This window comes from Conger conger, chromosome 11, assembly GCF_963514075.1.
Source record: "Conger conger chromosome 11, fConCon1.1, whole genome shotgun sequence".
NCBI classification, from domain to species: domain Eukaryota; kingdom Metazoa; phylum Chordata; class Actinopteri; order Anguilliformes; family Congridae; genus Conger; species Conger conger.
In genome coordinates, this window is record NC_083770.1 from 9265519 (window position 1) to 9396409 (window position 130891).

General features: G+C 39.6%; 2 protein-coding genes across 9 annotated transcripts; both read left to right on the plus strand.

Moving 5' to 3' along the window:
* The first annotated feature begins 382 nt into the window (after positions 1-382).
* On the plus strand, positions 383-25201 carry lrrc2 (leucine rich repeat containing 2). 8 transcript variants are annotated; one of them, XM_061261683.1, is made up of 12 exons: positions 434-470; positions 885-961; positions 3265-3412; positions 10423-10580; positions 11760-11827; positions 12152-12308; positions 12861-12997; positions 13749-13894; positions 15147-15218; positions 16022-16174; positions 22318-22457; positions 22848-25201. In XM_061261683.1, the coding sequence occupies exons 3-12, from the start codon at positions 3273-3275 to the stop codon at positions 22895-22897; spliced, it is 1221 nt and encodes a 406-aa protein (XP_061117667.1). In that variant the 5' UTR covers positions 434-470; positions 885-961; positions 3265-3272; the 3' UTR covers positions 22898-25201. The 8 variants fall into 8 exon arrangements, with proteins under 8 accessions (XP_061117666.1, XP_061117670.1, XP_061117672.1 ...); XM_061261682.1 differs by lacking the exon at positions 885-961 and having other exon boundaries at positions 383-470; XM_061261686.1 differs by lacking the exons at positions 885-961; positions 22318-22457; positions 22848-25201 and adding exons at positions 17451-17497; positions 17625-18650 and having other exon boundaries at positions 383-470.
* Positions 25202-31958: 6757 nt separating this feature from the next.
* On the plus strand, positions 31959-113035 carry LOC133140164 (contactin-associated protein-like 5). Its single transcript, XM_061259786.1, has 24 exons — positions 31959-32077; positions 52587-52697; positions 63242-63435; positions 67911-68058; positions 69150-69347; positions 72111-72286; positions 73221-73361; positions 79236-79497; positions 80237-80377; positions 81810-81981; positions 82918-83024; positions 83769-83888; positions 85160-85357; positions 86464-86620; positions 86966-87093; positions 87199-87369; positions 95097-95315; positions 97940-98179; positions 98639-98845; positions 100101-100234; positions 102152-102239; positions 103111-103320; positions 106292-106363; positions 110273-113035. Exons 1-24 carry the CDS (start codon positions 31993-31995, stop codon positions 110467-110469), a joined length of 3876 nt encoding a protein of 1291 aa, XP_061115770.1. The 5' UTR covers positions 31959-31992; the 3' UTR covers positions 110470-113035.
* The last annotated feature ends 17856 nt before the right edge of the window (positions 113036-130891 follow it).

The window sequence follows — 130891 nt, forward strand, 5'->3', positions numbered from 1 at the left end:
CTTTTCTGAATTATTGTGTTCATTGTAACAACGAAGTAAAAGATGCTGTAGTACAGCCCTTAAAATCAGCCCAGGAATATAAATTCTGTCATTGCAGAAGACAAATAAAATGCTTTTTTAAGAATGTGCTCACCAGCTGCTCAGGACAGTAATTGATGTCATTTGGCGAAAATGGTTTTTAGGAATGTGGACAAACACCATCTCCCCCGGAGAATAATTGATGTCATTGGGTGAAAACATTGTTCATCATTCACCGAAAGGGACAGCTTTGGTGGGTGGCATTCATCAAGTTCCTCACATATGATATGGGTGAGCGTCACACCGGGAATACTAGCTCAGGGGTTAAAAATAGCGCCCCGGTCACACAGTGTGGCTAAATACAGCTGAGTCACAGGCATAGGGGCTGTTTTCCTTCCCTGTAAACAAGGTAGTGAAGATATACTGAACAAAGAATCACCCCTTCAAATTTGGTAAGCAATGCTCTCATTGTTTCTGTTTAATTCGCAATTCAGCACTGCAAACCGTACTTCAAAAGCATACTTTGGCCTTTTGAATTTGCTAAAATTGCTTGTCTTTTTTGGTTGGGTGCTTTGCAACAAGGTGACAGCTTTTAATGTGTTTGCAAACTACAGAACTATTAGAGAAAAATACTGTAAAATGGTTGAGAAATAAGTCAAATTTCAATAGCTGAATGAATATTACATATGCATGGGAAAAAAAAAATCAATCTCGGAATGCTATGCTTTTAATGCCCATAAGGTCATTTAAAAACAGGACGCACTTTATTCATGTTGTAATGCTTAGCAGAAGGGCTTAATAGCAGCATATACCTGGTACACTGACCGAGTGGCGTGGGATTGAGGATTCTGGTTTAAATTCCGTAGGTGTACCTGACCTCTGGTGCAGCGTTGGGGTAGTCCCCCCCCTCACTCCCCTGCGCTACACGCCGGCTCTTGAGATAGTGAGCACTGCTCCTCCATTCGGCTTTCCTGCCGTTCATCAACTTCACGTTATTGATTAACTCCTTATCTTCGGGGTAAGCGTCGGGCCAGTCATTTAGGAGGCCGGGGTTGCCCTTTCAGTTAATCCTCGCTTCGCTAAGGTGGCACGCGAGGTTTCGACAACAGCAACAGAAAAGAAATGCTACTGTCAGTCTGCGAGCCTTCACCTCTCCCCCCGCTTCTCCTCCACCATTTCCTCTGACAGACCAATTTCCTTCCTGTAATCCAGTGCCCATCACCGCGGTTATGCCTGCGGCGTCATTCCACACTGACACACCCGGGCCTGAAAACACTGAGGATCTTTACAGACGTTTGTTTAGAAAGGTGTCCGGATCGCGGGGCAGTTCCCTGAATTTATGCTCCGACGAAGAGCTTCTGTATAACGGGAGCAACAACTTGGCCCCTGTTCATTTTACACTTGTATCTTTCATTAGCCTGCCGTACTGCAAATGTACACGGACTCTCTCGTTTCATTTATTCTATGATCAAGTTATTGTGAATAAATGACAGTTCCTTGTGGTCGTATGCTTCAGGTTTGTGTTAATGGTTATTTATTTATTATCTTTCCGTCCTTCCCCTCTTTCTGTCTGTCCGTCCTCCTGCCCGTCTATGCGCTAACCTGACAGCGGCGTGACGTCATCTGCATAAATATATCCCCGGGGTAATACGGAAGGTGTCTGTTATGTTGTTGTTGTTGCGTGTAACCTTGCTTTGAATGCCGGCGCGTTTGAGATTTGTGACTTACACCATCTTTTGAATTCCCTTTGATTGCGGTGGTTTATTACATATTTCTTCCAGCAGTCTCTAAAGAAATAGCAAATAAAGTACAGCTTTGTTTGAGCCACCTCCCGAAGAACACCTTTGTTTTATCCTCCTCCTCTGCAGGTGCAATTGTATTGAAATGGATTTTTGAATAGTTTACGGTGCTTGTGGAACGCTTTATCTTCCGTTTCTATAGACTTCAGAGCGTTCCATCTTGTTTCGCTCTTGTGAGGTTTTCCTCATTGTTCCCTGATATCTGTGGAATTCAGTGCCACAGCAAGCGTCACTTCTGGACATATCTTTCCCTTAAAAACAGCCTCCCCCCCCACCCCCCATTCTGAGAGTTTGCAAGAAGCTGATCTATCTATCTTTCATATCTGGCCTCTTTAAGATGCTGCGTAGGAGTCACTTCCATCTGTCTCACTTCTTCTGGGTAGACGAGGATGCCATAATCGCGGTCTAACATGTCATAGTCTCTCTTTATCTGCTTAGGTGATGCTATATAAATCCTTTGTGCACTTTTGCTTGGTTTGGGACTTGGTCACCAGTCATGCCATGAGGCATTGCGTATTTATCCAGGATAAAATGGACTGATACGAATACATACAGAGCCATTTAAATCCTCCTCCTTTCCCTTCTTCTCCTTCTTCTTTCATTATGTTCTGCAGTTCTGGTGCAGTGTAGTCGAGTCAGTGTAAGTCTAGTAACATTAATATGCAATAGCCACCATTCTCAGTCTTCTTCATCTGTCTGTCTGTACGTCTATCTGTCTGTGTGCCAATATGCCAAATTACAAACTGTAGAGTAAAATATGCAATATTTTATGTTATGGAGGATAGGAAGCGCAGTATTTTCGTCCAGTTTCAAGCAGTGTTTTTCTCTGGAACTTCAGGCGCCTCACATAAATTATGAAATATTTTGTTTTCTGTCACATTTTCAGTTCATGTTGCATGCACCGTAGTGGACCCAGACTGCTGAATTTTAAATAGAAAAGACAGACACACTGACATCCCAATGCTGCTTACATTGGGAGTAGCACACCACATGTTTAGCAAGTTCAGCAGTGACTGATTTATGAAGATGTCTATTTCTGAATTTATATGCTCATAAAGCTAAGGTGGGCTATTTTAGATAAGCGCGCGCACACACACACACACACACGCACACACACGTATGATTTGCTGAAACGTGCCTGAATATGTTTCTATTATAAACATGCGCAAAATATTGTCCATTTGTATACTTTTGACTTATTGATTGTCAGAGGTGGCAAGTCCAGGGTTCAGAAAGTAGAAGTCCTTCCACATGTTTCCACCCATGAACTGTAAAGTACTACTGTGAAGGATTATCTTAACCCAGATGTGCAACCTTTGTTGATTGTACGAAATACATCTTAATGCTAATTATTGTTGGAAACAATTCTCGTGTTGCGTCCGTGGCTCACTAGGACATAACCAACTAACTCTTTGTTTTCTTTCTCTTTCTGTATTTTGTTCCGCAGAGGGAGTCATGATGAGGGTGTCCAAAGGCCTTGACATACCCGTGTATGACCTCTCCTTTATAAGGGGTCTATGGGAGGGCAGGGTTAAGAAATACAGGCAACGACAGAAGAAAGAACAGGAGCGCCAGGAGAAAAGTGCTCTCGTAAAGTAAGAGTGCGTAGACCCATTTCTCTGTGCTGGAACGTCATTCATTTTTCTATCTATGTTTTATTCAGGAGAAATATAGTTGTTTTTAATGGTGAAAGAATACCGTCTGCATTGGGCCCAACTCAGCATAACTGATTTGCTACGGGTGCTGGTCTTGCAGAATGAGCGGAGGAGGCAGAGAGGGACGGAGCAGAGAAAGGAATAGGGGTGAATAGATAGTGGAAAGATGTAGACATTTGCAGTTGAATTAATGTTAAAAGATGGCTGCATGCGTGGTTGGGTAAAAGATGGCTGTTTGAACATTAGCGTGTATTTGAATGAGGTAATACTGTAAGGCCTTTCCCCTAAAGGCTATCTGACCTGTGAATGAATGGAATAAACTACTGAGTGACACTAAACGTCACTCAGGCTATATAATTGCTTTCTGTGTTCTCACTGGAGCTCTGAAACGTGACGGCAAAGAGATAGCTGTATTGTTGCTTGGAGGAAGAAAACAGGCTCCATCACCGTCATATACTGTATCTGCTCTCTCTTCTCATGAACCTGCTGCAACCTTTGTCCTATTGTGCTTGTTATCATTGCCGGCTATTACACTGTTGTCTGCATTCACACAGAAGCAATTATTTTGCACTTTGCATTCTTCAAGAAGATATATCTATGTATGTATGTAAACAGTATCCAGAGCTGTGAAAAAGTGTTTGCCCCGTCATGATTTCCTCTATTATAGCATCATCCATCCATCCATTATCTTAACCCACTTATCCTGAACAGGGTCGCAGGGGGGCTGGAGCCTATCCCAGCATACAGGAATACACCCTGGACAGGTCGCCAGTCCATCACAGGGCACACACACCATTCACTCACTCACACACTCATACCTATGGGCAATTTAGACTCTCCAATCAGCTTAACCTGCATGTCTTTGGACTGTGGGAGGAAACCGGAGTACCCGGAGGAAACCCATGCAAACACGGGGAGAACATGCAAACTCTGCACAGAGAGGTCCCGGCCGACGGGGATTCAAACCCAGGACCCCCTTGCTGTGAGGCGGCAGTGCTACCCACTGCACCATCCGTGCTGCCTATTATAGCATCATTTCACACTTAATGGTTTCAGATCTTTAGACAAAATGTAATATTAGACAAAGGGAACCTGAGTAAACAGAAAATACACGTTTTAAATGACTACTTAATTAATTTAATGAACAAAGATTTCAAGCACCAATATCACCCCTGTGCAAAAGTTAATTCCCCCCTTAATCTCAAGAATCTTAAGAATAACATCCAAAGACCTGCTGGCCTCTCAAGGCTCAGCTAATGTCAGTGTTCATGACTCTGCAATAAGAAGGAGCAAGTAGAAACCTCTGCTAACCAAGAGAAACCAAGGGAAACATCAATGCTTGTCTCACAATTGCAAAAAAAGCACCAGGATAATCCACAGGCCATTGGGGATAATGTTCTATGGACAGATGTGTCAAAAGTGGAACTTTTTTTGATGATATGGGTCCTTGGAAGGAACCATGAATTCCACTCAGAAATCTCTGAAGGAGAATGACCGATCATCTGTCCTTGAAGAGCTGGAGGGTAATTGGATTATGTAACAAGGCAATGGGCCAAACAAATTTGTTCTTCAATCTTTGAAGTGATTTAGGAGCACTTGGCCATTCAAAATTTTTCTTAGGTAGGAACAAAAGTTATGAGTGGTCCCGACCTGTCGTATGAATCATATAAACAACGCATTCCATCCATTTTCTATGGAGAGGCTTTGCAGAGCATGATGGGTGCAGTCCAGGGAGTGCTGTGGTCTGTTCGGCGCGTCTGTATTTGCATATGCAAATTAAATGCTTACCGCCGCTTGCCTGGCTCACAAAACTCGGATCAAAACTATATATGAAGCAATATTCAGCAATTGCTTTGCTTATTTCTCTCCTGAAATGTTTTCAGAAATGTATTTTAGCGGATTGCTTAGTCAATTATGCTAATTTACCATTCTGAAGCACACTCATTTAAGAACAGGTGGGTATGTGTTGTGTTTATGTAGTCATTTAGGACAGTTTTCTGAAGTTAGGAGTGTTTGTTAAATCTAAAGTGGCACACTACAAAAAAAGTAAGATAAATGTATATTATGAATAAGAAAATGTTCTTGCATATGGCCCAATGATCCAAAACACAAAAGCAAGTCCACATCCGATTTACTAAAAAGAATACAATTTTTGGGGTGGGGTAAACAGCACTGTATATACTACAGTATAAACAATATATTTACTAGAGCAGGATGCACAAGTATTGTGCTTTGCGTTTTCATCAAACAAGAAGGTTTTTCTTTGTCTCTGCAAAAGACTTGAGGCCATACCCAGCTAGAATCCCCATCAAATAGATACATTTGATGAAAAATAAATATGCATAGAAAGAGATAACACAAACTGTGTGATGATAGGAATTCAATCTGGACCTTGCTGTGTTTCTTTCATAATGCAAAGTCGTGCTCCCATGTGGTTCGGCCTGTAAATACAGACTGAGTCAAATAGATTTGAGTCAGTGATAGAACTCTCTTCCTTCTTCTTCTTCTTCTTCTTCTTCTTCTTCTTCTTCTTCTTTTCTTCTTCTTCATTTCCTTCTGCTTCTTCTTTTCTTCTTCTTCATTTCCTTCTGCTTCTTCCTCTCGTCCTTCTTCCGGCTTCAGCTGCAGTGCTATTTGTGCAGGTGCAGGTGTTTTCAGGCACAGGGGATGATAGTTAAAGTGATGAATCTACATGGCCATAAAAGGGGGAAATTACAAAGGCAACAAATGAGTGAATGTTACTTTACAGTCATTTATCAGAAACCGACACAGAGCAATTTACAGAATGAAGCATGCTACTGCTCTCATACACAAAAGGTTAAGTGAAGTTGTGTAACAAATGAAATACAATAATGTCTTGCTTTGTTGACGTTAGTTCCCGATGTGTAGTACTAGATAACTCATTCCCTTGCCACCCTGTGTCCTGAAGTTGCAGTGAACTTAATATTCTCCCGCACATTGTAGTGTTATATAAGGCGAAACACACAAATCAAGTGGGATTAATATAGAACACTACAAGCCTCATTAAGCTGTGCATCGGATAGTCCCAAGGCTTTGATTCCTGGGAGTGTCTGTTCTCAAATCTACTGTAATGCAGAGATGTAGCCAGTGGGCTTGAACCCCCCATGAGGCAAAACATATGCAGAAGGTGATCCTTAAGTACTGAAATCCTGGCACCCTCGCCCTGACAATCTATCTCCTCTACACACCCCCTGCCTGCTCCCACCCCCTGCCTGCTCCCACCCCCTGCCTGCTCCCACCCCCTGTCTGCTCCCACCCCCTGCCTGACCCCCCCGCCACTCGGTTTCAAGTTTCATTCCTTCTGAAGTTCATCGGTTTGAGTCACCCCCAAAACGAATTCCTGGCTATGCCACTGATCACCGATCTCATGTACGCACCTCCTGAAGTGTGCAGGGTTCCAGGCTAAAATGTTAGATCACTGAATTTCAGTGAAATTCTCTTTCATTTCATCGACAATGTTCCACTTCCTGAAATGCCAAGGGAAGGTTTAAAGCCCCGTCATCATTAGAATTTTATAACTGTATTCATCATTTTTAAAGCTACATCAGACAACTGTAGTTCACACTTCGAGGATGTTTGATAACGAATAACTGTTCTGTGCCCAGAGGTCATCTCACACTTTTATAATGTGATTTTATGTTCCGGGATTCTTCACCAAGTTTGAGCTACCTCAAAGGACTAGAAGGAACAGACAGTATCCTCAAGTTTCAGCTCAACCAGGAATAGTTCTGGTGCACAGCAGAAGCCCCTGTCTAGATCCATAAAATCACTCGTAGTCATCACACACTGGTTTCCCCGTGGATGTGACTTCCTGAGGTAGAGACTTGCTTATGACAGGTCAGATTATCATCAAGTGTAGGCACTGGTCCAGTGTGTTCTGCCTTCTGCTGTTCTACAGGCCCACCCACTATTTCAAAGTACAGCAGAGTAATCTTTCAGAATTTCAAAATAGTGGATACTCTTTGCGTTATACTGTGCTTCACAAGTTCCCAGCTACTGTAGCGTAGTGGTTAAGGTAAATGACTGGGACACACAAGGTCGGTGGTTCTAATCCCGGTGTAGCCACAATACGATCTGCCACAGCCGTTGGGCCCTTGAGCAAGGCCCTTAACCCTGCATTGCTCCAAGGGAGGATTGTCTCCTGCTTAGTGTAATCAACTGTACGTCGCTCTGGATAAGAGCGTCTGCCAAATGCCATTAATGTAATGTAATGTACTATCAGTGAGATTCCAGTGCTGTGAGTTTGCCATAAGAATTGTCCTTAGGTTGATGCAGTAGGTCCCATTCTACTAGTCTTATTGTTACTGAAGGATAAGCCAAATATTGTAATTTACTGTTTAAATGCAAGTTACACCAGCTCAATAACTCATCTACATGGCAGTTGATTGTACTTTTTTGTAGATTTCACATAATTACTGCTTTCTCTTTTACATAGTTTGTGAAATGAATTTACAGCATGACATTGAATCCCAGATCATTCCCTTTTGCTTACAACCACAAATGTAGGTGAAGGAATTTTGGGTGAACGCTGGTTTGTTGGTCATCTTATGAGACGTCTCAATACCTGTTTAGCAGGAAAATCAAAGAAAATATTTTGTTTCTCTCTGTTGCCCTTGGAGGAGTCATCTAATGGACACTTTAGGGAAGATTAAGTTGAATGAGACCGCTTTTTAAAACAAACAGGTTTTTATTGGATATAATGTTCAGTAATGGCATGTTAACAACTATATAGCATAGCATCTATATCAAAATATGTGAAGCAGCTCTGGTAAGGGGCTATGTCCTTCAGGGAAAAGCACACCTTTCATTTTGTTTCCATATCTCTGTAATTGCATTTAATAATTTAGTCGCTGATGGGATTTATAGGTGCACTTATCACGTCCGTTTTAGTGCAGTTTATTCTCAGTGACAATCTCATGCTGAGTGTTTTGCAGACTTTTCATTAAAACATTACACACTGCATTATCATTACAACGTAGTGCAGACAGTGAACTGCACTCCATCTGGACAGGTCCAACATGACAAGTACAAAAATGTTGTCTACATTCTGAACCAAAGACAAGGGAGTGGCGCGCAGTACTGTTGCAAAGTGGGAGCATGAGGACCGGGCGGATTTGTGGAAATGTCAGCCTGCCGAGAAACACCGGGCCTTGGGTTTCCCCTGTACCGCTGCAGGTCTTCTGATAGTTAGCGGTGACACTACAGTACGTTCCCGAACTGATGCTGTCAGCGTTAGCGAAGATGAGCGGCAGCGGATAGAGTGAGCGTGGGAAAGACGTCATGACAGCGATGTGTCACCATTTGGTATGCGGTCTTGATCACTGCTGTCTAGACGTGAGCGGGGAGAAGTTCCAACAGCCGTGCGCTGTACAGCTCAGAGCTCTCTGCATGTCACTGGAGAGGGAGGGGGGGGTCAAGGTGGATATTTCTGTGAAAAAATAGAGTTTGGTCCCATTATTTGCTTACATTTTTGAGGTTTCTTTTACCCGCACCTTTTCTGTCGACCCATGAACTTATTTACTTGGCTCTGCTCAGTATCTCAGCTACTGTATGTCTGTGGCTGCAAATTCAACTGATTTACTTCATCCTTTATTCACTGTTGGCGGGACTGCAAATACTAAGGCATTTGTGAGTTATATAATGTTGGAATAACACCTGCCTTTTTTTGACAACGTGCATGTCAAGTAATATACACTCAGTGAGCACTTTATTAGGAATTTATTATTCTATTTTTTATTATTATTATTCTGCTGCTGTAGCCTATCCACTTAAGAGGTTTGATGCATTTTGTGTGTTCAGAGATTCTGTTCTGCATACCACTGCCGTAATGCGTGGTTGTTTTCTGGCAGGGTTATTCACCTTTCTGGCAGCTTTGACCAGTCTGGCCATTCTCCTCTGACGCCTCTTATTAACAGTGTGTTTTTGCCCGCAGAACTGCTACTCACTGGATGTTTTTTGTTTTTCGCACCATTCTCTGCAAAACTAGAGACTATTACGCGTGTGTGAAAATCCCAGGAGATCAGCAGTTTCTCAAACCACCCTGTCTGGCACCAACAATCATTCCACGGTCAAAGTCAGTTAGATCACATTTCTTCCTCATTCTGACAATGATGACATTGGCTCAGGAAGTAAGAGCCTGACAGGTGGAGGGTTGCCGGTTTGATCCCGTCCTGGGTGTGTCAATGTGTCCCTGAGCACGACACCTAACCTCTATTTACTCCTGACTGAGCTGGTTGGTGCCTTGTGTGGCAGTCAATTGCTGTTGGTGTGTGTGTGTGTGTGTGAATGGGTGAATGAGAAGCATTAATTGTACAGTGCTTTGGATAAAGGCGCTATATAAATGCATACCATGTGTGGCTGTGTGTAGGCTACTCCTGTTGGCTGTGTACAGGGCAGGGATATCAGCGGTTATCTTTTTAGCTGCCATCCTGCAGAGTCCTTTGCACTGATGTGTGGCAGTGTGTAGGCTACTCCTATAGGCTGTGTTTTGGCCACACACGGTCACTGCAGCAACACTATGAAACACTGCACTCATCCCCCGAGCATCCAACCTGAACAAGCCCTCGAGCTGCTACGCTCTTGCTTCGAGCAGTGTGTGCTTCTGACCTAGCGAAAGTTCACCCGAATCTCGAAAGAATCGCCTGCTGTATCTGCCCAGGCGGGAAGAGACCTACTTGAAAGCATGCTATACCCACAAAGGGCTATACACTGGGTCCGAGGGTCCTCTGGGTTGAATATATTATGCAACCTGTTAGAGGAATGGCTTCGCTTCTTGCATAGTTAGAGCATACATTCTGTTTTTGAGTGACCTCTGTTCAATATGCAGAAGTATCGTCCAGGGGTGTCTCTGAGACGTCAGTTGCGTTGCGCCGGTGTACTTTGCGGGTTTTTCCTCAACATTGAAGATGACCTATTCCCTTTTCTCCTAGGCTCAATCAGCAGTGGCACTATCGCCTTGAGTGCAGGACGATGAAAGTCACGGAGATCACCGAGCTCCAACAGTACTTGGAGAGAAAGACCTTATCTGATACGAGAAACTACGATGGGATTTCAACCCTTCAGCCCTGCCAGAAATCCTGTGAAGCAGGCAAGTCATGCAGAACCTTTATCCACTGTTTAGAAAAGGCATTTTTCACTGGAAATGGAACCTTTAGAATCTAATCAGACTCAAACCCAAGAGGACAGCTCAGCACCTAATGGCAATTGATCTCAATTCAATGTTCAAAGTCCAAGTTTCCTAAACCACACAAATATAAAGCCCTGGATTGAATCAATTTTTGTCCCTAACTTTGATTTACAAATAAATGCTAGGGCTGCAAGTGTTTTGGGCAATTGCTGAGCTTGGCAAACTATGTTTGTGAAGAAAAGACTAACACATGCATTTATTTCTCCTGGAAGTCTCAGTTAAGTACGAATGTTAACTGAACCAATGCTGAAATGTCTCGCTTGGCAGAACATAATTGGTTCAGCTTAGACAACATGGCCCTTGGTCAGTGAATAGCGGCTCTTATAGAATAGAATCTTTGTTTGAGAAGGGTAAGGCTCCACAAACACTTATATTTATTTGTTTGTTGGTCCATTGCATATGACAACATTCATTATTACACACAATACTGCATTACCTGGAGTTAATAGTTATCACAAATGTATTGGTTTTTGGGTTCTGCCAGCATCACAGTTCTTTTACACTGAGAGAGAGAGAAACAGGCTCGTTCTTATTGGCTGTGGCTCTTCACATACCTAAAGAAACAGTGCAATATGCACATCACTGTGCAACTCAATTTCACCTTGTGGAAGCTTCACCAGTCTTTCATAAAACCATGGAAGTAGTCTCCATAAAGCCTGCATAATTCATATGGCTATACAGTATGAACAATACCTTTTTGATTGATCAGGTGAATCAGAAAAATGGGGCTCTGTTGAATCAATTGAATCAGTTGTGCCCAGTTTGATAGCCCCACGAAAGAGCACCACCACCAAAGAGCATCAGCGAGTCCTTAGATTTAAAACTCCATAATAAGGAAACACTCAGGCCATAGGAGAGTTATATTTTATATGTTCCCTGTTATATTTCAGTCATATCAAGGCAAAGTTCCCCTATCAGAGCAATGGCTTCTCCCAGCAGGACAGAACATTTTATTCCGGAGAAAATACAGCCAAATGACCCATTGAGTATGCAATTGGCATCCAGAAAACCTCTTAACTCTCACTGAGTTTCAGTCTGCAAGGGGGCATTTCCTCTGACTCGCACATCTCTCCTTTTCAGATTCGGCCCAGAAAGTTCAAATCGAAGAACAGAGATTTATTTTTGAGCTGGATGATGAAACGAGAACGGTATTGACCTTTTCTACATGAGTTCAGATTTCAGCAGTGATGCACAAAAACTATACTTCATTTCTATATATTTCTCGCTGAATTATTGGTTGTTTTGCTAACTACAAACAACATAACTCTGGAATGACCATTGTGTGAACTGTTACTGTACAAAAGAGTAATATGGTATAAAAGAATAATGTTGGGTAATCTATTGTCTTGCTTATCAGTAATGCTTAATTTTCTAAAACTTATAATACATTTCCCATGAAAGCGTGAGTGTGAGTATCAATGGCATTTGACAAAGTGATATTAAAATGTAAAGTTTATTATTTTCTATTTCAGGAACTCCCTGATTACATTCAAGATATGACACACCTTAGACAGTGGCACATACGAGGGACTAGAATTCAGAAGATACCAAAATACATAGAGAGATTTCAAGAGCTCCAGGTGCTGGATGTACCCAAAAATGGCCTTGAGGAGTTACCAGAGGAAATAGGTGATTACATGTCTGTATAGGCCGATCTGTATGGGACACTAAGTATGGTGAAGGTACTGCCCATAGTTCACAGAGCTTCATATTGTGATGTTCAAAACACAATGTCTCATCTAATGAGTTTGCTTATAGTTCCGTTTACAAATAAGTGCTTTGCTATACAGTTTATGTGGTGTATATCGCCATGTCCTATAGAGAATGAGGTTGAAGTCCCATGTTAAAATCAACATATCTGTTTAGGACTTAACCACTTTCAATGTTCTCTAAACCATGAATACCCTCATAATGATTCTAATGGCTAAAGATTCAAGAGATTTCTTCCAGTAATTCCAGTAACTTGAAAGACATGCGCACACACATTTTTGGAATTAATATCCAATCACCTGCTGCTGACACAGGGAAAATGTGACACTGAATAAAAACAGCATTGCTTCAGTGATGCACTTGAAAAAAATTAGCAAACAGAAGAGACTGATGGGGAAAAAGTGAGAGACATTCCTGATAATGATATTCACTCTGAAAAACCTTTCTGATCTCCTTGTGTCTTTTTAATAGGCAAACTAGTTAGCCTGAAGGAGCTGAATGTAAGTTATAATAAGCTGTCAAATATTCCTCCGGAACTTGGAGAATGTGAGAAACTGGAGAGACTGGAAGTAATTGCAAATCTTGATATCAAGGAACTGCCGTTTGAGGTAAGATTCTTTTATTTATGCTTTCAATGTAGCAGTGACGTCCAATAGATGTTTTGCAAGTACCCTGGAGATCCATTAATGTTCATTCCCTTAAGATTACCTGACAAGTCACCTTTTATACTTACTAAATAAGCTAATTGCAGATAAAAGTCTCATTTCCAAGCTGTCAGCTCTTGTAAAACGGCTGATTAATGTACAATTTAAACCACAGGAATATTTTTACTTTAAATTTAAATAAGGTCAATTTGGGTTTCTGGAAAAGTCAAGGCACCACTGCAGCAGTGAAATTCATCATTGATATTGTGTGCTATACAATAGATGCCGTTACTTTTTCCGAAGTGTCAAGGAATTCTTTGGAGTTTGCAGCCTTGATGTTATACATAGCCTGTTTCTTTATCATGAGTATATAAAATGTTATGGTATTCTGAAGGAAGCTTCAATTGGTGCGAGAATGTCAAAATTTTACGCGCTGACAATAAATCCCTTCTCATATGTTCAATAAAACGTATGGTTGAAAAATGGCTTATAAAGAGGAAAAGGAATTTTCTTCCTGGTCAACCCTTTAATGTTCTGCTCGACTGTTTGCCAGTGCGCATCATCATTTTCCCATTGCTTTTTTCTTGGTGAGGAGATTAAAGGGTTAATTACAATCCCCATGGTGACTCAGGCCTATAATGTAAGTTACGTAAACAACATGCTCAAGCTGCAAATCGGTCATAATGCCAAATATTTATCTGTGTTAAAATTTCAGCTCAGTAATCTGAAGAAGCTCACCTATTTGGATTTATCGGCAAATAAACTCTCCTGCATACCTGTCTGTGTCCTTCGTATGTCAAGCCTACAGTGGCTGGATATCAGTAACAACCTGCTGACAGATTTGCCTCAGGACATTGACAGGTACGTGAAACCCCAATGACACAAGCCCCACTTACTTTCACTGTCAGCCTGTTTCTCTGTCCTGCTGAAGAGATTAATACCACCAGTCAAATGAAATGGGCCAAGGTGCGGAACCAACCAGAAGGAACGGAAGCCCTTCTGAAACCATGTATCCGTGCAGCGTAATATATTAGATTCACTACTTTGTATCTGTGCTGATCTTTATTATTATTATTATTATTATTATTATTATTATTATTATGATGATGATGACGTAGCCATACTTAAATAAAATAATTTGTTTAGGGTTGCCACTGACCATGGTCTGGATACATTCAGCATTCCCACATAACTCTGGCTACATGCAAGTATTAGTGTGGTGAAGGTTAAATAGAATTATTATTTTTCTTGAGCCAAAACAATTGAATTCTGTCGTTGACACACAAAGACAAAAATATACTCAACACTTCATGTAAAATCCAGGTGCGGCCATCTTGAAATTACCAGCCACCAGCTGTTTCAAAACTTAGCTTGAGCTGGTCAAACCATGTTGACTGTGGAGCTAGTCTGAACAGGTCAACCAGGTCTGAACTGGTCAACCAGCTACCAGCTGTTTCAAAACCTAGCTTGAGCAGTTTTTTTTCATCAGAGAAGCTTCTGTGTTCTTAATATATTGTGTATGCATGTCTTTGGGTGGCATGCAGCATAATGATAAGGGTAATGATAGAGGCTTGTAAGTCCAGAGTTGCTGAGTTTATATCCAAGTGGGCCATTTAGCCCTTGGGACAGGTATTTAACCTGGCCTGTGTAAATATTCAGCTGTATAAAGGAATGCTAGTTAACATTGCAGGTCAATCTAGGTCAGAGTGGCCCTTAAATGCCTTAATGTAAATGTCTTTCTGAAGAGCAACATGCACTTATCTTGAGGAAGGTCAGGTCACTCAGTCTTAAGATGAGAAACAGAGATACAGTACTGCATATATATAGGGCCTGATTTCTCAAGACCTTCAGCATGCGCAAAACTTTTTAACGCACACAAAACTAATAACACAACCAGTGATTGATGCAAAAGTTGGTCATGTTGGTGTTTTTGCTGAAATTTTTTGTTGTTTGTTTCTAAAGGTCCCATAGCTGTGATTTAAAAAAAGGGAACCACTATAAAATCCATAGTGTGTTCTCATTTTGTGGAATTTTATGTACACATTTGTCTTTAAAATCAACCTATTGGCACTGAAGTACACCTGTACCTCTTTTCTGAAAATTTTGCACACAGCTCAATACCTAACCCCAGATTGGATTTGGACATCCTGGATGGTTTAACTGTTAAAACATCTTCATTGTTCAAGTAATGCTGTTAGCCACAGTCCTCAAAAAGCACAAGTCTCATGTGAGACTGGTCAATTCTTACAAGGAAAAATTCCAAAAGTGGAAAACCCTACGTGACCTGGGGGACCTATTTGGAGTGATGTGGCTACTGGATATGTCACCGTCTCCTGCAAGAATTCACATTACCGTGCCTGGCTAGGACCTGGGAGAAAATGAGAAATACAGGACAGTTGTGTCAGGAGATTGTTTTGGGCAAGAATTGGAGCAACAGCCCAGCCCAGACTCTAGTTTGACGTTATAGATACTGTGCTTTTAGAGGTCGAAAACCTGTGCAAGAGATATCACACCATTATACTCATGGTCATTAAAGCCTCCAAAGAAACATTAGAAAGCAGTCAAGATTATAATTTGAAAAATGCCATCACCATAATCAGGCTATTTCAGTCTGTTCTGACTTGAATTCCTCCAAGTTGGAATTCAAGAGGTCACTGACACTCTTTCTCTCCTTTATATTTCTCAAGGTTTGCATGAATATAAAGTTTTACACATGTTATTATTTCACATAATATTGTTATTACAATAGACTGTTTTGATTTTGTAGGTCATGGAACTGAAACTCAGATCAATCACAGGTCATGCCATATGAAATGGATTAACTGTGGTCTTTGGTGAATTACAAACATGAAATGACAAAAATGTAACTGTACAAAATTATGTTTTAAATAATTTAAATACATTGCCTTATCAGAACAATAACAATATACAAGAAATTGAAGGCAATAGGTTACCAGTTCTCAAGTTGTTTACTTGTTCTTTTTTTAGGCTAGAAGAATTAACAACACTGTTTCTTCATAAGAATAAGCTGACATACCTGCCCATGGAACTGACAAATATATCTACCCTAAAGATGATTATTGTCAGTGGTGACCTATTAGTCTGTCTTCCATCAAAGCTCTGCGATGATCCAGCTATAAAGTAAGTACAGTACCTTACCTGATGTCTAACACTCCATAGAGACACTAATCAACTGTGTGAAGGTTTTGAACCTAATTAAAAGTAACAAGTATAAAAAAAGACCCATGGCAGATTGATTCAGATTTGCCTAGCCCTGTTCATAGCTTGCCTGTTGCACGGCAACACTTTTAGCAATGGCAAGTGTGGTGTGAAGCCTACAGGGATGGGATGGGATGCTTATAAGCTTTGTGCTGCAGAACTGAAAGTCATCAAGAGTATGTACAGTGAGCTCCATGCTTGGGACACATTTTTTCCTGGATTTAGCTTTGTACTCCACAAATTTAGATTGTGCAGAATCTCAGCTTTTCACTAAAGGGTATATCAATTTTGGTTTCACTATGTATAAATTACAGAACTTTGAAAGATGCTAATGTTCATTAAAACCAAGGATGCTGTACGAAACTTTCTCGAGTGTGCAGCAGTAAAACTACATACAGTGCTGCTTGAAAGTTTGTGAACCATCCAGACATGATCATTGTTTTGTGAAAACCCCAAGTTGTAAAGTAGATATATTTTCATTCAAAAGTGGTTTATCTCACAAAAACTGAAAATTTGAGATGTGCAAAAGTATGTGAACCCTTTTAGTTAGTAGCTGGTGGCCCCTCCTTTTGCAGCCATTACTTCAACCAGATGTCTTCTGTAACCACTCACCAGTCTCTAGCATCTGCCTTTGGGGATTTTTGCCCACTCCTCCTCGCAGAACTCAGCCAGCTTAGAGAGGTTGAGATCTGGCATGTACCACCCGCTTGAGGTCTAGCCACAAAATTTCTATTGGATTGAGGTCTGGACTTTGACTAGGCCAATCCAGAGTATGAATCCTCTTTCTTTTAAGCCATTCCTTGGTAGTTTTGCTGGAATTACTTTGGTCGTTGTCTTGTTGCATAACCCATTTTCGGCCCAGCTTCAACTCCCTGGCTGATGGCAGGAGATTCTGATCAAGAATTTGTTGATAGGCCTGAGAATTCATGTTTCCCTGGATAATATGTCATCCAGGTCCGCAGGCAGAGAAGCAGCCCCCGACCTTCACTTTTCCACCACCGCGCTTCACTGTTGGGAGGAGGTTCTTTTCTTGGTGTGCTGTGTTGGTTTTTCTCTAAACATGGCTTCCAGAAGGCCTCTGGTTTGTCCAAGTGCTCTCTGGCAAATGGGCAGCTTTGTTCTTTTTTGAGAGCAGAGGCTTCCTTCTAGCAACTCTCCTATGAATGTCATGTCTATTCAATTTTTCGTCTGATTGTAGACGCATGTACATTTACCCCAGATGCTGCCAGAGAGGTCTCTCTAGAGGTAATGTATGGGTTGGCCTTTACCTGATTTTTTGGTGCTTCTTGATGATAGTTTTGATGGGCGTCCACTTCTAGACAGAGTTGTGGTATATTGAATGCCCTCCATTTGTAAATGATTTGTCTTACAGTGGATGGATGGAGCTGAAATCTTTTGGAGATGGTCTTATAGCTTTCCCCAGGCTGATGGGCTGTGACTACCTTCTTCCTGATGTCCTCGGATATCTCCTTTCCTCTTGGCATTGTTGACCACTGTGGGTACACGTTGGCACTACAGTGGTTTGGTTGGTTTCCTCTCTCTTTTAATCAGTGTTGCCCAACTCCTAAGGATGTCTCATTTGATTGGTCTGCTTAATTTATTAATTAAGCACACAATTGTGTTTCACCTGAATATGTTACATACTTGACTTTACCAATGCAGCTGGGGGTCACTTACACATGCAATTGATAAACATAAACCACTTCATATATAAAAAACTGGTGATGATAAAATAAGAAAATTAGGGTAAAACAACAGAAAACTCTAAAGGGTACACATACTTTCAAGCAGCACTGTATATTTAGAAATATATGTAAATCTTCCAATTTCATTGCAACTGACACCTGACCAATGTTGTAAAGATTCAGCAGTACAGTGCAGCTCATATCGTGCTTATGAAGACAGATTCAAAATACTGAGGGTGTCTACATGCCTATTTAGCAAATACAACTTCAGAAATAGCCTTCAGAATCAAAACAAAAATAAGGATGTTCATGTCTGAACATGAACACGATAAGAAGAATTAGAATTTGTGTGTCGCTGCTGGCTATGCGGTGACGATATACTGTAGACCTGCCAGATAGCCTGCTCCCATGCACCTCTCTGATTTTTAACTTCAGGCTGTTTCTATCGATCACAGGAGTTTACAGTGCTATACTACTGTATTGTATTTGGTCATGGCCCTTCACAAATTTTCAGGAGATCATCAAATTTGGATGTTTTGACATCAACAGTAGGGAGAGAAAACTTTCATTTCTGGGAATATAGAGCTGAGTAACTGGTAAGTCTGTATAGTCTGTTAACAGTCCATGGTCTATCCAAAGAATAATCAACTGAAATAATGATTCTTGATTTGTTGAACCTGGCAATGCTCAATTAAAAAATTCTTTCCACATCATGCCTGTAGTCTGTTATACCATCTCCACTCACAGCGTTTGATTTGTCTCAGCAAATTAATCATAATTTATTTTGCCAACAACGGTATGCACAAAGAATATTAATTATACTCAGATTTGCCTCCAGGTTCAGATGTCTAAACTTAAAAAAACTCAGCATAAAGGCCACAATTTGCATTTAAAATGAAGTTTTGCTAATTAGTATACGTTGCACACATTAAAGTCATCATCCCAATCAAACAAATGAATGTTTATTGCAACACCACCAGAAAATGTGGCTGTGTGCATTTCTATGACTTATGGTACAAAAACTCATACATAAAAAGGAGTATATTTAAGAAATACTCCACATATAAAGCTTTTGAATGCTATGCACCAATGGCTCCAATGTACAGTATAGTATGTTTGACCAATATAGTCACTATTTTATATTGTATAATGTTAATGAATTAGTTCTGTCTTGTTTTAGACATATACTAGCCTTTTCTTTTGGGGAATTGCATTGCAGATCAATAGCCAAACATATTTATAGGATGTTGAATTGCAGTATGGACAATAGTAAGAAATATTAATATTTACTGTAAGTCTGCGCATCCACACATGAATATAGGGAATCAACAATTGTGCACAGCACGCAAGGAGTCTAACACTACAGGCTTAGTGATGCGTGGAGATTTTGAAAAATAATTGCATTTGTAACAACTCTCCCAAGAGAAATCAAATCTCTAATGGACATAAAAAATGACTGGATTCATATAAGTACACCTTTGAGCAAATGCTACAGTTTCTCTATTCAGATATTTTTAGATAATCTCCAGAATCAATGAAACAACATCTTTATGCAAATGTGATCAACTATATGCAGCTTAGAGTTAATAATTGTAACTGCTGGATGTAGTGTTAATTGGTCCCTTCTCACCTGCGAATGTGTGCCAGCTGGGGTAATTTAATTTATGCTCATTTTTGGAGTTGTCAAGGGCATATGGTTCTAATGAGTATGCATTGAAAAAATCATGAACTCAATTGCAAAAAGTCTAGGGCGCCATTTTTTTTTGCAGCTTCAACCGTTCTAGCAAACCACTGAATCCAAGTACTCCTTGATAATTTATCTTTACGTGGTCTATGCATATCATAATAAATAATTCCATGTTATTATTTTTTAAATATCAATCGAAGGATAGGCAACGCAAAATAATAAACGAGGGTGCCACTACAGTCATCTTCCACTTAACTCCGGTGTTGTTTTGGTAGCGTGGCTGGATTATACCACGGAGCCGTTAGGAAGATGAACGGCTTTCAGGGTTTAGCTTGAGAATTTCCAAGGTCCCTCTGCATTGTAAGAAATGTAAAAAAAACTGGGTTATTAAAGTGCAGGCAGCCGAAGTCTTCTGCGTGAATTATGAAGTAGGCCTACAGTGTGTGCTTTTGTTCCCTTATACTGAGTAAACTGCAGGACCCGTTTGCGGTTCTTGGTAGCGTACTCTTCACAGTACTAAATTCCGAGGTCACACGATTAGATGTTATTAGACCACACGAGAAGACGGGTAAAGAGAGCAGAACGGACATCACTGTGCGACGATGTCATTCTTTTTTTAGGATCTAATAAATCGAACTCTATCATTGCAGCTCAGCTGCTGCTGTCAGTCCCGAGCATTAGCCTGTGGTTTTAGGTGTGCTGTACTTTAATGCGCCTCTCTTCCAGGAGGGTAGGGCTTTATATTAATAGTTCTCAATCTGCTGGTCAGGAACCACAGTGAACCCTGCAAGGGTTTGAGGTGGGTCAAGAGAGAAAAAAACGTTTACGTACATAAAACTGCGCATTATAGACATTCACACCAGGAAAATTAACAGTGCACGAGTACAATTTAGTATACGTTACCTATTTTTAATTGAAAAAAGTTTCGATGTCAATTAAAAGCATTTTAATCCTAGGCTACATTTTTAGAAGGGGCGGGTCTCGGAAAATGTTCTCAGTTGTCGTGGTGTCAGAGAGTTTGGAAGTGTGTTAGTTTGCCGAGTTTTTATCGGTGTAAATGGTGTAAGCCTGGATTTTATTTCTGTAAAACTTAGTGCTCCTTGAATTTGACTTTGCAGCGCTGCTGTCCTTCATTTTCAGGCTCGGAGGACAAAGGGTCAGCGAGCCAATAATAGAGCGTGTTATGCTACTGTTTAAACCCCTGCTAACAAAGGGAATTAGAGAAGGATCCATTTTGGTACTCTGCGATGTCTTCTGTCTGTTAATACTGCGTGTAAGTGACTGCAGTACAAATGTACGAACACGATTCTGACTCCTTGTGATGATTTTGAAATCTAATTAAATCAATTAAACCAATTACCGAAATAATTTTATTGAGCCGTAAAACCTGAAATCAAAACGGAAAATATGAGCTGTTAAAAGACTGGGCCCATAATGTTGTCACCTTCATCCAGAGAGATACAACAGAACATCTTTAAACGTTTCCGTCATCTATTGCATATTCTGTCTGCTCAAGCTGAATGTCGTTTGTATCCCCTCCAATTTGTTGCTCGTTGGAAAACTTTGCTCGTTGCAAGAATTTGCTCCGCGGAAGCAAATACAGATTTGAGCCGGAGGCAATTTAGTTTCTCAGACAAGGGAAAAACGACACAGAAGCATGGATACAGAGTGCAAGGCATTTTGATTTACCGACAGAAATATCTCATAAACATAAACCTTTAAATGTGAGATTTTAACAAGATAGAAGAAAACGGCAGTTTCTCAGAATGGAATTTATCTTTTTGGTAACCATTATCTCATTGATGGCACAACCGGTGGCGTTGCACGATGTGCTCTTTAGCTGACGGCTCATCAGACAGTTTTGCTCTGGGGAGTAGGGGAAACGTCCCGAAAGGCAAGTGCTATGTCAAAACGGTTCACCGCGTGCTCTCAATTATTGTGAAAAGACACACATGATGGGCTGTCATTTATTAAACCTGGCTTACCCTTTATAAAATGATGAAATGCTGACCAGTGATTTCTCAGGCAGAAAGGTCGTTGGTTCTCAGGCGTCGTCGTAGGAGCTGATATCAGTGGGGAAAAAGGTCAGGAAGTAGATTCTGTGTATGGAAGCCAATACCTGGCCCTACTGGGACCGAAAGTAAGATTTGAGGAGCGCCATACTGTGGTTCACTATGCTGCAGCTATCAAACGACCAGCCACTAGTTATTACTGTGTGTAAGGTGACTCACTAAAAGCATTGTAACCAGAGGTGAATGCTCAAACCCTTTTACATTGCTTTCATTTTTAATTTAATTTAGAAAATACTAATGTCCGTTAAAACGAAGGGTGCTATGAATGTACTAAAGTAAAAATACATATATATTTTTTAGAAATTTCTTTGCTTCAATTTCCATTGTAACTGACTACTTGCTGATGTTGTAATGAAGTATCACCTGTTATGAAGTGGTCATACTTAAAAAACGATTCTAATATGTTTCTTTGAATATGTTAATTGGATATTTGAACATCCAATTAATGATAGGCTCCATTTGTAGAAGGTAAGGATACTGTGTCATGAATAGCCGTAACAACTGAATACACATGTATTCAGTTGTTACGGCTATTCATGACACAGTATGACACAGTATACTTACTGTAATGTGTACTCAGGGATTTCAGTCATATTCTTGATGCAGAGAGACTTGTTTCAGATTCATTACCCTGTATGACAATCCGATTGATGCTGAAGAGCAAACGGTGCAAGATGATGAAATGGAAACTAATGAAAAAAGGCGGAATCTCGAGGATAAGGAGTTTATTGACACTTACATTGAAACCCTTAAGGATAGAGGTAAGTTAGTTTACCGTAACATCATGTGCTCATAGTTGAACTGTCTTATCACTGTTGGGTGTCTTGATTTTTTACCCTTGTGGAAATGCACAATATTGCAAATATATTGTAAAATATATTCATAAAATATATTATCAAGATAAAATATAATGGTCAAGTGTATTGTCAAGACTAGAACACTTGTACTATATGCTAATATACTAATGATGACAACAGGTATTGCAATGTATTTAAAAATACTTTGTTGTGAAATATATTTCTATTTATGAATATATTTTCCAGAAAGTGCATGCATTCCCAGTATATAGCTGTATGTTCCATTACCATATAAGTGGAGGCACCCTTTTCCTTTCAGAAAGCAGTATTCATACATGTCCCACTGTGTTACAGAAACTGCTCCATCATACACCACTAAAGTCACTTTTAGTTGCCTCCTATAACGACATCACGTTCTGAGGAGAAGACTGATGGGAGGATTTTCTGAAGAGCACACGTGATGAAATTTGACATTCAATCATTGATGTTTACCACCTTGTTCAAGAAATGGAGATTACTTTATTAAATTTTATCCATGATGTTGTTGTATATGCACAGTGGTTTGGCTTAAATATTATGAGGACACATACAGTATGAGATGATTAGGTTTAGTAATCAAAAGTCTCCTGAATTCCTGAAAGTCTCCTCAACATTTTCTGGAAATATATAAGCCATTAAATAACAAGTTTCATAAGTAGGCTATTGGAACAACCAAATTTAAATTGCTGCAGCACAAGGATCATTCATTGCTAACTCCAATTACAGTCAAGCCATTAGCCACTATTGGCATTATCTTACTCACTATTGTGCCCCAGCTTTCAGGCAATATCTGTCTCTAAATTTGACTCACAATTAAATTAGACAAGTGGAGATCTTTTTTTGTTTCAGTGATTTTTTTCAGAGAAGAAGCTATTAGCAAAGTCACCACGCATTTGATTGTCATGTTTTGAAGAAGGCTAATTGAGCTGAAATTCCTAAGCATGACCCTATAGCTAGTTTGAAATATTTTGCGATACCAAAGACAGTAAAAGCAGTTGCTATCCATTTGAGGGAGTGAAACTTAACTTTAATTTCTCTTGGAGCTTAGAAGTCCAATTCATTATTTTTGTGAAGTGCACAAGATGTACCATGAATTTGACAGAGGTGTAGAAGTGTTGAAGAATACAGGGGTTAGTATTGTACTTTAAGAAGAACAAATTATCAAAGTTGGGCTGCCTGCTGGCGAACTATGTAATTTACTCTAGTTATGCAAATATGGTAAATGGTTGGCATTTATATAGCGCCTTTATCCAAAGCGTTGTACAAGTAATACTTCTCATTTGCCCATTCATACACACACACACACACACACACACACACTCACACTCACACACACCAACGGCAATTGGCTGCCATGCAAGGCACCAACCAGCTCATCAGGAGCATTTAGGGGTTAGGCGTCTTGCTCATGGACATTTCAACACACCCAGGGCAGGATCGAACCGGCAACCTTCCGACTGCCAGACAACTGCTGTTACTGCTTGAGCCAATGTCACCCCTCTACATATATTTAACTATATCCAGTGAAGAACCCATATAATATTCATTGTAAATACCAGTTTTGATGAAATGTTTTTTTGTAAATGTACTCCTTGCAAAATTATCTCTGTTGTCTGATTATCACAAACTTCACCTAAATCTCTAATGCTGTTTATATGTACATATGTACTGCACCTGTAAGAGTTTTAACAAGAAAAAATTAATTGCTTAACCTATTATCTTTGCTTTAACTGTATGTGATGGGAGCAGTGTCTTGTTAAAGGACTGTATGTGCATAATGAGATCATTGCAATATAATGTTTATGCTCTGTTTCCAGACACTGGAAAGGGCTGTTCAATGTTTAGCGTCACTATGTGTATGCGAATTAAAGTCATGTATTGTTAAACACCAGTGTGAAAGGCCAATTCACCAAATTCTTTTTTCATCAGTGATTATTTCATGTGTGCCAGTATGAGACCCAGAAAATATTACATTCTGGGGTTTTTAAAAAAATGAGGTTCTACTATGTGTTGTTATAATGTAACATTTGTCTTCACTGTTTGCCACTATTAGTGAAAATAGAATAACACTTGCATTTATTTGTTCATTTTGATTGAGGCCTGTGTGTTCACAAAGTTCAGTAAGCACTTGTAGCCTCTTAAGTACAGCTTAACACTGGCGATTTCCAGCTTTCAGAATTTACATTTTGTAGTGTTTAAAAAATTCACATGTGCCTATATACAGAAGTTTAAATGCAAAGATCCTGCTAAGAGTTCATTTTAAGATAAAAGAACGTGATCAAAAAAGTTGGAATGCAGCATGACTTGTTTCACTCTTTTGCTTTGGTTATTCAAGGTTATTATGTTAACTGGTGAACACCTCAAAAGTGTTCTCACCATCAAAAATGAAACTTTACAGGATTTTTCAATGATTATGGCAGTAGGGAATTGTGCAACACACTAGAAACCGCTGTTTTGATGTGACCAAACACTTGTTGCGTGTGCAATAGTGAGATGCTTGAACTTTGGTTGGCGTATTATTATTATTTTTATAAAAATGTAATCTGGATGGTAGTCAGTGTGTTTACAGATTGAATGCATTTCTACATCATAACATTGTAAGTGAAGTTAATAATGGCATCAGAAATGTTGTATAATTTCATTCTGAGAATAAACATTGTTCAGAAACATTGTGCTTCACTTTGTCCTATTGAACTACTAGCGATCTGGTGTTTGGTGATCCACTACTTTGCCTGCATATCTCATTCTTGGCTTCATGTCCTGTGTACGCATCATTAGTCGTCTCATACTGAAGATGCGGATTGGCAGAGCCCCAAGTCATTGGAAACAAATGAACTGTACTGTAAGTTGGAGGTAACATGAGAGCCACAGTGCTGATAATGTGATTTTTCATAAGAAATCAGGAAAAATGACCCGTTATGATAAAGAAAGGACTTACTGATTGCTCTGATAGAAGTAATGACGTGAAGTGTGGTGTGACTTTTGACATTGGCCTATTTTGTCAATGAGACTGTTTGTGCCCAGCACTGAAAATGCAAACAGTTTTCTTTCAAGAACTGAACAATTTCCACATGTAATGTGTCGACCTCCGTTTCATTTTCTACAGAGGATTCTGAGCCAGAAGGCTGTGATGTGCACTTTACCATGGTGAAATGAAATGGCTAGCCTTCTGCCTTCAGTGGACTCTATGAAGTCTCATCCAGACCCCCAGCGCTTTTCCAAGGAAGCAGCACCTCCTCAAACTTTTAATTAAAATACATCTCAAATATTTGTTGTAAGAATACATAACTGGCACATAGCCGTGGTCGCACAAAACTTGTTCGTGAGCATCGGAGAGTAACCATGAGCTCGTAGATGCAGGAAGTGGATTAGATCACCAGAGGCCAAACATGTTGAAAAATGTAGGCTAGCTATTTTAACATCTTGTAAGACATAATCACTGACTGATAATTAGAGTACTCAGTAAGTACCATGTCCTGCTTCTCACTTCCTGCGAGAGCTGTACAGGGAATGCTGGGTAGCTAGGTTCTCACTAAAGACAAATATACATAGCTGTTGGCAAATCAGTTTGATTTAGCAATTATGGCCCATGGTTTGAAATTTGCGTCCTGAAATTGCTGCACCAACAGGCCAGAACATCAATTGCTTGGCAACCTCTCTTGTATTATAAATCATTGAAGGTCAAGTGAAGCATTTAAATGCCAAAGGAGTATTGACCGCATACTTCTGTTGGAAGATATTGATGAGGAAATTGCAGAAGAAAAAATCAGAGATGGGCAATAGAGTGAAGTGTTGTCACAGTGTTTGAGAAGAATGATGGAATTGAAGGTCCACACAGTGGGCTAACCTGTAACCTTCACTTCACTGTAACCTCCTGATTTTATAACAAATGCAATCAAACTGAAATATATTCAAATATAATCTAAAAAAATATAACCCAAGTCACATTTAATTAACATTCAAGCTATTGTACATTCTGTGAGGTTATTTGCATAAGATGACGTTGGGTAGAATTAAATGATTTAATTCTTCTTGTTATAAAGTAAGTCTTTATTCCTGCAACATATTATTAGTGCAGGGCCACCCTCCAACTGATTCAAATTCTTAACAACTAAGTTCTTACAGATGTAAGAATCTACCACCCCCAATTGTGATTTGTTTTTTGAATCATGCTTCCAATGCCAATCATTGCTCTTCTCTGATCTTGCCCCCTAGTGGTGGAAGGAGAGATGTGCAGAAGTCCAAACATCGCAGTCACAAGCCATATTTTGACAGACTGAAAACTCACCTCTTCAAATGGCATCTTAATTTCCATGGACCCATTGGCTCCCAGCACATTTAAGATTTACTTATCACAATGCACCTACTGCACAACCTGTGTTCATTGCAATCATCGTTTTGCCATTAACTTGTGTTGATAGTATTAACTGGAATTGATATACACCCTTCAGGATGAGGTACATTACAGCATTGTCTCATAAAATGATGCTGTATATAGACTGTGAATGTCTGCTTACTGGAAAGATATATTGTGAATAGGAGAGATATATTATTTGTGTTTTTAATAATCTGTAATTACATTCTTAAACTCAATAGATTAGACTTGCTGGCAAGCTGGTTTGCTGATCATATGACTACTGAGTACATAAGGGTAAGTGCTAAATCAATATGATCTGACTGCTGCTCTCAAAAATAGTTCTGTCTGATTGAATTAGTCTGATTAAATGTGAAATGCTGTGACGCACAGCTGCAAGTGAATGAGGTTTGACATCTGACTTTGCATTTTGTGGCTGGGAAGTAAGCTGATGATCAGTGAAGCTTTTCAAGAACAACACTTTCAGGTCTATGATTTGTCCTCCGGGCATGATGTTCATTTTGTTAATCTCATGAATTTGAAAATGACAGTGTTTAATTGCACAAGGAGACAGGTGATACAGACCATCTGTGTGACAGGACTACTGTCAAGATTTCTGGAGCAAAGAAAATATAATAATAAAAGAATACTGGCACAAATTAGTAAAGTAGTTCTTAAAGTGCAGTCTTTATGTCTATAACGTCACTGCATCCAACTTTTGTTGCAAACATTCTTGCAAAGTTGGAAGCCATCACACAAGCAATTGTTTTGCTATAGAAACTCACTGAGCACTGTATTAGGAACACCTATACACCTACTTATTCATGCAATTTTCTAATCAGCCAATCGCGTGGCAGCAGTGCAATGCAAAAAATAATCCAGATACGGGTCAGGAGCTTCAGTTAATCTTCACATCAGCCATCAGGAATTGGGAAAAAATGTGATCTCAGTGATTTTGACTGCATGGTTGTTGGTGTCAGGCGGGATGGTTTGAGTATCTCAGAAACTGCTGATTTCCTGGGATTTTTATGCACAACTGCACAATCAGAATGGTGCGAAAAACAAAAAACATCCAGTGAGCAGCAGTTCTGTGGACGGAACTGCCTTGTTAATGAGAGAGATCAACGGCAAATGGCCAGACTAGTTTGAGCTGACAGAAAGGCTACGGTAACTCAGTTACTACTCCGTACAATTGTGGTGAGCAGAAAAGCATCTCAGAATTACATCGAACCTTGAGGTGGATGGGCTACAACCACAGAAGACCACGTCAGGTTCCATTTCTGTCAGCCAAGAACAGAAAGCTGACACTGCAGTGGGCACAGGCTCACCAAACCTGACAGTTGAAGACTGGGAAAATGTAGCCTGGTTTGATAAATCTTGATTTCTGCAGGAGCATACAAATTGTAGGCTCAGAATTGGGTGCCAACAGCATGAAACCATGGACCCAAGCTGCCTTGTGTCAGCAATCCGGGCTGGTGGCTGTGGTGTAATGGCGTGGGGAAGTTTTCTTGGCACAATTTGGGCCTGTTAATACCAATCAATCATCACTTGAATGCCACAGCCTATTTGTGTATTGTTGCTGACCATGTGCATCCCTTCATGGCCACAATGTGCCCATCTTCTAATGGCTACTTCCAGCATGATAATGCACCATGTCACACACGTTGTCTCAAACTGGTTTCATGAACATGACAATGAGTTCAATGTTCTTAAGTGGCCTTCCCAGTCACCAGACCTGAATCCAGTGGAACACCTTAGGGATGTGGTAGAATCGCAGCATGAATGTGCTGCTGACAAATCTGCAGAAACTGCCTGATGCAATCATGTCAACATGGTAAAGAATCTCAAAGGAATGTTTTCATCCATGCCACAAAGAATTGAGACTATTTTGAGAGCAAAGGGAGGCCCTACCCAGTATTAGTACAGTGTTCCTAATAAAGTGACCAGTGAGTGTATTTTCTGTACCTAGCAGTGACTGTCTGGTATAATCTGCAGGAGATCATCAGTAGTAAAGTAGCAACATCACTTGCCATCAATATTTCATTATTGTGTTAGAAATGTAATCAACTTGTTTTCAGTGTTTCAAATTGTTTCCAGTCGTGAGTGGGTGAAACAGCCAGACAGAGGGTGAGTTGGTCTGCATGCAATCCAGATTTATCCTTAACTTACTTACATACTAGACTTACTAATTAATGTGAACTTTGCTCTTTTTCTTCACTTGTCAACTGAGACATTGAGTCTCACATTATGGGGAAATGACAGTGTTTAACATTAATACATTCTGTGGATTCAGAACTTGTCACTGAGCTGTGTTTGTGTTGCATTTAATTGAAAGCCAATACTTATTGAACTCGGGCCATTGAAAGACTATTTGAACGGGGCCGAGGTTGTTGCTGTGATGTTGCAGGCCATTAGAAACACACAGAACCGGAGAGAGCCGGCTCCACAACTCGGGGCTATGCCAACCCAATTTCTTACAAAGCCATTGCAGAGGCTTTCTCTGTATGGCTGCTAAATGGGTTTCCCCCCATTTCCTCTCCAGCGCTTCATGCCTGCCTGGAAACGGCTCTGTTTGCTGCTGCATGAGCAGTCAGAATTCTGAATATGCTGCAGTTTGATTGGTTTGAAGCTGCCATTATTTCCCAGGGCAGGAGCCCATGGTAACCTGATTAACTGTCAGATTGTTTTACTCACCTGTAAATGAGACAAATGCCCACCTCTGTCCATGTCCTGCCTGTCAGAATAGCAATATGTTGCGACACATTCTAATACCTTTGAATTAATGTTACAAATGTACATTAGATGTAGTCATATTGCCTTGTCCATGCATGGTAAAGATGTAGGATACTACATATACAGTGGCTTCAGAAAGTATTCAGATCCCTTTACTTTTTGCACACTTTATTGTGTTGTAGAGTTAAATTTAAATGAATATAACTGCCACTCAAACTACACTCAATAACCCATAATGACAAAGTGAAAACATTTGCAAATTCATTAAAAATCTAAAACTGAAATCTCTCATTTACATAAGTATTCAGACCCTTAATTCAGTACTTTGTAGAAGCCCCTTTGGTGGCAATTACAGCTTTGAGTCTTCTTGGGTAAGTCTTCAAAAGCTTTGCACACCTAGATTTGGGCAGTCCCATTCTTGCTGGCAGATCCTCCCAGGCTCCGTCTGATTGGATGGGAAGCCTCTTTGAACTCCCATCTTCAGGTCTCTCCACAGATGTTCTATGGGGTTTAAGCCTAGGCTTTAGCTGGGCAACTCAAGGACAGTCTGAGGTCTTGTGCACTCTGGAGCAGGTTTACTTCAAGGACCTCTCTGTATTTGCCTGCATTCGTCCTTCCCTGAATCCTGACCAGCAAAAACTATAGGTACTGGTCTACAGCAATGTGGAAAAAGTGGTATGGTTAAATTCTGGACAAGTGTGCAAGTGCATGTGTGACGTACTCCAAGAGAAGGGTACATTCCTGGATGCTTGACCCCTACAGTGAGGAGGTCCAGTGGCTCTGTTATGCTGTGGGGGGAATTTTCCTGGCAGGGTTTGGATCCACTCGAGGAAAGGGACACTGCAAATCAGTACAAAGATATTGTGTGATCACCTTCATACTATGATGAAACATTTCTATCCGGATGGGATGTGGTCTCTTCCACTGAATGGTGTGATGAGTATGAAAATTATGTGAATAATATGCTATGGCCTTTGCAGTCACCAGATCTCAACCCAGTTGAGATTTTGGACTGATGTGTTAGACAGTGCTCTCCACCACCATCATCAAAATACCAAATGAACAAATATCTTTTTGAAGAATGGTGCTTTCAGTTCCTCCACTTGACTTACAGAGACTTGTGGGATCTATGCAACACCTTACTAAGACACTTTAGGTTATTTTTCCTTCAATTTGTCATCCGTCTATATGTATAAAGTATATAAACACTTAAATGTATAAAAGAATGAATGAATGAATGAATAAATGGCCAATGTGTGTTTAGGATAATAAAATTCCCTCTTTGATTGTTGTTTTTAAAATGGCCTCAATGTAATTTGCTGGAATTCACAGATCTACAAAAACTGAAGGTGTCATTATGCCATTTGAACTCATTAAACTCATTCCTCACCCCCGTGCAACATTACAACGTTATTTTTTGGGAGTAATAAACTCTAATGTCCAGCCTTACATTTGTGAGGCCAGCGTGGGGTGAATTAAAGGGTACATTTTTAATGAAGACTATTAAATCCTCATTCTGTTTCGACCCTGACACATTGGCCGTATTTCTCTAACCTGTGGGGCCATTTTTCACAAAATAGTCATAAAATCTCTTGAAATGGAAGTTTGGATAGATACTGCTACCCAAGGCATTGACAGCAAACATCACTGCCACAAGTGACCCACACTCCGAAGAGCTTATTGCACTCACTTGTTTCGACTGCTCTATCTTTGTCAGTCGATTATCTTTGGCCCCATCCACTTTCCAGATGAATCTGGACTTGGAAACTGTCTACCAACGTGTTCAATTAAGTGACTGCCTCAAGCCCTTCTCCATTTCGCTCTCCTGTCAGTAATTTCTGAGACTTTACCTGTCACAGTTACTGGCAAAGCCAGGCAAGTTCCTTAAAATGGGCGAATTGAAAAAATGATATACTGTAGTAGACGTTTCACCAACTGTGTCACCTGTACCGTCAAATAATCCCGCTGATTGGAGGGTGTCGCGAAAACACCTTGCTGTAGTCCACTGTTAGTGGTAAGTGGTTTAGAAGAAATACGCTTCCTTATTTCATCAATAAGACTGGCACATAATCCAATTCAAGCCTCTGACGGTTCTGTCTGACATAATAAAACACAGCCGGGCAATGTATCATGAAATTATGCACTAAAACAGCTCAGTTCTCAATGCAGTTTCAGAAAACGGAGTACTTCTGTCTGGGTCGTTTCAGCGGAGGCAGGACTGTAGGTGTGTCTGAGAGGAACATGCAGAGTATATTAAAATGCATTCAGCAGCAGGATGGCGTGAGAGAGCCGTGCTGGGGGAAGGCAGTAGAGCAGTACGCGTAGAAGCGTGAGAGAAGGGAAGCGACTCCTCTCGTCACATTTTTATTGGAAATGGGGTTTGCTCACAAAAAACATACCGGAATGTTTGCACTTTTGTCCTGTATTACTTACTGCCTGAGTGGAGCATATGGAAACGGTGAGTATCAGCGCTATTCTAAAATTATTGATTCACTGCGGTTCATTCAGTGCACTGAACCATAATCGAAAAAGCTTGGAAAGTATTTCAGTATCAGGGAAATAAGTTCGCCCTTCATCAACTTCATTTTTATGTCAATTACTTATGGCATCACTTTGCGTAGCTGTATTTTATATACATTTGTGTACATCGTGGATACTTTAAATGAGAGATACGCGCTTACTAATAATATGAATATGTTGCCGGCGAGCCACTATTGAGTTTGAACTCATGCTTTTCCGCGTAGATTCAAAATGTAGCCGGTTTATGTGCGAACGCAGAATATTGGGCAATCAGGACAGAAGTTGTTCAAATGGTGAATGATGTTATGGACGTAATCAGAATGTTCCCAGATGTTGACCAAAAGTACATGTTCTTTAGTCCCACCCCATAGTCTCTTGGACATGGATTTGCATATGCAGGATCGCTGTATGTGCCAGAATGGCTATGCTACTTACGTTGACGTTCCTGGCTAATAATAATAATAATAATAATAATAATAATAATAATAATAATAATAATAATAAGACAACAAAACGCTGCATTGAAATAACATTAGCAAAACACAGAATAACTATTACAGAAATCAGTGAATTGTTTAGTACAGACTACATACCGCAGGACAAATATTTCCCTTCGGCGGATGATAGGTGTGGATATCATTTGACGTGCTCCAAGCGGAACAATTTTATTGATATAAACTTGCTTTTAGTAGGCAGTTGTGACAGTAATTGTTTTTGCCGCCAGAGTACAGTTAAATAATTGATTGTCGCATTATTGAGCAAAAGGTGGTATTCTTATGTTCACCAGACTCCAGAATGATCTACAGTACCATCCTTCCAGGATAACTCACGGGAAATGTTACAATAACACTGATATAATAAAATTTCAATATCATGGTATAGGTCGCTGAATATTTTTTTGTGGTTCTATGCTTGGTTTTGACGGTATACAAACCCCATAAAGTCACAAAATATTCATATTTCGACATTTTAGGATCGATTCGTGATGTTTCATCAATCAATAACTGGGTGCATCGAGCAGAGACTGATGTTGTTCCTGAAGGAAATGACAAATAGTTTTTTATATGAAAGAAGTGCAAACAGAAAGAAACCTGTGGTATAATTACCTGTAATGTGTTGAAAGTAAATATTAAATAGTTCAGGCATAAAATCTATTGTCTGCTCAGCAGTTCAAAATGGTAGATACTGATAAATGGTAAATGCTGGCATTTATATAGCGCCTTTATCCAAAGCACTGTACAATTGATGCTTCTCATTCACTCATTCACCCATTCACACACACACACACACACACACACGCACACACACACACACACTCTCACCGCCATGCAAGGCACTAACCAGCTCATCAGGAGCAATTGGGGTTAAGTGTCTTGCTCAGGGACACTTCAACACACCCAGGGTGGAATTGAACTGGCAACCCTCCGACTGCCAGAAAACTGCTCTTACCATCTGAGCCAGATACAATGAATGAATGTCAGTAGGAAAGAGTTGTGATATTATCATAGAAATAACAAAATCCACTGCCTATTTTACTGAGACCATGAATGATTGAAGATTTTATGGTCAAAAATTTACATTTGTTTCAAGAGGCAAATAAAATGTGACGCTATATTAACTGAGATTATAGATTGTATTACCATATGATCACTCTCACAGAGTAACACCATGCACTGAACACTGCACTGTACTGAACCATCACTGAACACTGTACCATCACTGAACACATTACTGAACACTGCACTGTACCATCACTGAACCGTCACTGAACTAGCACTAAACCATGACCAATATTACCAACCACAGTCTGGAAAGGAGGGCGTTCACTCACATGGCACACACATGCAGACGGGTACAGAACAATGCAAATATGCCTGTTAACCCAGAACCGACCCTGGACTTCGGGATGAAATTGGAGCCCCACACAAGAAAACTCGATAGAAAACCCGCAATGTTCAATGCGCACATAGTCAACACCGTCAGGAAATCGGACCCCACATCCAGCACCCCGTCACTGTCCAGGGATCGTGCAACCCACTGAGCCTCCAGTCACCCACCGCCAGTGATGCAATGCAAACAAAACGCCATGCTAAGCCATGTGACTCATGGAAGAACTCACTCAGTGCTGACACTTTTAGCAGATTGCGCAGTGTTAATCAGCTTCTCACAGGTCAACATTAGCACCCGACACTGGCTGTAATTGCGTATTGTCAATGGGTTTTGACTGAAACGTTGCCATCAGCTGGTATCGATGTGTTGTACCAACAATAATAAATGCAGCTACTGGAAAAAAAAAAAGCATACATTAGCAGATTCAAATAAATTTGTTTTATTAGTTCCATTTGTTTTGGAATTTCTGTAAAAGCTTTGCTGCTGTGAAAACCTGCTTCATTTCACAATATAAACTGTGATATTGATCCTCCCTGGCACCGGTGCCCACACACTAGGATTGCAGTAATATATAAAATAAGCATTTTGTCAAATTTCTGGCTATACAGTACTCTCAAAGCATTGTTCTGGTTTGATGATTGTGATTTATACAGAACCAGTTGTTTAGCTGCAGTAGGCATCTAGTTAGATTGTGCATGCATTGCAATGTGCAAAAGACAATAATATTCCTTTATAGAATTGTGAACATGAAACAAATTTAACAGAAATGTGCTGCCACCAAGTGTTTCATCCTCATAACTTCTGAACACCGGGCCTCCTTAAATTATTCACGACTTATTAAATCTGGACAGCGCTCCTGTGGCCATTTTAAGAACACATTATTATATTGCTAATCTAGATGATTTCTGAGAAAAGTAAACACAGTGAAACTATGAACGTGCTATTCTCTGATCAATTCAGGTAGCTGCCCTTTGTCTGCATAACACATTTTTTCCCCAAACAAAAATGTGCTAATGTTAACACACTTTCTTCTGCAGCTCACTTAGTCTGAAGAAGGCAGTGGGTGGGTCTGAGACAAGTGAACATACTCTGCATGTTCTAGGGAAGTTTCTTGTGGAGGATAAGGGGAGAGTATTTGGATGATATACTGAAAATCAGCAAAACAGCACTGCAAATGTCACTGGCATCATTAAGATTCAGTTATAAATATCTGCTATGCCATAAAAGGTTTATGTCCGAACTACTGGGAAGCAAAGAAAGAGAGTTATTAAAGAACTGGGAAACTATCTGACTATCTGTAGTGTAGTTTCTGATTTCACTGTCACAGTGGCATGCACTAGGCTGAATGTTCTACTAAATGTGCTTTGAGCTGGTTGGAAGCATCACTTTTCTTCTCTTTAAAGCTCTTTGGTCTGCTACTGAGTTTTCTGTTCTGCTTTTTAAGTGTTGACAGATTAAGGTTTTTGGAATGTTATTGTTAAGTGTGACCCTGCCGTTTTAATAGACATTCTGTGATCAGCAGATCATTTAGCATCTTACAGTTTGGTATGTATAGTTTCCAATTGAGCCTTTGACATTTATGTTGAAATGCATGAATCTCATTCAAGTTTCTCATGAATTGACCTGAATTTTGCTACAAACGAAATACTTTTGCAGTTATTTCTTCAGAGACCGGTTTGGATTAAGTTGCACTGACTTCATCACATACATGATATAAATGCAGAAATTGATTCACTGAGAATCAATTTGAAAGGTAGGCCAATTAGGATTCAGCATTACCTGAAAATCTGTATTTTCTGATCCCTACATTCCACAGACACACCAGTTTTTGCAGTCATGGCATTGGTACCCAAATTGATTTCATAAGTTGGTGCTATTTATCCCATTATGGACTATTTATCCCATTAAGGCACCATATAGAAAACCCATAGAAAGGCCTAGGAATCACAACACATTTCAAAGGTCATGTGTCTAAAAAAAACAGTCATATGATCAAATACAACACTGGCGTCACATCTGTCTGTTAAGGGAGATGTAACATGCAGGTGACATCTGTCTGTTAAGGGAGATGTAACACGCAGGTCACATCCATCTGTTAAGGGAGATGTAATGTGCATTTTGCATCCGTCTGTTAAGGGAGATGTAACGTGTAGGTCACATCCGTCTGTTAAGGGAGATGTAACGCTGGCTTCACATCCGTCTTTTAAGGGAGATGTAACACAGGTCACATCTGTCTGTTAAGGGAAATGTAACGCGCCGGTCACATCCATCTGTTAAGGGAGAGGTAACCTGCGAGTCACATCCGTCTGTTAAGGGAGATGTAACGTGCAGGTCACAGCCGTCTGTTAAGGGAGATGTAACGTGCAGGTCACATCCGTCTGTTAAGGGAGATGTAACGTGCAGGTCACATCCGTCTGTTAAGGGAGATATAACGTGCAGGTCACATCCGTCTGTTAAGGGAGATGTAACGCTGGCTTCACATCCGTCTTTTAAGGGAGATGTAACACAGGTCACATCTGTCTGTTAAGGGAGATGTAACGCGCCGGTCACATCCATCTGTTAAGGGAGAGGTAACGTGCGAGTCACATCTGTCTGTTAAGGGAGATGTAACATGCAGGTCACATCCGCCTGTTAAGGGAGATGTAACGTGCAGGTCACATCCATCTGTTAAGGGAGATGTAACGTGCAGGTCACATCCATCCATAAGGGGTTAAATAATATTTCTTAAATTCCAGTAAGGGACAACAAGTACATAATAAGGCATGATAAATGTGTGATATTGTATCAGGAATATACGATCTTTGGAACTTTGGAAGCATCTGAGACATATTGCAAGCATTTTCAATAAATCCTTTTAAGAATTGCTTTGAAATGGGCAGAGGTACCACCACAATTTATCTGACAAGTGCCTTATCGATGGTGATTTGCTATTGGAAGAGAACACTGTCACCCCCCAAACTGTGAGTTATTCTAGACTGGACGTTATTGTCATTCTTTGATGAATATTTGTGGATTCTGTACATATTACACTCTCGCTCAGTCACCATGCATTATGATTTGGTGATTACCCTGGAAGTGTTATTTAGCTCTGTAATGGATTTTTGTGATATCCTGATTTTCCATTTAATTTTTTGATTTACCATGGTTTTGCTGGAGCAGTGTAGGAGTTATTATATTCCTGCAGAATTCTACTGCCTCAGCAAAAACTAAAGTGCGTGATGAATGAATATAAAGTGCAGAATGATATTGTCATATAAATATGACATTATTTATATGGCATCATTAAATACCATATAGTAAATAACCATAAAGGGATGTATCCACTATACAGCACCAAATATCCCTTTAAAGCACAGGTGTCAAACTCCAGTCCTGGAGGGCTGCAGTGTCTGCTGGTTTTTGGGTTGTTCTCAGTACCTGTGGTTCATTTAAGTCTTTTATTGGCTAAAGAATCCACACACCTTGATCTCAAGGCCTTAATTGACAGCTGATTGAAAGGCAACCACAAAAACCTGCAGACACTGTGGCCCCCTGGGAATTTAGTTTGACACCCCTGCTTTAAAGTAATGTAAATGACTATAATAACAGACAGTTTAAGTCAGACATGAATTCTGTATTGAAAACAATGTCAGGGTGTGGTCTGGACCTCCTCACCACCTCACCCCCCTCCTCAACTCCTCCCGAAATGTACCACCCACAAGTACATTGTGTTGGAGAAGGAATGAGACTGAGAGAGGGATTAAGAGCTGATAAATAGCAAAATTCTAACTCCACACAGAAAGGTTTGTTCTGGATTCAAACCCAGGACATTTCCTAGGGTTATCCACAGCACGATCATGCCACCCATAGCTCAGGGATGGGCAAGGCGGGCTGTGTCTGTTTCTGGATTTCAGACCAACTTCTGCTCTTAATTATTTAATTAGCCCAATTCTGTACATGATCTGGGCAGCACGGATGGTGCAGTTGGTAGCACTGCTGCCTCACAGCAAGGAGGTCCTGGGTTTGAATCCCCGTCGGCCGGGGCCTCTCTGTGTGGAGTTTGCATGTTCTCCCCGTTTCTGCGTGGGTTTCCTCCAGGTACTCCGGTTTCCTCCCACAGTTCAAAGACATGCAGGTTGGGCTGATTGGAGAGTCTAAATTGCCCATAGGTATGTGTGTGTGAGTGAATGGTGTGTGTGCCCTGCGATGGACTGGCGACCTGTCCAGGGTGTATTCCTGCCTTTCGCCCAATGTATGCTGGGATAGGCTCAAGCCCCCCTGCGACCCTGTTCAGGATAAGCGGGTTAGGATAATGAATGAATGAATGTACATGATGCCCCATTCCGTGATAAATGTTCGTGTCTTGTAGCATTTTATTGTAGTCTAATTTGCGAGTGAATTGGACATGGTACATATGGTTAACTAGCTGACTGAACCTGGGTAACTGGTGGCAGCAAAATCCTGCACACACACCAACCCTCCAAGACTGGAGTTAATCCTGCATACACACAACCCTCCAGGACTGGAGTTAATCCTGCATACACACCAACCCTCCAGGACTGGAGTTAATCCTGCATACACACCAACCCTGCAGGACTGGAGTTAATCCTGCATACACACCAACCCTCCAGGACCAGAGTTAATCCTGCATACACACCAACCCTCCAGGACTGAAGTTGCCCATCCCTGCCATAGCCCGTGCAACAAATCTCTCTGTAAAAAATCTATATATACAAATCACATGAAACTATGTCAGGAGATATGCAATGAGACTAAAACATTTATTGGCCATTAGGTCAGGTCCCTCTTGATGTCATAAATGATCTGGACCCAATAGCTCTGGCAATACATTTGACTCCACCCATGTAATCCCCACATAGGAATAGATGTGAATGTTTACACTGATATAACACTTATTGGAATGCATTTGATTTCTCAAATTTTGCCATTGCTTAATACATAGCACCCCATACAATAATAACCCCATACAATTTAATTTGAATCCATTCACAGATTTACCGTCAGTCACTTTAAGGAAATATTTGGTAGTAGGCATTATTGAGAACTGAGGTACACCCTCTGCACTTGCTGTGCGAGCACGATGGCAGTTATTCATTACTGGTTCCGGAAAGCCACAGGGTCTGCTGGTTTTTGTTGTTTCTCAGCACTTAATTGATCAATTAAGGCAATAGATTACACACTTACCTCACCTCACCTGCTTTCTTGGGTCTGAATTGGTTGCTGATATTAAGGCAAAAAAAAAACCCCCGCAGACCCTGCGGCTCTCCAGGACCAGCAATGAACTGCTCTATAGAGTAATAGTAACTAGGCAAAGGCATATTTACTATGATTGTGACATCTTTAAAACCGGGTGAATATAAGTAACATAAGAAATCTAATTTTGCCTAGCAACCAATACTCTATTGCTCATGCAGGCAGAGTAGGGATTTTGGTTTACAGCAATCTGCACTGCCTAATAATTCATTAAGTGTATTATGTTATGATTTCTGTTCATAATAACTATGGGATCTGCAAGACTTTTGTAGAATAAAAAAAATAGGAAACGCGATACATTCTCTGTACAGTAATTTGCTTCACTCTACAATGCTAGAGCTACTGTATTTACTTGAAAGCTGTGTTAAAGAAACAGGTCTTTATTTGTCCTTCCATCCATTATTTAAGCTGCTTATTCCTGGTCAGGGTTGCAGGGGCTGCTGGAGCCTATCCCAGCATGCACTTGGTGAGAGACAGGAATACACCGTGGACAGGGTGCCAATTCATCATAGGGCACACACACCGACCGTTCACTCACACGCTCACACCTAGGGGTCTTTGGATCGTGGGAGGAAACTGGAGTACCCAGAGGAAACCCATGTGGACCCATTCATTTCACTTATTCTGTGGCAAATCCAACACTGATGACATTCTTACACAAATCAAATTGCACTGTGTTTAGAATCTAAGCATTTGCAAGATATAAACTGTCACCACAGCTAAGATCCATATTGCTCATTCATTTTTCAATCTTCAATTCAACTGTTAAACTTCCCAGTTCCCAAGCAGCGATATGGATTTATAGAATCTGGTAATTTCTACCCTTGCTTGACAAATACAATGCTAGTACCTTGATCAGTGTAATCAGTTACATGCTCACAAATGTGATGAATTCTCATCTTGTCACATTTATGAATTGAATAATGCTACATAGACTGCCATCAGCTTGCAAACTTTTCAAGTATTCAGGGTTTAATATTTCATAGAAAAATCTATTATTTAAATACTGCAGTATTGACTCTGTTATTAGAAACCATTGACTGCCTCAGAAAAAGTGTTTTTATGAAAGTATATTGAATACATTATGTTTATGCATCGGTCTCAGGTCTTAAATTCCACCCTAACCATTTTAAATAAAAAAAGATTAAACAAAACATAACTTTTCATATCCAAAAGATATGAACGTGGAACGTACAAAACCACTGTATTCCTCTGCTTTGTTTGGGATACAGAGGCGTTCTTAAAACACTTTTCTATCCCTTTCCTGTGAAAAAGTAAATAGCAATCCAGATCTTTTTACAGTCTAGCCAAAAGCTGTTATTTGGTTTTGTCGTGAACATAGCAATAATGCTACCTAGTTACAGTGTTCACCTTGATCTAACAACATTTAAATGATGTTTTGGATGGCTGAGTGGCAGCTGAGAAGATGGTGAGAAATGAATGCATTTTTCAGTTGAGGAAGAACCAGCAGGACTGTTTCCCAAATGCCCCAAGTACGTTTTGGGAGGAGTAATGTCACCTCATTAGATGGGGACACTGTAGACTCATGCATAAATGAAAAATGAATGCTTTGGGTGATGAATTGAGCAGGTCTGTTGGGCCAGGTGATGATTGAACCCACAGAAAGACTACATTGACCATTTGGTGGTTCCATTAACAATTTATGGATGATCTCACAATATCAACCAATAGGACAAACATAAGCATACACTTGGTTTCCATATACATATGTACAATTTCTGATTAGAAATATTCAAAATACTATGGTGGTGACCATATTGAAGCTGCAGCATCTCCATGCGAACCTCTCCCTTTGCAAAAAAAGAGGGCTGAAAAAAACTATAAACAACTAGCAACAAGTCAGGTAGTCAACCCTTGCTGTCCATGTTCCTGAGTGCCTCCTAGGCTCTGGGAAACATCTGGAAGCTTTTCCAGTGAATCAGCCTCTAAGCCCCAAATGATCCTCCTGCTCCCTTCCTGGGATCACAGTCAGTCTCAGAGATCTCAAGTTGGAGATTAGTTCCACGTTGAGATAAAGATTCCACCTGGATATGACATTTTTGTGTGAGACACAAGCGGCGTGAGGCTAAACAAATTAGGAAAACTTCCGGAGGTAAAGTACCTTAAATGTTCCGTCAAGGTCGTGGGATCTCTCCTCCAGAAAAAAATGAACTGGCGTTGGAAAGAGGCCAGGCAACTTTTGAGACGCTCGCTTTAAAATCGAAAGTGACACACATAAATACAGCCCCAGCTGTGGTGTTTACCGTTAATCAAGACCATGCAACAAACAAGTCCCACACATCATGGTATGTGTGGGACTATACATTGGTGAGAAAGAGAGTTTAATATTGTTACTGATTGACATTGATATCAATTATTTCCACCACAAAGGGACATTTGCTCTTAAAGAAAAGACATTCTGAAGAATAGTGGGCTATTTTAATATGTCGCACCTTTATTGTGATGGAGCAACCTCATTAGTGCATAAAAACAAAGGAAAGCAATGCTTGAATGTGAAGGATCCTGTTTGTGCATGTGCAATATTTCATTGCATTGTTAAGTGTCAAGTCCAGGCAGGAAAAATAACTGTCAGGACCTCAAGGCTGCATTTATGACTATTGTTAGAATAGTCACTTGCACGAGAAGTAAATCAGCTGTCACACAGCCTTTTGTGGTGTCATGAAAATGAAGCGCTCCAGACTCTTGTGTGGCGTTCGGTAGCGCGTGTCTTTCATGTGGAGGGGTCTAAAGAGTGCTTTCTTGAAGCTGAAGACAAAATCGAAGAGAACCCCGCAAAATCCCATTTAATCAGTTTGAGTCGCTGATCTACATTTAAGATATGTTGTGCTTTTTATGACGTGACAAATCACTGGCTCTGGGGGTCTGGCAGGAACATTCTACAGTGCTAGGAGACCATTATTTAGCTTGCCAAACCGCTTTATCGAATCAGCATGCCTGAAAAATTTGACCTTTCTCCGTTTCCCTTGCTGTCGAAGCTGTCAGAGGGCAGGAATGCTTAAGCTTTCTGTCTGGTATTTGTGAGTCAGAGGAATGCTTTCACAAAGGTGCTCAAATTCCAGCTTCCCTAAGTTGACAGCTTCTCGGCGACTGAATGTATTTTTTCTGTAAAAATAAATACAGGACTTAATACCTTAATGGTGAATGTGCACCCCCACATTTGCATACGTAAGGTATTACGATCAAAAGCTGTTTTTGGCTTCCAATCACCAACTTATGGCTCAGAAACTGTTACCTGCCACCAACTGCATAATTTCAGAACGTGTATCATTAAAAAAAAGATGATTTGGTTGTCATATGCATCAGTCCGTGACAGTCATCAACTCACATGTGGGATGTCTACAAACCTTAGGCTTTTGCTCTGTATAAAATTACTATTGATCAAAATGCTTAATATTGTCAAATAAAGATTGTGGACTAGCTGCCATTACACCAACTTCTATGGGAATGATTATTATTAATTAGTGTAATGTTTAATGGCGTGATAATATTGCTGTCGTTGGATGAAATACATGCTCTATGTGGTGTGAAAAACAGAGTCTAGCTGAAACTGGTTGGGGACCACTTAATTTGGGAGTACTAAAGGAATTTTCCTAATCAATGGGAATTTAATCAAATCTGTGTTAAATGGATGCAATCAATAAAAAGACAGTGTTATTTCAGATTGAAATAAAACTAAAATCCATAACAAATAAAAAATTGTTAATTGAAGCCACAAATAACTTGAACTGTGGGACATACTGTGCTTTAACACAGGTGATTTGCCTCTGTAATAAAATGCAGCTACAGAAATGCAGTCTTTTGTGGCTTGCTAAACTGCTCATATTCTATGTTTTGATGTTGAATATAGCATGCAGGTTTGCCCGAGAGGACAATTTCCACCAATTTTGTACTAGTTCTATAAAAGTGTCAATATCTCAAAAACTATTTGCTGCACACACATGGTTGAAGACTTAAATTTAAGACGGAACAGAGTATGCACATACAATATACACAAAAGATACACTAAAATAAATTTTAAAAAGTACAAAATGATTTTTATAGTTTAGCACTAAATATCTAAATTATAGTCAAGGACCAACCCAGGACTACTTTATATGTCAACTTGATATTAACTTGTGTACAAAATATTGACAGAGTATTCCACATGAGATTTCCCAATACTGTGCCCAGATGTCCTCAAATGTCCCCAAATCTCTCCAAATATGAAATATCTGTATATCTTATTGTCCAGACACATGAAGGATCAGAAAAACATATATTTCTTTTAAAACAGATTTTTTGATACAAAATGTAATGAAAATGAACCGTAATTATAATTTGAGATGTTGACGACTCAACCGCAAGGGGGAAAGTTGATAGAGTAAACCCCAAGTGTAACCCCAGGCATCGAACTGTATCTGATACCAAGCGATTTCACAGTTACTGCATCCAATACTTATGAAAACAGTATGTGCTTATTTGTCTTGAGTTTAACTCTATAAACATGCTTAAAAATTCATGTTTTGGATCCCAGGGGAGATAAACATTTCAGCTGCATCTGGCTCAATCAGCTATAACTTTCATTCCATGCCTAACATGTGATAACTAAATTTGTTTTCTGTATTAATTTTATTTCAAATGTTGTAATGTTTCAATTCAATTTTATTTAATGTATCCTTGATTACGATTTTTTGTAGGTTATGCCTTACCAGCTATGAATTAATTCACTCAGTTGATAGATGAGTCCTGTGGCTCACATTCGTTTGCAGTTAAGACTTAAGTTTGCGCTTGAATTCAATATATTTTGACTCGTAATTAGATGTAAGTGCCTACTTTTCTTCATAACATGGTGAGGCATGGTGATAAACAGAAATGTGTTTGCTCTAAGGAAAATGTTATTGTGTTTATCTGGCTATTAAATGTTAAGACAAATGCTAATTGAATCCAAGCATGTTCTGCATTGCAGAATTATAAATAGTCTGCATTTATATAGCGCCTTTATCCAAAGCGCTGTACGTGCTTCATGTTCACCCATTCACACACACTCTCCCACACCAACAGCGGTTGGCTGGCACCAACCTGCTCCTCAGGAGCATTTGGGGGTTAGGTGTATTGCTCAGGGACACTTAGACACACCCAGGCCAGGATCGAAACGGCAACCCTCCGACTGCCAGACGACTGCTCTTACCTCAATGTCGCCCCACAATAACTGTAAAGTGTAATGTATAAACAAAGGAGAAAACGGTGACCATTTCTACCTGCTCTTTGTGGCTTTGGAATTGCACTCATCTTATCTTTGAAATTACATATATAAAAAAAACAGTTTGGCCTTTATTTTCATTCATAGCTTTCTCCTCTGTGGCTAGGGAAATCTAGCCAGCAGAACCAATGGTCTAAACTACACTACATCTAAATTAAGTTGAGAAAATTAAGAGTAGGATTTGAGATGAGATTATTTTAATTCAGCTCTGCTGCTGCAAATTTGTCATCTACTGCTCCTGAAATGCTGTTCTTCTGTCTGTAGGATTTTATTAACTTTTTTTCCAGCCATGCACAGATAACCACCTGATTCAATTTGTCTTCATTTTGTTTGTGCCAAATTTGTATCCCTCTCCAGTTCTGAGCCGAGCGCTGGTTCAGCAGAAGCTGCTGGATTATACTGCAGTCCTCCCGGACGGGCCTTAACAAGCTTTAATCAGAAGCCCACTTAATTTTTTATTACTTCAATAACAACATGATCTCTTATGAAATGTAAAATGTAAAATCATTCTGACAGCAAACATACTATATTTATGTGCTGATGAGCAGCCTAGCTCAGTGCTGCCCAACCCTGTTCCTGGAGATGTGCCGCCCTGTGGGTTTCCTCTCCAATCCTTACAAAGCCCACTTCATTCAACAGCATGAGATCCCACTGAGAAGCTACAGTAATTAGTAGAATGAGGTGAGCCAAATTAGGGTTGAAATGAAAACCTACAGAACAGTACATGAACATGCCTGCCTTGCTAAAAATAAAATAGCCAACCTCAGACCAGCTCCCAGCTTGATGTGGTTTAACCTCCTCAAGCTATGTTTTTGGTTGACCAGCTACCAGCTCAGACATGCTACCAGCACTAGCTGGTTGACCTGCTCATAGATTTGCTTCATGACCAGCTTAGCCATGCTGGTTGACCAGTTCATACCCAGCTAGACCAGCTTCATGACCAGCTTAACAAGCACAATTTTCAAGGTGGCATAGCTGGATTTTACAGCCGGTTGTCCTCTCTGCTAGTTTATTGCTGCATTTAAGAGGAGCATCTCCTGTTGGAGACCAAGTTTTCAGGCTCACCAGATCCCTGCAATAAGCAAAACAAAACTTTTGTTTAGCTTATTTTTAATATTTATACAGTAACACTATAAGCTGCTTGGCATAGTTACAATGAAGAATATGGGAAAATTATTCAATCAAAATGAGTCATTGGGGGGTTGAAAGGGTTAGGGTAGGGGGGTGGCCATTCATAATTTCTCTGTTTCCTATTTTTGTTTGTAATTTCTGTGGTTAATTTCATGTAACTATTAGATGTTGCTAGTCAAAAACAAACATAAATATGGATAGTTTTGGAGGACTTGACCAATCGTATTATATTTACGCCCTGACAGGAGATCAGGCAGTCAGTACATAGCTGCTTGATCCCTCTGCTCTGCCTTTTCTGCCCTCTCTGTCTAATCTGTGGAAGCTGTTCCTCTGTGGATAGAAATTTCAATGAAGATATGTTAACCCCTGTAGCGCGCTGCCCTCTTCTAAATGTGCAGGCTTTCTATGGTTGAGACATTAGCCTGTTAGCTCACTATGACTGGGCACGCTCTGTAGAGTGATACGGCTGGCCATATCCCACCTGGGTTTCAGCAGTTCCGCCGCTTTCCCCTGCGTTCATAGCCTCCATGTCCCGGGGGAAGCGCCAGACACCTAAAGGCCATCAGTTGTCATCTGGAAGATGAATGCCTGTCTTCAAGTTTAGATTAGCTCTCTTCTCAAGTGGCACGTGGCCTGCTGTGTAAAATAGTCTGTGGTATTCAGGCAGGTGCATCCGAGGATGGCTGAGAGGCTGCAGCAGTGTCGGATAAGATAAGATAAGATAAGATAAGATAAGATAAGATGAGATAAGATGAGATGAGATGAGATGAGATGAGATGAGATGAGATAAGATATACATTATTGTGTCATTTCAGCGGGTACTACAGTTGATTTCAAATTAGGATAGAAAATAAGTATTAATTTTCAATTATATTTAGAAATGAGCCTTACCTTATCAGATAAATGATGCTTGCAAATTTATTGTAAATGGTTGGAAATTATGTAGGGCCCTTATCCAAAGCGCTGTACAATTGATGCTTCTCATTCACCCATTCCTACACACTCGCACCAACAGCGAGTGGCTCCCATGCAAGGCACCGACCAGCACGTCAGGAGCAATTGGGGGTTAGGTGTCTCAGGGACACTTCGACACACCCAGTGCGGGATCAAACCAGCAACGACTGCTCTTACCACCTGGAGCCCTTAGTGTACACTTAGTGTACAGTACACTAAGTTAACTGCCAATAAAGTAAGATCATTTATATGGAGGCTGCAGTTTCACTACTCTTGATTTTGATTGCTCTAATCATAATGGACAAAAGTAATCACTTTGTGGGTATTGCTCGGGTGAATGTAAATAGGAATTAGAATGTCTTGGGTCAACCTGTGTGGTTTTGTTACGGTTTATTGCTACAGTCCCATTGAGCATTATGTTGCAGGATGCAGTCACCAAGTGTGTGCATTAGTGTGTGTTGGATACTTCCTGTAAACCAGTAATGTGAGCCTTATACTGCAGAAGGGCTGATTGATTGTTTGTGCACCCCACATATGTTTGGATCTTAACCTACAATTTGTCCAATTGATGTTCTTTAAGTGAATAAAAGCATGTTTGTTATCCAAGAGAAATATTCTGGGAAAACATGCTGACATCTACCAGAAATCAAACTTTTGCCACAGGAAAATTGCTCTGGGAATGCTAACTTGGCATATTGGTTCACACTTTTTCAATACACAGCACAAAAGTGATTTTTATGTCAGTGCAAGTTCATTGCTTTGCTATTATGTTAGAAAAGCAGCAATTGTTAATGACTTGTTAATTTGATTTTAATTTCAACACAATGTGTGAATAGCTGATATATCAGAATAGCCTGTCATGTGGCAAAGACGAATGCTTAATTTACACTCAATTATGTGTTTTGTTGACACCGATGATTTATATTTGTTTTGAATTAACACATTAAAACATTTTGGAATTATATTATGAGGCTGTCAGATTTATTTACTACGGTTGGATAAAGAACCTATGCACTGGAGGTAGGAGGTTTGTTTGTCATGTACATTAGCATGTAACAATATCGACTGTTTAAACTGAGCACAAAGCTTTTAGGTCTAGTTGCACAACACAACACACATTCCTTTTTTTTGCATCTTGTAGTTAATTCCTGGCATGCAGTTGTCATTCCTTTATATATCTGTTGGCCTATAGGCGTTTCCCCTGGCAAGCTATTCTAAGATCAGGATAATGGCGTCTGAGATGATTTTCTAGTGGATATTGTTTTCTTCAGCCATTTTAGATTAGATTAGGGCTTTATTTGTCCTCCAGGGGATGGCAAATAAAGCCATAATCTAATCTAAAGGTCATCTTCTTTACAGTCCATCAGAAACACAGGTAGAAATACTGGTAGTGTACATCTGTAGAGCACATAACACATTGACATAACAATTCATCATTAACAGACATAAAGCAGACTTGTATAGTTATGAACCGTTGATGCCATTGAGGACAGTGATGGGCATGTTTACAAACCAGTGCATAGTATCTACAATATTGCATTACATTACATGTTATTTAGCTCACACTTTTATCCGAAGCGACTTACAGTTGAGTGGCTGAGCAGGAGACGATCCCCCTGGAGCAATGTGAGGTTAAGGGCCTTGCTCAAGGGGACAACAGCTGTGTGGATCTGCTCATGGCTATACCATGAACCACTACACTACAGAGTTCAAATGAGTCAAAGAGGGTGTAGGGCAGACCAGAGGTGATACTGGTAGCTTTCCATTTAACTGCTGCTTTATGGAAGCATGTATGTTTGTGGTGGTCCATAGAGCAAAACAGGCTAAATTATGTTCTGGTATAGTAAGAGTATTAGATGGGGTTGGACATTGAGCAAGCACAATTTGCTGATGAGAACTCTTTGTTGGCAGAGTTCTTGTGTATCAGTGTTGTACTGGTTGAAAGTGAGTTTGTTGACCAGTGTACCTATTGTAGGCACAGACCGACCTCTCACTGTCCCTGGAATTAAACTGCCATGGAGTAATGTTGCTAGTGTACCTTCAGTGATCACTTTATTAAGTAGACCTGTACAACACCTGTGATTGCATATATTTAATCAGCCAATCATGTGCATAAAAATGCATAAAAGCATACAGATGTGGTCAAGAGGTTTAGCTGTTTTTCAGACCAAATGTCAGAATGGGGAAGAAATGTGATCTAAGTGACTTTGACCGTGGAATGATTGTTGGTGCCAGACAGGGTGGTTTGAGTGTCTCAGAAACATCTGATATCCTGGGACTTTCACGTACAGCAGTCTCTAGAGTTTGCAGAGAAAGGTGCGAAAAACAAAAAACATCCAGTGAGCAGCAGTTCTGCAGGCACAAGAGTGTTGTTAATGAGAGTGGTCAGAGGAGAAGCCAGGAAGGTGACAGTAACCCAAATAACCACACGGTGGTATGCAGCAGAGCATCTCTGAACACAGAACGCTGGATAAGCTTCAGCAGCAGAAGTCTGTCTTCATTTTTAGACTTGGATTTTAAAAGAATCGATGAATATGAGGTTAAAGTGCAGACTTCCTTTAATTTGAGGATATTTACATCCGTATTGGGTGATCATTGTAGGAATGAAATACGTTTTCATACATAGTCCCCCCATTTTAGGGGACCGAAAGTAATCGGACAGTTGGGTTCTCAGCTGTTTCTGATTAGTCAGGGGTAAAAAACATTTATTTTTGCGAGTGATGCGATTGACTTGTGGGATAGCACCTCGGTGGGGACTTTTGTGCCATGGTATTAGAATGGTGGCACTGAACTTGGTGTTTCCTTTCAGGAAGCAGTTCTGCTACTTGAATTAAGTGGAACTAAGTGCCAGGTTTTTAATAGGCCTATTTGCTAATAAATTATATTCTCAATTAGTTGAGCATTTTCACACCAGTTTTTTTGACTCGGTGTGGATCACAGCCAACGTAACAGCTGCCTGAGAGAGAGAGTTTTCACTGGAAATTGTATCACGACTTTATTCATATTCCTGAAGGATGGATAGACGCATCAAAGGAAATTATAGTTACTCTTACTGCTGGATATGAGTAACTATAATTTCTTTTAAAATTATATTCCAGCATATGAGTAAAGTAATATATCCTAAGTGTCTGCAGAGAGACTGAGAAACACGCCATGTGATTGGTTCATGCTTTTTCTTCCTTTATGGCAATCAAAAACTCACTTGAAATTGAATATATAAGAGGTGGAGTTGATGAAAATGTAGAAGAGCAATTATATTTATTATATTTTCTTTGTTTGAAAGTGAAGTTGTTTTGGCAAGAGAAGCATATTTGCAATAATCAGAGGGAAAGAGAGAAATTTTGCAGAGTGTTTTGAAGCCAGAGCAGAAGATGAGGATTGCATATTTCAGAAATAATTTTGAAATGCAAATTCTTTAACTTTTCTTCACAGAGAATGTGTTGCTTAATGTGGGGGCGATTTAAAGCAAATGAGCGTGAATGCTGCATTGAATTGGTCACATAATGATGGATGTTCTTGTTCACAGCAAGCCTGTGAGAATTACCCAGTGGCTATTATCTCTCTTGATGCTCCTGGCGAAGTTTGATCATGGACTATGGGCTGTGGCTAAGGCCTGTAGCGCAGTGGTTAAGGTGCATGACTGGGGCCCACAAGGTTGGTGGTTCCATCTTCGGCGTATTGAGCCAGGCCCTTAACCCTTCATTGCTCCTGACGCTTTGGTTAAAAGTGTCAGCTAAATAACATGTAATGATGTTTGATGTAATGTCTATGGTCTGCTAATAGTTTTGATTATTATAGTTGTTACAATAATTATCAACATGTTACTGGCCCAATGATATTTCTGGTTGGTTTCATTGGCTATGAAGCTACTTGGCTTATAGGTATTTGCATATTTTTGTCTTGAATATAAGCCTGTGTGATGCATGCAGGAGGGTTGGTTGAGTTCTTACACCATTATTGCGCAGTTAGACCCATAACAATACCAATGGATATGATACGTTTAAAATACTACCCTCACATACACACACACACACACACACACACACACACACAGACACACACACACACACACACACACACACACACACACACACAGACACACTTTCAGCACATACACATTAACAGCCAAAAGAGCTCAGAGGCTGATAAAATACAATACTTACATAAAAGCCTCTCAATGAGCCAAATGGTTTCATACTTTTCTATCCCATGGACAGCAGACATCTGAGCCAATTGAACAGCAATTCCAACCAAAACAAAACAAACGAACCCCAAGATAATTAGTTTGAGTGAAAAAAGATCCATAATATTCCATGCTTCCCTTCCAACATTGACACTACTTAAAATACTGGCAAGGGGCACATGAAAGCTTTTCCTGCATAGTTACTGAAATATACATTTTGACCTTTATTCAGCCCAAAAGCAATGTACTCAATCCTTAAACTTTTTTCAAGAAACTTAAAAAGTGCTGCTTTTTCAATCCCACACACAATATCGGTTGTTTACCTCAGTGGAAAAGTAATACTTATAAAATAAACAATATCAAAAAATATTCTTGTTTTTCCAGCGATTATTGAAGGGAATATTATACTTTATAATGGAAGAAAAATGTATTAATTTACATTGCATTACATTTTAGGCATTGAGGAGACGCTCTAGTCCAGAACGATTTACACAGCTTAAATTCTTTTTTTTTTTAACATATAATCCATTTATACAGCTAGATATTTTACTGAAGCAATTCAGATTCAGAGCCGTCCCCAAGGGTACACTGGCAATTTGATCATAGGAAGTCCACGGTGAATTTGAATGCAATGTCAGGAATTGCATTTGATTTAAATTCAATAAGATATTCAGTGCCTGGTGGGTTATGCAGTAACTCTTAGGCACAAACTTCCTCATGTGTTTAGATATCTTTATTGTTGAGAGAAGTAGCCAAAACGGCGTGTAATGACTACAGGGACAACCAGAAAACAGAATGGCTGTATCATTGTAATTTCCATGGATTAACAGTATTTATAAAAATATCAGTAATAGCAACAGCTCTAATTCCATTTCCCCAAAATCTACCCCTAGTAACAGACTGGGTAAAACGTTTGCTTTTGGATCAAATTCTGGACAATTAAATGGTAACTTTGGACCCTTTCACCCTTTGGGTTGAAATAGCACCGTCATACATATGACATAGCAGCTAATATATAATGTCGGTTAACTGTTATACTTTTATCGGTAAATGTCATGGCAGTTGTTACTGTCATGACATTGACCAATATAAATCATGATAGATTTTTGTCATTAGACATTAACTGACATAATCTATTATGGCATCTTGTGACAGCTGTTATGGCATGTGTATGAACGTTTTATGGCAACTTTATGCTAAAGGTTTCAAGTAAAGTGCTACCAATGAATTCATAAACATGCACATAAAAGAATACAATGTTATTCTACATCTTTATTAATGTCTTTTAGGGGTCAAAACTGTATAAAACGCACATTTTGACACCGTTTTGTACAGCGCTTATTACTCTGAGGGAAACTCTTTGAATTTCTACGAGCACAATCCATTTGACAAGCAAGGTCGGGCTCTGGAATGATAAGAAGTGCTTCAGAATACTCCATCGCACACTTCATGAATATCATAAAACATTCATATTTTGAGTGGTTCCAGACTTTCCCAATGTATCTCTCACCCAGAACTGCCAAATGCACTGGGCTTTCTGACACTACACAATATGGGACATCGTCTAATAGTCCAGGCTAAAACTAGCCATATCTAAGACACAGGCTGCACTTGTGTTGAGGGCTTTTACTGGCTGAAACAAAATAGAACAGAAAAAAAAATGCAGTTTTGACATAAATTCATTGACGACATTGTGATTTTACCATTGTAATTTCCCTTGTTAGTGTAAACAATGCAGGTCTGTTATTGAATCCCTCCTTGCATCTCTCTGAACAGATAACTGTGATGGCCATCTTGTCTCGGGTCTGCCTCAGGCTTCATTCAACAGCTCATCACAGTTGTCCAGCATACATGGGCCTGGATTCGCCAAGCTTAACAGAAGAGACGGTGAGTATAATTAAAGGCTGTTATATAACGAGACCACTGCTCGCAATGAAATTTGTCAAGTAAATTGTGCTTACATTTTTCATATTCGGTACAGCTGGCTGAAGACACCAGTGTCAGAATGTTTTTGTTTTTTTTAATTGCTGGCTACAAGCTATGCACAGAGCCACATGACATTTTAGGAACACTTTAAGGAACAGAGTTATGACTTTATCTCAAGTGAAATTATTTGTAAAAGATGACTGAGGGCTCTATTTTCCAGAATGAATGTCACGGGGCACATGGGAGCAGAAAGTGGCGATGTGTGTGGGTGCCAGTTAACCCAGTTAACCCAGTTAACCCAGTTAAGATTACTATATTATCAGAGGGTGTAGTGTAGCTCGTTCATAGGCAATCAAATGAACTCTTCTCATTCCGGTGAGCAAGATTTGTGCCCATTGTGTAAGGCATATTGCCAATTTCTTGTCTATGGCTGAAATGGTAGATGGGAATGTAACAGGTATTTCTCCCTAGAGGTGCAGTTGATGAACAATGCAAAGTATACATTTATAGTCAAATTGGACCGCATATGATTTAAAAAAAACTTGATTCATTTTTGAATAGGTATCACAAGGGAAACCCCCAAAATTAGTCTTAGGATGACGGTAGATGTGGCCAGAGCAGGCGGGTGATGAAATGTGCAATGGGAGACTAGTCTGACCGTAAAAATTGCAAAAAACTGCTCCAAAATGGCAACGCACTGCTCCATCTTGACGGACACACACCCTGCAGTGGTTCCCACCGAAGTCAGGTGTGACAAAACCTGTGACAAAAATACCACTCCGCCTGTGCATTAGCTCCCATCGCACCTGGCGTGAGCCAGAAAACGGAGCCCTGAACGCTACACAATTCAAAGCTTTCCAAATTATTTTTGTATCATTAAATCCAAACAAATCAACATTTATTTGCGCAACACATTTCACAAACAATTCTCACAACACGCTTCACAGAACACTCTGACTGACACCCCCACAAGAGAACAGCGAGGAACAACTCCCTGATGAGAGATAGGCAGAAACCTTGGGAGGTACTAGACTCAACAAGGGAGCCAATGCTGGGTATGGGCTTTAATGACCGGCACACGCTAATTACATTAGCGGCAGATAAGTCCTGAGCTGGCGTCTCGGATGGTTGGTGGGGGCGGGTGGCGATGTTGGGGAGCAACAGGTGGGGAGGGAAGAGAGGAGCAGGGGCAGGCGGTGAAGAACGGGAGGTCGGACCGCACCAGAGTCCAGGAAAGAGCCTGTACGGCAGGGGTGTACAACAAGGGCCGATCCATTTAATCATTTTGTGCCGACGTCAGCTCTTAAAGGTACAATTGGTAATTCCGGACTTCTAACGGTCAAGAGAGGAATAGCAGCAACAAACACCTTCAAACCACAAAACTGTTTATCCCTTATATCCCTTCTCTGTAAACGCGCTGACGTTGAAACGTCATTGGCTGTGGCAATTAGAACCAATTTTCAACCAATGAGCTTGAATTATTGTACAGTTCTACAATGTTTTGGTACCGTGTCGGGCCATCAACTGTATATTTTGAAACCCAAATTTAAGGACTATAAACACAGGCAGATGGTGAGTCAACATGTCAGTGAGCCTTTTTCAATGACAGGAAGGGATTTACAATGGTCTTGTAACAATGTTTTAACACAAAGAACTTATCTATTGTACCTTTAATTATTAAATTACTTCAATCATATCTTGAAATGAAATTTGTACTGTATAAGCAACAGTTACAGCCACAGACTGCAAGTGTATCCTAAAGATTTTACGGTCCTAAAGTACATGAGTGAACAAGCCATCAGAAAACTAAAACTAAGGTAATTGGTTCTATTAACAAAAACCAGCACACAGACCGGCCCTCCGGGACCGGAGTTGTGCACCCCTGCTTCATGAGATTCACGGCAAGAGCCCCGACTGCAGTCGGGAGAGGGAAAATTGAGAAGGCGAAAGAGTAACAGGGAAGGCAATAGAGTAACAGAGACGCGATTGGCGATTACAAAAAGGGCCCACCAGGAGTCATCTATGGCTCCATACGGTTGCTAATTGGACAGTGATTGAGAATGCAGTCCTGAGCAGGTAACAACAGTGCCCACGCATCAAGAGCTAGCCCAGGTAAAGTGGGGTCACAGCTGATTGACGGGTGACAGTACTGGTCCTAGGACTTCTCCCACGCTGTCTCCAGATTATATCCGATTATAAGCCTACTATGAACTAAAAAGGTGTGTTTGTAATTTAGATTTAAACATCGAGACTGCCTGACTACTGTGGTGTTCCACAGTAATGTAGGAGAAAGCTCTACCTCCAGTCAGGTTTTTAGATATTCTTGCGACTAGCAAGTAGCCTGCATCTTGAAAATGGAGTGACCTTGTGGGCTTATGGGGTAAAAGCAGGTTAGCTATGTACACTGCTGCCTGGCCATGAAGAGCTTCAAAAGTCAAGAGCTAAATCTGAAAATCTGTCCTGCACTTAAATCAGGAGCCAGTGAAGTGAAGGGAGCAGGGGAGTAATATTCTCAGACTTCTTGGTTCTAGTCAGCACAAGCTGGAGATTCTTTAGCCAGGTATTAGGGCGGATAGCAGGGCATAGCCTAGATATTACAAAAGCATGGATCCATTTCTCTGCATCACCATACTCATAGGAAGTGCATCATTTTAGCTATGTTCCATAACTGGAAGAAAGGCACTCTGGGTATTTTTTTGTGTGCATGTCAAAGATTAGATCTGGGTCAACAATAACACCAATCTCTTTCACAGCCATATTTGGTACAACCAAACAACCATCAGAACTTAGAGTAAGAGTCACCTATACATTTTCTCCCCAAGTTTCTGGGACCTAAAACAAAACATTTCAGTCTTATCTGAAGTTCAAGAGCAGAAAATGAGAAAACATCTAAACCGTGATATCAACAATACAAGCTTCTGACCGAGAAAGTGATAGTGCTTTGCCAGGTTTCACTGAAATATACACTCAGTGAGCACTTTGTTGGTTATTTATTAGGGTTATTTTTAATACTTATTATAAATACTTCTGCTGCTGTAGCCTATCCACTTGTGTGTTCTGAGATGCTCTTCTGCATACCACTGTTGTAATGAGTGGTTATTTGCGTTACTGTCACCTTCCTGTCAGTTTTGACCAGTCTGGCCCTTCTCCTCTGATGTCTCTCATTAACAACACCTTTCGCACCATTCTCTGCAAACTATAGAGACTGTTGTGAGATACTCAAACCATCCTGTCTAGCACCAACAATCACTTAGATCACATTTCTTCCCCATTTAAAAATTTTAAATTTTCTGGACCACTTGACCACATCTGCATGCTTTTATGCATTTAGTCGCAGCCACATGATTGGATGGTTCAATATTTGCATGAAGAAGCTGGTGTATAGGTTTACCTAAGAAAGTGATCACTGTGTGTATATAATGAGAAAAGTACTGGTCCTAGCACTGATCCATGTGGCATAGCATATTTCATCACTGATTATCTAGACTCTTTGTTTTTAATTAATTAAATAATTGTGCCTGTCCTTGAAGTCCGACACAGCCCTGGAGTCTGTTCAGTAGAACCTCATGATCTATTTGGGCTGCCCTCTGGTCCCAAAGTACAAGAACAGACACAGAGTTACAGTTGGCTGACTAGAGTAGATCATTACGGGCCTATGTGGTTTTTGTGCTGTGGCAGGGTTTAAATACTGATTTCATGGATATAAAGTATGTACTGAGTTACTTTGCACAAGAGTTTTCCCAATAATTTCAATAGAAATGTAAGATTGGGGATCAGTCTATAGTTAGTCAGAATCGAGATTTGGTTTCTTCAGTTATGGCTTAGTAACCTCCACTTTCAGTGACTCTGGACATACAAGGGAAGTATGAATGATTTTTAGCAAGTGCAAGTACAGGAAAATGTTCTTTGACTGTTTTTTAAGGAAACATTCCTCAGACAGTCGGTTCTGAGGACTGTCACATGCCGGGACACACCCCTAGGCAGACAGAAAAGACAGACACAGGGAGGCAGAGCGAGTGTCGGTTTACACCTGCGTTTTATTAGGTACACTTTGCTGGGGAAGTGAGTGAGAGAGAGAGAGAGAGAGAGAAAGAGAGAGAGAGAGAGAGAGCATACTCTTAAACAACAAAAAGTCTTCTTCCATCACCCTCACGGAAGTGGGGTCAAAATGACAAACCAAAATACGAAACATAAAGAAAACCTACTCAGCTCTCTCTGGCACCTCTTACTGCGGGAGAGAGCACACATGTAACAGCCTGGACTAATTCCTCATGTTGCCCAGGTGTGTTTCTACTTAACCACTGGTCCTTGGATCGCCCTGTCTCCCTCCCGGAAACCGAGCCCCATCTGTCACAAGGACACGGCTAGTTTAGATAGCTCATCCATGTTAATGGGCATAAAACAGTTTTGTCTGATAAAAACATTGTTTTTTAGTGAATTTGTCAAGTAGTGCCAAACAGAAATTCTAGAGTATTTACATTTACTTTTAGCCAGCACACTTAAATTAGGCTCAACATCGGCAACTGTGCACTATAGCCACTGGTGCCTCTAATCTCATGTTTTTCTGAGTGCTATGCCCTATGATCAGGGCTCCTTCAGTAGGTATGTTAGTTAGCAGGTTTGAAATGCGAATTGGGTGCTGCAACGCAGCCCAAGGCATATGAATACATTATGTATGCTTTATGCTAAGTGCAATGGGCAACACCTTCATAAGTGTTACCCTTTACACTTGACATATATTAACATATTTATGAAGGTCAATGTAGCTCTTATGAAGGTGCAAATGTATGAACTGCCTATGAAGGAGTTATATAACTTCTACCAAGGGCCATTCGTAGAAAGTTTTACTGTGTAATTAAGGCAGTTGGAATTCCCCAATTCAAACTGCCAAAACTTGAAGGTACAATAGGTAAGATTTTTGTGTTAAAACATTGTCCATTGTCCATTGTCCAAGACCATTCTAAATCCCTTCCTATCATTGAAAAAGGCTCACTGACATGTTGACTCACCCTCTGCCTGTGTTTATAGTCTTTACATTTGGGTTTCAAAATATACAGTGGACCGCCCGACACTCTGTACCAAAACATTGTATAATTGTACGATAATTCAAGCTCATTTGTTGAAAATTGGTTCTACTTACCACAGCCAATGGCATTTCAACGTCAGCATGTTTACAGAGAAGGGGGAGGGATAAACAGTGTTGTGGTTTGAAGGTACCTATTGTACCTTTAAGTTTGCTGTTAGCAACCCATCTGTTTGGTTTTATCGATTTGCTAAAGACTTTGTTTAACAGGCAAATGCATTTGATTGAGCCATAACACCCTCTCATGTTCTCCTACCTGATGACCAAAGCTGCTGTAAGTGGGGAAGGGTTTAGTTAGCTCTTGGATGGGTTGCAATAGAGGGGTCTTTTCTATGGACACAATAGAAAAACATTACTCCAGTAAAGTGATTGGAAACGTGCTGTGATGTGCTGTAGGGGAACGTTGACTTTCAGTTGCAAAGTTAAACTGAGGCCCTGAATTACCGTGGCAACTATCCCATTCCCATAACACTAATTACAAAGGGCAAAGAGGTCCCCTCTGTCTCGGCCAACTCCAGCTTTATTAGTCTTGGTATTGATGTAATAATTTCCCTGTTTCTTTGATTTAACAACTCCTTCCTCGGATATGTGGTGAGTTTTCTGGCATAAAGAATGACCCCCACACACACACACGCACACACACTACCGCCTCCTTTATTTTAAACTGCTTAACGATCCTGAGACAAGATGAAAGACACTTTATTAATGTATTCTATTATAATACAATTCTATAATGATACTCTTGACCTCAGTTTAAGACGATGGTCTTCTGTGCAGTGACCTGTTGGGTTGCAGAACCAAGTGCATTTATTTTGTGAAATGCGTCTCACAAATGGAATGTATTGCAAATCAAATTATACCAGCGTGAAAGATAGGCACTTCAGTGTTCAGGACATTATTTATATTGCTGCCATGAGTGAATGCTTGATTTAAAATGCCTTTTGAACTCCTGTTGTGAACTTACAAATTATGTCACATCATTTAATGAATGGCATGTCAGGAGCTCCCTACAAATGAACCAATGAAACTAAATGGTTAAACAGACCTTTTGTTTCATAAGTTAATGGTTTTTACATCCATTTGCATTCTATCAGGTAAGATTTATTGCTTCATTTTTTATTCATTTTGGACACCATTCAGTTTTGTGAATTAATTCTAAACTTGCAGTTTTATTACACTGAATAATGTGGACTGTCATGTAAATGTCACAAATACTTCAAAATAAACATTTATCGTAGCGCCATGACAATATTAAATACATGTGCACAAACATTTGCAGATGAAGCTGAATTTTCAATACAACCAGTTTCTTCTTTGTTTCAAATGTGTCCTCAGTACAGATTCATTTTATATCACATGGTAAGATTTGCTCTGTAAATTAAAATAATTACTTATACTTATAAACCCTGCAAATGCAGGCCCTATACTATTTATTAAGATGTCTTACCCGATTAAGGGGGAAAAGGATGTTTTCACTCTACAGGAAGCTTTTACTTTCACATTTCTGAAGGTTCAGCATTATTTTCGGTGCTTTTTCAGTGCTGGCTGTGCAGTGCTTATTATCAGTTATTAATTCAAAAATGGATACTGCGTATTGTTAAAAACCCCATGCCGTTGGCATTTGCAAACTGCTTTCGCTTGTATGAAAGCAATATTTGTTATCCTCTCTCATTCATATACATTATAATGAGAGGTAGGAGGTGCAAGACAGGGGAATTGAACTGGAGGCTCCCTGCATCCCATGGGTTATATGAATTTAATTATTTTCCTCCCTGCTGATAAATATTTATTACCCAACACCTTGCAAGGAAAAACTGTCAGAGATTAGATGTACTTGAAAAGTAAGTCTCTCTGTAACAAACACAAAGCCTATTGCATGCGTTTACTCGAGGCGGACCACAGATACACTAATACATTGAAGGCCAATAGGAAGACAATACAACTGTTTTTGTACAAATGTTGCGTACAGATTGGTAGTGGCGAGCACCTTCAACACTGGGTTACCGGAACACAGTTTCTGCATTGCGGGAAAACATGGTACCAATAGTGTACATGTAGGAGTCAATGGCGACTGGTAGACATTTACCTGGGTGTGGTGCCATACACACGCACACACACACACACACACACACACACACACACACACACACACACACACACACACACACACACACACACACACACACACACCAGTACTCATCTCCAACCTCTATAATTACAAAGGAAAGACAAAGCAATGTCAATATTAAAATAAATGTTTTTCTATATAGTTAACAACGTAATCTTGGAGCTTAATAAACTGTATTGGGTTAATATAACAATGAAAAACAAGAAAATAGTAAACATGTTGTCCAAATTAGCCTACTTGACGCCTGATGTTGGTAGTATGTAATACCAATGCTTCCACAAATTAAAAAAAAAATTAAATTTCATGATGTAATCATCTCCCCTTGAAATATTTCATGAATTTCAGTCTTGGGTGCATGGATTTGTTTCTTGGACAAAGTGAAAAGATCAATGAATGAAAATGACCTGAGAGGCTTTAGAGGGCATGTATGGAGGATGCTGTAATACACATAAAGGGATAAATACATTTAAACTCAGCTTCTCTTTATAGGGAAGCAACACAAAAGATAAGAGAAACAGAAAGCCTGCAACTCAAACAACGGACCCTCTCATTAATCAGAAGGGATTTCCTTCACAGTGTGAAAAATGGTCTTAAATAAAAGCATATATACAACTGTGATCAACAGATCTAATATATTAGACAACAAAACATGTTGTACTCAGATTATGTTGTATGCACATAAACTGAGAAACAAGGTATCACAAACCATTGGGAATTGTTCTCATTCAGAACACATTAACAGTTTTTACAAGAATAGTGTAACCGCACAAGTGAAAACACTAAACACAACCAAACCTATTCCCTCAAATTAAGGAAGTTAATAATTTAATTATGTTACAATGACACAAACTATCAATACGACCATCCTATTGTTTTTAGGTTTGTATCAACATACAGTAGCCTACAGGCAAAAGAATACCAAATGAGCTTCAAACCACTCTGATGCTGCCAGATAGAATTGTTTCTCCTGAATATTTCTTCCATTGAGTTTGACAGGAAAATTCGTCAGAAGAAACAATTCTTTTAGTATCTACTGCATGTCTGGCAGCAGCATGGTGGTTTGAGGCTCATTTGATACCTTGGACCCTTGATGACTTAAAGCCATTTAGCCAAGAAATGTGTTCCATACTGTATCAGCATAATTTACAGTAGAATCTCATCCCACCCCCCAATTCCCATTGAGAGCCATTCAAATGAAATGAGTTTTAGTATCGCTTGTAACACAACCTGAAAATAAGATATGCAGACTCTGATGATGTTGATAGGTCACATACATCAGGAAGTTATGGATCGCAAACGATATGCAACCGAATACAAAACATATCTCCTTTGACATTATGTTAATTTGTCTCAAACGTTGAAATGCGGGACTACATATGAAACCAAAATGTATAAAACTACTCTTTAATAAATGCTGAGTCTGCACTTTGGCCACGTGAATTGATTGATTACAAACGGACAAAATAAAATATTAAATCAGAAAAGGGTGATTCCAAAACTTTTGAATGGCAGTATATACCTTTAGCCAAAATAGCTGTCTACAGGACGTTCATTCACAACTCTAGCAGGTGTTCCAAAGTCAGTAAGCAGCAGTATCTGCATGAGCGAGACGTCATTACATTAGACATTCACTTTCACTGACATTACTGTAGTTACCTTGCCTTGAAGCAAGATGATTCTATAGATCGTTAAAATCCAAGGGTATGCATATGATCTCCAATAAAGAAAGAAAGTTCATTCATTTTGCCCAGTATATGACTACACACTAATCTTTTGCAGGCAAAATAACTCATTGGAATTTTTGATGTAACTTGTAATTCATGCTTGACAGCAAATTTAAATCAACACAGCTCACTGTTCTTTTAAATTGATAGCCTGTAGCAAAATAATGCAAAGGTTTTCCATTCGCAGAATCAACGCCCTCTGTGCACTTAGCATCAATATAGAATTACCATCCCACATTATTTTTATACTCGAGAGCCATAAATTATTTCACTTATAAATATCCCTCTCTAATGTGTAAGGATTACACAGTAAAGTGTTCAGTGTTAATTAAATAAACTCTTATGATGAACATATGGTCCATAATACAAATATGTATTCTGTTAAGAGTTGGATTTTCACTGGGAATTTTACTGTCTAGTGTTTCTAACATTATGTCTTGGTGCCTACAGTACACAGTCAAATATTCAGTGTTAATTCAACTCCAGTTGAGTCCAATATTAATTATTTCCAGGTTGAATTAACACTGAACATACACGCATATTATGTCAGAATAAAAAATAAAATAAAAAATAAAAAAAATAAAAGCCTTTTCATTGTGGACATATGAAAGCATTTTCTTTTTTAAATCACAACAGTCTCCCATCTTAGTGTTAAACCAAATAACGTGCTAGCATGGTCAGGACTAAGTTTTATGGTTTACAGTCTGTAAATTTGGAATTTACATCAGAAGCTACCAGTATTCACTCATCGTGCAGCTGTTGTGAATCAAATTTGAAATCAATATTTAATTTAAAAGTCACTAAGGGTTTCGGATATAGCATATACGTATAGTGCATTCTGTGATAGATAGATTTCCGTAAGCCATACCCTTGTTGGGTGAGGTGGATGACAAAATCCTTTTAATTCACTTTAGTTACTAGAGTGGGAGCTAAAAAATATGATTAAAGTTGGGTACTGTACCTGTGTACAAATGTTCCATGTTCTATTTGAAAGTCCTATTACCATTGTCTACCTTTTAGCATTTATCGGAAAGGAACTTGAACTGATATATCCTCCTGCTAAATCTGTGTTTAGGAAATATTATATACAGATGATTCTTGTCTGCTGAGCTTTATCCAATTATCTTAAAATCCAATTTGGTCTGCAATATTGTTGCCAGGTAGCAGTGTCATCAATAACAAGTTACTGGCTAATCTTTTTCTTTTTAATTGATCAAGAGTATTTACATGTTTTTCTTGTGTGATGAGGTGTGCGATGCTGACTTCAGAAGTTTAACTCCCAAAGTGTCGAAACAATCTTTCTCGAGCAAACTCCAGCAGAGCTCTAGCCTCGCTCTATACACTGCGCAAATTATTCGCTTTGTCTGTGATCTCAAATCTTGTATCTTGTCATTTACTGTATTGTGTGTCAAATCCTATCTGGATGCTTCTCCCAAACAACGCTTGATAAAACGTTGTGTCATTCTAAAAACAAAACAGCACTGTTGTTCTATTCCATCCATCCCGCTCTTGAAAATTAAGATCTGTTCCATCCCCTGAAGCGTTTCGTGTTTCTGTTTTCCATTATAAGGTGCGGGCGGATGGTCCCCACTGGAGTCGAACAAATATCAATGGCTTCAAATTGATTTTGGCCAAAGGACTGATATAAGAGCTATCGCTACTCAGGGGAGGTATGGCAGCTCAGACTGGGTCACCAGTTACCTCCTGATGTTCAGCGACTCCAGCAGGAACTGGAAACAGTATCGCCAAGAGGGAAGCACTTGGGTGAGTTCAGACCTTCTCCAGGGTGTACAGGTGAGAGAATATGCTGGGAGTTTTTTTCCTGGGAGAACCCTCGTGGATGACAATAATGCCATGGTAATTTTATTCTCCGAAAAACAGAATTGCAGATAACAGGGCGCAGTGGGTTATCAGATAGACACCTGTGATCACACTGTTTAGTGATGCAATATGATATAAATTGGATGTAATCTTCTAGTATGTTGGAAAGACTTTACTGAGATTTCTGAGATATTATATATAGTAGTAATACTTTGCATATTCTGTGCCACAAAGATGTGCCATCTACCTGTTAAACAGGTGCATTGTCATGCATATACTATATATATGTGCAGTATGTAACTTGTTAGTATATAATCCCCCACAATATAGTTTAGATATAGTTTACTAGAATCTATTATATCTGTGTAAAGCATCCATAATACATTCATAAGAATCACACACACACTGCAATTACATAGAGCGTTATGAATGCTTCTTATAATACATTTGCAATATCAGATGATGCCATATCACAGACCTGCATGTTCAACTCTACAACCATACAAAACAATGTATGTGCGTCCATTTTGTCAGCACCTGAGTGGGGTCTGCCCTGAGGATTGCCCTTTGTAGTTGACCACAAATCAATAAAATCATCAACATTTTTCCTGTTTGCTCCAGCGTCTGGATATTACAACAAAAATATTTATCAGAGTGTGTGCTCCATTGAAAGTTCTTTACAACATTGGTGGATTTCATTTGACTCATGAGATCCAAGCAGGTCTCATGATGTTTTGATTCTTTCTGACTGTGGTAAGAGGAATATTTAATGAGTCATTAATTAAAGAAAGGAGCATACTGTGTATAGCAAATTCAACAGGCAGTCACTGGGTAGATTTATTCTATACCAAATACTTTGCCAAATTATCTGCGATCATTATCTTTGATCATGGCGACATTTCATGTTCTTAATGAAGTTTCATTCCGCTCAAGTCGCTGGAGTAGGGAATTTAAAACGCAGACGTAATTGCGCACGTGAATGTGCTACAATGGTCCTAAAGTGAGCATCAAATTACATTTATGGTAATATACTAATTACTCTGTGAAAGGCGCCGTTTTCAGAGACTCCTATTTTTAGATGGCCTCCTAACATCGAATGTAGGCTACGCCTTGGAGAAAGCTCTCCGCGTCGTGCCGTAATACCGCTCACAGGCGCTGTCAATCACGTCTCCCTCTCTTTCCATTTAAGTTATTTGACATTAGATTTTTTTTTTTCCCACCGCGCCTTAAACGCAGTTAGTCCTAACAGGGCTTCGTCTGCCTCCCTGTGAAAGAGTGGGCTTGTCAAGCTTGATGGTAGGAATTTGCATCTCAGCCCCTAGCATATTTTCAAGGGGCATATTAAGTAAATGAGATGCTTTCTGTGAACATTCTCAGCATGAAACAGCATAATTTGTACCAGCTTAACATTCTGCCTCACAAGAGAACTGACCCATTGAAAAGCACTGAAGATGCTTTTAGCATGAATTATGCAGGAAGGAGAGGGGTGTCGGGCAAGGAGGGCCGCATGATGGAGACAATACGATGGAAGCACATTCGCCTGTCATAAAAACGGCTGGGATGTGGTTATTCCGTCATAAAGAAGTCCCTGAAGGTAATGGATGCAATTAAAGAGCCATTACATTGATAAGCATAACGTAAGCCTGTATAAATTTAATCACACAGAGAAACGCGTTGTACTTCTCCCAGTACGGAGCGGGAACGTGTTTATTACAATGCTACCGCCGTAATCACCGTGAGCATAAATTTCAATTTATTAAACTTCTGTCAGCTTTCACAAGAGATTGTGCTAGTATAATAAAAGTTGAAGTATATTCCAGTAAATTGTCAAAACAGATGAGCAGTACCTACCAAATGGAATTATTACATTATAGTGCATTATACTTCACTTCAAATGCAAAGAATGTAAAATTATTAAAAGATATTTTTTTTGCCCCGTTTAGTTTGACAGCTGTGTGATAATAATTAATCAACAAACATAAATACACAATTCAATTTAGTTTTTACACATGTAAGGTGTATTTCTTATTATTACACAATACATTTTGTGATAAATCTATGCAGTATATATGATACATGAAATAGGCTTTGAGTGGATGAATGTGATTATCAAATCCTTTCCCAGGGGAGGAAATTATGGCATAAAAAATGAAGTTTTCAGATGACGCAATCCACAATGGTGCAGATGAGCTTTGTAGCAATAAGTACAATAAATACATAAGTAATGTAGTTCCATATTTACACATTATTCATCAAGAATTTCACCTGCTCAGACAATTACAAAATAATATTCTTATTCTTCATCTGGTTTAGATAGCCGGTTGAAATTTTGAATTCACAATATCTTAGAAGATGCTTTAGAGGTGGCCTAATTCAACTGGAGTAAAATGAACAATCCAAATTATGGGGAAGCCTGGGTCACTCTAAAATTAAGAAACGTTAGAAACCCTATAGAAAAGATCTGAGCAGCCTCTTCATAGTTGAATAGAGCTTGACATAGAATGCACGGTTCGTGCTCCCGACAGGTGGGAAATGATCCGACGATCAATGCCGCCGACGATCGATAGTGGCTTGCGCTGTGAGCGAGAGCTATCTGGAGGTGGGTTCAGCATTAGGCTTCAACATCGAAACAGGGGCTTATCCACAAAGTGAAGTGGCCAAGGTACTCCTTCATTTATCCAGGGGAGGCATTTGATAGCTGTCAATATACAAGCTGAAAATATTCATCTCCAAGTACGTCTGTCTGTGGTCCACAGTGTTCTGCGCTTCCTACAGTCGGATGCTAAGTGGGTGCTAAGAGGTATTCATTATCTAACTCAGTCGGGCAGGACATCTTGTACTTGCCTTTGTATGCCGTTTTCACTCAGTCACGTGCCTTAAATTTATTCCCACACATCTCCCTTCAGTTTTCAGGCATTCACTTCACCGTCGCTTAACCGTTCCAGTCCTATTTTATCTTCAGGCTAACATTTATATCTCCCCTCTCTTTCGCTGTGCTCTGCTTATGACTGCACGCCATGGTGAAACCCTGCAGAAACAGCGCTGCCTTCAATTCACGGCTGCACTTATTTAAATGATTGAACCAGTAGTATTTGTTAGTGAAGCTTATGTTTGTTTGTCCAGCTTATAGGGTATTTAATTTGTATTTCATTTTTAATTTTGGTGACAAATGACAACGCACCGACCACTCAACTAACCACACAACCATCCATCACACCCTGCAATTATGATCATATTCAACAAAATATTGGACAAATTCATAATTGTATCCTCTTTTTTCTTTATTTGAAATGACTGTCCTTTCTCTTTTACCAGCAGGAAGTACTATTCGTCTGCTTGCAGTAGTTCTTCCTGTTTTTTTCTTGTTTTCCTGCTCAATGTGGATTTAAATATAAGCAAGCATGATAGAAAGTTCGGTATAGTAGTATGTTTTACTCCAAATAAAAATAATGGGCATCAGTTTTATAACTCCTTTATAAACTGTACAAATTGCATTCATAAGAACTACATAATCATTCATACAATGTCATTTTCCATAAATAGGCATATGGTATGTCATGTCACTACTGGTGACATTACCATGACATTCCAAGTGACACTCCATTTGCCACACCATTTCTGTTATTGGCATAGGCTAGCCATTTATCAATGCCTATGCTTATGAAGGTGCTATGTAGTGCGTATGAAAGACCAGTAATCTAAAATGCAATGTATTAATAACTAGCTTCCACACAAGAGGGTACTTCATGCAAAATTGTCATGTTACTTCACCTTTCTTATACATAGTTAATGTCTAATAGGCTAGAAGATGCAGTTATTTGTCAAGAAAATGGTAATTGCTTTCCTGCTCCAGATTTGTTTATATATTTATGGGTTCATATAAAAATAGTTTTTTTAAGAGCAGTATGTGGTCTGCTGTCACGTTGACATGCACAGTTGGTTTTCGAAACTGAAAGTTACCGACTGTGGAGTTCATAGGTGAGAGAAATGATTGTTTTTGCAGAATAAGTTCATACCCTGTTGGAGTACGAGCCAGATTCATACACAAACGCAAAACATTCAGAGATTGAGGCTCATTATTTATAACCTGGATTCAACTTAACAGTAATGAGTTGTCTTCATGTTTTATTTTCAAAAAAACTCATTTTCAATTTAAATTCTATTCGTCAAAGTAAATGTTTTAACGACAAAATGATGTTTTATTCTTTCATCTTCTGCCAATTATAGCGTGGCTAACCTGTCCCCCACCACTTCAGTCTGAAAGATAATTTTTCTCAGAAGTGTAAACTTCTGCTGTTCTTTCAGTTCGCGAAGTCTTGCCTGAATCACGCGTTAGCTGATGACACCTCACACACAACTTTCGCTCGCCCTACGTGATGAAATGCTGACGGAAAACATATTTGGGTTTGGATTCACAGGGTTTCGTGGGAAACTCGAATGCCGACAGCGTTGTCCAGTACAGGCTGCAGCAGCCGGTGATAGCCCGATTCCTCCGCTTCGCCCCCCTTCAGTGGAACCCAAATGGAAGGATTGGCCTGAGGGTGGAGGTCTACGGGTGCTCTTACAGTGAGTACAGAGGATAATACTTCAGCCCGCGAGCCGTCTGTAGCTGCGTATTGTTGGCGATCGTTTCAGCCACTGCTTTCCAACTCTTAATAAAAAAGTGGGCACAATTACTGACAGGAACTCATAGGATAATGCATAGCTGTTATTGAATTATTATTTTTTGCCGTAAATATATTAGCTACAACATATTGTATTGCTGTATTTATAAAACCTACCGGTTGTTACAACACTATTGTCTAGACATCATACTCAGTGCCTCTTGACACAGTATATACATTCACTTCAGTATGGGTTGAAGTATGAATTATTCATGAATTATTCAACCGCACATTAACCCAGTGGGGGTACTTTGTTGTAGAGAACTGTAAAAGGGGAGATAATGAGTGGGCGTAGTCGATGCAGGGAGGTGCAGAGTCTACGCATATTATGATGTGGTTTCTGTGCAGAAATTTGGGTGTTCGTTTCTTCCAGGGAGTGCACGCGACATCATCCCAATATAAGAAAGCCAATATTATGCCATCTATATTAATGGAAATATTTCTAGTAATCACCTGTCATCTGTATGTAATTGATGAGCCGCTGTACAATGCATAACCAAGCTCAACACAATTTATGTAGGGAGATTTAAAATGCAATGACCTTGAAGGATTGCTCCAAGTGCAGATATTTCATTGGATTTTTACCATTCAGTTCTCCACTCATAAAACAATGCGTCTTCATACGCTCTGACCTCCATAGCCCATACATGCCATGTAAGCAGAAAATATAAACCAGCGGCAAAACAAATCTTGGCTCTGTTAAATGTAACGAATGAATAGGACAGGTGAGAATATATTAATTTCTCCATGCCAAAAATACAAGGTATATTATCAGTAATGCAAATCGTGAATGATTTAAATACTGAATATGTGCTGAAATGAATATGTGCTAGTCTATATAGATTATGTGATTGTTTTTTTAAAATAAGAGTATCCATAGAATGAAGAACTTATTTGTGATATGCATTTAGACAAACATTTGTGCTGTGGTTTGTTGGGAACTAGGACTGGCTACACCTTAAGGAGTTTTTACTTGTAATATGTTATTTGCAGAGTCTGATGTGGCAAGTTTTGATGGCAGCAGCTCATTGCTCTACAGGTTCAATCAAAAGGCAAGTCAAACAACCAAAGATGTTATTTCCGTGAAGTTCAAAACAGTACAGAACTCTGGCATCATCGTACACGGCCGTGGACAACATGGAGACATCTTAACACTGGAGTTACTGGATGGGAAACTTCGGCTAAAAATAGGTATCCCTTTTAACAGTTCTTATCCTTTTCCAGGTACAGGCTGCATGTAATTATGTGTCACAGCTTTGTTTAAAAAAAACAGACAAAGAGATAATAGCAGGCATTATATATTTTAAACGTATATTTCATACAATTGTTTATCTTCACCTCAAAGCTATCATTGTACAGCCTGTTTGTAAGAATAGCATCCATCCCAGACATTTTTATTCTTCGAATGGTATGTTGTTGTGTAATGGGAAAGACAAATAGAGAAAATGTATTCTTTTACATTACATTACATTACATTCTTAAAGGTACAGTTGGTAATTTCGGACTTCTAACGGCCAAGAGAGGAATAGCAGCAACAAACTGTTTATCCCTCCCCCTTCTCTGTGAACGTGCTGACATTGAAACGCCATTGGCTGTGGGAATTCAAACCAATTTTCAACCAATGAGCTTGACTTATTGTACAGTTATACAGTGTTTTGGTACAGAGTGTCGGGTCATCAACTGTATATTTTGAAACCCGAATTTAAGGACTATAAAGATGGGCAGAGGGTGAGTCAACATGTTAGTGAGCCTTTTTCAATGCTAGGAAGGAATGGTCTTGTAGCAATATTTTGACACAAAAATCTTACCTACTGTACCTTTAAATTATAGTCACTCTTTATTAGTGGAATATCAGTGAACAAAGCTGTATGTTTTCATGACTATGTGCAGTGTAGTATATGGTGAGAAAACAATTATAAAGAGTAAGTGTCAGCTGGAACACTCATGCGGTATCTTATTCTCTTCCTCTCTTCTGTTTCCTGCATTAGCACTCACAAGTTAACAGAATGCCTGATAGGATAGCAAATTAACATTGGTGAAGAATACCGTCGGAGGCAAACTGACAATCTGAGAACAGTTGCGTTACGTCAAGCAACAGCACTTTAAAAACTGTAGAACATTGACCTAAATCACTTAAACTCTGATGATAATGTATCAGAAATCAGAAGCTAAGACCTTTCTGTGGTGTTCTTAAGATGAATCTGCTGTGAAAAATATGTAGCTGCATATATATGTTTGTGCCTCCAGACTTCACTATTTGCTATCTGCGATGAAAAAAAAACTTCTTGTGATTCTTTCTTTACAGTCATTTCTGCTGCCAGTTACTTGGCAGTTGGAGGGGTTTTTTTGCTCTGTTTTGTAACTAAACCAACATGAACCCAGGGCATAATGATGTCCTAAATGACAGAGAGAGCTACAAATCCAGTGCCCCTGGGCCCAGGCACCAGTGAACCAACAATTTAATGACACACACTTCCATTTACCTAAAATCTATGTATCCGTAGGGGCCTGTATTTCTATTTTAGCGAGAAATCGAGGTTGTGGTAAAAAATAAAATAAAAACTTGCAAGGGAAGCATGCCATGTCCTGACGTCCTGAGAAATGAACTCATGAAATAAGGCGGCCGCACTTAATGTGAGCGATATAGTGCTTGAATTGTTTTCACTTCACAGGTTGCATTTTTAAAAATGTAAACATTAATCCTACTTCTGAAATGAGGAATTCAGAGGTTACATCTACAAGCAAAATTCTCAAGAACAGAGAACATTTGGAGGCCCAACAAAGAACAGCTGAAAAATGGAATGGTTTTGATGTTGTTTTGCAGGACTTCTGGGTGGCACACCCTGCTAAAACATTAGCTCTCAGTGCAGTGATACTCTGTGGTGTAATGACCATGCCATTACTGACTCTGTCCCTATTATCAGTGAAGGTTAGGTTAGTTATTTAACTGAAGCTTGTATCCAAAGCGATGTACAGTTGATTAGACTCAGCAGGCAGGAGTTAATCCCTCCGGTGCAATGTATGGTTAAGGGCCTTGCTCAGAAACCCAACAGGTGCTCTGGTAATAGTATAGCTACACTGGAGTTTGAACCAACAACCTTCCAGCTCCCAGTCATGTACCTTAACCACTAGGCTACAGGCTGGTCTCAGTTAGCAGAGTATAAAAAATAAACCATTACAATGACAGAATTTTGGATTGAAGTAATTAAGGGATATCCAGGGATATGTAATGTCTTGATTTTATGCTTAAGATTAATCCACAGATTTCCACGTCTGATTTCTTTTAAGATGTTGTCTCTGATAGCACAAGTGAAAGCAACCTAAAGCTACAGTTATGTTACTACTGTGGCACCCGTTTGATCAAAAGTTTTTGGTATCAACGCACAATCACCGCTGCACAAACTGAGAGGGAGAATGAAAACAAACAGGAGAAAATTAGCAGAGGGTCGAAGCGACTCTTTTAGGTTTGTCTTCGGTATATCCTGGGAGCTAGAATTATCAGCCATTTCTGCATGAAGAAGCAAACCATTTCCAGTCTGTCTGAGATGGTCTAAGAGATTCCAACGCTCTTCTCCTCGTCCGCCAGTCCCTGCGGTTATGAGGCTCGTCTGAAGATAAATACGTGTAATGTTTCCAGTAGGCCTTGTAGGTTACAAATGCAAGGCCCAAGGGCTGGTGTGTATGATAGGTTTGTAGATAATAATGGATAGAAACAGCTACAGCTTGCACTATGCATTTGATACCATTAAACTCTAATGAAGACACACAACCAATGCTAACAGCTTCTTAATGCCACGTATGGAATAAGTTGTTTATATCATCATCTTTGCTCCGGTAATGCATCTTGCAACATAGAAAAAATCTCTCCTGCTGTGTTCTGTCTGAATTATGTAGTTATGTATCTGGCCACGAAAATAAAAAATTCAATGTTATTATTTTGCATTTTCTTTCCAGGGAAAAAATCATCAAGCGACTCTTCTGTGGTGCTCCTGGGCAGTCTGCTGGATGACCAGCACTGGCACTATGTGGCTATTGAGTACATTGAAAAAAGCATCAATTTTACTGTGGACAGGATCACTCATCAATTTGAAATCAAGGGGGACTCCACTGACTCTGACACAAGCAATGAGGTGTGTTGTTTCTGGCCAGTTTCATGCTTTTCAGTCAACTGCGCACAGTCTGTACCTATAGCATGCTTTCATACCCTGAAAGCACACAGATATGGATAAGCATGTCTCCACTCACTGAGCACTTTATTAGGAACATTTTAACTTTATTCCACCTCCTTGTTCATGCGATTATCTAATCAGCCAATTGTGTGGCAGCAGTGCAGTGCATACAATCCTGTAGATACGGGTCAGGAGCTTCAGTTAATGTTCACATCAGCCATCAGAATTGGAAAAAAAAGAAGGAAAAAGGGACTTTGACTGTGGAATGATTGTTGGTGACAGACGGGAGTAGTTTGAGTATATAAGAAAATGCTGATCTCTTGGGATTTTCATGCACACTAGTCTCTAGAGTTTGCAAAGAATGGTGCAAAAAAGAAAAAAAATCCTGTGAGCAGCAGTTCTGCAGACAGAAACGCCTTGTTAATGAGAAACAAGGCCAAACTGGTCAAAGCTGACAAGAAGATGACAGTAACGGAAATAACCACACATTACAACAGTGGTATGCAGAGGAGCATCTCACAATACATCATAGCTCTAAGTGCATGAGCTACAGCAGTAGAAGTCTAAAAGATAAGTTTAATAAATACCTAATAAAGTGCTCACTGAGTGTATGTACAGCGTTCTTAATGCAGTTTAGAAAATGCAGTTTTGGATCAGCATAATATGGCTATAAAATATATTAAATAATATTTATAGGGGTTATTAACTGATATCAGGTGCTAATAAAATAGCAATTTCAAAGACGCATTACTCCTGCTTATCAGAATCGCCACGCTGAGGCCACCATGGGCTATAACCAATGTGGCGCTGTTTTTAATCCTGTTTTTTAATGAATGTTAATGCAGAAAACTCTGCCCCTGGGAAATTTAACATTGTAATGATGTTCTTTCACAAGCTCAGCTTCGGAGGTGCCCCAGACTACGGGAAGTTAGAAACATTTTCCGGGAGAAATTTCCAAGGGTGTCTGGAGAACTTGCTCTACAATGATGTAAATGTCATTGACTTCGCCAAACAGAATAATCAGGTGTCTGTCAGGGTAAGTCCGGTCGCCACTAATGAATCAGTCTGCATATTGACTCGCTGTCTCGTTGGATATCGGAAAGAACCAACCTTTTTGAGGATTTGTAGGATTTGTACTGCACTGTTTATTCGAAACACAAGAAAATATGCATAGATGCCAAGGATTGTATGTAGGGCTGTATGGAGAAGGCTTGAGAACGGCAGTATAATAGTTTTATTTTATTAGAATATGATTAGGATACTCTGAGGTACTGTTCTTACACTGAAAAGAATATTACTGATCGTCATGGCAGTGTGGCAGCAACTCACTCATCTGGTGCCCAATCATGGTTACAACTCAAAAATCCTTAATGATTCTGGATGCAATGCAATTATTGCTGTCACATTTCTGAGGCACAGCAAAACAGTCGGTGAGATATTTAATTTCAATATAATTAGGAATTGATCAAATGTACAACATATCTTGCCAAGGGTTTACTTACTGCTTTTCCATTTTCCACTGCCTTTCAATGTCTTCTCATAAGAATGAGAAGGTGCATTATTTACCATAAATCTCTGTACTGATGACTTTATGTGGAAGTAAACACATAATTTGGAAATATGATCTGCTTGCACTAAATCAATAGATGTATAACACCTCATCTTAAATTCAGTGTAACACAATTACGCACACGCACGCATGCATGCATGCTCATACGGCACAAACACACACACACACACACACCATAGCGGGGAGGTCCTTCCAAAATTCGGGGATGTGGAGATGAGCAGGGAGTGGAATTGAGAAGACCAAAGCGTGGTTAGTATTACCCCTGGAGGACCTAAGCCATACATAATGCAGTGTAACCGAAAAGCTAGTTCACTTGGCAACAGACTAACTTTGTTAGAAGCTTAGCGGCTCGATTCCTGGTACTCCTTCCCCCTCTCGTCTCTCTCTATCTCGTCCCTGCTTTATAAACATGGAATTGCTTGCAGTGCACTGTAATGGGCCGAAATGATTTACTGCAATATTCATTGTTGAGAGAGAACCCACTGTTGTGAATCACAAATATTACAAAACCTGGACTAGCCAAGCTAACAAGAAATAATATAAAAAACAAACAAAATGATATTCATGCCATAAAGTGAAACTGTATTCTTTTGCCAATTGTCCTATAAAATTGAAATATTCTATAAATTGTGTTGGTAATTTTCCTCACCAATACAAGTCTCCCCAAGTTTCTTAGGAAACAGGCACAGATCTGCTTGTGCCTGTGTTACTAAATTTGTTAGACAGCTAATATCTGCCCAGAAAAGAGATGTGTCAACCATGCTTTCATTAGCTGGAGTTTAATGATTTTGTATACAGTGCCTGCCAAAAGTAGAGTAACGGTAGAGTGAAATTTGTTATTTTTGTGATAAGATCAAGACATTTGGATTTCAGATCAAATTATAAATATTAGACAAAAGTACAGACAATCCGCTTTTCTTTCATTTACATGGATGTACGTTTTTACTATTTTTCAGAAATGCCTGTTTTTGTGTTAATCCCCCCCTTAAAGTCCAATATTTGGTCAGCCCTTAAAAAACGACGTAAGATCTACAGCCCAGTAACTGCATCAAGTCTTCAGTTCTTCAGGTGTTCAACCCTTCAACCCATTGGCTTATGTGTAGCCACAATAAGATCTGCACAGCCGTTGGGCCCTTGAGCAAGGCCCTTAACCCTGCATTGCTCCATGGGAGGATTGTCTCATGCTTAGTCTAATCAACTGTACGTCGCTCTGGATAAGAGCGTCTGCTAAATGCCAATAATATAATATAATGTGATGTAATGTAATGTAATGTAATGTAATGTAATCTTCTTTGGAAATTTGTTTCCAGGACTTTGCTGGAACCACTTTCAGTTGATCTTTGTTTCAGGGGGTTTCTGTCTTCAGTCCCCTCTTCAGCAACTTAAATACATGCTCAATTAGATTTTACTATTTTTAATTGACTGACTTGGTCAGTCCTGAACCTTCCCCTTTCCCCCATTGATTAAAGCTTTGGTTGTGTATGCAGTGTGATTGGTGTCTTGCTGCCAGCTGATATGGTTGGAGAAATCTAGGCAGACTAAATCTGTCTGTACCCATCCAAATTCATCCTACTGCTGCCATCCCCCATTACATCACCAATAAATATGGGTGAGCCTATTCCAGAAGCAGCCATACAGTACAAGCCCAGGCCATGACACTATCTACTCCATATTTGACAGATGAGGTGATATGCTTTGGATCATTGACTGTTCCTTCCTTTCCACACTTTAAACTTCCACTGCTTTGGTTTATTTTGCTCCCATCTGCCCATAAAACTTTGTTCCAATTCTTCTGGCTCATCTCTGTATTTTTTTGGTGAATCAAACAAATTATTCTTTATAATTATAAATTTTCTCTCAGCTTACAGATTACTTGCCTTTCAACCATTCTTAGGTCTTTTATGTTGGAACAATCTGTGCATAGCTGAGCACCAGAACACCTGCCAGTGATCTGTTAATTTAATTTTACACAGCCGACTCAATGCAAACACTGCCATTTCTGTAATATGGTAACACATATATGCCTGTAAATACCATGAAATAACTAATTGTCAATGTTTGTTGCATATATTCATCTTTTGATCCAAATGAATAAATATTAAGCTAAAATAACAAAGTTCACTCTACCATCACCATACTTTTGGAGGGTATGCCCCATTCCTCACTTAATCAAGGCAATTACTAGAAATAGGCATGGTTAATCGATTAACCGGTTAACCAAAATGGACACTTGACCGAAATGGCCATATAATTTGATTAGAGTTGTGGGTAGGCTATAGCAGTGGGGTCGTAGAATTTCAAGAGGATAATCTGTAAAAACTTCAGTGCAAATATGTCAAATCAAACAAGTTACTTGCTAATTTTAGATTTGATTAGAATCAGAAATGTCCGTTGTATTTTTATTACCTTTCAAACTAAGTCAAATGAAAAACAGCATGAGATGGGTTTTTAGGGAAAAATGACAATGAGAACTGGCACTTCAAGTGTTTGACAAATTCAGTGGTAAGTGGTATTGCCGGCTTTCAAGCCCAAACAACTGGATAGGATTTTGCTATTGCAGATTGTTGGCAACCAGCTGAAACCACCACCTTATTTTCAGAAAGTCGCATATTAGTGGCCAACTTTGTCTACAGGTTGCCTATTTTGTTCCGTGCCATTCCACAAGTAGTGTCCTATAATTACAATATCCGCTGTTCAATGAGTAGCCTATTGCCTTATATCTTGGTATTGATGTTTAGAGTTGCCATTTTCATGCCATACCAAATAGTAAAGCTACTTTGTAAATAGACTTACTCTATAAACTCTACCCTGAGAGAAGTTTGGTTTCTGTGCACTGTAAACAATTTCTCCTCCCAAACAATTTTTTTTTCTGTGTCAGGTCATAGCTAATGAAATAGCAGAGGCTAAAACATCTCTTACTTCCTGTCACAAACTAACCTTCTCGACCCCTTCCAGTCTGGCTTCAGGCATGGTCAGTCCACCGAGATTGCCCTTCTCTTCATTACTAAAGTACTTCAGTCATCTTCCCTCTCTTCAGTTAAAATCCTCCTGGACCTTCCTGGTGGATATTGCATCTCAGGCACTGCTCTTAGGTGAATCCCACATCTCGACATGGTCTTTTAGGTTTCTTGAGACGGAGGCTTGCCTGCTGCTCGGGATGTTTCTCTGCAGTCCATTAAGGCTCTGTGCTCCTCCCACTCATTTCCTTTCACCTGCTCTCTCTCTCGGGCCATTCATTTAATTCCATATTTTCTCACACCACGAATGAGACGTTCCCTCTCTTCCTTCTTTCCCTCCATCTGGCACTCAGGACCCACTGCACATCTCAGCCTGCCTGAAGAGCATGCCTTGCTGGGTGGCAGACATTTGTCTGGCCCTCGTGAAGTTCAGTCTGGCGAAGACTGAGGAGCTGCACAATCTTTCTCAAGTCCTCAGCACTGCTAGACCTCTCCTTTGACCCTATAATGTGCAAGAGCACAGATATGTGCTTAGAATGTTTTTAACTGAACACTATAATGCTAACGTAACAATCACTAATAGGCTCTACTCACAATTTCACGTCACAAAAGCGTGAAATGTCCGGTTTGTTTACTTCCGGCTACTGGGTGGTCTATTTTAATCTGACAGGCAAAAAGAGTTTCTGCTTTATTACTGAATTTGGCGAATGAAACATATTACATTTTTACATTTCAGAATTTTGCAATTTAAATCAAATTCGAAATCAATTAGGACATGACTGAAATGACTTTTTCAAAACCTTTCAAGTTCCAAAAAAAGGAGAGCATAAATAGGGTTTGTGCATCGGCTGGCTACACGTTAAGAACTGCAAAATGTAAACGTGTGACCGTATATATAAAAAGAAAAAATGACTTTAGTTATTTTTTTGTTGGAAGTGAAATAAGTCAAACCCTGCTAGCGCATTAGATGCTAAAGGGACGTGCATCAACCACCCAGGGAACGTGTACCAACCATCTTTCTTTTTCTCAATTTTGCCAAAAGTAGAGCTACTCTAAGCCTAAAAAGGTTCAACTTTGTGTATATTTTAGCTTATAAAAAATAGGTAAATAATCCCATCTTCTCGCCAGTTTATTTTGTAAGAACATCATCATCTGTACCTTGTGGAAACGTTCCTTAGCTTTCGCTTCGACTGGAAGTAAGCAAGCTTGTTTCCCAGAATGCAGAAGTTGTTTGTGCATAGAGACTATTGAAAGTTGTTCAAGTCGTCAGTTTGGGAACACTGACTTAGAATTTTGAAAAACATTCCCAAAAACCTACTCTTCAAATGGTTAACCAAGATGCTACAGGAGAGTTCACTCTGAGCTCATCTGATGCAAGAGGCCTAAGAGTAACCCAAAATGATCAACTGTCTTCCTCTGCCCATGTAGTGGCAGTAAGTTGCGCATGTAAACGCTTTCTATAGAACATCTGAAGACAATATCCCTTCATCACCACATGTACACTTCTCAGCTCCTAGTCCAACGCCTGGTATTGTCATGCTAGGATTATCGGAAATCCCTTATAGCCAATCTCCCAGCTTGTGCCGCTAAAGCCTTGCATCTATTAGACCAGGGATCATCAAATCATAGCACTCAACATCCAAAGACTGCTGGATTTCCACTCTCCCTTTACCTTGGAGTCAGGAGTGCCAAGAACAAATTTTGACGTCCAGGTTTGATGATGGCTGTAATAGACCCTTCAAGTGTTTTATTTATTTGCATATATTTATTTGCATATTGACTCTCTGGCCTGGAAATGGTGCTAGCCAGTTCTGGCACTAGTGGCTGCGTTTACGTTTCTCTGATATTGAAAGCTACTCTGCGTCGGAGCATCTGCTAAATTAATATGATATTATGTAATGATTCTCAAACCTGTGATTTTAGTGTCCAGCGTGCGCTCAAGGAGAGTGCCTTTAATGACTGTGCCGCACAGGGAACAAGTCTTCGGCTGTGTCACCGTTAAACAGATATCAAGGAGAATTGGCAGGCCAATGCCATTACAAAGCAGTGTTGCCTAATATGTTGAAGATAATAACTTTTTCCCTGATAATAGGATATTGATGTCTCACAAAACAAACAGCCGCAAGCCTTCAGAGAATACTTTAAAGGGCAGGACTATAGAAAATCAGACTCATAAAACCGAACGGCGATTTCATATTTCAACCGAATTACATTCAAATAAGGTCCAACCTTATAAACGCTTGTGAATTGAGATTAAACTAGACAGGAATCACTGAGATTTTTTTTTTTTTTACTCATTCAATTTTACTATTCTACAATTCAGTGCCTTCCCCCACTCTTAATTCCCTCTGTCAAGCGACGGTAATTGCTGTATGTTTTCCAGGGGAATGTGACCTTTGCTTGTTCTGAGCCACCCAATGTGCCAGTGACGTTCATGGGAACTAAAAGCTACCTCCAGTTATCAGCGGAGCCGGATAAAGGTGGCCTGTCTGTCAGCCTGCAGTTCAGAACGTGGGACAAGGAGGGACTGCTAATAACTACAGAACTGCACCAGAATTCGGGAACATTGTGGCTGTACATCAGAGAGGGTAAAATCAGGTTACAAATAGACAAGGCTGGAAGAATTGTGGCAGAACTCACAGCAGGTGAGCTCTTTAATAGGGCAATGTGTTTTGTGCCATATATTCTCAAATATTGTGCTAGTTTTTTTTTGTGTTACATCTTAATGGCGCAAAGACTTCATAACAACAACTAGTGAAAATGATACTGTGCATACTATTTCATGCAAACCCATCTACCCTTTAAAGCGCACCTTCTGTATGTTGGTTTTATGGCTAGGTAAAATGCACTAAGGGTATTAAAGGACAGAAATGACCTAAACACATTCCTACACTCATGTGGAACTGTGTAATTGTGTCACTGTTCTTGCTACACTGTTTTTTGCATGAAGTGTAAAGTTAATTAAAGAAAGTAAATGAGGGAACTTTACATGCCTTTTATTTTGTTATGGTGCCACATTAACACAGTCAAATATTTTTAGGGCATTGTTTAGTTTTTTCCTCATGTTATTTACAAATACTTATAACTAAAATAATAGCAAACAGTGTGGTGGAGTGGAAAAGATATTACAAGATTACAAGATATCTTCCTAAGAAGTAGTTTCACTTTAAAAGAACGCCATTGCATTATCATTTAGTAACATTTCTCTTATGTGTCTACCACTTCTTTAGTCTTTCACAGACCTTTCACAGAAGTTATTTATAAGTGCAACACATTTTTTGTAGTTTTTTTCTAGTTCAGTTTTTATACATAATTAGCCTGACATATCTCAGAAGCAGTGGCAGAATTCTGCATATTTATAGTTTGTTGATTCTCTGTTTTCAGGATCTAATTTAAATGACGGTCAGTGGCATTCTGTGGATTTCAATGCAGTGAGAGGCCTGGTACGTGTAACAGTGGACCGGGATATTGCACACGCCAATTCCCCCTTCCATGTTTCTTCTGGAAACAATTACTTTTTTGGTGGTAAGCACACGTTCTGTCAATCACCTTTCCTTGATTGGAACAATGTTTGATGATTAAAAATACTGGTAAATCACAGTCTCACCATTTACAGGTTTAGCAGTGCCTTGTGATGACAAACAGAGAGATGTTCACTTTCAGAGAAAATAAATAGGGAGGTAAATATCTTGTATTGTAGAAACAAATTACTTGCATAAGGAAATATTTAGAAATGTATTGTTCATGGGTAGGTGTTATTATCTGCACATTATCCAGTTTATTTTTAAACTGGTATGGCAATATTTTCACACCGGGAGACCAGTCCCCTGTTTCTTTTAAATGTGTTTGAAAAGGCTGTAAAAGCGTGTGTGTGCGGTTATACAGAATAATAAGGCGCAAAACCATATAGCACTGTGGAGTTCATTTCCATAAATCTCTATGGTATAATGAATGTGACTCTTTGAAGATACCCCCATTATGAATTGATTTCATCCCAATTCCCCACCCTCATTTGGAGACTGCAAACTGTAAGGTGATGTAAAAATGTTTCATTTTATTTTGCAACATTGCTCTAACAACATTACTCTTGCAACTTATTTTTACCCCACACAATTTCTATGTTGTTTCTGAAAACATCTCCCTTTGCATCGCCATGTGTGTAATTAACAGCTGTGTCAGTAGTCACCAATGTTCCACCCACAACCAGACACAGACCACGACGTCCATAGTTAAAAAGTCAGTGACTGGTAGCTTGTGGCAGGAGGAACTATTGCAGTGTGGCAACCAGAGGAAGCCTAGCTAACTGAACCTCACTCTCTCACTGACAGGGTTATCACTAACCTGTTATATCCTACCACTCTGAGCACTCAGTTATCTCAGCTATAGGGTGGCCTGTAGCGTAGTGGTTAAGGTAAAGGACTGGGACCCGCAAGATCGGTGGTTCTAATCCCGGTGTAGCCACAATAAGATCCGCACAGCCGTTGGGCTGTTGGGCCCTTGAGCGAGGCCCTTAACCCTGCATTGCTCCAGGGGAGGATTGTCTCCGGCTTAGTCTAATCAACTGTACGTCGCTCTGGATAAGAGCGTCTGCCAAATGCCAATTGTTCCTAGCAAATGACTACTGACAAAGCCACTTGGGAGTGCATACAGTAAAAGTGTTTTCTTCTTATCATGGGGACTTTTTTTTTTTACTTCTACTGCTGTAGACTCTCCACTTAGAGTTATGATGCGTTGTGTGTTCAGAGATGCTCTCCTGCATACCACTGTTGTAATGTGTGGTTATTTGCACTGCTTCGACCAGTCTGGCCTGTCTCCTCCGACGTTGTTTCGGTCTGCAGAACTGCTGCTCACTGGCTGTTTTTTCTGAACAACCCAGTCCTTTATTTTCAGGTTCATCAATGACGTTATTACATTTGTGACTGATATTGGTTGATTATGTTTGTCATTTGGTTTACAGGTTGCCCTGAGCAAATACATAAGGCAGAATGCAGAAACCCCTATGCCATTTTTCAAGGATGCATGAGACTTATCAGTATTGGGAACAATGTTGTAGATCTGACCAAAGTGCAACAAACTTTCATTGGAAACTTCAGTGATTTACAAATGGACACATGTGGAATCATTGATAGGTCAGTAGATATGGAATCATATTCTCTTGTATGATTTGCAAAATGACATTTTTAATGAAAGGAGGTGTGTCACAGACTGTATATTAATTTATATATTCTGTAAACTCACCGTGTTACAAAAAGAACATGATGAAGCGGCCGCTTCCACCAGAAGTTAATGTCCATGCATTGGTAGTTTTTCTCTTGAGGAATGTGGTTTATGATTACATTTTTGATACATGCTTATGATTGCTTATTGACTATCTCTGACACTAAAACACTTTCAGTGACGTGAATTGGACCAATAATTATTGTCACTGTGTGCTGAAATGGATCATGTATGTGACTCGTACCAAGTTTTTATGAAAACGGAGGAATTATACTTTACACACTCACAAAAACCAAAGCTGATCTAGAAGTAATTTTTCAGTTTTTAGTCATGCGCTGTTCGGAACACGGTGAGCTAACTTGGTGTCCACGTTATACAACAAACATATATGGGCTGGATGGAGCCAGCTGGGCATTTTGAACAGTTAAAGGACTGTGCTCATTGTTTTCAACATTGTTTGTCATTTTAGTTTAGGAGTACTCTAACTATATCATATAAAAAAAGGATGAGATTAAATTAAGAAGTATCGGCATATTCTTGCAAGCATTTAAAAACATTTTACAGTATTATTGACAATCCAATTTTGTTAAATCCGTATGTCCAATTATTTGCATACATTATAATTTGAATACAAAATATACAGTATCTTATTTGCAAAACATAAGAACTCTTTTATAGTTTATTTATTTTAATTCATAGCCGTGACATCTTTATTTTAACATCCCAAAATGCAAAATGGCAAGTTAACTTTGACAGTAAAGACAACAATTCCATATAATTTCGGTTTCCTACTTCCTGTCACTTTATTTAATGTATTATGTATTTATTTTATTTATATTTTCGTACAGGTGCTTGCCTAATTACTGTGAGCATAAAGGAAGGTGCTCGCAGACCTGGAACATGTTCAGCTGCAACTGCTCCGACAGCGGCTACACTGGAGCGACCTGTCACAGCTGTAGGTCTCTCCCGAACCCTCGCAGGCCTCCGAGAAGCGCAGAGAGGGATTGTTGTTTGATCACCCTATTCATTTTTAATTCTTTATTTCCTGCCTGCTGAGACTGGCCATTTGACAGCACTTCAGCAGATGAAATCAATGGGAGTGAAGAAAGCGCGATAATTATCCGAGGCAGCCATTTCAATACACTTGAGTCTCGGTGATTACACACTGTGAAAAAGTTTCAAAGAGGAACGCGCTTTTCTCAGTCAAATATAATGGCTGTCATATAAGCAATGGTTTAAAGCCTTCGTTTGCATTGATGAAGAGTCCTTTGCATTAACCGGGAAAAACATTCAGGTTATTGAATGATGGAGTTGATGGAGTACTTAAAGGATTCTGAGTTAGCTGATTGCCAATTGTGTGAAAGTGCCTCGATCCCGAGTTGTCCTGGCGTTCTCTTGGGCGATTGAGTACCTTTAATTAAACCATAATGCCATCCCAATGCATTTTAGATAGATTGAATGCTTTTGGTTATGTTCCCAAATAGGTATCCTGTATGTGACCCCCGGCCTTTGGAAATGATCAATTTCATACTTTTTTTGTCACGTTAACGTCTATTAGGCTCTACGAAACTGAAGTGGCTCAAACGGTGTGCTTTTCCTAAATTGAATATACCTCAATGTGAGGTTGTTTTGTGATTTTATTAATGCTATTTGAACTGTCTGATCCTGGTCACCGTAAACCTCCTCTCGTTTGCCGTAGCCGTTTACGAGCAGTCATGCGAAGCGTACAAACACAGAGGAAACACGTCGGGCTTTTATCACGTGGACGCGGATGGAAGCGGCCCCCTCGGCCCACGGCTGGTCTTCTGCAACATGACAGGTTTGTGAACGCCTCTGGGTCGAATACGTCATTGTTCTGCATTCAGATACTGAGCTCGATTGATCTCGCCTGGTGAAATTGAGCCAACCAAGAGGACCAGGAGGTAGGGTTAGAGTGTTTTCCGGAGATTCCAATACACCAGTCAAGCTCGGTAAGGTGTAGATAAATGTATTTGACCTACGTCTGCTCAGTACATGACTGTGCATCATCAACAAGTGCATCATGCAGCTACATGTATATATCTACCTATATAACATGTATAGCAGTGTTTAAATGAAATGTATATATGGCATACATTTACAGGAATTGAAACTATATTGAATTTACCTTGAACATAGTAATTATACGTTTGACTCAAGGCTATCTTATCCTGATATACTGCAGTTAAAGACAATATATCTTTATAAAATATAGTGCAACCTTGTGCATGTAGCAGGTATACTGTAATTCCTAGCACCTAGTTGTGTCCAGGGCATACAAAACCATGCCATCCCTGTGCCTGAGCTTTTCCTTTTACCTCCACTGCTTATATAAAAAACCTAACCTGTTACAGACTACTACATTTCTGGGATATAATAAATATTGCCAATTCAGTCTAACCACAATTTAAACGAGTGCAAAGAAAAACAGTCGCAACTCAAAAACAGTATTGTATTTTTATTCATCTTTTTCAGTATAGGTATCTGAAACTACTGTTACAACTGAATATGAATCTTCATAAATAAAGGCACTGTTCATGACATATCAAATGTCATTGTTGTAGTAGCCAATGCCATTCAATGCTGCATAGTGGACTATTTATACAGTATTTAGAACATTCATTATTTCACATTATTTCTCCGTGCATACATGCAAAGAGGAAAGTCCATAGTGTATATCTGAAGCTCTGAGCTTTGCAACAGGACTAGATCACTCCCTTTGAATGCCTCGGTATTCCTCTTCTGGAACCTATTTCTATCATTCTGTGTGTTCAGGAATCAGGCGAGGCGTTAGCAATGCTCCCAAAAAAGTTTATTCAGCACACAAAAAAAACAATCTTTCAACCTGCACCTGTCCTTGTTTTTCTGTGTGGTGAATAAACCTTTTCTACGAGCTGTAATCATGGTGTGCAAAATGTATTGATATTTTTCATGTTTCATTTTTTTCTCTGGTCTTGCATTATTTATTTGGGTGGGTGTGTATTTGTTCTAAAGATGGAAAGGAAAAATGTCCTTGTCCAGACAATTACAGTTTGTTTTTAATGAACTTAATTTTTCTGTACTTTCCTCTAGATAAAGCCTGGACAGTGATACAACACAACAACACTGAACTTATCCAATTAAAATCTTACAAAGGAACAAATCATCGCTCTGCCTGCTTTAATTATACCGTCAACACTAAAGAGCTTGGGGCAATAATAAATCAAGCGGAACATTGCGAGCAGAGGTTCACGTATTACTGCAAACAGCCATTGCTCTTAAACTCTCCTGGTAAGTAATTTTTTATCTAGAGCCATACTTTTCAAGCTGTTGACTGTTGTTTTGGTGTGCAGCTTACAAGAGCCTATGTCTAAGCAAGCCACTTCAATAATTTATTATGCCTAACTTATCTTATTATATTTGTTTTATTAAAATGGAATGCTGTCACAAGGTTTGGCTAATTTAAAGTCCTTCTTGACAACTATGGAATGGGCAAATAACATTTTTAAATCGGGGACAATTTAAGCATTAGGCCTTTAATCGAATTGGTTATCGGGCCATGTTCTCCGTCACTTCATTTCACAAAGCAGTATTAGTGTGTTAATTGCACTGAGTAGGCTAAAAAGCTCTTTTTACTTCAGTCCATGTTCCAATTTTATGGCGGTTCTGGGTTTTACATTGGGAGCTCATCAAGCAAACTCCTACATAATCCTACCTTGGGAAATAGGGCCGTGGTTGCTTGCTTGCCTGCTTGCCTTGCATTGCCAGCTATCCCAAAATGCCTTGCGGACACGAAAAATCACCTCTCATTGAAAATGAATGGAGGCGATGTAATCGCCTGAGAAATTTACTTTGTGTGCGGCTTCACCCTAACACAGCTATCATTCGAGAAGGATGAAAATGCCTTCAAATGAAACATGACCTGGTTCCAGACTGGCTTTTGTTTTGAAGTAGAAATATATGACTGTGTCTTTAAAAGTTACCATTTGATATACAAACGTTTTCCTTAAAAAAAGCATGAAAATAAATACACTACCCTCAAGTAGGAATTTGGAGTCGCTGACTGATGCTTTGAAGCTCTTATGAAATATTGATTTTATGATGGAATTGCTTGTAGACTCATGCATTCATGATGCACAAACCCTGGCTAATGCTAGAGCAGGGGTTGGCAACCCTGGTCCTGGAGAGCCGCAGGGTGTGCTGGTTTTTGTTTTCGCCTTAATACCAGCAACTGATTCAGACCCAAGAAACCAGGTGAGGCGAGTTAACTGTGTAATCCACTGCTTTAATCGATCAATTAAGTGCTGAGTCACGACAAAAGCCAGCACACCCTGCGGCTCTCCGGGACCAGGGTTGCCGACCCCTGTGCTAAAGTAAGGCTTTGTATATGTCGTAAGATGGAGCCCAGTTCAGCTGGTGGGTGGGAAGGAGGGATAAAGCGCAGATGCACTGGAGTGGAGGGGGGTCCGTGACGCAGACCTGCTCCTGTGGCCTGCGGGAGACCTGTGTACACCCGGACCAGGACTGCACCTGTGACCCGGACGGAAAAGAGCGGTGAGTCGAGAAATCTCTTGGTATAAACGGGGTCTTGCGGAGATCCTTTCGTGATTTTTAAATCACATTTGACTAACATAATATCTAACATTGCTGTGAAAGTGCATAAACAAATTTTAGGGTCGCATATCAAAGTCAAGGACATGTGTCAGAGCTTGGTTGGAATAACTTTGAATAAAATGAAAGACTTTCTAGAAGTTTCTCTTTGGCTTCCAATGTTATTATGAGGGCTTTGATATAACAGAACGGTAGAATAGCGCAGCACAAAGAGCATTACGAAGTGCACGCGCTGGAGAGCTATGGAGTTAGTGTGAAGTGAAAATAATTTCCTTCTCTTTAATTCAGGACAAATGATTCAGGCCTTCTGTCTTTTAAAGACCATTTGCCCATCACTGAAATCGCTTTTGGTGATTTGAGCCGGGCAGGCTCTGAGGCAGCTTTCAAAGTTGGACATCTACAGTGCCATGGCGATAGTGAGTTATACATATCATCAAACAATGTGCATGGTGATAATGTACAAGGCCAAACAGATGGGAATACAATTTCTTATTTACTTCTTTTTGTGTTTTACTGATCAGAGAACTTTTGGAATTCAGCTTTTTTCAACAAAGAGACATCGTATCTGCATTTTCCTACATTCCACGGGGAGCTGAGTGCTGATATATCATTTTTGTTCAAGACCACTGCCTCATCTGGTGTTTTTCTGGAAAATCTTGGAATTAAAGATTTCATCCGGATTGAGCTCAGCTGTGAGTATTTTTATGTGTGTGTGTGTGTCATCTGAAAGTACATCGCATTGCTGCTTGACTATCAATTAGGGAGAGAGTAGACGAGTCCAAATGTAGCAGAATGGAGAAGTCTTGTACTAGGGTCCGGTAGGGAGATGAGAAGGGGAGTGACACACATTTTTGACACACTGTGTTCTTAAATGTATATCAGTCGTATTTACATTACATTACATTACATTACATTATTGGCATTTGGCAGACGCTCTTATCCAGAGCGACATACAGTTGATTAGACTGAGCAGTTGATACAGTTGATTAGACTGAGCAGACTGCATTGCTCCCTTGGAGCAATGCAGGGTTAAGGGCCTTGCTCAAGGGCCCAACGGCTGTGCAGATCTTATTGTGGCTACACTGGGGATCGAACCGCCGACCTTGCGGGTCCCAGTCATTTACCTTAGCCACTACGCTACAGGCCGCCCATTTAGCTGAAATCCCGACACAGCAACAGCTAATTAATGAGTCCTGATTGAGCCCGGATTGAACCGGCAACCATCCAACTGCCACTGAACCGGCAACCATCCTGAGGTAATGCTGCTCAGGACGTGAGTGGCCGGGGTGCTGAGTCTGCAGAGTTTGTAGACTAGATAGCAGACAGGTCAGCTGGGAGGTAGTTTTAGTACTCCAATTGGGAGATCACGAGCACCTGGACTAAGCTGGGTTGAGTTGGTGGTGAGGAAGGCGTGATTCTCGAGATGTTTTACAGGAAAAATCTGCAACACATCAAACTGCCATGATGTTCTCAGTGAGGGACAGTTTGTTGTCCGCTACAACTCCCAAGATTATGAGCAGGAAAAGTATGGTGATTGTGGTGCCATCCAGGGTAAAGGATAGGTCCGACTGGCGGGAGGACTTCGCTGTGAAGTATGGATTCTCAGGTAAAGCTGAGTTAAAGTTGAACTTCAGGAGGTGGTTTGTCATCCAGCTTGAGATGTGTTGTAGGCAAGTGCCCAGTGTATCAGCCACATGATCTCTTTTTTTTTTTTTTCATGCCCAGGAAATCGGTTCACATATACCAAGTCCCCACGATGACACTCTGCAATAGCAAGCAGAAATATAATAGATATGAAATATGAACAGATATATTAATATATGTACTGATATACTAATAGATGTATTTATACATAATCCATGGGCAAATGGCAAAACAAATTGTAACAACAGAGGTTAAGACTACAATGTAACATTAGCAATATTAATTGAGCATAAATACTCAAAAATGTTTGGAACGCACGCTAAACATACTGTTAGCTTCAACTGCTAGGAGTGGATGTTCAGATTTTGAACACAGAGGCCAAAACATTCGGTCACATGTCGTCAAATTAGTGTGAGATGAGGCTCATATTGGAGAGGGGAACAGACTGTGTGGAGACTGTGTGACCCACCTGCACACCCGAACATTACCTTAACAGGATGAGCCAGCCAGCATCTTAAGAAGTTGTTCTTGCCCAACACCGTGATGCTGTAAATTACAGGTCAATCCCAGATAGCATCGATGAATGCCTATGGGACTTTGAGGCTGATTTCAACAATGTAATGGCATTTGTCCTGGATAATGCAAGTCACACATTGAAAGAATGATAATGAAACTCGAGGCTCGATGCCAAATGCACTTCAGTTAACACACAATGATCTTATTGCGAGTGGCTTTTTGGCTCGTAGTTTCCTAAAAGCAGAAAAATTTGTGGGAGTAGTCAAAAAGTTGTTCAAGCATCGTCAAACGGAGAGTTGCACTGCGCTTCCAAGGAGAATTATAGAGCAGTATTCTGAAGTAGTTTATTGCATTATTTTGCGGTATTATATCAGGAGGTCTGGCAGAGGGTTACCAGTTTGATTCCCGCCTATTGAAGTGTACCTGAGCAAGACCTAACCTGCAATTCCTTGCGACGAGCAGATTGGTACCTTGCATGGCAGCCTTTCTCCTTTGGTGTGTGTGTAAGTGTGTGTGAATGAGAGGTGTCATTTATAAAGCGCTTCGGATAAAAGCGCTATATGAATGCATTTACACCACCTAAGCACCTAAGAGTTCTGGGACAATAATTGTACAAGCATATGCAGTAATTTCACTTTCAAAATAGATGCCACAAAAGTGTCATATCTGATGTTCTGTCCACTGAAGGCAGCAGTAGGAACTTCACAGTGTAGACAGTGTAGGAACTTCACAGTCTGTCATTATAGGTGAGTAATTAGTGCCAATTGATGCAGATTACTGGGGTGGGGTAATGTGATAAATGACTGAGAAGGAGGCACTATCATTCTAATTGAGTGATATTGAATGAGCAAACTGCAGGTGAGAACAGCTCTACAGTCTCAGACAAAACGCTTACAAAATGAACCCTGCGATTCCACTGAAGAACCCCATCTAGTTCAAGCGCTGTTTATCGGGCAAAGTGGTTCTTTGTCTGGAAGCTTTCACGGTTCACACCTATGATTCACACCTATGATTGATGGTTCCTTAAAGAACTAAACAGGGTTCCTCTATGGACACCAGCCAAATAACCCTTTTCTTGGATAGATAGAGTGTAGATAAACAGCTGTCCCTAACAATGTAATATAAAAAGATTTGTGATTAATTTTTGTAAATCTTTTTTATTATATTATATATTCTAAGGCCTCTGTTACCAGTAACGGCAAGTATTGACATAAGCACATAACATAAACGTGTACCACACATGGACACATATTGTAAGACCTGAACCCCCCCCCTAAACACACACACGCACGCACGCACGCACACACACACACACACACACACAAACACACACACACACGCACACGCACACACACACTCACACACACTCACACACACTCACACACACTCACACACACACACACACACACACTCACACACACCAGTTCTGCGATCACAATCTCTGCCACCCCCCTCTCTCAGGACTGAAGAGATTTCAGTGCTGCTGGAGCTGAGAGGGGAGATTTTCTGTAATTAAAGGACTTAAAGGATGTTATAATTCCCTTTCCAAGCAGAGGACGCAAAGAGACACAGGCCCTGAAAACACGGAAAGAGACAGAATAGCAGTTTTGGGAGCCTGGGGCATGGTGGGTATTTCCAGAGACATTGTAATGCAAGACAGCTTAAACGTTGAAAGGGATACAACCTCAGGTGTGAAATGTTTTAATGAGCCGGGAAGTTGAGGATAGGAGTGTGGAAGGGAAGGTTGAAAATGGTGAGAAGATGAAAGACCTGAAGACAGCTGAGAGGTTTATGGGCCTGAAAAGAAAAGGGAGAGGTCAAAATCCAAAAGAAATGAGAGGGAAAGAAAGAGAGAGAGAGAGCCACAGGCAAGAGTCACTCGAAGATTGAGAAAACGTTGTCATGGAATTAATATTGACCAGGCAATATTGAGCGGTTATCATCATAATATGTTTTATTTATATAAATATTTACTGTGATTTTTCCACGTGAGTTCATGTGGCTTATAGTGTAGATCAGTGGTCTCCAACCCTGGTCCAGGAGAGCTACTTGGTCTGCTGGTATTGTTTTCACCTTAAAATCAGCACCCTGTTGAGACCCAGGTAACCAGGTGAGGTGAGTTAACTGTTTAATCAACTGCTCTACATGATTAATTAAGTGCAGAGTAACAGCAAAAACCAGCAGACCCTGTTGCTCTTCAGGACCAGGGTTGGAGACCACTGGCGTAGATGGTGGTGTGAAAAAGATTCAAGGGGGTGCAGACATTCCATAGACTCTATATTTGATCTTAATTTATTTTTTTTAATGCGCGGAAATAAATGGAAAAGATTTTCTATCAATAATTCATGAGGAGGGCTTATTTGGAGCACCTATGGGCTTAACTGGTTCTCCAGGTACCTCTTAAGCACAGTCCAGACTTTTCGTATTATTTCATCTAATGTTCAAAAGTTTCTAAATCAAGTCATAAAACTTGAAATGGGAGATTAATCTTTCATTTTTATTCATTTCTTTGCGCAATATGTGCCACGATATAAAAAAAAAAATGAAATGTCTACACTTTGGGTGGAATTGGGTGGCACACTTACCCAATTATTGCGGGAACTAAAAATGAAAACCAATTTGGATAAATTTACTGTCATAAAGTTTTGCAATTTTACTATTAATAAATGCGTATAAATGCATTACATTTCATATGTCAGCTTGGTACGATTTAAAAAAATTATGGGAAAGAATTTCAATTACACAGCTTCATTTGGCTTCATTTGGTGATCCACCAATTTTGTGATACCTGACAAATTTTCACTCGCCTGCACAGCTCTTGGTTTTCAATACAGTTGATCTTCCCTCTAGGACAGTGGCAGAATTACTAATTACTTACTGTTTAATATATCATAAAATAACTTTCCCCAGTCTCATAAGCTACATTAAATAATTAACAACATATTTATTTAATTTATTTTATTGGACTACGTCGGTCAAGTAACACTTCAGTGAGCAGACATATTGCCGAATACTTGACGAGGGTGTGACGTCAAGTTTTTTATGCTACCCTTGTGAGCTGGAGCTGGAGGTCCCATAATGTCATCTGGATTGTCACTTTCTCCACCAGAGCATACTAAATGGGGATAATCCCTTTTCAGTGGTTCATACAAATAACCACTTGAAGTTTCTGAATAATTTTCGCCACTCAGAATGATGCCTAGATCAGGGAAAAATGCTAATTCTCTGCATAACTTTGGGTATATACTCCACTCTGTTTACATTGAATGTTGTAGTTTCCGGTTTTATACCTTTGTCAAGTATTCGGCAATACATCTGCTCAAGTTATTTTTTATGATATATTGATTATATCTAGGCATATGCCCGTTTTGGGTACAGGTACCCTTTAAGGTAATGCTGTTGGATTGTGAAATCTGGGTACTCTCAAACACTCAGATTTGGAAAATGAGACACTGCATGGTCTGATGTTCCTGGTTTACAAAAAAACTTCAGAAAGGTTTTTCCTATGTTCACACGACTTAAAGAGACGTGGGCAATCCTACATTTTCTCAGTAGACCATGACATTTTGCAGGGGAGAAAGGTCTTAGCCCAGAGCTGTGGACAGTCAAGAACAGCGAAGTTTGTGAAGGGTATTAATGTTTTTCTGGTAATTGGTGTAGCTCGTTTGTGAAGAACCGGAGCACAGAGGTTTACTGAGAGCACCAGGGTCAGAATTCAGAAAGCACCTGTCTTATATTATCGTACTCATTATTACTCTTTCATAAATATTCTAGTCATGTTTTCATACTTGAGTTTTATTGGACTTCTCTTGCCATTACTTTGAATCTGTGTTATGTTTTAAGAAGAGATTATTTTTGTTATTCTTCCGTGCTATAGCATAGTGTGGGGGTGCCTTGATGTTTAGAGAGAAATAACTTTTATCAGAACTTAAGTGCATTCAAGTCTTAGGAGAGTTGCTAGATATTAAGACATTACATTTTTTTGTAATATTTTCTTTTGGATTTTTTAACTGTCAACCAGGAAGATAGAGATGCTTGAACTAATTAGATTTTAGGAAGTGAATTTGTCAAAGCAGCATTTTTTTTTGGCAAATGGAAATTAGATCTTTGAAAGAATATTATTCATCAGTGGGCAAGCGTGGTTTTTCCAGATTTGCACCAATTAGCACTTTTCCACAGCCACAGTATGTCATTGTCACTGTTCTTGCATCCGCTGTTATATTCTCGCTATGTTTGAGCAGCGTGCCATTATAATTAAACAATTAACAACTTTAAAAACATGAATTGCTTTGGTATCAGTGAATGAAAATCACTTTGAATCACACCTCAGCTCTAAAACACACGCCTCTCCCTTCGGTCTTGTCTTCATTGCTTTCTAATGTTAAAACGGTCCGTCTAACTTCGTTCATCTGCTGAGATTTTCTGTTTCACGCATTGCATGTTTCGCAAAGTGGAAAATAAATGACAATTATATCACACGAAGACTTTGATAAATCGGCTAACATTCCTCCCGGGAAATGGAATCTGCAGTTTGTTGAAAGCTGTAATTAACTGCTCTCACGGGACGTGAAACACAGGGATACGGAAAGCTTGGCGGCAAGTTTTTGTTTTAAGATTTCCGCCGCAGACGTCTGCTGACCAGTGTCGACAGGTCTTCCACCCGTTGGGAAGAGGGCAGACTGGCCTGGCTGTCTGCTGAAATGTGTGCTACCAGCTACTATTTCTGAGCGCTCTCCCCTCCGCTGACTGATCTGCACGGCCTCGCAGGAGGGCTGCAGATTTTGTGTAACAGGCGCGGGCGGATTGCGAGAGGACTGCGGACACCTGACGAATCCCAGATGTGATGACGGGCTCCCTCCACCGTGGTCCGTCATTAGCATCTTATTGTGGATTGTAGAGCGCATCTCGGTACAGAACCTGGTGTGGTTTTTTTGTTAGTTTTTTTTTCAGGATGTGTCACCGGAGAGCTCTTTAAAGCAGGGATGCGCAGATCTGACGTGTTTGGGGATTTCATGGCAACTTCTGATCTCAAATTTAACACTCACCCAATTATTTATTTACATAATCTGAAAAGGCTACAGCAACAAACAGTACTGCTCCTATATATTATGCACCTTGATGGAAGCATGGTATTGTGCTCAAATATAGCAGTGAACCATCATAGGTAGTTGTTTAGACAACTGAGTTTTGCACCCCTGGCATAAGCGTTATTTTTCTGCAATGTTTAGGTTATGTAGGCACTCAAGGGAATGAGCTTAAACAAATACCTTCATTTTAACAGACCAGGCAATTTCTGATACGGCACCTCGGATGAAATGTTTTTATCATTCTAATTTCATTGCTTGCGCCATCATCATAAAAAAGATACGAAACTGCGCAGATGTTATGGCAGGCTGTGCAGAAGTCAAATAAAATTTCAGTGCACAGAAAGACTGCGGTTCCCCCTGTCATGTTTCATGCTGTGTGAAATCTAAAGGACATCCACTGAAATGTGTATGGATGGAGCAGGGGATAGCAAGGTTGCCTCACAGAAGGCCCTGGGTTTGTGGACTTGGTGTATCCGTGTCCGTGTGGGTTTCCTCCAGGTCCTCTGGTTTCCTTCCATAGTCCACACTCATGCAGGTTAGACATAATAATAATAATAATAATAATAATAATACAAATATTAACTCATATCTTTTTGTGCATACAGCACAGAGTACTACAGCAGTGAAAAACAAATACCATAAACATAGACACAATGCCAAAAGACACATTACTTAAGTACTGATAGTATAAATAACTAATGAATAAATTAAAAGACCATGAATTCTATATAAATCCAATGTAGTTAATTTTCATATCAACAGAGAGTTAAGGGAAATACTAGCCCTAAGCCCCCTGGTAGCACATGATGTAAACGACTCCAGTAAGCCTCCCATGACCCTGACCAGGAACAAGCAGGTTAGTTAATGGTTGCATGAAGTTGAAGTCTTAATTGATTGACTGTTTTTAGTCAGCAAGAATGATCATCCTCATAAACATTAACTTCATGTTAGACGCACTTTCTTGGCATGGCATCAATTAGTTTGCACGGATAGGTAACGTTCGATACAATGCGATGCAAAAAATATGCACCACAAACTGATGCCGGTCGATGTGGAAAATGTTGCGTAGCCCTCCGGAATTCCCTTACCGTATTCTCAAGATATTCAGGAGGCCTCTTTGGAAACCTGAAGTTTCTTGAAGTTTGAGGTGCCTTGAAATGTCTGTCTTACAGCGCAGAATGAAGTGCTATTCTCATATGACGTGGGAAACGGTCCTTTCGAGATGAGAGTGGAGACACGCACCCCGCTGAACGACAACCAGTGGCACCACGTGAAGGCCGAGAGGAACCTGAAGGAGGCTTCGCTTCGAGTGGACCAATTACCGAGCAGCTCCCAGGAGGCTCCCATAGACGGACACATCCACCTGCAGCTCAACAGCCAATTATTTGTGGGTAGGGAAGTTTTTCCTCTTATCGGACAACCTGAAAGAGAAACGTAAAGGTGGAGATTTAACCGATTTTTAAAAATGTAAAGGCCCACACACATTAGCGTTCTCCTGCTTTTAGTATCTACAATGCCAACAAAACGTTTGCGAAGAGCAGTGACGTAGGTTTTTTGAAAAGTCCCTAACCCTGCCCCCAGAGCCATATTCCCCCTCCGTCTCCTGTGGTCAGCACTCTGTGTTAACATTTTGCAACGTCATCTGATACTTATGCAAAAACATATGTCATATCACATGGGAAATAGTTTTACAAACAGCTCTGGGAAAAAATCAGTTAGAGCCCAAAATATGTGTACTTCTACCAAAACTGCAATTGATTTAATTGGATCATGTATGGAATGCATAAAGCTTCAGGATGATATGGAAAACCCAAAAACAGACATGTGGGCCTCTAGTGGAATATTGTGTCTTTTCCTTGAGTGGTCTTTAATAAAGTTAATTGTGTTATAGTCTGTAAACAGTGTACACACAATACTAACAGCAGTGTGCAAGCTCTTAGTCAGGCGTCCCTTGCATAATATAATACAATGTTTAATCACCCCAAAGTATTTGATTTACTTTTGAGTCATTGTGTTCTGAGTCCTCCATTGATTCAAAATAATTGGTTTGGAAAATATGAGTCAAAATATCTGCTTCAGGGAAATATGTTGAAGTGATAAACTTGCAAATCTTTTCAAAGAGAAAAGTTGCTAATCCCTAATGAGCGTACAAAATGTGCTAATGTAATTTTTTAAAATATTTAATTATTGTTGTAAAAGTAGTTCAAACAAACCTTGGGGAAATGCAATTTATGTGTAATGAATATCATTACAGTTTTAATTTACATTCTGCCTCTACAACTAGAGACATTTACAGTATTTATGTATGTGTATACTTTCAAACGAGAACCTTTGAATATTCCTGAACTTCTGCAATTAAATTACTTCGCTTGGCTTCTTTTTGACGTCTGTAAGTGGAAGAGGGTGATACGGCAGCTTCATTTTATCATTGATGTCACTGATTTCATCATGATTACCCAATGCATTTATTTGACATGCATTCATTTGACAACAACAGGCGAAGACTGATGAAAAAAATATTTTAATTTTGCAGACAGCTCAGCAAATAATGTTTGCAAATTACTCCTAAATTGTATTCACTGCCTGAACAATGATTGCTATTTAAATTGGATCTAAAGGCACTCCACTGGCCAGATTCAAGAGGCTTTGTTGTGAATGAAGCCAATTACTGCAGCCCCTTTGGAAGTAAAAATACGTAGAAATATGCATAATGGGGACATGTTATGAAAGCAAACAAAACACTCAGTAGGAGTTAGTGCAGCGCTGCGCAACTGACAATACTTGAGGCAACCAACACACACAACTAAGACTACTTACCAAGTTCAACAGATTATCAGAAGTCATCAAACGAGGACTTATGTGGACAGGTTTTTAATTTGTGGGGGCATGACAAGAAAGATGCTTACCTGCATTTTAATGTCACAAAGGCAGGTCTGAATTAATTCCCTGACACACAACTAAATTCATAAATGTGTTATGCTCTGCTTAGGGGCATTGTTGTGAGCTACGCAGCCATGAATTCAAGGTTGCGTGCATCTGTAGGAGCTGTACAGTACTTCAGTGGTACCATCTCAAAAGCTGGTTACATGCTCTAGTACTGCTAGTTGTCTGTACATTACATTACAGTTATTTGGCAACTTACAGTGGACTAGACTAAGCAGGGGCCAAGCCCCCTTGGAGCAATGTGCGGTTCAATCTTATTGTTGCTACACTGGTACTTGAACCAGCAACCTTCCAGATCCCAGTCAAGCCCCTTAGCCACTAGGCTATAGGATTTGACATTTCTAATACGATGGATATCAATGCATGTTTTTTTTTGGTCTCGGAAAAAGCAAAGCTACAGAGTCTTACTGTGCCAGTTGTGTATGGCTTTTCGGGAAACATGATACATGATGATTTTTATAGATTTCAATTTCATGGTCACATTTAAAGGTCATAGTCACTGAAGCTTTTAAAAGGTTGTTTGTTTCCTTCACTTAATTTGGCTAATTCTACATGGATTTGAATTAACCTTGGCACAAAGGCTATCCCTCTTGTTTCTCAAAACTGTGTTGAATTTCAAGTCATTAGGCCAACGTTCAAGGTAATGGATGCCTCTTGAAATGTAATGGCACATTTCTAATTTCATGTCCATTTACTTTTCTCTTTCTGCATGCAAATCCATGTCTGTTCCTGATGTGTCCCTGCAACCTGTTTACACATCGGCCATTTCTGCTGGCATGCCGTGTACGGCACATATATTTCTCTGTTTTTGTTTGACATTTATTTCCGTGGTACACTCCTATTTCCTCAGCCTGTAGTTTGCAATCGTCGCTGCCCAGCCACCAGAGATTGTCCCTTTTCAAACATTTTAAGTCCTAAGGGTATCATGATTTATTATCTAACTGCTAAATGGATTTCACATTAAGTTGCTTTCTTGGGAAGGAAAAAATTCTAAAACAAAATACCCATAGTGACAGTGCCCTCCGTGGAAATAAACGGTGAGAAAAATAATGCCTCCATTTTGTTTTCATAGGAGGCACCGCCTCCAGACAGAAAGGTTTCTTGGGGTGCATTCGGTCTCTGCAGCTAAATGGGGTGACTCTGGATCTTGAAGAACGGGCCAGGATCACTCCCGGAGTCAGCCCGGGTTGCCCCGGTCACTGCAGCACTTACGGGAGCCTGTGTCAAAATGGCGGCAAATGCATGGAGAAGTACGCTGGGTTTTCCTGTGATTGTAGCGCGTCTGCCTTCACAGGCCCGTTCTGCACAACAGGTACCGCGCTTATACGTTTATTACATATTCACATTTATTGACAAATGCGTAACCTTAAAATGTAAGCTATCGATTGTTTCTGCGTTAAAAAGGTCACGGACTACAATAGCGGCTGTATTATTATTCAGAAACATTTCCAGCCAGCTGGTCAGTGGTAGCCTTAAGTCAATAACTTCTATATTGGGCTTTATGTTGGGGGGAACAGGTCATTTGTGTGGGCTCCATAGAGTCTGTGTCAATATCTAGCTTGGACACATATTGAGATGCATTTATTAATCACACATTAATTTTCTACCTGAACTGTAAAACAATAGCAAGCTTGGAGTAGGCTAATGTAGAAGCACTTGATTGATACATATTGAAGATATAATGACTGAACAGTAACTGCAATAGTGAAAGCAACACCGAATTTAGTGTGTGTCGTCCGCCCCCCCCCCGTTCTCTCAATTCCCGCCACAGAGGTCTCTGGTTATTTTGAACCGGGAACATCCGTGACGTATTATTTAAAGGAGCTGAACGAGAACTCGAGCGCTCAGCCGGCCGCGGAGATGAACCTCCGAGGCGAGAGCGTTAGCTTCAGCTTCCGCACCACCCAGTCGCCGGCTCTGCTGCTGTACGTCAGCTCCGACCACAGGGAGTACATCGCTGCTCTACTCAACAGATACGGTCAGTTCCCTCCTGATCATGTCTCACGTTACATTCACCGCTGCAAATGGATCATAGTGGATTTCCTTGATAGCGCCAAGTTAATAGGGATTAGATTAAAAGTTTATTTTTTTTAAAGGTACAGGATTTTAGCCGAGAATAAGAAAAATATGAAGAAGCTGTGTGTTTCTTGCCAATTGATTAGTCCGATCATTGGCACACTTAATCAAGAAAAATTAATGAACACAGGTTCAGATCAGGCGGCACGGATGGTGCAGTGGGTAGCACTGCCGCCTCACAGCAAGGAGGTCCTGGGTTCGATTCCCCGTCGGCCGGGGCCTCTCTGTGCGGAGTTTGCATGTTCTCCCTGTGTCTGCGTGGGTTTCCTCTGGGTACTCCGGTTTCCTCCCACAGTCCAAAGACATGCAGGTTAGGCTGATTGGAGAGTCTAAATTGCCCATAGGTATGAGTGTGTGAGTGAATGGTGTGTGTGCCCTGTGATGGACTGGCGACCTGTCCAGGGTGTATTCCTGCCTTTCGCGCAATGTATGCTGGGATAGGCTCCAGCCCCCTGCGGGTTCAGATATTGGATGGATGGATGGAGGTTCAGATCAATAATTAGTTTAAAGGAAAGTTTTGGGCCCCACCAATTTTGAGCTGACGAGACACCACTTCTCAGTGTTACCAATGTTTCTTGTGACAATAAATTTGGTTTGAATGTTTTGTATTGTATACAGTATTGTATGTAAGGCCACTCACAAGAGCTGAAGGCTATCTAATATATTTTACCTGGCAGTCAGTGAGATAAACTGTCAAATTAGTTTCTGAGGTTGGCAGGTCCAGGGAACCACAATGGGGCATGAGGGTTGGACACAAACTGCATTTTCTATGAATGCCACCCAGTTCTTTTCCATGAACTATTCAAAATCTGGTGTATGGACTGGCAGATTGAATGAATGTTTGGACTCACTGTCGAAAATGTTTCACATTTGAGCATGCAGTGTCTAAGTAATAAATGGGTGTCCTTTTCCTAATCTGATTTAATTATAATTACATTTCCTGTGGTTTGTTTCATAATTTAAGAAATGGAATATTAAGAATAAATGAAGCACTCATCTGCAAATGCGTCAAAGGATTGGTTTGATGTGTAATACTATTTAGCCTTAATTGCTGTCTCCTATTGTCTCTTTCATTTAGATTTTACAGGTATGTTATAGATTTAACAATATCCAAGGTTTATGTTTTAATGAAATAACAGATGAGTTTCTTTTTGAAGGTCACTTGAATGTCATATACAAGCTGCAAGATGACCAAGATGCTGAGGTGTTTCAGATAAGCCAGAGAAACATGGCAAATGGACTGCTCCACACAGTGAATATTGGGAGAGAATCAGAAATCCTCACTGTTCAGGTACTAACCTCATATCCCTGTGGCTTGCTGATACAATGTCCTCAGGAGATACAACAAAAATGAACAGTAAAATAAATCTGATAGGCCTATTCACAATGATCAGTTATCAGTCCTTCTCTCTGAATACCATTGACAATAAGCATGGGATCAAAAAATGTTGCATGGGAAATCCCCCCAAATAATGAACTTTGTGAATATTAGGAGGCTAGATCCATGAACAATTGTACCTAACTACACAACGTTACATGACAATCGGGATACAGCTTTGCCATTGAGGCTGGAAATAATAGGCCAGGCCTAATAATAAGAGTTATCCTAAAAGTGTGTAACTAACGTTAGTAGTTTTAACTTGGCAGACCGTTGTAACCACTTCATAATGCAGTGGCAATATCCATAGTATCACTCCCTCACGTAATCAACTTAACGGTATTCACATTAAGGATACAGACCGCTTTACTAACGTGCTGCTTTAAACAATTGTGACCACATTCAAGACGATAGATAATTTAGGGAAACAGTCTTGTCTCCTCTAAATAAGTTCTGGACCGACGGCTTGCGGAAGTTGAGATGCACCACTCGTGTCGCAGGGCTGCTCTCATGATCTGCTCTCACGTATAGCAAGTGTTTATTATGAGTAAAAAATAGGCCTATTTTGGCTTCACTCTGAAACGGTGACACGACGAAATCGGCCGGCTTCCACAATTGAGCAAATTAATGGGAAACATTGGGATTTGTTAGTCAGTTAAAATAATAATAATAATTATCAATGCGCGGTTTTAAAAAACGAATATTGACATGTCACAGCTGAGCTCGCCTGTTGGGAAAATCTGCGAATTGAGGATGGTGGCTAACCGACTATCTAGAGTTACTCACTGTCGATACCTGTATTATGATCTCCCGTTTCTTTCCTTGACCACATGATTATCCAATCACGGTGGTGCTCACACTTACTATGCTCCAGACCGATGAGAGAAAATGTATTTCTTTGGCACTGCTCTGCTCTGTCGCAGACCTGCCAATGATTGAATAGCTGTCATATCATACTGGTACAGCCATTTAGTAGTTTGCGGCACTCACAGTTAGTCCGGTTATTTGTGAGCAACATTTTCGCGTAGTAGCCTATTGAAAATGTAGGCAACTTCGTTGAAGTTTTTATAATCAAACAATATATTTTTATTTCGTTATCGTTTCGTTTTCACCATCGCAAAAATGTCGTTGAAATTTACCCAATAACTGTCTACAATGAAACTACTGTTAGCACACTTTACCACTGCAACCACATTTTCAGCAACTTTAACAACATTTATTTTGTAATATCGGTCTGAATCTTGCTGCACCACATACAGTAGAACTTTATAACAGCAGCGGAAGTTGTCTTTTTCGTGAAATAAAATGAAATAATATGAGCACATTCCAGACAAATTAACTTGTTGGTCTTATATACATTCATTTAGGAATGGTCAACTGAAATACTCTCAGTGATATTCAATAATTTTATTGAGAGATTGTTATTATTGTCATTATCATTTTTTTTTTTTTTACAGTAATATTGACAATATTATTTGTTTCTTTAGTTGTATTTGTCTTGATCAGCCAGGACCGATTTGCATAAAATAGCAACACTGAGTGGCTAATTTAAATTTCTTAGCTTAATTAAGAAATCCGTTCTACTGCCCAGCTCTTATTTTCATTATTTTCAGTTGAATGAAAGGCTCAACAGTAAAACAATGATTGCTTAAATTTATTTGAAGTTCAATTCATTATCTCTCTCTGGAAGAATATAGTAGATTGCCTGAATAATTAAGGTTACAAGTTTAGTTTTTAAGGTCTCTCTCTCTCTCTCTCTCTCTCTCTCTCTCTCTCTCTCTCTCTCTCTCTCTCTCTCTCTCTCTCTCTCTCTCTCTCTCTCTCTCTCAGATTGACCAGTTCCCAGCTGAAGAATTCACAGTAATATCTGATGTAGAACTCAATTCTATCAAGTCTATTGTTCTTGGGAAGATTCTGGGTGAGCAAGGATTGTGGTGACATACTGCCATCGTACTTTGAATGTTTTCTATGTACTTTTTTATGTGCCTTAGTATATTTCGTAGGTGTTGTTTTCAGCCGCATGGGGGACCACTGGTGTTAACAGCAGTTGCACTGTGTCAGATTGTCAGCCAATTGCTATAGAAGTGCCACTTCCTCAACGACTTTGGTGTTATTACCCCCAGGACCTATCAAAGATCAGCATAACACACTGCATTCTATTCTATATAGAATCAAAAGAAAATATATTCAGGAGGCTTTTTTCCCACCTCTATATCAAGCAGCGCCCTTTTAGATCGGATTCATACGCTGTTTTAGGCAAGTTGTACCTTTGGGCAAAAAAAAAGCTCCGCTGATCTGGGCCTAATTTTGGAGACAAGTGCTCTTGTTTTTTCTTATAGAACGAGACACAATATGTTATTCTACTAATCTCTGAGGATGGAGAAAATGCATAATTATTTTTTGTGCTGGGCAGTGTGAAAAAATCACACTTAAAAAGCAACTGCAATTAATGGGAATTCTAAAATATCCTGGTTTGCTTTTAGAGCACGCGGTATTTTGTCAGCATAAAAAATGCACCCGGTAAAAATCTTAAATCTGCACTCAATCTGCTTCAATTGGATGTCCATATACCAAAACCACATTATAGCATTATAATAAACCGCACATGATTCATACTGTGTGTGTGCATGTGTGTGTGTGCCTTCCCAACTATGTTTTAACATTCAAGCTCAATAGCTTATGGAACCTGGAAAGAGAGTGATGGGAATAAACAGAATAAACCATCTCTTTTTCAATCACGGTGATTTCTTGCCCTCCCTTTTATCGATTCCCTGGTTGTGCACTTCCAGACGCTGTCGAGCTGGACCCGGCCGTTTCCAGGATCAATGTTCTGGGCTTCAGTGGGTGCATATCAGCGGTCCGCTTCAACAGCCTGGCTCCCCTGAAGACGGCTTTGCTGCGCCCCGCTGCCGGCAACGTTGCCGTGGTAGGACAGCTGAGGGAGTCCCACTGCGGTTCCCCCAATCCCTTTGATATCAACACCATAAGGTCACTCTCAGGTACGGGTCGAGGACGGGACGATCGAATATACACTCAGTGAGCACTTTATTATGTATTTATTAGACATGCTTTTTTGACTTACTGGTCCTCTGCTGCTGTAGCCTGTCCACTTAGAGGTTTGATGTGTTGTGTTCAGAGATGCTCTTCTGCATACCACTGTTGTAATGCGTGGTTGTGTTACTGTCACCCTCCTGTCAGCTTCGACCAGTCTGGCCCTTCTCCTCTGACCTCTCTCATTAACAAGGCATTTTTGCCCGCAGAAGTGCTGCTCACTGGATTTTTTTTGCTTTTTGCACTGCAAATTCTAGAGACTGTTTTGCAAGAAAATCTCAGGAGATCAGCAATTTCTGAGATACTCAAACCACACTGCCTGGCACCAACAATCATTCCACGATTAAAATCATACAAAATAACATTTCTTCCCCATTCTGACATTTGGTCTGAACAACAGCTGAACCTCTTGATCATGTCTGTATGCTTTTTTTGCATTTAGTTGCTGCCACACAATTGGCTGAATAAATATTTGTAATAACAAGCTGGTCTACAAGTCTACCTAATAAAGTGATCCCTGAGTATATAAAATGAGACTGAGAATAGATAAAAATGACATGGGTTTTTACAAACTGAAATGGATGGTTTTAAGCCCATAAACCAAAAAAAACAAAAAAAAGGTGGTTTGTATTCAATCGAAATGCCTTAGAAACTTTAACTGTTTTTGCTTGCTGCACAAACGCATCTTGGCAAGCATAGCAATAGCCATAATAATCTTGTTGAGTTGTACTGAAAAAAACAATCCACGCATTTAATTGTGAATGAAAATTAAGGACAAACATTGAGGGAATACACTCCAAAGTGTCATCTAGCTTGGCAAAGCTATGGGTATAAACATATAATATAGTGTGTATAAGAATATGAATGGCTAGTATGTTGTGTCCACCTTCATATTTTAGGAAGGGGAAATGCTATCAACCTAAAATAATTGCTCTGCAACTAGTCCTGATTGCATTTGACAGTTAAAAACAGTTGTCATGGTTTTTACATTGTACATTTAAGATCTCACTATTTTCAAGACTAACAGAGTAATTTCACATTTTGAACGGTGATAATGAGGTTTTACATTAACTCCAAGGTAACCGCTCTGTCAGCGAGATATTCACCTCTCTTTCATCAAGCTGAATCTATCTCTCACAGTGTCCAGCGTTTATAGTGGAAAACATTGACTTTCAAACATAAAGAAAACCTCCTCCGAAAGTACTTCACAAACTGACTTCTCTTCTGGAAAATACCTACAACCTGCCACAGTTTTATCTGTCTTTGCTGATGTCTGCAGAATTGAAATTGTGAACTTTGTGAAGTGTATTGCAGTGCTGATGAAATGTCTCAACTCTTTGACGCCTTTTCTTTTTCAAAAATGTCAAACTTTAGTATACATTGTGTAAGTTTTTATTTCCCACCTACTCCACAGGAAGATAGAATAGTTCTATCCTTTTGAGGTTTCTTCCATCCGATTAACTGCAGTAGCTGGCCAACTTGTTTTAATGTGTAACAATTTTATTATATCCTTTGAGAGATAATTGTGCTATCCCCATACATCATTGGACAGACATCACAATCCTGTGGTCATTATGCGGTTATAAGAGTCTAAAACATTCAAAATTCTGAACATTATTAATGACATTATTCATTACAAAATGTGTTAGGAGAAGGTCAACTTAAACCTGGGGTAGGCAATTTTTTTGGGTAATATTTGGTGAAATTCTTTTCAGATTCCAACAGCTAGCAATAAACCAACTGCTCTGGGGAAAGAAAATCTGATATCTGTGACTGTCCCAGGACAGATTTTCAGGGACTATCAGGGATTATCAGTCCCTGTGGCTAACATCTTATGTGGGCGACTCTCAGCCAGGAGGCGGGCGTACCTGCCTATCAAAAGGCAGGTCCCCGAGAGGCTGTCTGGCCACAGCATTGTCGACCAGTGTGGCTGAAGAAGAGGAGGGGGAGGGTTTTTTGCCGCTGGAAACATTAAAAGCCTTTCTTCTTCTGCCCAGATTCTGCTCACGCCCAAAGATTGCCTACCCCAGCTTTAATGCTGTGAGTAGTTGCCCATTATACACATGAAGTTTTCTTTGAAGATCAAGAGGCAGATATTGGCCTTGGGTTCTTAAATATCACTTACTGTAATAGCTTCCCTGGTTTACTGAAAATTTTCATGGTCACAAATGACTGTGGCCATAAAGTTTTCTTTTAGAAAAGGGGGAAAATAAGGGAGCCATGGTCAAACAATGCTTCAGAAAGAGAGGGGGCAGTCATTTTAAGTTGACATGTTTAAAAGATCTGTGATAAACTGAAAATTCACATACACTAACATTTTGAGCAACATGATTGTTCTTTGTCTTTGGCCGTCTTTGCACTAATCTCTCTGAAATTCAATTAATTTCTCTGAAATTCAATGTCAGTAAAAACAAAAGAAGTCTGTAAAGTATTCCAAATTGTTTTCTCTGTTAAATTTCATTGTATATCGTATTATGTTATGATATAATTATTGCAATGCACTTTGTACAGCTGCTTTTAAGATTTTGTTTCCAGAAAAAACATTGCTCTTTTATTTTTAAAGATTAGTGATCCATTGATATAAGCAAAGCAACATTGTACACAGCAAAATTGCTTGTGTTAAATCAACTCTAACGCTCTATTAAGGACTGCTTTATTAGAGTTAGAAGTGCACTGACAGTGTTTACACTGAAGATGTTTCAACAAACAAGAAATACTCATTTCAGTCAATATCATTTTTGACATTAATTGTTGAGTTCCAGACTTAAATTAAAAGCGAAATAAAAATATACTAAATAGCACAGGTTGCAGTATATTGCCTGCTGACAGACTAAATATATAAAGAAGAATTACCTTTTCTAATTAAAGGTGAAAAATATTCACTTAATGTTTTACCATTTCCCTCTATTTCTCCTTTAGATCATTCTGGTACAAAAAATATCGGTGAGCCAATAGTTGATGCGATAAGGAGTGAATCTGCTCTTATAGGAGGTAATGCAAATAATTATTTATACTTTACATGCATATGCTTTGTATGTTGTTGCATGCGTGAAATTGTGAATTTTTTGCTCTTAAATTTAAGAATGCGGTACAATACTCCTGAAATTCTCTTGAAATGTTACACTGGCATATTTCCTTGTGTTGTGAAGAAACATGAGGAAAAGCTTTTGTCTAAAGCAAAACGGTATGTGCTGTGTGCTCATTCATGCATTGTTCATTTCTTATAATGGAACTATGTTTAATGAGCGATTTCTTAAATTATCTCTGTCCTATTTTAGCACACAAGGAGACACATTCCTTTCTTCAGAAACAAACTTTATACAAACTTGAGCTATGAGAGAGTCTGATTGCCTATGACCCCCCACAGCGTTCAAATCACATCACCTTATGCAGGTCTCAAATTTAACCATGGGTGGTTCTAGATTGAGCCCTATTTAGATTTAATTGTTCTCTATTTAGATCTAATTGCGTGAACTTTCACCACTCCAAATGTTGTTATTGTATTTATTTTGAGGTTGACATACTGCATATGCTACAAACCAGAATGAAAAAGCTCACTTGCAATGTTAGCTGTTTGCGTTCTTTCCTGCCGCTAATTAAATTGGTTATTGAAAAGTAAGGGTGTTCTCACCAATCCTGTTCTCACTTCTTTGGATTTTGAGCTTCAAATATTATGGTTTCCAATTTTTCTTTATATTACTCATTAAAAAAACGAAAAACCTGGCAATCTCTATTTTATTTTATGCTTTTCAGTGTGATGATGCATGAAGTGTGATTTGTTGTTCTCACAGCAACAAGAGTAGCTGCACTAGCTGCTTCATCTGTGTTCACAGATACCCAAGCCAAGGTGTTACCTGTGTCTGCACGGAACAGAACTTCCATTTGCTGGTTGCCATGGCTGTATTAATTATTACTGAAGCTTGTTTTTCATGGTTGTTGACAATGAATACATTAGATGAAAATAATATGTGAAAATCTCTGAGGATCTGAAGACCAGTCCTAAGTTCTTTCATTGTAGGCAATATAATCTTTTTTTAAGCTCAACACAAACTTTAACTTTGGGTCTCAGCTGGCCAGTTCTGATGATTACTTGGAGGCTAGATCACAGACATGTCTCCTGTTTATTTTATTGTGAGCCATGCACTACATTAAGAAATCACTATTCTGTTTAGCATCTTTAATTTGTGTATATTTAAATGTACGTAATATTTTCTATTCTACTTGAGTAAGGCCTCAAAGTCGAACAGAAACTTTTTGCGAGCTATTGAAAATTGCATTGCAAAAAGAGCAATGTAGTGGTATGTCCACACATACATTGGAGTGCAAACATTAGGGCACCCCTGGTTTCCATATCCGTTACAATGAATCTGTACGTGATTGAAAGCAAACCTATACTCTAAATGGTACATTACATTTTGGAAAACCTTTATGCAAATTGTAAAGCAACATTGCTTTTAATTTTGTACTGTTTATAAATTATATAAAAAAGGAAAAGGGCCCTGGGCAAATTTTGGAAATATGATTACCCAGACCAAGGTGATTTACTCATTAGGGCTTCAATGAGTCAGGTGAGTATAATTCCAGGGCTGAACTTTTTATTTTGAACTAACTCCATGCCTTCTAAAGTATCCAACTGCAGTAGCTATTCAGTCTGGCCGTAAACAGGGGTTCCTTTAAACAGTTGTCAGAATGAAGATGGTTAATTTACACCAAGAAGGAGAAGACTACAAAACTCACTCAATGTTTCACACTACCTATTAACACTATCAGAAACATTATTACAAAATGGAAGATAAATGGAACAGATGAAATCAAGGCAAGGTCTGGAAGACCAAGAAAGATTTGAGATAGAATGGCCTAAGACCTGGTGAGAAATGCTCAGGAGAACCCACACATCACTGCAAAAGGGCAAAAAAGAGTAGCATGCACAGAGCTGCTGTTCATAGGACAGCAATACAATGTACTTTAAACAACAAAGACCTACATGGCAGAGTTGCCAGAAATATCAACCTCAACAGAATATTAAGTGTCTGAAGTATACAAAAGAAAATATTGAGAAGCCTGAAGCCTTTTGGAACTGACAAACCAATGTGTAACTTCTTGGCCACCACCAAAGAGTGTTTGGTGCACAGGAAATATTGTGCAAGTGGAAGGAAGAAGAATGGATTCCACCAAATATCAAGAAATTCTCGGGGCTAATGCTTTAAGGTCAGTCCAGACATTGAAGTTGGGTATTCCAGCAAGAGAATGATCCAAAGCCTGAAATCAACCACGAAGTACCTCCAGGAGAGACATAATTTTTGGAATGGTCACCACGGTCCCCAGACTTGAATATTATTGAAAATCTGGAGACATCTCAAACATGCCATTCATGCAAGGAGGCCAAAGAATATTTCTGAGCTAGAGTTGTTCTTTGCCAGGTAGAATGGGGAAAAATGTAAAGACTCTTAGCTGGCTACAGGAAGAATTTACAAGGTGTTATATTTGCCCGAGGAGTTTCAAAGTGCTAACTGACAGGGTTCCCAAACTTTTGCACAGGGCCTTTTTCCTTTTTTCATTATTATTTTCAAACTGTAAAAAATTTAAATAAAAAGTTATCTTGCTTTATAATGTGAAGAAATGTTTAACTTTGTAGCATTTAGAAGTCTGGTCCGCTTCTGTTCACTGAGATATTATTGTAAAAGGCTTCCTGACCAGGGGCGGCCAAATTTTTTGCACACCTGCACAGAATTATTCGAAATGGAATTCAAAATGGCCTCTGGGGTAGCTGCTCTGCTGGTAGGCTGCAGTGTAAAATAAGTCACTCCACTACTTCAATGGATGGCATTGCAGCAATGGAGTGTTCCTTCAAACATGATGGGGGTTTACAGATTGGAGGACAAAAATTGTGGATTAATACATAATACAAAAGAACTGAGACTGTCATGGATTGAAAACAAAGTATTTTGGGATTTTATAGGCAATCAGATTACTCATTCAACTGGCAGATTTAAACTGCTGATGATCCTTTTGTAGAGGAAATGCTTCTCTGGGTGTTTCCAGCCATAAAAAACCTTAGGAAATACATTACATTACATTATTGGCATTGCTCTTATCCAGAGTGACGTACAGTTGATTAGACTAAGCAGGAGACAATCCTCCCCTGTAGCAATGCAGGGTTAAGGGCCTTGCTCAAGGGCCCCACAGCTGTGCGATTCTTATTGTGGCTACACTGGGATTCAAACCACCAACCTTGCCTGTCCCAGTCATTTACCTTAACCACTACGCCACACAAGGAACTTCAACCAATCTTTTTGAAAATCAACAGTTATTATCACATCAAAAATACCCTCTGCCCTCTACTTTGTGTTTTAATTGCCCGTTGTGAAAATCAAGCTATTTTTCTAAGCATTTCTTTGACTCAAAATTGTCATGACCTTAATTATAGTTTTGAACTTTGTTTTGGCACTCCTGCCCAATTCTCTTTAAAATGTTCCTCTCTTAATATTTAAGCATGCCAAGCACACCCGCATATGAATAACAGACACATTAGCCTGGTCATAGCATATAATTAAATTTCACCGCATAATAAATTAATAAGATAACATTAACAGAGTAGCAGAAGAGGCTTGAGATAACTAGGCTGTAAATTGTCTTGGTTCAAATAGCGAAAATTAATTGTGTAATTAAGTGTGTACTCTTGTGTGTTTTAAAAGAAGATGATGCACTCTATGATTTGAGTCTCAGTTTGCATACTGCTCTTTAAACTTAATGCTAAAAACTCACATCAACGGTAAGTAAAGGTAAAACAGTGACCTCAAATGCAATAACTTTTAACTAATAAATAAGCAAGAGCAACGCTTTGGCTTTGTTTTTACTAGTGCCAACTGTTACACTGACTCAATCATTCTTGTTTTGCAGGTGTCATTGCAGTGACGATATTTGTCCTTATCTGTGCTTTGGCGATAATGGTGAGGTTTTTGTACCGAATAAAGGAGTCCTTTCAGAGCAGGAGCAGGAAAGGTGTGAAGGCTGACGCTAGCGCTCGTTCTACTTTCAACAACGATCCAAACCCACGGAACATACTGAGCGAAACCCAGAAGGAATATTTCATATGATCAGCTCCGTCCCTTCCTCCTGGATCAACCGAACTATCAAGGCCAAGTGCAGATGTTAAAGTGACATTCCACAACTTTTTGGTTTTCAGTTTCCATCATTATAACAGCAGCTTGCATCTTTTGTCTCATGTGAATCGGTTCTACATTTGTAAACAACAGTGTGAAATAAGTATGCCAATTTTGTCTCATTGACGAGGTGCAGTGTTAAGAATTATATTTTTTTTTTTTAGGCTTGTCATATTGTCAGGTAGCCCCTAACCGTTTAATATGTGTTCCTCTGGAAAAGTCAATGGGCCTCATTCAGAAATCTTTTCTTAAATTCTTCTTACTTTTGTTCTTAAAAAAAAAAAACATTGCGCAGATCTTCATTTTGAGTGTATCTCAGGTGTATTCAGATGGCGGATGCTGATTGTTGGTAAGTTAGATACACGTGCCTATTCGGGTGGTTAGCCGAAGGATACAGCCTTTCTGTACCATAAAAGGCATGTCAGTTTCAGGTTCCTGTGGAAGCATATTCAGGGTTTTCTGTGAGCGTATCAGTGCAGTCCCTAAAGACTGATTCTCTAACCAAGGTACAGTGCAGTTAGCCAAGTAGGCCAACAGCAGCAAACACGCCCTGCTACTGTAAATGTTGAGTTTGACTGCACACTTGTGGGGTGTTATATCCTCATCAGTCCTCATCATCAGTTACTTTTTAATCCATAAACAAAATGAATTGCAACTGTTCTCAACGAGGTTATTATTGCAAACCAAGAAGAAAACTAAGTGAAAACGAGGTGTGAAAAAAACATTGTTGTAATCTCGCGGTTGTAATACCGGCGAATTAAAATTAAACAAATTTAAATAAAAATGAATAAAAACATGTAGTGTAGTCAAAATCAATATTGTCAATTTGAGGTATGTAACTGAAATTGACTGAATAAATACTAAACCATTCTAAATAGAAACCTCTTGTGCATATTGTATATGCCTTTACACTTCTTTGCAAACACACATCGCTTCTGATCGTACCAAAGAACAGATTCAGATAGATGTCGGTAGAAAAGTTCAACAATCCTGATCTTACATGTTTCTTGAATGAGGCTCAATGTCTTTCATGCGCACAAGAGAACTGATGAAAATGCATCCATTTTGTGGTATAGGCCTCTTTGCAGAAGAAGTCATGACAATGCTGACATCCTGTGATCCTGTCACTCAAAATGTAAGGGGGTGGGGGACACATTGTTCAAGGGGGACATCGTCCCTTTCCCCAGGAAATCACATATTTGATCAGAGAGCCCAGACACCACTTCAATGTGAGAGAAACAATATCAGTCAAAGCCTCAATTAACATTTGTCTTGACTTCCAAAGAAATAGATATAGTTATTTTTCAATATAAGCACATTGGTGATAGCTCACCCAATTGTATATGGGGAGAAAAGAGTCAAAGTTGTGAATGCACCCCTAGACTAAGGCTCAAATTTCTGTCTAGCCATTGTATATACTAGACTTAACGGAATACAACATGAAGCAAATGTTATGTATTGCTGCATTATATTTATTTGCTCATTTTAGTGTTAGCCAAAACTATACTAGTATATGTTGAGAATATATTGATTCGAAGTAGTGAGAAATTTGCTGAAATTAACTTAAATTAGAGAGTGTGATTTTGAATTTGGCCCCATCTCTTTTAAGCAAGATAAGTTGAGTTGACGGGCAATTATTCTTGACAGGTGTTATTCTTTTATTTGGTGAAGTACTCCTTTAAAGCTTATATCTGGGAACAATTAATTTGATTGTAAATGACATATTAAGACATTAAGTGACGGTAACCAGTGCTTCATTGAACTGTATTAAGTCTTCATTTTGTATTTCAATCATGTACAATAGAATGATATATAAAATGTGGTGATAATGTCATTGGTGGAATATAAATATTCTGTAAAATGTAAAATGGTCACTTTTCAACACTTCATCTGATGTTCCCTCTGTCTAGCCTGCTGTACATAAAAACGTCATTTTCATTGCATACAGTACCAGGTCTGAGCCTCCTTGAGCATTTATAGAGCTGATGTCAAATAATTCTACATTTATACATGCAAAAAGAAAAGTATGACATTTGTGACATTACCTCATGGCATGTATATAACAGAGCAGCTTTGAAACTAATGATGTACACATTAATATTACTTTGGACCATATGGTTGTTCATGTCCTTGGCTGGTATACATTTACTGCAGGTATATGACAGTGCAGTTTAGACGCTGTGCCTAGGATCCTCAAAATTTATGTGAAGGCAAGCCGGCTGCTAGGGGCTGTATTGCATTGGGAGCCTTTAAAGTAATTACATTATTATCATTATGGGTTGTTATGACATTAACTGTACGTGATGTGACATACTGCTGTAGCCTATGACGATAGCTTTATAGTGACAGTTTTATATTTCGATGACATAGTGTGTACCGTTGCATGCCGTGTAACACTGAAATCAGTTCACATAAGCTATTATAATAGTGTCACTTAGGCTTCAAAGAGGGGATGTGATATAAAGTGTGGCCATTAAAGTACTGTCTGTATGATAACCAACATCTTATAGTCCTCTCTCATTGCGTTTGATTCGTTGTTCAATAAAACCTGATGCGGGTGCAATTCAGATGATAGCAGTAGGCCATTTCTCTTGACCAACTATACTTTGCTCTAATTGCTTTGCTTTCAGAACATTAATCACAGTTGTGACGCCATTATTTGGGAGAGAAAAAAAGCGAGAGAGAGAGAGAGAAAGAGAGAAGGAGAAGGTGAGAAAGAGTTCCATTGGCCAGCCATCTCATAACTCCCAGAATTCATTTGTTGATCTAATGCATTGTAATCATCCAATGAATTTAGATATATTGGTCTCACTTAACTATCCTGAGTGGAATATATACTCCAAATAACATTTTAATCAGGTATAAACCACATTTAATTATTATTTATTTTTTTAGGCCTTTTTTTTCAGCTTAATTGGACAGTATATAGTATAGGGAGACAGGAAGAATGGGAGCGAGAGAGAGGGGAAGACGTGACAAATGTCAGACAGTCGGATTCGAACCGCCGACGTCGCGGCTTACAATGAGCATGCGGTCAGTGCTCTACAGGCTGCGCCACCAAGACACCCCATAAACCACATTTAATTTAAATACTTATTTATTTAAATGTTCTCCCCGACTCTAGACTGTCTACACTGTCATAACAATAACACCGTTTTTTAAATAAATTCTTGAATGGGTTAAAAGATAGCATCTGTTATTTTTAATTGCATGGCTTTCTGCAAATCACTCTTTAAAGAGGATGGGGTTATCTAATCGTGAAATTATATGCCAAATAATTTTATTCTCAAAGATAAAGAATTGCGTCTAATTAGATGCAATAAATTTATTGAGGGACAGTGGATAAAAAAAATCATTCCGGAAGTTGGACTAGGTCTTGAATAAGACATGATTAAGAATAAAAGGAAGACTGTGAATAGGAGGAATTAGTACTCTAAGAGCATGACCGTACATTTGGTGGTATGCTTAAAAAATATATATTTAAAAGAGTTGGCTGTAGCCTTTTTAGAAATTATCCATAAAATGTGGAGAGGCTGAAATTACTGTCTTGCTGAGCGCTAATGCCAGACACATCTTCAGCCTTTTCATTCAAATGCAGATGTAGGCTTGGAAGGCCAAGTGTATTTGTGAGTCCTGGGTTTGGCTCTTGATTATTTCATTAGCTCAATGATTTGGCCCTGACCTTTTAGCTACTTATGTCGATAAGCTCAGGGATGGTTGGTAAAGGCTGTCCTTGTGTCCCTGTGTGAGTTAAAAATTTATATATTTTTACTGTGGTCTAGTTAATGCATAAAGTGGCAATGTTGTATGCAGCTAATTAGCTTATTGAGCCAGGGAAATGGATGGAAACGCAAAAAAAAATGCATGCACGACACCGGCCCAGCGGGATTGGAAAGGTTTAGTGTTGGAAAACATTAAAATGGTGGTTGGAAAATGCTGAAGTGGTGACGCACAGCACAGTTCAAGAGCATCGCATCGACAAATGTGAACTAATTTTCTGGACTGGAATTCAGGTACTGTATACAGCAGTATGACAAAATACGTTTTAGGAAGTTAACTTGCAAGTGAGATGAGCTGAACGAGCCCATTGGTCATTATAAAGCTGTAAGGTAACATGGGTATATACACTCACTGATCACTTTATTAAGTATTTATTAGACTTATTTTTTAGACTTCTGCTGCTGTAGCCCATCTATGTCATGTGTATGACAGTGTTATGTCAGCGAGGGGTTAAAGTAAAGTGTTACCAGAATAGGTATTCCCCTTCATCCGTTGGTAGACGCAATGATAAGATTTACTATTACTGTTTTGTGTAGTTTAAAAAAAAATTGTTATCAAATTTTAGTATCAGAAAGTACCTGTTTTCTGGCATTTTAAATTAATTTCAGCTGAAATAATGGTATGCACCTCCTGATGTGGTGAATCCCATACGATGTGGTCCCTTGAATACCTCTCCTTGGACGGGATATTTTAATCTATATAATATATATGTCTTCTGTGCATTCTAATTCCGTCCAATTGATCCAAAGGGAAGAAACCACTCAGGTGAAAAATAGCCTTAATCTATTGCCAAATTTCTTTTACATTTCTATTTTGTGCATCAGTGCTTCTCGCCATAGCAATTTCACATAACTTTCATGGAGACCGCTTGCATAAAGAGTGACCTTCAGAGGGATTCCCTTCATCATTTCTTCGCTGATGACTTGTCACTGATATTTTATGCAAACTTATTTTTCTACCTGGACAGCCTTATGAATTTTATTTAATAAAGACAAGAGGGACATTTTATGATCTTTTCCATCCAATATAAGTATATAGCTAGACTGAGAAAAGGACTTTAACTTTCAAGTTAAAGCAGTTATGTACACCTTTTGAGTACTGGGTAGGACCTTACTTTTGCCCCCAGAATAGCCGGAATTCTTGGTGGCATGGATTCAACAAAGAGCTGGAGAAATTCCTTAGAGATTCTGGTCAATGTTTCCACAAACACTATTGGTTTGAGACCTGGTGACTGTGGAGGCCATTGGAGTACACAACTGATCATGTTTGTGGAACCAGCTTGAGATGATATGTTCTTTGTGACATGGACATGTGACAGCATTATCCAGCTGGAAGCTATTGGAAGATAGTAAGTAGACCGCAGATCGGTAGACCACAGCCATAAAGGATACACATGGTCAGGAACATTGAGACAACGCTCAATTTGTAGTAAGGTTCTGTTCCACTCGAATCAGTCAAATTAACCTTATTCTGTTCTCTGCTGTATATCATCCCTCAACTATTCAACTTTCAGGATAATACCACCTTTTGAATGATTACTGCAATACATTATGATGTATGGTGAAATTAGAATAATTATTTACCATTCCTATCTTTGGAGTTGATTTTCTCCAAACATGATTTTGGACGATATTACAGGACTCTTTTCCTCAGTGCATAGTCATCCTATTATCATGAAACTTTTACTCCATATCCAGGAGATCGTTTTGAGTCAATATTGGTTTCGTGTTGTTATAAGCTTTAGGGTCAGGCACAGCATCACAAATCTGATTGCTTAATCCTGAAATTTCATAATTGTTCTTCATGAAAAATCAGAAATTTCCAGAAAAATGACTATATCTTACTTTGTACAGATTATAGACTGCTATAAAAAGTGAATAAAGTATGCAAATGAGCAGGTCCATACCTCATGATAATTGAAGTATGTACCTCTGAAAGGATCTCGAAGACCAAAGATATGTTTTCGGTGGAACATAGCCTTAAGGCACCAAATGTGTGCCAAGACAACATTCCCCACACCATTACACTGTGCCACCACCAGCTTGTTGTCACAAGGCAGGATGAATTTTGAAACGAAAAATTCAGCAAAGCGTACCCGTAAGAACGTAATTGTGCTTCAGCAAATAAGTGCTCAGAGGTATGTATAACCCATGAGACTGGAGACAGCGTTCCTGTTAGCTTGAACTGTCTGGCCATTACCCTCTAACCTCTCTCATTAACAAGTCATTTTCACCTGCAGAACTACCACTGTTTTTCTCACCATTCTCTGTAATCTTTGAAACTCTGTTTTTGAGATGCTCAAAGCACCCTATCTGGCGCCAACAATCATTCCACAGTCAAAGTCACTTAGATCACATTTCTTCCCCATTCTGATGTCTGGCTGGAACAGAAACTGAACCTCTTGACCATGCCTGCATGCTTTTAAGCATTGAGTTGCTGTCATGAGCTGGTGTACAGGTGTACCTAATAAAGTGGTCTGAGTGCATACAAATGGCCTTAACTTGAAAGAATATTTCCTTTTTTCAGCTTTCTAGTGGCAGTTCAGCACAGAAAAGGACACCCACAAAGGAAATAGCTTAAGAACAACCCAAACAACACCATAGTGCCTGCATAATGGAAGCAAGTGTGACTAAAGCAATTTAGTGCAGATTCATTTTCTGCTACAGTGAGCAGGAAATGTACAAGTCCGTCTGTTACAAACGTACGGCAGTGAAGAGTGCTTTTCATTTAATGAACATGTATGAGATTAACTGAATCTTTCCTTCCTTATTTGCTTTCCATATTCCATTCTTAAAGGAACAGCCTCTCTGTCTTTTGTGAACTTAAACATAAATAGTTTATAGCTTATACACATAGTTGCAATACAGCTATTACTGTGTACATGTGGGTACCAGTGTCCATCATTGGGTTGGTTATCATGACATAATGAGCAGGTGGATATTTGTGCAATGGATTTTTGGGACAATGGCAACCCCATCCTTCATTATTTACTGCCTTCTCTTACTTTCCAGTGTCCCGAAAATGACATTGAACAGAAAATGATTTAAATGAGCTTGTATTCTGCCAAGTGTTCCAACGCTTATTAAAAAATTTCTGCATAAATGTCCATCTGCTCGGTTTGGGAAAGTGCCCCACCTGTGACAAGCCTTAGCTTTCTGAAACCCACAAGGAAGGAATCAGAAAACAACCCCGGATGTAACCTTGTTACGTGCAAATGTCCTTATACATTACCAAGCTTTCAATTGACAAAGAGGCTATAAATGTTTTTAGATGGATGACATGATTCCTGCAACTGCCACTAAGGCCACTCTTCCTCCAATGATGTTTGTGAGGACATTTGTGGACAAGCATATTTCTAAGAATAATCACTATGCACTACACATTCTATAAAATATACACTCACCAAGCACTTTATCAGGAACATTTTTACTTTATTATACCTACTTATTCATATCTAATCAGCCAATTGTGTGGCAGCAGTGCAATACATACAATCATGTAGATATGGGTCAGGAGCTTCAGTTATTGTTCACATCAACCATCAGAATGGGGTAGAAAATGTGAGCTAAGTGACTTGGAATGGCAGACAGGGTGGTTTGAGTATCTCAGAAACTGCTGATCTCCTGGGATTTTCACGCACACTAGTTTCTAGAGTTTTCAGACAGAAACGCCTTGTTAATGAGAGACGTCAGAGGAGAATGGCCAGACTGGCCAAAGCTGACAGGAAGGTGACAGTTATGCAAATAACCACACATTACAACAGTGGTATGCAGAAGAGCATCTCTGAACACACAACGCATCATAACTCTGAGTGGATAGGCTACAGCAGTAGAAAAAAAAATAAAAATAAGTACAAATAAATACCTAATAAAGTGCTCACTGAGTGTATACTGTAAATGTCATTTATTTTGTCATACTGAACCCAAGGCATGACCTGTAAGAAAAATAAAATTTAAGGGAATCCAATGTTAAAACATTAGAAATAGATTGAACACAGGTCTCAGCTCCACTTGTCAACTTACTCTGGTTAAATTATTTGCAGGTTTATTTGTACAGTTTCCCCTCCAGGGAGTATGTTTTGGTGATCAAATAAATAGTGCTTATCTTACTTGTTTTACTGCTAAATAAAGCCATGCTGCGATACATTTACCAGGGTGTTTATATTTTATGAGGCTATATAAAATAAATAGTCTAATTTTTTTCACCTGAATCTAAAAGCTTTTCCTTCATGTATTTATGTAGCTTAAACCTTTGAATTTTGTGAGATATTGTTCTCAAGATGGCAATGGAGGAAGCACTTATTTCTTTGGCTGATGTAGTAGGTTACTTTGCAGTCTATACAGTGTCTTCTTTTCATGGTCTGACAGCTTTCCCAAAGCACCATTTGTCTTTTCTTTGGACAGTCTCCCCAGGTTTTCAATCAATGTTGTAGGTTTCGAAGCCTGCTGGATCATTTTTCATGAGCCTCTGACACCTTAAGAGAAATTACAACCCATAATAACTTCTACATAAGTTACCTAATCAGGTAGCTTCTCATGGTGACGGCCACTCTGAAGTTCTAGCTCCAAAAATATAATTTTACAGTTTTTACAATATTCTAAGGAGTGTACAGCATGTAAATATGTACCTATTATGCATTCAAAGGAAATTAGCAGAAAGATGGAATATTTTAACTTGCTATTTACAATCTTATGTTTTATGGCAGGCTGCTTCAATAGAATTAGCATTTCTGAGTTTCTCAAAATTTTCAGGTCTGGGTGATGGCCAGATATGATAATAGTAATCTTATGGCCATTGTGGGCTCTGTACTTTACATTACATACAGTCATTTAAGCAGATGCTCTTATCCAGAGCGATGTGCAATAAAGCGCAAATCAGAACCAGGGACAAGTGCATTGAAGACTCTGGAGGAAAGTACTATTCCAAGTCCTAGAGTGGACTTGGTGGGCACTGTGCAGTTTGTGTACACAGTCCTAACTGTTGAAGGGCTCCAGCAACCAGCTGTATCTCATCCAACCCAAGCGTCGGAGGCTCATAAAATCAGCCAAATTATTTAATTATCCTCCTCTTCCTTCCACAAATTTTAGAGACAATAATTGAATCTGGCAGCCACTTTAAAAGACCTAATGGACCAAAAAAGTTGCACTAAGTTGAATAAGCATTGGGCAAAGTTAAAAAAGCTTCCACTTTTAACGGCAGCTTCTTCCTCAATTCGGGAAAGGGAACTACTTCAGCCACTAATTGATGTCAGCAATCCAATGTTATCCTCTAACAAGTAGTCAGAGGCCATGCGTTTCCTCATTAGAAAGAAAAGTTTGGGCAAATACTGAGTCCAAAACAAGTAAGTTCTGTCTATAAGACTTATATGCTCAGTATGTGAAGCTTGAAATGCTAAAATAGGCATCCTGCATTAAACAGACATGCGTAATCTCTCCAGAGACACATTATTTTAAAGCTTCACCCTTAAAGTAGAATAGTTAAGTTCTATATTTCTGAAATGAGCTCAGCAGAGGGTAGAAAAGTTCAATGAAAAGGGATTCGCTTAATAAGTCGTTTATTTTAAAAGTCACATTTTTATAAAACATTAAAAAGAAATTCTGACCACATCAATGGAAATCTGAAAAGGGAGGAATTTATGTAACAACTCAGTAGTTAGCTAGAAAGTACTTTACATTTTTTTAATGAGTATTAAAATCTTCTAGCCACTTTGGAGTACCTTGAGCTATGTTTGCATATGGCTAGATATCTACAGTGGGCTGCTCCAGAATTATTGGCACCCTTGATAAATCTGGACAAAAAGTGCTGTAAACTAAAAACATAATACAGTTATTGACATAAGCTTTATTTTCCAACATGTGTAATGTAGTACGCTTTATTAACGATTCAATGAAATCAAGACTTCAAATTAAAAAATGTATGCACAGGATCCACAGTTATTGACACCCCTGACGACAGCCCAGGGTCTTTTCAGAATTATTGATATCTTTGGGTTCCCCCCCTCTTCAGTTCAGACTACAGGTTTTTCATGGGATTTAGGTCAGGAGACTGAAATGGCCTTCGCAGAACATGGTTGTAGTTTTTACTTAACCATTTCTGTGTGGATCTTGATGTATGTTTGGAGTCATTGTCCTGATGGACTATCTACCTACGACCAAGACTCAGCTTCCGAGCAGAGGTTTCCGAGATTTCCTAGTACTTTGTTGAATCCATTGTGCCAATGATCTTAAAGAGTGCCCCTGGACCACTGGCAGCAATACATCTACAAAACATCAATGACCCACCGCCATATTTGACAGTAGGTATGAGGTGCTTCTCTTAAGTCTTTGTGCCATCCTTCCTTCCTCTTTTTGGCAAGATTGTAAGCATTCAATATGTTTTACGCATTTTTATTATTGCCCTTACAGTGCTAAGTGGTATGTTTAACCGTTTATGTATGTTTTGTACATGTTTGTTTGGTTGATTTTAGGGGTGCCAATAATGGTTTTCATAAGAAATTAGATTACTAAGTAAAAAACACTGAAACATGAGAGTACATTTATTTTATCATTATGTGCAACCTTTTTTCTCTGTTTTTATTAAGGGTGCCAATAATTCTGGAGCCCACTGTATATGCTATCATTTGTAAGACAATCCAGAAACTTCATAAAACGAGACCCAGACAGAACAGTCAGCAAGACGCAGATACACGGTATAAGAGAGCTGTGCCATCTGGAATTAAATTTCCCCTTTTGATACTGTTACATTTATGAGGAATCCCTCAATAAACACAAACCAGTTGGTGTTATGCCAGTATGGGTGTAAGAATTTATTGGTGACAAATAAAAGAAAAAGTGTTCACTCAAGGCCTTGAGAGCTTCCTTGAGGTGTTTTACTGCTGGGCTAAGACAAAAACTCCATCCACACGGGACTCTTTTCGATAATATTGGATACCCTTGTTTTCTAGACACACGCCCTTGAGCCACCAAAGCTCTTCAAATGGTCATTATTTGTATAATTGGCTTTGTCCGTTTCACTGCTCATCACTGATTACAGCAATTACAGTGTCTGCAGTGGTACCTGGAGGATACAGGTTAAATGTTTTCTAGATCACGTGTTCAGAAAGACCTGAGCCCTACTTACAATGGCGCTTTTAATCAAATTCAGTGAGAGAGTCATATCCAAAAGTAGCAAGAGTGAGAATCATACTACGGAGTCTGACCTTCTTGACCCCTTCTGCTAGACGGGGGGCGTAGCAATGTCCCAAAACCGAATGCAATAGAAAAGGGGCGAAAAATCAGGCTGTTAAAGATGAGACAGAAACATTTCTAGACGCCGGGGGAAATCAGAGCTGTAGAACAAAAGTGAAGACTCAAAACCCAGTGAAGCTTGATGAATTACACAGTCTGCAGCCACAAGATTCCTGAGCGTAGAAGGAGCTTGCTAACAAAGTTACGTATGAAAGATATCCCAACTGAGGCCAATAATGTCAACCGCATGGTGCAGTGGCTGTGTCTTACAGAGGTAACTGACTGTCAGATTCACTGCTGTTTATACAGCTACAGCTCTCTGGGAATATCCTCTTGGAGTGGAGGACACATAAGCACACCGGCTAATATTAATGCCGTCCCCAGGCAATACTTCATCTTCAACTAGCACAGCTACTGGTTTCCCTGTAGCTGCTTGCTAACAATAAGTAATTATGATGTAACCACATCATATTTTCCTCCTGCCTATTTACTCCAGAGGTGGGTAGGAAGAAAGGGTAAAATGGCTGCCATGAGTCACACGCCATTGACTCCCACATTTGCGAGCCGTTGGAAGAAAAATCGCCCCAGCATGTTTGTGAATAAAAGGAGAAGAATACATTTCCATAAATTTCACGTTTGCATTTCATTTGCTTTCCCTCCTTTGACAAATCATCCAACAGCTTGCATTTGACTGTAATCACCATGAGTCTTTCCCACCAGCGGCTAGAGGCAAATCAGCGCATCAGTGAGGGACGCAACAGTCTCTCGCACAACCAGCCACCTTCAATGCTTTTCTGATGGATTCTCATTTAGGCGTAGGTTCATGTCACACAAATCTCTTTGGTGTGAACTCTTACCCGCGTTTACAAATCACGCACGGTTGATATGTCACTGTTCATAATGCCCATTCACTTTTCATAATGCTGTACATTTTTCATAATTCGCAAACACGGTCTCAGTCAAGTCAGAGCTGCGGAAGGCAGCATGAATGTTGGAATATAAGCCAGTTGGCTGCTTTTGTATCTCTGTCAAACATCCTCTTGTACAATAGGCCGGCCTAGAACATTTAATTCGCTTTTTGTGCAAAGACTTTAGAATTCAAGTATAGATTTGCAATGCTTTACAGCATGGCTCAGTCTAATATGCTGCAAAAATCATAACATCAGGTTATCTCTAACCAGCAGATTGCTTGGTTAAAAGAGCATGAAAAACGTGACAGTGAAATATTCAGCGTAAAATATTTTCCATCCTTTATTGCCTGGATTTCTGGCCTGATACCAAACCTGGTGTTCTTTGCTAAAATAACTTAACCAAATGTACCTTTTATTTAACCAAGGATAATTAAGTCTATTAAAGGCTTGCAGTATTAATTCATGACATTTTTATGGTGGTTCTTCCACAATGAGGCAATCAAACGACACTTTGATTGCGGGCCATTGCTATAAAATGAACCCTAAATCAGAACAGAACCAGCACCTCTGTAGTCAGCTAGGCGATTGCTTGGTTTCATATCTGCAGTACACAGTGAAATGTTTCAAAATTCGAGAGTTTAAGTGAAACCACAAGGGACAAAAATGTACTCCATCAGAGTAAAATGTACTGTCAGAATTGATTTAACACTGAGCTTGTTTCTGAGTGCATTCCTTCAGCCCGATTCTGACACCCCTTGTATGTGTCTCGTCAATGTGAAATGTGAAGGATGATTGTGTAAAATCTTCCTGATGCTACCAGATGTTAAGCATTCAAATTTGGTCCCTCAAGCATCAATCACTTTCTTTTGCCGGTGAAATCCTTTTTTTGTTTCAAGGGCTCTCATGTCTTAGTTAACCTGACGAATAATTGTTCGCTATCACTTATTAATCAATAATTAAAACAGCAGCGTATCGGAACTTCCGTGTATCTGTCAGAACCATCTTTGCATTACAAATCAACTGGAATTCTGGTTGCTAGTTTCCGCACAGCGCAGTAAACATTACATTTCAGTGCTGTACATGTTCCAGCGCTATGGCTCATGGGCAGGCAGCTGTCCACCGTCACTCTGAATATGTAATTCATTGACATATGTATTGGAAATTGCAGCGAGGCCCTTGTATAATTACTCCAACTGCCCACATTCCCACTCTGTCGAAATCCGGTGAGGGCTCAGTTATAGCGAGCGTTAAACCCCGTCCGAATCATTCAAAGCCGTGTCACAGAAACACAATAAACGCCACCTCAAGTTACCGACAACGGGAGTATAAGTTTGTAAGTTATCAGCCGCAACGCAAAGGCCAAAACCATTTTTCCTCGGCCCTTAGAGAATGTTTTACCGCCTGTCTGGCAGCATTTCAGAGAGAAGAGTCTCTCCTAATTTTCAAAGTTGAGAATTTGTCACTGTCTCGTGTTGTCCGGAACCACACAAATTACTAATCCATCAACCGGTTCACTTACCTGAAGCTGAAAACCGACCTTGAGCTGTAAACAGGGCCATGATGTATTACAAGGTGAGAGGACAAATAATTACAGTGGGACATTATAATGCCAGTTTAGTGCCCTGAAAAATGTGCGACGCGAGTGTTGAACCTGGAAAGGTTCAGTGATCGTCCCTGTTCCTTTAAAGTTGGAGTCGATGAATTGCCGTGATTGCCTTCATTCTTAAGAACATTGCTTAAGGTGCTTTTCCTCTGTGCTCAATGGAAATGTTTAATATGCAGTACTTACCTTGATAACAAGCTCTCTAAACAAACAGGTTCATAATTTAAATTAAGTAATAATTTAACTAATGGTTTCCTGCTGGAGTGTGTCGGCAGGTAAATATCACTGTGATTAATGTGTATTATGCAGAAATTAACATAAGGCATTTGTGCAAAATCTTATTCAAAAGATACACACAGATCGTCCTCAGCCCTGGTCCCTGAAATACGGTAAGCCCGAGGTTATCTTATGGGCTTACTTGTGCTATTCTGGAGAGGTGTTTCATTAATCAATCCTCTCCTCATTAAAGTGAGAGAAGTCAACATGCTTTGAGAAACAGGCTAACTATGATATGAGGAGGGGGAACTTGTTTTCCAAGCAAACTTCTTTGATTACTGGAGTACTCCTTCATGCTATTGTTTATTATATCCAAGTTGTTATTTATGTTTTTAAGCTACTGTATGCCGTAACCATTGGTAACCAGTTACTGCAGCTACAGACAGAAATATTTTTATCATGCACTTTATAGTCATAGGCGGCACGGATGGTGCAGTGGGTAGCACTGCCGCCTCACAGCAAGGAGGTCCTGGGTTTGAATCCCCGTCGGCCGGGGCCTCTCTGTGTGGAGTTTGCATGTTCTCCCCGTGTCTGCGTGGGTTTCCTCCGGGTACTCCGGTTTCCTCCCACAGTCCAAAGACATGCATGTTAGGCTGATTGGAGAGTCTAAATTGCCCATATATGAGTGAATGATGTGTGTGCCCTGTGATGGACTGGCGACCTGTCCAGGGTGTATTCCTGCCTTTCGCCCAATGTATGCTGGGATAGGCTCCAGCCCCCCTGCGACCCTGTTCAGGATAAGCGGGTTCAGATAATGGATGGATGGATGGACTTTATAGTCATGCACACCCTGTATGCACATTTCTGTTCTTAACTTATATAGGTTACAGATTTCACCTTTTCTTTTGGTTCTCTGAGGAAAAAGAATGATTATTTTTCCTGTGGCTAATATCCCAAGACAGAAAACAATCAAATAATATGACAGCAGGATAAATATCATACTCAGTAAAGGCAATACAATATCCATTATTTAAAAGAATGATTAAAGCGATATCAATAACGTTTCTATTTTGATACACAGATGAAAACAGTAGATTGCAGGCGACTGCTGCGATGGCAGATGATGGGGCTTTTAAGATTAGCGGATAACTGGGAAAAGTTCCACTGGGACTAGGTCTCTTGGGAATTTAGATGCAACAGAGGCTAATACTGGGTGAAATAAAGATAGAATTTCAAATATTGCAATCGCACGGGGGCAGATAATTTCTTCATCACTTGCTAAAACTGCACCAGGTTATACGAAGATTTTAACCATGTAAATTGCAAAAAGTCAGACGTCTGTCGCGACGAGAGAGCTCAGAAGAACCTGTAGCTTGCTGAGACAAATCTGAAACGAGCCTGCTGTGATAATGACTGTAATTGAAGATGTGACTTTTAAAGGTTTCAGATCAAATGTGCCACGCGGAGAGCGAGGTCATACGCTTGGCATTGTGCTGTAATGATTTCAGCTAGGATGGCTATTAGGCTAATATTCCACATATTCTTACCATCGGAAAACAGCGTGCATCCAGGGACAATTACTTCTGAAGTGTACAGTGCAACCTAGAGAGACATTAAGATCTGACTTACCTGTGAGTTTTGCATCATAAATAAATGATGTCAATCGATTTTAGTAATTTGTTAATTTCTATATAGAATACGAAAGTGCATTTGGAGGGATCTATTTCAAGTTCATTTATGTACAACTATGTTTTCCTCCCCAGAGTTCATGATTCCATTGACCTTAACAAGCCAGGTACCATAGATATCAAATATCCCCATAAAATCAAGACCCAACGCCATATTTCACATTTGGCACAGTGGGCTCATACCAATCGTTAATTTTTTACCACGTTTTCCCTTTCCTTGCTCTTGACACTGGAAATCGATCGAGCTCCGCTATCTTTAAGGACATTCCAACCCCTTAAATGTTCCTTCTAGGAGCTAGACGTAGAAGTTATGAACTCCCAATCTTTCCTTTAAGCAAGAAAACATCAGCGCATTGGTTGCGGAAGTATTTCTCTGGAAAGCCTAATGTATAAATGATCAACCTGTGGGCCCACCTCTCCCCATCCGCCATGTCTATAACTGACGTGGCTTTCAACTGATGTTTGAAGGAACAAGGGCATTCCATTTGCCTAATTCATGTTTTCTCGATTTCCCCCTCTTTACTCTCCCAATGGGTGGAGCTTGGGGCAAGAAAAGGAGAAAAGAAAAGGAAAAAGAGGAGAAAAAAAGGGATTGGAATGAGACCAGTGCCTTTTCATAAGTAACTCTCTTTTCATGCCAAACCCACCATTGGTGTACCTGGCCTTTTTTTTCTTTTTGTCTCATCCATAGCTGCCAGTTGGAATTGCAGTCGAAGTGTTATGGTTTGAATTGGGTGCCATGACATTATCAAGGGTGCCAATAATTTTGGAGGTGTGCAGCAAATAAATGAATCCCACACAATTTTATATGTCAAAACATCACTTGGCATACCATCACATAAAAATAGAAAATATCCGTTGTATGTTGTAAAAAGCATATCCTATGTATTTCATTGTCCCGCAGTAAGCAGGTAATTGTGTCAGTCAGCAGGAACGAGCAAACAATCGCAACCCAGAGACAAGCTGAATAAGTGTAATTAGTTGCAATTTATTTCCCCTTATTTAATAGGTAGCTGCTGAAAAATAGCTATGCAATAAAATTAATTTTCATAAAATGTTAATGAATTAAAATCATCTTGGGCCTTTGACAGTGCAAAAGCCAGTTCAGTGGCAAATGCAATTGCTTTTTGCACATAAAATGACTTTTTTCCACAGCTACTCAGCCTGTATCATTTTCCCATAGATGAACTGACTCAGGTTATGAATTTGGCTATTTGCTTGACATTTTAATGTCATTAAAACTTTACTCTACCTGCAGCTCATGAAATACTGCTTCAGCCAACTTTCGAAATGATCAACTTTGTTGCTTCATTAAACACAGAGGACATTGAGAGGCACTGCAATGAAGAAAGAAGTCCAATTTATCTCAATTGTTATCTTTTCGTTTATTTGTTTTGATGAGGGTGGATAGGCTTTTAAATTAAAATGTATCAGGAAGTGTGATAAAATAGTAACACTTCAGTTCTTTTGTCTTGCTAGTGATGAGTCTCAAATATGAGCAGAAAAGCATGTATGTATCAGAATTTCAAACAAATCTTTATACTGTTGGAATAATTACAAGACACATCAGGCATTGAAAACGTAAAAATGAAATTGTCTGAAGGTTACAAACATTTATCTACTTAGCCTTTATTGTTTAGAATTCTGTACACTGAACTCTGTTTGAAGAGTGTGATAAAGTTGAAAATGAAAAGTAGAAAATGTGCTGGGTCACAGCTGACATTGTTTACTTCATAAAGTCATCCAAACCTGTAGGCCTATAGTTATCTATCTCATTGGCACAAAGGTGACACTGTTCTTGGAACCTAATTTTGTCAACTTGGTATTCAAAGCTATTCTTATCCAAGTCAAGAACACAACAGTATTTCTTCTGTCATGTTTCAAAGCAAGTGAATGCTTTGAATGAGTTGCCCATCACATCGTCCATTTCAATTATACATTATTTGAGGGCAGTCACCAAAATCTTTAGAACAGCCATCATTACTGACAAATATATAGTATGGACTACCTATAATGGTCTGTTGGTTTGAGACTTCATCAGGTCAAGCAAAATGGAACAAAAGTGCCACAGTTATATGGTGATCTAATACCGGGAAACCCAAAAATGGTTTACCTGAGGATAGGTAATCCTATGTCAGGAGAATTAACATATGGTCGGGAAAGGTAGAGAGAGGAGGTGGAAGGGGGAAAGGGAATAAGGGATAGGGTTAGGGTGAAGGAGGGGTGGGGGTATTTCCTGAGGAGATGCTTCTTCAGATTACTCAGGAACGTAGGGAGGGATTCTGTGTCCTGAGTGAGGTGAGCAGGCAGGTCGTTCCACCATAGCGGAGCCAGTTGTGAGATTAATCGAGGTGAGGTGGATAATGACCAGGCCAGAACAGGGAGGGGATCAGGGGACTGTAACATTAAGGACACGGCGGTGATGTCCTCAGTATTTTTTGTTGTACATTTCCAAAGCCAACAGTGGTTTCGCTTTTAATTTGCCCCCAGGGAGATCTGCCAGGCAGCGGCAAATTTGCATATATTTAGTTTTTTCCAAAGTAACTACTTGTTGTTGATTTTGTGGATGTTGTTGAGTGCAAACCTACAGCATTGAGTTAAAGCAGCGATGTGGGCTGCTTTAGACAGTTGGCTGTCTACTGTCACAGTGAGATCTGGAGGGGTAGTTATTTATAAAATGGTTATTTTTAATATACACTTCTTTACTGCTCTGGATCTGGTATGTGACTATCGATGTAAGCAGACAACCGAAAGCACCAGCCCTACTGCCTCTCCACTCCTTAACCCATCCATGGGCTTACCCTGCATCAGCTGCAGAAACACCAGCAAGTCTTCTTTAGTACAGCACTTGCGGAACGGCAGTGAATTCCATTGTGGAGTCCATTAACTTTGACGAGGCAAGGAACATCAAACTGCACATTATTGGCAGGGTCATAAATAGCAGCCAACTAAAGACCAGTCTTTTGCTATTTCCAGATCACACAGCGAAATAAACTGAAAATCTAGGCTCATTAATATAGCCAAATATTGGCATTATTGCATTTCCAGATCCTGTTTCAGTACTTTATTTAATACTGTCAGCCCCTGTAGCAGTCCAAGATGTGTGTGTGTCCAGTGCATTAAGTAGGTCTTATTCAGTAAATATCACATCGTTCTGTATGAGAAGGTGACGGCATATACGGTATGTGAAGCTCCTCACTGCACATTCCACATCCATTTTAAATGTATCACGTAAGTGCTTGACACTATTTTGACGGCAGGTTTGTTAGAATAAAATATTCATTCCCGAAGTGTCTGACAAGCCTGATGGGACTCTTGCATCACCTCTCTTTCTTATCACGTATCGGTCCCGTACAGATGCACTCTCCCCCATTCCTGGCCCTCCTGCCAGCATGACATATGGCCAATTCATCATCACCCTTTAGTCTTTCACATTTACAAGCAATTCCACAAACAAGGCATTTCAAGGCGCTGTTTAGATTAATGTGACTCAGCTCTTGGTCTTGCAGGCCTGGAATCCAGATGGTCTTTCAGATATAACAAAAACATTTACTCATGGTGGGAAACTAAAAGGGTTCAATCAAGGAGATAAGTTGAATTCAGCGGTTGAGCATCTGGCTAACACAAAAACCTGCTGAACCAACACCGAGAAGTCCAGTTCCGACAGTCCAGTGTTTGGTCAGTTTATACAGTTTATGTAGTTATTTTGGCGGTTGGTAATGAAAGAATGATGAAATGCCAAAACCGAGAAAATTCTCGGTAACTAAGCATTGCCAACTGAATTGCACTTGTGTAAAAACAAAATAGGTGAACGCACAGAAACCTAGACTTTTTATGAGGAGTGCATTTAGCACAATAGTGTGTCATCTCAGGTTGAGAGCACACAGGTTCTTCCATTAAACGCTGACTCTGTAAACAGACTCCACGCCAACAGAGGCTGCAAATGCTCATAAATTCACGGTAAACACTCTGAAACAGAGGGAAAGAGCCCCAAGTGTCACTGCATCAGCTGGCATTAGTACTGCGCCTAGTTTTGTGCATGAAATGAGATTCGTACAGTAAACGCAGTAAGTAAATAAATAAATAAATGAATGAAAAAAGAGACCGAATTTCATTTTATGGCACGAAACAGCACTACAGATCCAGAACTGCATTTTGAGGACACTTAATAAGATCATTAATACAGCATGCACTTTAAAACAGAGAGTTGCGTTAAATGGGGTTCAGGTGTATAAATTCAAGATGCGTGTATAGCACTCTTCAATGTAGACACGTACAGTCATTTATCAACATGTTGATTTTCCTCAAACCTGGCTTCCATGAAAGGGATATAACGTACATGCAGATATTGAACAAAGAAGTGAATCCATTAACCATTAAAACACACGTGTTGTGTTTGCCCACTGTGAGAATTCCCTTGTAGGCAGCAGACAGACTGTTTTTTTAAAAACATCACAACATAGGATATGAACACTGATGGCTCAGCCATCAGGCCAATTCTGTAACGGCCTCAGGGAGAGTTTTTAATGAATAATGAATTAATCTGCACTAGATTCTATAAATTGATGTACCTAAGTCTAAAAGCCTTTCGGCCTGTGATTCATGTTATATAAAGCACTCTCCTCTGAGTAAGACGTTTTATTATTTAATGGCTCATGCTTTTAATAGCAAATATGAAAATCATAAATGGTTCTAATCAATGGCCACAGTAACAATTAATTGGATCTTTGCTGCTGTGTACTGTATGTTGAAGACGAGACAGATGCTTTCTATATGCCATTAGAGAGGTGCAGTCTTTGTTAGTGCACCCTTTTAAAACATCACACAAAGGTGAAGCTTCATAAGGATGTTTGCAGGACAAATTGTTTCTAGAACACTCTTTCTAAATAACACGGAAAGTGAAAAACACTGTTGAATAATCTGTTGCGAGAT

Bases quoted from the DNA above. Each gene is read 5' to 3' on its own strand.
- lrrc2 (XM_061261682.1), top strand. From the start codon at position 3,273: ATGATGAGGGTGTCCAAAGGCCTTGACATACCCGTGTATGACCTCTCC. The intron at 15,219-16,021 runs GTAATGCTGTTA...TTCTTTTTTTAG, and splicing joins AAAACATCTTCATTGTTCAA to GCTAGAAGAATTAACAACAC. The intron at 22,458-22,847 runs GTAAGTTAGTTT...ACTGTGTTACAG, and splicing joins TGAAACCCTTAAGGATAGAG to AAACTGCTCCATCATACACC.
- LOC133140164 (XM_061259786.1), top strand. From the start codon at position 31,993: ATGGGGTTTGCTCACAAAAAACATACCGGAATGTTTGCACTTTTGTCC. The intron at 95,316-97,939 runs GTAGGGAAGTTT...TTGTTTTCATAG, and splicing joins CAACAGCCAATTATTTGTGG to GAGGCACCGCCTCCAGACAG. The intron at 103,321-106,291 runs GTACGGGTCGAG...TTTCTCCTTTAG, and splicing joins CACCATAAGGTCACTCTCAG to ATCATTCTGGTACAAAAAAT.